This window comes from Phacochoerus africanus, chromosome 1 (assembly GCF_016906955.1).
Source record: "Phacochoerus africanus isolate WHEZ1 chromosome 1, ROS_Pafr_v1, whole genome shotgun sequence".
Lineage (NCBI taxonomy): Eukaryota > Metazoa > Chordata > Mammalia > Artiodactyla > Suidae > Phacochoerus > Phacochoerus africanus.
In genome coordinates, this window is record NC_062544.1 from 284,561,819 (window position 1) to 284,693,787 (window position 131,969).

General features: G+C 48.2%; 1 protein-coding gene across 2 annotated transcripts; it reads left to right on the forward strand.

Annotated features, from left to right (window-relative positions):
* Window positions 1–18,881: 18,881 nt before the first annotated feature.
* BACE2 (beta-secretase 2) lies at window positions 18,882–112,607 on the forward strand. Of its 2 annotated transcripts, none has more exons than XM_047796917.1 (9): window positions 18,882–19,213; window positions 56,822–56,910; window positions 68,340–68,556; window positions 72,902–73,030; window positions 74,577–74,711; window positions 76,869–76,970; window positions 82,863–83,012; window positions 88,838–89,006; window positions 112,028–112,607. In XM_047796917.1, the coding sequence occupies exons 1-9, from the start codon at window positions 18,914–18,916 to the stop codon at window positions 112,279–112,281; spliced, it is 1,545 nt and encodes a 514-aa protein (XP_047652873.1). In that variant the 5' UTR covers window positions 18,882–18,913; the 3' UTR covers window positions 112,282–112,607. The 2 variants fall into 2 exon arrangements, with proteins under 2 accessions (XP_047652873.1, XP_047652879.1); XM_047796923.1 differs by lacking the exon at window positions 112,028–112,607 and adding an exon at window positions 94,696–94,727.
* The last annotated feature ends 19,362 nt before the right edge of the window (window positions 112,608–131,969 follow it).

A 131,969-nucleotide genomic window follows, 5' to 3' on the forward strand; every position in this document is an offset into this window, starting at 1 on the left:
TAAAGAAAGAACTCATAAAGCACGAATCAGATAGGAAGAAAGAAGACAGCAGCCCGAACGAACACACCGACCTCACGTACCTGCCGCCCCTGCGTACTTACTGATTGCAGTCCTTCCGTCCTTCCTTCCATTCCTTCCCGTACTTGCACTTCCCCTGATCTTACTTCCCTTCCCTTCCCTTCCTTCCTTCCCTTCCCTCCCTTCCCCTTCCCTTCCCTTCCCCTTCCTTCCCCTCCTCTCTCCCTCCCTCCTCCCTCCCCTTCCTTCCCTTCTTCCTTCCCTTCTCCTTCCTTCTCCTCCCTCCCTCCCTCCCTCCCTCCCTCCCTCCCTCCCTCCCTCCCTCCCTCCCTCCCTCCCTCCCCTCCCTCCCTCTCCTGATCCAAGGGGAAGGGGGAGGGACCACCTTGTCCATTTAATGGTGTAGAACTCTCGCCCAGGCATGGACCCAAGTACAATGCAACGTGTTTCCATTTTCCTTTTCTATCTCCTCCCCGGCAGAATTTCCCAGTATGCAGAAATTGGGGCCAAATCCAGCATCTTCCCGTGTTCTCTCTGGCCAGGCGTATAGTTGAAAACCATCTACTGTGAACTTCCATGTCCAGATCTACTCCCATTAACAGTATTTTCAGAGTTTACCTTAACTCTAAAACAACACAATGACTATTTTTTATTTAGTTAGTTGTTTTTTTTTTTCTGAAGAATAGTTGATTTCCAATACCCTCTTAGTTTCAGGTGTACAATATAGTGATTCAAAATGTGTATAGATTAGACTCCATTTAAAGCTATTATAAATTATTGGCTATGTTCCCTGTGCTGCACAAAATCCATGTAGCTTATTTATTTTATACATTGTAGCTTGTACCTCTTAGACCCCCTACCTCTAACTTGGCCCTCCTCCCTTCCCTCTTTCTCCTGGTAACCATTAGTGTCTTCTTTAGATCTGTAATTCTGTTTCCATTCTGTTATATTCATTTGTTTCATTTTTTAGATTCCACATGTTATGACAAGCATAGCTGCCTGTCTCTCTCTACTTATTTCACTTACCTCTCCGTCCATTTCATTCTTCTTTTATGGCTAATATAATTGTGTGTGTGTGTGTGTGTGTGTGTGTGTGTGTATTTTCCAGGGATAGAAAGATGGTATATATGTATATATGTGTGTGAATATATAAATACACACACACACACGCACACACACACTATACTCTCCAGGGATACAAAGATGGTTTGATATCTGCAAATCAATCCATGTGATACACCACATTAACGAAAAGAAGAATAAAAACCACATAATCATCTCAATGGGCACTGAAAAAGTATTTGACAGAATTCAGCATCCATTTATGAAAAAAAACCTTATGAACATTGGTGCAAAGGGAACATATCATGGGGGTTTTTTAAAGACATGTTAACACAAAACTACATAATAAATAGGTATAGTAAGAAATAAATGAACTTAGGAGTTCCCGTCATGGCGCAGTGGTTAACAAATCTGACTAGGAACCACGAGGTTGCGGGTTCAATCCTTGCCCTTGCTTGGTGGGTTAAGGATCCAGCATTGCCATGAGCTGTGGTGTAGGTCGCAGACGCGGCTTGGATCCCGAGTTGCTGTGGCTGTGGCATAGGCTGGTGGCTAGAGCTCCGATTTGATCCCTAGCCTGGGAACCTCCATATGCCGAGGGAGCGGCTCAAGAAAAAGCAAAAAAGATCAAAAAAAGAAATAAATGAACTTAAAAGAATCATGCCTTAGAGAAATATTTAACATACATATATTCCATGAATCAACTTGGTTTACACGAACAAGTGTAAGAGGAGATTATATATATATATATATCCTAAATATTTAGTGATAGAAATGATGGAAAATTGTATTATCAATCTTTTGCCAAAGATTAGAAGCTTAGTGCCCACTTAACTTGAAATTGACTTAATCCTCCACAGCATTATTTTTAATGAAAGTCTTATTTACTAGGATATTCTTGTTAATATCTGTGGCAACAAAGGAAGAATTTTGCTGTCTTCATCTTGCTCTTCTAGCCTTTCATTTAATTTTTTTTTTTTTTTGAAGTAGAGTTGATTTATGATGTTGTGTTAGTTTCTGGTGCCCAGCAAAGCAACTCTTACACACACACACATATACATTCATTTTCCTATTCTTTTCCGTTATAGTTTATTACAAAATGTTGAATATAGCTCCTTGTGTTGTACAGTAGGATTTTGTTTACCTCTTATTTATTTATTTATTTATTTTGGTCTTTTTAGGGCCACACCCACAACATATGGAGGTTCCCAGGCTGGGGGTCAAATGGGAGCTGTGGCCATTGTCCTACCCCACAGCCACAGTAACGCCAGATCCTTAACCCACTGAGCGAGAACAGGGATCGAATCCACAACCTCATGGTTCCCAGTTGGATTCATTTCCGCTGTGCCACAACGGGAACTCCCAGGATCTTGTTTACTTCCAGCTGTTTCCCGATTGATATTTCCTTTGGTCCCCACCTGGAAAGTCTCCTGCCCAGGAAAAGATGAAGAGTGAGTTCCAATCTCATGTCTTGGGGTCAAAGCACCACCATTTTCATAGCTGAGCCAATTCAGCTCAACTGGGAAGCAAGCAGCCTCCCACACCTGGGAGCAACATCCCTGGGCTCTAGGTGGCCACTCCTTCCTTCAACAAGTATGCACCAAGTGCTTGCAGCATGCCAACCTCTGTCTAGGCATTTGGGATATGCCAACGAACAACACAGGCAAGGACTGCAGCCCGTGTGGAGATGACGAGCTGTGGGCAGGAGGTAGGCAAGGGAGATAGCAGTGATGAGCAAAGAGAATGAGGGACTCATTTGTCTGCTTTGTTATAAAGTGATAAGTGCTGTAGAGGACGAGAAAGAAGGAGGAGTTCCCATCCTGGTGCAGTGGAAACAAATCCAACTAGAATCCATGAGGATGCAGTGGGTTAAGGATACGGTGTGGCCATGAGCTGTGGTGTAAGTTGCAGACACGCCTTGGATCCTGTGTTGCTGTGGCTGTGGTGTAGGCCCACAGCTGCAGCTCCAATTGGACCCCTAGCCTGGGAACCTCCATATGCCACAGGTGCAGCCCTAAAAAGCAAAAAGAAAAGAAACAAATAAAGAAAGAGGAGGGAAGGAAGGAGAAAAGAGGGAGGGAGGGAGGGAGAAAAGAAGGGTGGGAAGGGAAAAGAAAGAAGGTTGGAAAAGCAAAAAGTAGACAAGGGCTAGGGTCAGGGAGCACCTGGGCCCGGCTGAAGGGGACAGGGGCTGGCTGTGCTTGGAAACCGAGGCAGCCTCTGAGTGAGGTCTTGAAGGTGGTGATGGGGGGTATTGTCGATCTGTCCAGAGGGAAGAACACTCCAGAAGGAAGAGGCAGCAAAGAGGCCCCAAAGGGGCAGCTCCCCCAAGCATTCCCAGGCAACTCCCATGCTGGGAGTTTGGGGAGAAGGGGCTGTGGGGACCCCAGAGACCCCGCAGGTCACAGTAAGACAGATCCTTTGGGAACGATTGCAGAGGTTTGAACAGAGGAGCGACATAATTTTAACAAGATCACTGGGGCAGCTGGGCAGAGACCAGAGCATGAGGAAGGAATGACAGCCTGGGGAGCAGCTGGGAGGCTGGACACTGGGATGACAGTGGCTCAGACCATCAGATGGCAGTGGTGGAAGAAGAGGGTGGTCAGTTGCTCATAACTTTTTTTCTTTTTTAGCCAACACCCACGCATAAGTTCCCGGGCCAGGGATTGAACCCACGAGGCAGCAGCATCCCAAGACGCCACAGGGATAACGCCAGATCCTTAACCCACCGAGCCATAAGAGAACTCCACTTTCTCATACATTTTGAAGGTGGAGTCAGATGACTCCTGAGTGGATGTGGGGTGTGAGAGAAAGAAGAATCAGGGCCGCCTCCTGAGTTTGTGTCCTGAACAGCTAGAAGAATGGCTGGAATAGTAACTGAGGTGGAGAACAGGGCAGGTGGAGGATTTGTGGGGGGCAGAGAGAGAGGGTAAGAGTGCGGAAGTTGGTTTGATCACGTTGACCTTGGGACGTCTATGAGAAATCCCAGCGGACTATCACGGAGGCAGAGGCTGTGGGCTCCCAGTGTTGGGAGCGGAGGGGAGGGCTGGTCAGGTCCCTTAAACTGGCCTGATTTCAAGCCACCATCTGGATGAGACCCTGAGGGCGCAGGAGAGGGCCAAGGACGGCACCCTGGGGTCCCCCACACCTGAGGGTGGAGGAGGGAGGAACCAGAATCTGAGAAGAGATGGGGGTGGGGGCAAGGAGAGCAGAGGTGGCGGAGTCAGGAGAAAAGAGAGTGAGGGAGAAAGCTGAGCCCTGGACCAAAGGCTTTCCCGAGCCGGGAGCCGGGAAGCCAGCAGCCCTGATCTGGGGCTCGGGACCTAGGACTGTGGCCATGCCCTTGTTTGTCCTCCCCTGGATTGTTCAAGCTTGACCCCAGGGTTCACTTTGGTTTCCACCAAGGGACTCCATCAAGTTCAATGTCCAGTGTGGTGAAAACAGAGACTCCAGAGCAGAAGCTTATGCATTTAGCCTTGAGCTTCGAGTTCAAAATGCCCCAGCCCAAGGTTATGACAAAGCGCTCAAAAAAGAAAACCACTGCAGCTCTCACATCCCCAAGCAGAAAAAAAGGCAAATTCACCATCGCTATTCATAAATAGAAAGCCACCAGCCTTCAAGACCCAACAAGGCAAGGTTGTTTCATCTCACGGTGGGCGGGGGTTGGGGCAGGGGGAGTGCGTTACTGCTCAAGGCCCTTATAAACTACAGATGCATTCTGGGATGTTCTTTCAAAACCAAATAAAAGCTTCACTTAGATGGAAGTCATCCAAAGGTACTGATGAAGGAAAAGCTTAAGGAAATACATGGTTTCAAATTCTTCCTGAAGACTCACAGCAGATCTGCTACTCCAGCCTGGGGGCCAGCATTTCCTCTCCCTGCCATGGGGACAGTTTCTTAGCTTATCAGGAATCAGTTGCCTCATGGGTTAGCTGGGGCGGTAATGCTCACTGCCCACTGTTCCTTAAATGAGATCGGAGTTCCCACTGTGGCTCAGTGGGTTAAGAATTCCGCATTGCTGCAAGTTGTGGCATAGGTCACAGATGCGCCACAGATCTTGCGTTGCTATGACTGTGGTGTAGGTTCCCGTTGCAGCTCCAATTTGACCCTCAGCCTGGGAACTTCTATATGCCGTGGGTGCAGCCATTAAAAAAAAAGGGGGGGATTAAATGATATAAAATGTGTAAGAGCCTGGCACAGGAGCAGCTGAGAAATAGTAACTATTGTAATGGTTATGTGCCTTTTTTTTTTTTTGTCTTTTCTAGGGCTGTCCCCCGAGGCATATAGAGGTTCCCAGGCTAGGGGTCGAATCGGAGCTCTAGCCACCAGCCTATGCCACAGCCACAGCAATGTGGGATCTGAGCCTCATCTGTGGCCTACATCACCGCTCAGGGCAACGCCGGATCCTTAACCCACGGAGCGAGGCCAGGGATCGAACCTGCAACCTCATGGTTCCTAGTCAGATTTGTTAACCACTGAGCCACGACAGGAACTCCAGTGATTGGCTTTAAACACTTCCCAAGAAGATGAATTTCACCAGAGATCTTCATCCCCAAAGCCCCAGAGTCCATCCTGACAGCGCTGGAGCCGCTATCAATGACCAAAGCCCCCACTGTCCCCAGTGACCCTTACTGGGGGGAGGGGTTACCCTGGTGAGAGCACCTGGCCCCCAGGTGTGTGGGAGAGGCCACTCTTGCCCTTGTCTCTTCTTCATACACGACAGTGAGGCCCTTTCCAGGACTCTGGGTGGCTGAAAGGGGCTCCTGAGTGCAGTGTCGGCTTGTGAGCCAAACCCGACGCCTGGGGTGTGCAAGCTGAGAGTTGCCAGCTCACTGTGTACACAGCTGGACACCCTGCTCTTTGCCCCAAGGGAGACGGTTCCTGTGGGACTTTCTTCTCTGGGTGCTTTCCTGTCCGCTCTGGACGCGGCCCCCACCCACCTGACCGGGAGAGGCCCCAACCTCCCAGGAAAAGTCAAACAAACTCCACCCTCCAAACCCAACCCAAGCTGATCGCCCCGCCGGCTCCACCTGCTTGGCTCACTCAGGGACCGGGCGCCCCGCCCGCCTGCCCACCTGCCCCGGTCTCTAGAGAGGTGTTTCCTCCACAGGACTCCACACGGGCACAGGGCCGTCCTCAAGAGTTCTGGTAAGTTTTTATAATGACAACCGATGTTCTAGGTTTTGGGGAGTTTTTCGGCCGAACCCCTTGACCTGCAGAAGTTCCCATGCCAGGACTCGAACCCGTGCCACAGCAGCAACAACACTGGATCTTTCACCCACTGAGCCACCAGAGAACTCCTCTGGGTTTTTAAATTAAAAAAAAAAAATTGAAGCATGGTTGGACCTGTATTTTCCTATCACTGTCAATAATTGCTATTAATTAACATAAAAGCTAGTGACCATCAAGCCATTCAACCACACCAGCTCTGGAATGAAGCGATCCTCATGCATTATGCATCCAAGTCACTGTATCCCATGAAGTGGGTGTCCGTTCCCATTCTAAGGCCAAGAAGACTGAGGCAGGGCGAAGAGGTGACACAGCTGGGGAATCCTGCGTCAGGCGTCTGTCCTTGCCGTGGGACCTGGATGCTTCCTCCCAAGCCCTTCCCACAGCCCCTCCCATCATCCTCGTCCGGCCCCCCCCCCCCCCCCCCGCTCAGCCAGGAAGGGGTGGAGACCACATTCCTTCAGTTACACTGAGCTGCTCATTCATCACTTCAGACCTCAGCGCTGTCCTTTCTGCTGTGTACTGCCTCCATGAGTTTTTCTTTTATTCTCAAATATTATGTTTTTGTCTCCAAGGATTCTTTGTTGAGTTCCAACTGCACTTTTTTTTTTCTTTTTATGGCTGCACCTGCGACTTATGGACGTTCCCAAGCCAGGGCTTGAATCAGAGCTGCAGCTGCCAACCACAGCCACAGCAACACCAGATCCTTAACCCACTGGGTGAGGCTAGGGATTGAACCCACATCCTCATGGATACTAGTCTGGTTCTTAACCCACTGAGCCACAACAGGAAGTCTTTCTTATTATCATCTTAGAATAGCTTCTGAGATTTCTCTGAGGAAGAAGTCTTAGAACCCCATGTTAAGTACCCTGCTGTCCCCTCAGCTCAGTGGTTCCCCTTCAGCTGCCTGGAAACTTCTCACTGACTCCCCATATTGAAATAAAAGTGAAGACTGATAAATTTGGTGACTGATGAATTTCAGTAGCTGGCATGGTCTCCCCCTCTGGAGAGTCTTTGGGAGGGAGGAGAGAAGGGGATGGGGGCCAGGGTCAGCCCACACCCTTCCTCTTGGGGATGGTGCAGAGGCAGGATTGGGACAGGTGGCCAAGGCTAAGAACCAGTATGCAAGGGGCAGTGCCATTCTGAGCCAGTGTGTGTGTGTGTTGGGGGGTGTCTAAGGGCCCTTGAGTCTGCAGGCTACAGCTGGACAGTCACTCTGTGTGTGATGCTCTGGTGGAATTTCTTAGATTTTCTAATGGGTTCTCCCACAGCTGCTCCAGGTTCGCCACCCACCCTCCCAGGCTGTCTCTGCTGGTAGATTTTAAAGAGAGGGGCTGGGAGCCCAGGCAGGGTGGCGGGCTCGGCCATTCCTCTGCTGCCTGCAGGGCTATCCCACCTTTTATAAGAGCATTCTGCAGGGACTGTGGCCCTGCCCTCCAGTTCTGGTCTGCTAAGGGCTCTGCCAGACCAGAGCTGCCCCATCACACAGCAGGCCACCCATGTGTGGGTGGTCTGGGCTCAAGGGCCAAGGCTAGGTGCTTTTTGGAGACAAAGATCTTTCTGGTTATGTGCCCCTTGAGGTCCTTTGCCTTCACCCACAAGGGCTGCTGCACCCAGAACTTGGGCGGGAGAGGGCGTTCTGTGTCCTGAGCTTGGGAGATGGGGGTGGGAGGGGTTCTGTGTCCTGAGCTTGGGGGAGACTATGATTTCTGGGCCCCCCATGGCTTCTTTCTCCAATGCAAGAGGAAGCTGATCTGATTCACCTGGACCAGCCTGGGGCACAGGAATCTCCACTGGCACAGGAATACCCCTGGGAGGGGGCGGGGCAATGCAGGTTCCCGCCCCCCCCCCACCGACCCCACTCCCACTGCCATCCGTACTGCACTTTTCCCCCGCGGTTCCTTCCTTATTCTTTCTGCTTCTCTCCCTCCCGTCTGTCTTCCTCCCATGAACTCATAAATCCGCACAAGGACAGTCTCATTCTCTAAACGACCCCTGTCAGAAGAGACGCGTTTGCAGGCGCTAGCTTGAATTTGTCTTTCTTCAGACTTCTCCCAGGAAAGGGGAGCGATTAAGACTTTCAAACGGTGACCCAGATAAATACGGTGCATTAAAGAAAACATTTGTGCAGCGAATGAGTCGGTCTGCGGCCGGCAACCCACTTCTGACTCCCCCACTCCAGGACTCTGCCGGCACTGGCACGGGTACTAATTTAATGATGGTGATGCAAACGTCGCTGGATGCCAGAGAGCTGTGAACTCACCAAGGATGCTGGTTGGGATGAAGATTCCACTCCCACCTGTGCGGTCATAACTGAATGCCTCCAACTCTCCTCTCCAATGAGGGATGGAATCCGTTTCCAGGGCGATGGGAGAGCGAGCCCGGCAGTTAGAGGGGAGGGGGGGACATCGCGATCCCGCCCAGAGCTGAGGGGCAGGATAGGCGGTGTGCTTATAGGCAACCCCAGAAGCCCAGATATACATGGCCAAAGGATTACAGTCTTCTTCTTCTTTTTTTTTTTTTTGTCTTTTTGCCATTTCTAGGGCTGCTCCTGGGGCACATGGAGGTTCCCAGGCTAGGGGTCCAATCGGAGCTATAGCCACTGGCCTATGCCAGAGCCACAGCAATGCGGGAACCGAGCCACGCCTGCGACCTACACCACAGCTCACAGCAACGCCAGATCCTTAACCCACTGAGCAAGGCCAGGGATCAAACCCACAACCTCATGGTTCCTAGTCGGATTCGTTAACCACTGCGCCACGAAGGGAACTCCTACAGTCTTTTTTTTTTTTTTTTAACTGAATGAATTTTACTACATTTATGGTTGTACAATGATCATTATAAGCATTTGTATAGGATTTCCATCCCAAACCCCCAGCCCATCCTTCCCCCCTCACCCCAACCCGTCTCCTTTGGAAACTGTAAGTTTGTATGTGTATGTGGTTGATTTTTTTTTTTTTTTTTTTTTTTGCATTTTAGGGCCCCACTTGGAAGTGGCATATGGAAGTTCCCAAGCTAGAGGTCTAATTGGAGCTGCAGCTGCCAGCCTATGCCAGAGCCAGAGCAGGGCAGGATCTGAGCCGCGTCTCTTCAACCTGCACCACAGCCCACAGCAAGGCCAGATCCTTAACCCACTGAGCATGGCCAGGGATCAAACCCGAGTCCTCTTGGATCCTAGCCGGGATCGTTAACCACTGAGCCATAAAGGGAACTTCCCCATAAGTTTTTCAAAATCTGTGAGTTAGTGTATGTTCTGCTAAGTTCATTGTATTCTTTTTTTTAGATTCCACGTATAAGTAATAGAATATGACGTTTGTGTCTCACCATCTAACTTCACTTAGCATGATAATTTCTAAGTCCATCTATGTTGCTGCAAATGCCATTATTTCGTTCCTTTTTATGGCTGAGTAATATTCCACTGTGTATATGTACCACATCTTCATTATCCACTCCTCTGTAGGGGTGACAGTCTTAACATCCAAAACAACATTTTCAGGGAAGGTAAACTAACATTGAGTGACTACTCTGCAGTACTTCCAGAGGTGCTGACCTGTTCCACCAACTCCAATCATAATAAGATTGCGTGCCTCAGCACAAAGAACCACTATTCTGTGCACCACTAAGGGAAAAAATATTACTGTTATACCAGATATGATACGTTCTTATCACTTAGGTTTTTTGTTTTATGCCCAGGGGAAGAGGTTTTCCGTCCAATCTGTATACCTGTATACACACAAAATGTGGATGAAATAAACTGGTAAGTTGTTCTTAAAATTTTTCACACTCCAGCCAACTCTCCTGAATCCTTTTCGGGCTCGCAGTCATCAGTATCTATGTTTTTCCTTACAACACCATTCTCTGTGCCACTAAGGGAGGAGGTGATAGAGGTTCCTAAGATGGGCGTATTAGTTTCCAATTGCTGCTGTAACAAAGGACCACAAATGTGGTGGCTTAAAACAGCATGTATTTTATGAGGTCAGAGTCTCACCTGGGTCTGGCTGGGCTAAAATCAAGGTGCCAGCAGGGCTGCTTTCCTTTCTGGAGCTTCTAGAGGAAAACCTGTTTCCTCACCTTGACAAGGGTCTCAGGTCATCTGCATTCCTTGGCTTGTGGTCCCCTCCTCCCTCTCGGAAGCTGGCAGCATTGCATCTCTCTGGCAGTTCTTCTGTAATCACGGCTCCCCCCAGCCCCAGCTGGCAAAGGTACTCTGATTTTAAGAATGCACATGATTAGACTGGACCCAATGGATAATCCAGGCTGCTCCTCCAAGCTCAAGGGCATTAATTTAGTCACATCTGCCAAGTCCCTTCTGCCATACAAGGTAACTTATTCACAGGTTCTGGGGACGAGGACACGGACGTCTTGAGGGGACCATTATCCTGCCACCAGAGTGGTTTCCTACCGTGGTCTCTAGGAATTCCCCAGCCCTGGCACTTTCTTGCAAGCATTTAGGCTGAGCTTCCTGAATGTTACCTGAATATCAACAGGAAGTTTTAGACAATCCCAATTCTCATCCACCTTTCTCAAATAAGGGGCACAGCGACTGAGGTGCCAGGGACAGTGGCACGGAGACTGAGGTGCCAGGGACAGTGGCACGGAGACTGAGGTGCCAGGGACAGTGGCATGGAGACTGAGATGCCAGGGACAGTGGTTTCCACTCAGGGTACAGGAACAACAACCAAATGCATGCCTTCCCAGGTGTCTCTTTCTTTCCTTCCTTCCTTCCTCCCTCCTTTCCTTCCGTCCTTCCTACTTTCTTTTTTCCTTTCCTTTCCTTTCCAAGCCTTGACTTTTGAGACATGCTTCTCCTGGCTTCGGAGCAGTTAAAATGTGAACAAATAGGAGTCCCCATCATGGCGTAGCAGAAATGAATCTGACTAGGATCCCTGAGGATATAGATTTGATTCCTGGCCTCACTCAGTGGGTTAAGGATCCGGCATTGCTGTGAGCTGTGGTGTAGGTCACAGACCCTGCGTTGCTGTGGCTGTGGTGTAGGTTGGCGGCTACAGCTCCCATTCGATCTCTAGCCTGGGAACCTTCATATGCCGTGCGTGTGGCCCTAAAAATAAAAAATAAAATAAAACAAAATAATAAAATAAATGTGAACAAATGGAATTGATGGACAATGGAATATAATTTAATCCTAACGAGGAGCTTCCCAAAGCAAGTGAACAGACTGTACGGATGCCCAACTCCAGGGGGCGCACTCATGCTGACTCTGAGAACTCGCCCCTGGAAGAAGGCAGTGCACATGCTCTTAAGGAAACCAAGGCTCGGAGAAGAGAAGAGAGCTGCCCGGGGATGTTCCAACCGTCTGTGGCAGAAGTCAATCCGGGCGTCTGGGCTCAGAGCCTTTGGCTGTCACCTCCACACTCATTCAAAAAGCAGGGTTGGCAGTAGACGAACGCTCGGAAAACTCCAAGATGTTGGCAGCCCCCCTCTCCCGGTAGAGCCCTGCCTAGGTGGGACCCGGCTGGTATAACGTAATACCAGGCGTCATATTTATCCAACCTCTGTGTTCCTGAATGCCCCCTTGGCTGTCTGTAAGAGCCACCTGCTTGAAATGCATGAGAGGATGCTGGCATAAGGAAGCCCTTACTCCCCTCTGACCAAGATGTGCCAGATTAGTCGTTTTAAGAATGGTGACATGGTCTAGGGAGAAGAACATAGGCTTGGGGGAGTTCCCGTTGTGGCTCAGCGGAAATGAACCTGACTAGGATCCATGAGGATGCAGGTTCCATCCCTGGCCTCGCTCAGTGGGTTAAGGATCTGGTGTTGCCGTGAGCTGTGGTGTAGGTGGCAGCTGTGGCTCAGATCTGGCTGCTGTGGCTGTGGCAAAGGCCAGCAGCCACAGCTCCGATTCGACCCCTAGGTTGGGAACCTCCATATGCCACGGGTGCAGCCCTAAAAAGACAAAAAAAGAAAAAAAGAGAAAAAAATGAACATAGGCTTGGGCAGTGGATGGGTCAGGTTTAAATCAGGTCGGCCATTTACCCACAGTGACCTCAGGGCGACCTTCAATGCTTTGCCGCACAGCCTCTTCCATGGCCCGGGCACCTGATGTCCACTGGGCTCCGTGACATCATGTCCACCTCGGAGCGTCAGAGAACAAGCTGGAGGATGTACATCAGAGGCAAGAGCACCCAGGACGTGGTGAGAGCTCGGTGCTCTGGTCCTTCAATGTCCCTTCATAAACAGAGGCGTCCACCATCTCCACCTCCCACCTTGAGGATCAAGGTGGGATGGGACTTGTGACACGTCTCTAAAAACAGAAGGGCCTCAGCATCATGCAAACAGAAGGAAGCTGGCGTGGTGCCTCCCAGACGGAAGTGTGTTTTCAGTGTGTCTCCAGCTACACTGTGGCCCCTGAGGGAAGGGGCTGTCTGGCCTCATTGGCCCAAGTGGCTCCGGCCGTGATGTGACATCTGACAGGGGTGCGCGACGTGTCTGCTGACCGAGTGACGGGGACATTGTCAGGATGATCCCCCGGGCAGGGGCCACTGTGGAGGTCCTCCCCAGCTTGACAGAAGGGGCACATCAAAGGGGTGGCCCAAGCCACTGGATGGAGAACACAAGCTCTGAAATCAGAACTTGGATTCTGGATCTGAGTCTCCATGCAACATGGGAAAGATATTGGCACCTGCCGATAGTGTTATTATGAGGAGTCAATATTTTACTGAGAACACTGCCTGGCCCCTTCCCCACCAACCCATATTACTTTGAAACAAACCTCATTTCATTCCTAAACGTGGCAGCAAATGCCCCACTAGATGGGAACACACACGCATGCTCGCACACACACACATGACATCATATTCCATCGAAAACATTAATAATGATTCCATAGCATCATCCAACTGGTGTTCAAATTGCTCTAATTGTCTCATAAGTCACTTTTTCAATCTGTTCAAATCAGGATCGAAATCAGGTCCCAAAACTGCAGTGGATGGATAAGAGTCTTGGGATGCTTGTGAACAAGGGCAGGGTTGGCAGACTTTGTCTATAAAGGGCTGGGCATTAAGCAGTTTAGGTTTTAAGGGCCAGACAGTGTCTGTTGCAATGATTTAAGCAAACAGGTATAGTCGTGTTTCAACAAAGCTTTCTTTACAACAACAGGCAGCAGGCCAGGTCTGGTCCCCAGGATGGGGTGTGCCAAGCTGTGGTGTAGAGACCATGGGATTCAGGTTTGAGGTTTGGGCAAGAACCTTTCACAGGTAGCACTGCGGCCTTCCATCAGGAACACAGAATGCTGTGTGGGGTTTTATCAGCCCGGATCCGTCCACTCATTAGGGGCTGTGAAATGGCAACTGTCTAATTTCATCATTCCTTCATTTATTAGCTGCGGTAACTTCCATAAAGAGAAATTTCCCTTCATCAATTATTTGCTTCTACTGAGAAATGGTTTGTACAAGAAAGTCAAGATAATAAATGCTGGATTCTTTTCCTTCCTCTGCCAGGTTTTCCAAAAAATGAGCTGGGTTCCTTAACATTCTTCAAAGATAACCAATGTACTTTTTAAAAAGAACATGATGAGCGAATAGGTTTCCCATAATTGGAGGGTTCGGAGCCACATTGCAATGACTGCTTTTAATGATGTCGCAGCTCCGTGCCAGCTCTCGACGGGACCTGGGGGGTATGACAACATCCTTGCTCTCTGAGATGACAAGATGTCCCAAGCTTATCTTGTTCAGTTGCTGCTCCAAGCCTAGAATCACACTTCTCCAAAGAGCCCTGGTGTGGAGGGAAAGGGTATGTGGAAACCCTAATTCTGGCACTAGGAATGCTCCTGGTTTCTAGGTTTTTCCAGTCAACACAGGAAGGAATAGTGTTTTCAACATGAAAGACCTCAGGAATGCATACTGAAATTTCCAAACCAATTCAAGATGATGAGGCCACTGGCCTTCTTCAGTCTGACATTTTATCTCAGTGCTCCCAGGCTCAAATTCCAGAGTCACCTGGAAGCTTCCAGAACTGGCAATTCCGGGGTTGCTGCCCCAAAGCAGCTGAATGGGCTCCTCCCAGGAAGAGGCATAGGCAGAATGGCCTGGTGATTCTAGTGAGGAGCCAGGCTTGAAAACGGGGCAGAGATAAAGGCCCTGAGGGGGGGATGCTGCCAAGGGGGTGGGCAGGGCTCGGGAGGGAGAACTGCCCACAGGGCCAGAGCCTTTGATGGGTGGGTGGAGAATTGCAGGTGAAGAGTGAGGGGGGAGGGGCAGTTGGGATGGGGGGGGCAAGGCCGTGGCAGCAGAGGGGCAGGTGGAAAATGTAGAATGAAGAGGTAAAGCCAGGAGCTTCCTCTGGGCTGCAGAGGGCTGGTGCTCCCCTCCTGCTAAGTCTCAAGGGCGCTAGAATAGAGGAAAGGGTTCCTGCGTCTAGTCTGCAAACATAAGGATTAGCTCCTGTTTTGCTTTTTCCTCCCAGATGCTGACACAGTGCCAGGTACAAAGGATTCATTAGGTGTTGAAAATAATTGAAGTTGCAAACATAGAAACCAAAGAAAGACAGTGAAAAACAGAAGCTCTCAAAGTACAGTCATACCCTTTCAGCCTTTCAGATCAGAGGGGTCATTTAGCTTTTTTTATTATTATTATTTATTTTATTTTACAGCCTCAGCTGCAGCATACGGAAGTTGCCAGGCTGGGGTCGGGGCAGCATTGGAGCTGCAGCTCAGGCCTATGCCACAGCCAGGGAAACACCAGATCTGAGCCACATCTGCAGCCTATTTCGGCAATGCCTGACCCTTCACCCTCCGAGTGAAGCCGGGGAGCAAACCCACATCCTCGTGGGTCCTAGTCGAGTTCTTCCTCTGCTGAGCCACAACAGGAACTCCTCCATTAGCTCTTTTAATGGTAATAGGAAAATGTTATTGGCCTTGTTCACACTCCTTCTCTCCTGCTTGCTGGACAGAATCTTCCAGATGCTTCCTAGCAGACTGAATGAAGAAACAGATAAGAGAATTCAGATGCCTTCTCCTAAGCCAGAGAGAGATTTGCCAAAAAGTGCAAAAATGTAAAATAATGCCATTCTTCTCAGGTTTGGAAAAGTAAAGTTAGTTTTCAATAAAACGTTACTTAGGGGTGCTGCGTCACGGGTTTATTATTGTTATTTTCCCATGAATGACTACACATTGTTAAACTTTCTCAGTTCTACTTTCTAACTGGGTGACTATTAACAGAAATGACCTCATAAACAAAAGCTCTTTGGGGTCCTCAATTTTAAAGAGTGTAAAGCGGACTTGAGATTAAAAAATCCGAGAACTGCTGGTGTTAAAATGATACATCACAGATTCCTCGCTCGATCCCTGTCTCCCCATCTCCCCGTCTCCCCAAGGCAAAGCGTGGGAACTGCAGACGCTTTATACCTTTATCAAGGGGAAAGTACACTTTCAGAGAGGGAGAGAGGAGTCAGAGGCTTGCAGGTTCCCAGAGGGCCCTGCTCACTTGCAATGGCCTCTAGGACCCACGGTGCGACCAGGGTGGAGACACAGCATGATCCTCAGATTGGTCCTGGGCAGGAGGCCTTATCTGCATGGAGAACAGGTGACTCAGGGGCGGGTGAGGCCTGGGCCACGTACCTCTCCCAGCAGGGAGTGAGCAGCCCAGGCGGGTCAAGGTGGGGGGAGCGGCATTGCAAGGAGACGTGGCCTGAGGCTTTGGGGGTTCATCTCCTCGAAGGGGACTTGAAGCCTGTAACAAAAGGAACCCAGAGCTGGCAGTAAGGGCCACGGAGCAGCAACCTGCATGTGGATGGCAATCTTTCTGGCCAAGTGCCAGGTATTCCTGGAAAGAACCCCTGGGTAGCTCCTTGGGCTGGAGGGTGAGACCCTCACCTCAGCTTCTGTGGTCCAGGGACAGGAGAATGATGGGGTTTGCTCTTTGCAAGGAGGGAGGGCCCATCACTGTAGGGCTTTGGTTTCCCTGAGTGGACCGAGGAAGTGTGTGGCTGAAATGGAGGCCCCCCAGGCTTTGGGGAGAAAGGGGAGGAGGGGGAGGGGAGGGGGAGGGGAGGAAGAAGAGAATGAAGGGGGAGGGGGGAGGAAGAAGTCAGGGGAGGGAGGGGTCAGGGGGAGGGGGGGACGCTATGTGAGCAGTAAAGGAGCCTGGGCCAGAGAGAGGCGGATGTCGGGGCTGCTATGGAGCAGGAGGGGCTCACCTCCTCCCTTCCTCACTGCATCGTTCATGAACGCTATGGGAGGTGGCTTTTTGGAGAAGCATTTAGAGGATATGCTAAGGGAGAAAACTGATGCCGCCCCATGAGAGGACTGTCACATAGGATTTCAGTCACCACACCTGGAAGATAAAATGATGGGTGCCCAAATCCAGCCAGCATCACCGACCTGGGCAGGAAGGGAGAACCCTGAGACCATTCATAAAAACAGAGCCGACCAAGGGTACGGCCATCAGACGCTGTCACGTCAGCCGCCATCATTTTCTGATGCCGCAGCACTGCCATCTATTAAAACTGCATGAGCTCCTCCTGTGACCGTCTCTTCAGGCATCTGTTTACCCACAAACTAGCCCTCTTAAAATGAAAAGCTCATGAATACTCACATTAGAGATGGAGTCACCTTTTTCCTGAAGAACAAACCTTAATTAGACTCGATTTTTTAAAAAGTTCTTTTGTGGTGTTTAATTATTACAGCAAACGTCTCTAATGTTGCACTTACATGTCACGTGGCCACGACGGCATTGTCCTTAATAAATTGCATGTGCTCTTTACAAGATTACGTTCTACTGAGAGCCATCCGAATGTCTTCTTGAACCCCTCAAGACTGGACACTGAAGAGTATAAATAATCGTTTTTTTTTAATTACACTTCTTCTACAACCTTGAATTTGAAATGTGAATATATGAATGTAATCACGCTGGAATAACTATGTAGATTTATGAGGAATATCAACTTAGGTTACATCACAGATCCCAACCAGGCCTTTCTTTGTGTGGCTGGGGACTTGGCGAAGTTGGGATATAGTTTGGGGGACATGTGATTTATGGTTAAAGTCATCTGAAAAATCAGTACAGGGAAGAGCTCTGGCATAAGGGGCCCTTGCAGAGCTACAGACCTGATTCTCAAATAAGGAAGACAGGAATAAAAATCAAATCTTGAGTAAAAGCACCTGGAAACTGCAGCGAGGAGGGAAGTTTTGCTCCAGCCTCCCCACTGTTTGAAGATGGGCTTGTTTGTTTGTTTGAACGGCCAACATAATTCAGCTGGAGGAGGTAAAAAGATTTTTCTCCTCCCTGTTTCACTTGAAATCGATGTACTTTAGCTGGGGTAATTGTCCCCCCTGCGTTTAGCATCCCAAATAAAATAACCTTCATTGCCTGCATCCCTGAATGCGCTCCGAGTCTCGGTGTCTGTGGCTAAACAAGTATTAATTGGATAATCCGCGGAGAGCTTGGGGGAAGCGGGAAGCCAAGGGATGGATGCTGCGCTGTAGATTCAGCGGCCCAGACTGTGGATGCTGACTGTAACTTGCTGAGCGGACAGAGGGAGTTCTGGGGCAGGTGAAGGCGCAGCTGCAGGCAGCCTCGCATCTGCATTACGGGCGAGCGGCGGGGCGTGGAGGGGGTGAGGGGAGGTGTCGAGATGCCCAAGCTCCAGGCCAGCTGCGAGTGCCACCTCCCCAGCCTCAAACGGTGGGCGCAAAGGGAGACGCGAGGCTGAGAGAGCCAAGGCAGCCAAGCCCCTCGTCTCCCCCCACGAGTTCTAGGGAGAAGTCGTCAAAGCTCTCCGCCCTCGCCTGGCTCTCCCAACCCTGGACTCTCTCAGCCGCCACTCCGACCTCTTTGAAAATCGCGCCGGGACCCCCGAAGTGGACATGGAGAATGGGCAGGAACGGGGGTGGACCGAGTGGGCAGCGCCCAGAAAATGCCCTGAGAAGCCGCAGGACCCTGGAGGGCTGAAGGGCTGCAGGGACATACTTGGCAAGCGGAGGCGCAGACTCTTTGACTCCTTGAGATGCTCGCGGCTTTTTTTCGATTCCCTCCTCTTCTCTCTGACCCCCACGTCACCCGCTGGCAGCCCCCGCCCCTGTGGGGCCAGGGAACCCCGGCAGGGCACCAGGGCGCTCGGGGCCAGGGGGCCAGTTCAGGCACTCGCTGCCCCTTTAAGGGTTCCCGAAACTTTCCCCCCTGGTATCAGATGAGCCTCGTCACATCCGTTGGCCGTGGCCGCCGGGGCGCGTTCCGAGGAAATTGGGGACTCGAGTTTCCCGGGGAAGAGGCGCGGCCCGAGACGAGCGAGGGTGTTCAGGGCAGGTCTGGGAGGACCCCGGCGGACCCCGCGCCTTGCTTTGACCTTGGCCGTGGGGGAGGGGCCCGTCCCCTGCGGGGCAGCCGCCGCCCGCCAGAGGGGGCAGCGGCGACCAACTTGCTTAACTTGGCGCGGGCTGGGGCGGCTCCGGCGCCTCCTCCTCCTCCTCCTCCTCCCGCCGCGCCTCCTCCCCAGTCCTCCTCCCATCCGCTGCCGCCGCCGCCGCTGCCTCCCGCCCCGCCGCACGCTCAGCCCTTCCCCGCAGCCCCGCGCGCCGCCGAGTCGCTGAGCCCCTGTCGCCGGACGGGACGGGCCCGGCCGCGCGCGCCCCCCGGGCCCCGCCGCGGGCATGGGCGCGCTGCTCAGGGCGCTGCTGCTGCCGCTGTTGGCCCAGTGGCTCCTGCGCGCGGCCCCGGCTTTGGCCCCCGCGCCCTTCACGCTGCCTCTCCGGGTGGCCTCCACCACCAGCCGCGGGGCTGCGCCCACCCCTGGGCCCGGACCCCCAGCCGAACCCCGCGCCGACGGCCTGGCGCTCGCCCTGGAGCCCGCCGGGGGAGCTGCCAACTTCTTGGCCATGGTGGATAACCTGCAGGGGGACTCCGGCCGCGGCTACTACCTGGAGATGCTGATCGGGACCCCTCCGCAGAAGGTAGGTCGGTACGCGCTCGCTCGCCCACTCGGACCCGGCGCCCTGCTGCCGCGGGCTTTTCGGGGGCGTAGCTTAGCGTCGCCCCCAAAGCAGTGGCTGTCTCGGGAGATCAGATCTTGGGGACGCAGAGGAACTCCGCCGGGCTGGGAGCCGGGACGCGCGCACTCGGGACGCGGAGCGGTGGCAGCCCTGCCCGGGGCGCAGCCAGGGGTGTGTGCAAGTGCTTCAGAACTTGTTCTCTCTCCTCGCCGAGTGGCTGGGCGGCGAGAGACCTGTAACTTGCCTCTAACGGGATATCCTTCTGGCGAGCGACACCTCCTTTCGGCGAGGAGACGGTGCGGTGGGGCCTGGGCGCGATGCTGTGGTTCCTGGTGGGAAATCCCTTTGCGTTAATATTCCACCCCCACCCCCATGCTGTCTCATCGCTTTGGAGCCTCGTGGACGGCCTCCAAAGGCGCAGTACCCTTTGAAAGGGATTCAGGCTTCAGTTCAGCTGAAAGCAACCGTGTCCAAGGAGGCTTGCTCGCTGCCCGCGGAGGGAGCCTCGTTTCCCTGGCGGTGCTACTTTCCTCTCGGAGTTGGCTTGTCGGCTTCCTCTGGGCTGGCCCGGCTGCCCGGCTCCTCTGCACGGATCAAAGAGTCTACACGCGCGTGTGGAATGTGTTAAATGCAGTGAAGGCACTGGGGAAAAATATGGGCTGAGTTAGGTTTCTGGGGACCAAGTGGTCTCCCAATGACAAAATAATAAAATCAAGCAGCTCTCATATCCAGAGTTTCAGCAGTGGCAGTTTCTGCAGCAAGACCCAAAGGTGTGCCCAGGCTCGGTGATCTTTAGAAAAGCAAAATCTCAGCCGTGGATTTGGGCCTCTTCCTTCCAGACTACCGAATCGAAGTGTGACTTGAAGTCAGGTTTTTCTTATCAATTGAATATGCTGTCTGAAGAGACTTTATTTTTATTTTTAACATTGTCATGTCGGTTTTAGTTCAGCTATGATTCCCCCATAAATAGCATATACCCATGACTTTGGTGTAATTCTAATTAAATTATTCAAGACTTTCTTAAGAGGAAAGACATGCTAATCCGTTTAAAAAAAGAAACTCGACTGAGTAACTTCTCTACTTGTTTAATTAGTTGAGGAAAGAAAAGCCTTCAGAAAGGAACTCGGCTCAAAACTTTGGTTCTAGTTGCCCTTCATCTAAGTGCTGTCTTTGGCATCTAGGGTGGATGGTGGCTGGGGAAGGGGGGGAGGAAGTCAGCTGAGGAAGCTTAACTTGACCACAAGACGCTGGGACTGGTAACAGCCACCACGTGAGAACACGCGCTGGTGGTGAGAACCTTGCTTATGTTGCTTTTCACAAGATTCATGAGATACTGAGGATGAACGTCTTTTTGTGTGGCCTCAGGATAATCCTTCCAGAACGGGCCTTCAGTCATTCTCCACTTGGGAAATGTGTGCCTTGATGGAAGAAAAGCTCATTGTTGATTTTTGAGTGGAAGGGGATTCTCTACTAGAGAAAAGTACATTTGGGCACTTTGGGTCCTGATGCCTGTCTCCTCCTAGAGCAGAGGGAAAAGGAAAAGAGCATCAGGAAGAAGGGGGAGAAAAGGAGGGAGTTCCCTGGTGGCTCAGTGGGTTAGGGACCTGGCACTGTCACTGTTCTGGCTCAGGTTCAGTCCCCGGCCTATGAATTTCTGCATGCCGCTGGCATGGCCATGAAAGAAAAATCTCTCTTAGGCGCTCAAAAAAAAAAAAAAAAAAAAAAAAGCTTTCCTCAATAGTAGTTTGTCCTTATTAGTTTAATGACCTTTACTTTAAAATGATTGTTTAATGAATCAACAGGAATGCACTGCGTATCGTATGCTGCTATCTTTACCTTGGCCACGGAAGCAGTTCATTCAAGGTTAGTTCTCAGTTAAACATTAGCATGTTTCCAGGGAAGCTGTTTTTAACAATCCAGATTTAATTTTTACATTTGACAGGAAATATTCCGTGCCTTCTTCTTGGCCTGATTTAGTAATAAGCTGCTTTATAGCAGGATCCATGTACATGCTTTCCAAGCGCCTACTGTAAACTCTTAGGTGTTAGTGACAAGCGAATCAAGATTTACTTCTTGCCTGTGTCCTGCACTGACTCTGACCACCAGCTGGGTGTTGGCAGCCGGCAAGAGGGGGCAGCTGGGGGGTGACATCTGAACTTGAAGTTAAATTTTCCTGCTCTATTTATTAATGGCCAAGAGTCAGGCATATGTTCTGTGCTGATCCTCTGGAGCCTAAAATAAAACTTGCTTAGGGGAGAGAAAAATGGGATTGTAGTTTCGAGCAGTAGAGAACCAGGAATTGTTCCCAAATTCATAGTCCTAATAGCAAGGGGGGCAGGCTCCCTGAAAATCCTTGAAATGGCCCCACGTTCTTACTCCCATTTAGGGGGTGGGACAGCTGAAACGTGGAGAGGTTCAATGACTTTCCCAGGACAACAGAACAAGAAAAAAAGGAAAACGCCAGAGGTGGACCCCAGGCAGCTGGACTCCAGGACCCAGGTTCTCAAGAACTGGGAGATGCCCGCTCCCTTTCCTTCCTCCCTCTAGACTCCTTATCTTTATATTTTGGCCTCCAGTTTTCAGCTAGAGATTCTTGAGCTGTAACCCCCTCCCCCAGGAGTTAGAAACTTTAACATGTGACCAAAAGTGAACTCTCCCAGTCCCCACCGTCCCTCTCTTCTTCCCCTTCCTTCAGGGCAATGCTCAAGGCTCGGCATCAGGAATAGTTGGATCCAGGTCTGCATGGGAGAGAAGGCGAGAGAAGATTCAACAGGAATCAGAGCCCCACAGTTCCCGCTCTCCCCCGGGAAAGGCAGCTGTCGAAAATGTGCCTGTGCCCTGAATGCTTTAATCAACAACGAGGGTTCCTCATTCTCCCTGACACTTTTCAAGACATTACAGGCGTCTGCCCAGACGCCCATTTGTGAGCAGCCCCATGTTGGCATGGAGATGAGTGCTGGGGCTTTGGTACCATTGCGTGACTTTTTTCTAACAGCACAGAGCCAGCATCTGCTTGAACCATGTAATTTGGTCTTATTAATAATAATAAGGGTGTTCTAAAGTGATTATAATTACAGCAATTTCCATTATTTAAAAAAAAAAGACTTTCATGCTAACACAGTCAATCCAACTGCAGAAGCCAAAGGTCTGTGGCTATATCCCTTGTAATGGCTTCCAAGAGGCTTTTAGGGTTTCTGTGGCAAGGTTTTCTGTCATCTCCACTAATATGAGTGAAACAGACAGCAAGATGCTTTTCGTAGTCAAACATTTGAATGTAAAGGGTTAACAAATTATGTGAGAGACTTGCTTTTTTTTTTTTTTTTTTTTTTGCTTTTTAGGGCCACACCCGAGGCATATGAAGGTTCCCAGGCTAGCGGTCGAATCGGAGCTGTAGCCGCCAGCCTACACCACAGCCACAGCAACACTGGATCTGAGCCGCGTCTGCGACCTACACCACAGTTCACAGCAACTCGGGAGCCGTAACCCACTGAGCGAGGCCAGGGATCGAACCCGTAACCTCATGGTTCCTAGTCGGATTCGTTTCCGCTGGACCACGATTCCTGGGACTTGCATTTTAATCACGGCACATGGGCTCATCAGCTTCTTAGTACACAAGTATCTGGAAGACTTTGGATTGAAAATATGTATCCGTTATATACAGTTTCAAAGGTTGTCTTTTTCAGAGTAAGCCATCCAGCCTCCCCCAAATTATAGTAAGCTCACTGCGGAGGAGGCTGAAAAAAAGGCCAGCAAGAAGGAATTTGATGGAACAAAGTGAGATCATAAACAGTCTTCCACGAAGAAGGAGTGGATTACTGGGATGGAAAGAGCCAGAAAGTCCCAGCTGGGTTCCCACCAGCTCCCTGGGGGAAAAGGTGCCGTTCCTGAGCTTTGGAGCAAGAATTCCACATCAAAGGCCCAGGAATCCGCTCCAAACAACTTGGAGACTCAGAGTCTGCGAAATCATTGACAACTGGGTCTTAATAGCTAACCTTGATTTCAGGCTTATTAGGAGCCAGGCACCATGCCAAGCTTTTTGCCCAGAACACCTCATTTTTTCTTCACCACAGCCCTATTATTTGACTTGGCTTGCAGATGGGGAAACTAAGGCTCAGAGGCGCCAAGTCATTGGTCTCAGGTCATGCTGGTGAGTGGCCCTGCTGGCTTATCCTGGTCCACAGTCTGAGCTCCTCACTGCTCTGCATGCTGCTGTTTGAGCTGCAGGGACATTGTATTGTGTTGCACTGTATTGTGTTGTATTGCACTGTATTGTATTTCATTGCATTGCATTGCATTTTAATGGCCACACTCAAGGCATATGGCAGTGGCTCGGCCAAGGAGTGAATCCAAGCCTCAACTTCAACCTACACCACAGCTGTAGCATTACTGGATCCTTTACTGGACTGAAGATCGAACTCACACATCTGTAGGCATCCAAGTTGCTGCAGTCAGATCCTTAACCCACTGCACCACAGCAGCAACTCCAGTGACTTTTTAAAAAAGAACCACCTTTGGAGTTCCCTTTGTGGCTCAGCAGGTTAAGAACCTGACATAGTGTCCTAACAATGCAGGTTCGATCCCTGGCCTCACCAGTGTGTTAGGATCTGGCATTGCTGCAAGGTGTGGAATGGGCCTCAGCTGCGGCTCTGATTCAACCCCTTGCCCAGGAACTTCCATATGCTGCGGGTGCAGCTGGAAGAAAATTTTAAAAAAATCTTCATTTACCTGTGTATGACTCGGGGGTAGTGGGATGCGTCAGCACCCTGGCTGGGTGCTAGGGCCGTGACACATGTGACTTTGATGATGGGCAGGTGGCAGAGTCCCCAGGCTCCCTTTCCTCACGTGTTAAAAGTTTAAGGATCCTATTAAGTTTTAAGGATCCACAAACTAGGAGGCTTAAAACAATAGAAATGTACCATCCCACAGTTCTGGAAGCCAGGAGTCCAAGGTCAAGGTGTTCTCAGGGCTGCACTTCCTCCCAGGGCTCTCGGAGAGGGTCCTTCCTGCCTCTTCCAGCTTCCTTGGCTCTTGGCTGCGTCCCTCCAACCTCAGCCTCTGTCTTCACGTAACATTCCCCTCCCCCACCCTGTGTGTCTGGGTCCAAATTTGCTGCCTCTTATGAGAATACCAGTGATTGGATCGGATCCTGATCCAGCCTGACCTCATTGGAGTTTGCTTACGTCCATCAAGATGGGACCCCGGGTTTAGGGATTCACCCAGCTCTTTGGAGGCACACAGTGTAACCCACAACAAGTCCACTCTCGGTTTACCATTCTGTGGATTTTTTTTTTTTTTCCTTTCATTCTATCCCATCCTTTAATTGCCGATACTTTTTTTTTCTTCTTCTTTTTTAAAGCCACACCTGAGGCATATGACAGTTCCCGGCCTAGGGGTCAAATCAGAGCTGCAGCAGCCGGCCTCGACCACAGCCACAGCCACATGGGATCTGAGCTGCGTCTGTGATCTGCAGCAGCTTGCAGCAAGGCCAGGGATTGAACCCCGGTCCTCCCAGACACTATGTCAGGTTCTTAACCCTCTGAGCCACATCAGGAACTCTTAATTGCTGATAATTTTAATTTGTCATTCAAGTGTCACTTTCATTTGGTGCTTTTGGTGGTGTGCTGACATGGAGCCTGTGACAAGATAGTGTGCCGGGGCTCAGGGCGGGAGGCCGGGGAGGGGAGGATTTGGGGTTACTTTCTGTATTTCTGTGTCAGTTTCCTCGCGAGAGTGTAAGTCACTTACTTACATTTTTGAAGTGTCTCTTGTCCTGTTGCCTTACTTCTAGAATGGCTGGAATTATTGTGTAACCTGGGAAAAGCCCACTTAGATGAATTCAGATGGCTGGTATTATAAACACCTATGAGTCACAAATGCTCATGTGGAAAGCGTGCATTTCATCTTTTAAAGACCCTGTAAGACATCTGTCACCTTTTTTCAAGGGAATCTGTTTGATGGGAAATACACTCCTTTTCCCCTTCCGGCATCCCGGCTGTTTCTTGACCCCCTGCCTGACCCCCTCTGCTGTCGGTAGGCGGCCTGACCTGTGGGCCTCCTGTCTCCCCCTAGAATGATCGCTGACCCCGTTCCAACGAAAACCAAAAGGGAAGGTCAAGGCGAGCCATTGGCTTGAGTGACAGTGGCTTGAGTGACTTCTCCTGCGTGGTGGGCCCTGTCGGACCCGAGGAAAGGAATTGTGAGACTGCATTTTCCCCTCTTCACGGTGTGTGGGAAGCATGTCTCTGATGCTGAATGGCCCTGGATTCAGAGTCCTCCTGAACCGAGGGTGGGGTGGTGACTGCTGACGAGCACAGGGCAGAAGAGGTGAGTGTTGGAAGAGAACAAGGCACGTCTCCCTTGCACCTCAGAGAGCCTCCTTTTAGGACCAGCGATGGGCTTTCTGCTTCCCCTTGGCTCCACTGCCACCTGTCACAGATGCCTCCTTGCACTCGCTCTGTTCTGCTCGCCTAACCCGGGCTAGAGGTCGACACTGGGCCCCATTGTTTGTTAGCGACAACAGATACCACCCAGAAGACAGACCACACCTGGGAGGCAGGTGGATGGGCCACCTGGACCTCTGAGCCCTGTGCCTCCCCTTCGATGGCCGGGTTGTGAGTAAGGGGGCATGTCCCACATCCTGGGCTGCTTTCCTAGGCTGTGGAGTCTGTGTGTGACACAGCTTGAATTGGCAGTCACATGACTCCTTGCTCCTCCCCTGGCCTATAGATGGACTATTTGATTTTTTTTTGCCTGTGGCTACTCAATAAAAAAATGGTTGCTTTTTGGCTCTGGGAATTCTCAAAGAGGTAAGAGATTCTTGGATTGCCCGCATCACCACGTTAAAGAAACAAAACTAGCAGGTGTGGGAGTTCCTGTTGTGGCTCAACCAGTTAAGAATCCGACTAGTATCCATGAGGATGCGGGTTCAATCCCCGGTCTTGCTCTGTGGGTTAAAGATCTGGCGTGGCCACAAGCTGCAGTGTAGCTTGTGGATGCAGCTCGGATCTGGTGTTGGCATGGCTGTGGTCTAGGCCCCAAGCTGCCGCCCCAATTTGACCCTTAGCCTGGGGACTTCCGCATGCTGCAGGTGCAGCCCTAAAAAGACAAAACCAGCAGGTATGTGTTTGAGCCGACGCTTGCTGCCTCGACCAGGTCTCAGGTCGGATGTTTCAGTCTTATTACACGGAATACCATATACCTGTACCTAGAAACACAGTCTCAGCCCAGCCGTTTTGGGAAGATGAACAGGATTGTCTGCCGTGTGGAGGGGGGATGCCCTGGGCAGGCTTCATCGTTCCTGGAGCCGTAAAGGCCAGTGGGGAGCCTCTCCCTCCGTTTCACACGAGCCCAAGGCAGGTCCTGGAGGGGGATTTATAACCCGGCCTCCCTGAGGACGGCCTCGTGCTCCCCCAGGAGCCCTCCAGCCCCCCCCCCTCGCCCCCACCCCATGCTGGATACATAGCCTTCTTGGCAGTGGGCTGGGAACCACCTGAGCTTGTCTGCCCTGCACCCCCCTCCTGCCAGAAATCAAAGAGAAACACCCACAAGGCAGCTGTGCACCGCAGGGCAGAAGCATGGAAAGCACTGAATCAAAAAGTTTTCCAGGAGTTCTCGCCATGGCTCAGTGGGTTAAGAACCTGACATAGTTTCCCTAAGGATGTGGGTTTAATCCTTGGCCTTGCTCTGTGGATTAAGGATCCAGCATTGCTGCAAGCTGTGGTGTAGGGCACAGATGCAGCTCGGATCTAGTGTGGCTATGGCTGTGCCATAGACCAGCAGGTATGACCGTTAAAAACAAAGTTTTCCATAGCCTATGGTGGGCGGGATAATCAGGTCTGACCACTTTTCTTTCTTTCTTTTCTTTTCTTTTTAGGGCTGTACCCTCTGCATATGGAAGTTCCCAGGCTAGGGGATGTATCCCAGCTGTAGCCACTGGCCTACACGACAACCACAGCCATAAAAATGCAGGATCTGAGCCATGTCTTCAACCTACACCACAGCTCACAGCAACACCTGATCCTTAACCCACTGAGTGAGTCCAGGGATCGAAACTGCATCCTTGTGGATCCCAGTCAGATTCGTTCCTGCTGCGCCACCGCAGGAACTCCTCTGACTGCTTTTCAAAGCAGGATGTGTGTTACCCGAAGCTCTGCTTTCTGAAGCGGACGTGGATTCCCCAAGCCTCAGAGGGAGCTCTGTGCTGCCTCCCGGGGAAATGCATTAGCTTTTTCCCACGGGACAAGCCACCTCACGAGGAGCAAGCGGGTCCACATGCTTGTCAGTCTTTGGGAATTTGGCGTATCTAGAGCGGATCCCAGAGATGGGCTGCTCGCCAATCACTGGAGTGGCTGAGCAAATTCTTCCACCTCTGGGGCCTCACTGTCCCCCTCTGTCAATAAGGAGACTTGACTGGCTGCCCGAGATGCCTTCTAGAAGCCCTGACACTCAATGGCTAAAATCTATTATGTTGGTGAGAGCTTCTGATAGCTCTCATTCTCAGCAGCTGTATGCAGGTGCATCCTCTTGGGGGGCGGGGGGCGGTCTCTTAAGGTGTGGAACCCTGTTTAGGCCCCGGGGAGCTGGGAGGCTGTGTGCTGCTGGCTTGAAGGCCACAACTGGAGTCCTTGCTTCTCAAACCAGCCGGCCGCAGGAGGACCACGAGCACCTGGTAACCTTGGTTAAAAATGCAGATTCCCAGAGCTCCCTCGGGGCGCAGCAGGCTAAGAACCCAGTGCTGTCATTGCTGGGGCTCCAGTCGCTGCTGTGGCCTGCGTTCGATTGCTGCCCCGGGAATTTGCACACATGGCAAGCATAGCAAAAAAGAAAAAGAAAAAAAAAAGTTTCCCAAGATCCAGTCCGGACTGAGTAAGACAGTCTGTGTCGGGGCCCCGGGAATCTGCATTTTACCAAACCTCCTGTTAAGCAGCCAGCCTGGCCCCAGCCCTTGCACGTTCCTGGAGGCCACCACAGAGGTCAGCCTCTCCTCTGCTGGGTGGTTTCCTGTGTGGAATCCATAGGTTCTTTCATCTTCCTAAAGCCTGTTGTGTGATGAGGTGTTAACTCTGCCCATCACGGAAGACGCTCACCCCAGCAGGTCGTGTTCTAGAAGCTTCTGTGCACTTGGCAGCTTGGCGAGGTGGAGTGTGATGCCTCCAGCGCAAGGGCTCCACAGGCCTGCTGTTCAAAGTCCTAGGCTGACTGTGTCCTTTTTAAATTTCCAGTCCATCTCGGGGCAGTAATTTTAAATCAATGAAAATGAATTACTAGGAAAAGGAGCATTTAAAAGACATGCAAATACAAGCACCATTTTAAAATTATTAGATTCAGCAGACATACTTTTTTTTTAAAGGCCGCACCCGAGGCATATGGAAAACTTTGGTTCCCAAATGAGACAGGTTGGGGAAGGGGGGATGTGCTGGGGGTTTGGGATGGAAATGCTATAAAATTGGGTTGTGATGACCATTGTACAGCTATAAATGTAATCAAGTAATAAAGAATGCTATAAAAAATAATCCAAGGGTTCCCATTGTGGCGCAGTGGTTAACGAATCTGACTAGGAACCATGAGGTTGCGGATTCGATCCCTGGCCTTGCTCAGTGGGTTAAGGATCCGTTGTTGCTATGAGTTGTGGTGTAAGTTGCAGACTCAGCTCAGAGCCCGAGTTGCTGTGGCTGTGGTGTAGGCCGGTGGCTACAGCTCCGATTAGACCCTTAGCCTGGGAACCTCCATATGCCACAGGTGCAGCCCTAGAAAAGGCAAAAAGACCAATAAATAAATAAATAAATAAATCACTAATAAGGAGAAAAAAACATACTATTTTTTTTTTTTTTTTAGTGGCTGCACCTGAGGCATATGGAAGTTTCAGGGTCAGGTCGAGCTGTGATCAGCAGGTGGAAAGAACCCACTCTTGAGCTGCTGGGGGGCCATATTCCAGGGAGAAGCCAGGCAGGTGGCGCTGTAGCCGGGGGTGGGGGCACAGGGCCACGAGGAGCCGCTCTCAGAGGCCCGGTCTTCTGAGCAGTTCCCCATTCATCTGGTTTAAAATTGGGCTTTAAGGTTAAATTGTGTTAGAAGAAGGGCCTTGCCAGGTGTGAAACCTTTGTATCCTGCATGCTTATCACACTGGTGTGCAGGGGTGAGAACGGTGGGAAGGGAGTTAAATATGGTTGTTGGGGAGAGTTTTGGAATTAGAAAGGAAAATTAAACTCAGGGTTCCCCGGGGAGGTGGGAGCCCACTTAGACTCCTGTCTTGTGTTGGGACCCTCCCCAGAAACAGACTGAGATAAGGGTGTGAGTTGGGCTGTTCACATGGGAGCTGAGGTCAGGAATGGCATGCAGGGGGTGGGGAGGGGCTGGGGAGAGAGAGGGGACAGGTGTGGGCCTGGGCTCAGTCCCCTGGGACCTCTGAGAGGGCATGACACCTAGACTCAGCTGTCCCAGCTGACACACAGGCAAGGGAGCGGGGCCTTCACCACCCACTCCTGTCAGCCCTGTGTGAGGGCTAGCTGGGGGCAGTGTTTGTGGTCCTGCTATGGCCCAGAGTCCAGGGGTCTTTGGGGGTCAGGCACACAGAATGGCTGGGCTCAGCAGAGTCTGCTGCGGCCACTGCATCTCTCCTGCCTGGGACCGTGGCCGGCAGAGGTTAGGCTAATATTTGAGGAATAAAAGAATGATTCTCTCTACCACCAAAGGTATCTGAGAACATCATTTTGAGCCAGGAGTCCCCAAACAAGAGTTTTAAAATTCTGCTTTAAAATCCTGGCATCCTGGAATGTTCTAGAATCGAACTCGCGACAGCCTCTGTGAGTCAGTCTAGAGTGAGCCTCTCATCGCTCTGCGTGCTTTGAACTTTTTTCCCCTGGAAGAGGAAGATGTGATGTGTGAGCCCTGAGAGAAAATTGTTGGGGGGCAAAGGGAGATTGTGTTTGAGGTTAAAAACAACCACAAAACCGCCTTTGAAGATTGAATGCTGTGAACATAAGAGTTTTCAAAACCTTTTGAATGGCCAGCGCCTTGTGATGTGGAGAAGCAGTGCTGCAAAGGTCACAAAATTGCCAAGTTCCTGGTCCAGGGACACCTCCGTGTGGTCCAGTCCATAGCCACGCCCACCCGAGTGCGGGTCCCTTAGCGCTCGTGTGCATAAGAATATACCATCTAATAGTTTGCTTATAATCTCCAGAACGTCAGTTCCTCAGTATACGTAAATTTCAGAAATATATGAAATATCTTTTGTGGTGCTTTGGTCGGTAAGGGTATGGGCATTTTGGCTCATTCATCCCATAGGTCAGGGCATCTTCTGCCCCCACCTTCTTGCTCACTCCCCCTAAGGAGGAGACGCTGCCGTAGGCATCGGGCTGGGCTGTTTATAGAGCTGGAGACCTCGCCTTCTGCTCCGCGGCTGAGCAAGTGTCGCTGCTGCCTCTGGAGCCTGCTCATCCCTGTCTCTTTGAACGCATGCCTCGTTGTCCTAGGCTTATGACCCAGGATGCTGGCTGGAGAACTGAGAAATCCCACGTGTGTGTGTTCAGGCCTCGGTGGAGGCAGGGACCTGCTGAGCCTCCAATCCACGCCTCGTGCTCCAACCCAGATTCACCGGAGCTCTGCGGCCACTGGTGGCCTCTTCCATTTCCTGCAGCTCCTTTCATCAGCACCACCTCCGGTCCCCACCCAAGAGTGGGCAGAGACAAAGAGCGAGGCAGTTCTGGCTCCTCTGGCCAATATCACCGTCGCCCGTCCCTCAAAGACTTTTTTCCTTTATTATGGACTGATGATGTTATATTAGGCTCAGGGTATTTTTATGGATTATACGCTGTTAAAAGTTATTACAAGGGAATGGCTTCCATTCCCAGTGCTACTCAATATATCCTGTTGCTCATCTATTTTATCTGTAATAGTCTGTACCTCTTAATACCCTCCCCTATCTTGCCTCCTCCCACTTCCTGCTCCACTGGTAACCACTAGTTTGTTCTCTGTATCTGTGAGTCTCTTTCTGTTTTATTCTATACATTCCTTTGTTTCATATTATTTTTTTAGATTTCACATATCAGGGGTAACATACAGTGTCTTTCTCTGACTTATCACACTAATATTTTTCTAGGTGCATCCACATTGCTGCAAATGGCAGAATTTCATTCTTTTTTATAGCTGAGTAATATTCCATTTGTGTGTGTGTGTGTGTGTGTGTGTGTGTGTGCGCGCGCACGCGTGCATACACCACATCTTGATCCATTCCTCTATTGATGGACACTTGGGTTGCTTCCATATGTTGGCTATTGTAAATCGTGCTGCTATGAACATTGGGGTGCACCTACCTTTTCAAATCAGGGTTTTGTTTTGTTTTTGTTTTTGTTTTGTATTCTTTGGATATATACCCGGGAGTGGAATGGCTAGATCCTATGGTACTTTTAGTTTGGGGGGGGGGGAACCTCTGCTGTTTTCCATAGTGGCTGCACCAATTTACAGTCCCACCAACAGTGTACTAGGGTTCCCTTTTCTCCACAGTCTCTCCAACATGTGTTATTTGCAGACTTTTCAATTTCTGACGGGTGTGAGATGATATTTCATTGTTGTTTTCATTTGCATTTCTAATCATTAGCAAAGTTGAGCATCTTTTTCTGGGAGCCATCTTCTTTGGGAACATGTCTGTTCAAGTCTTCTGCCCTTTTTTTTCTTTTCTTTTTTTTTGGGATATTTAACCCTTTGTCAGTCATATCATTTGCAAACATTTTCTCCCATTCTGAGATTTGTCTTTTCATTTTCTCAGTGGTTTCCTTTGCTGCGCAAAAGCTTTTCAGTTTACCCCGGTCCTGTTTGTTTTTGCTTTTATTTCTTTTGCCTCAGGAGACAGATCCAAAAAAATATTGCTCTAATTTATATCAAAGAGTATTTTGCTTATGTTCTCTTCTAGGGGTTTTATGGTTTCAAGTCTGACATTTAGGTGTTTAATCCGTTTTGAATTTATATTTGTATATGGTGTGAGAAAATGTTTTAGTCGCATTGTTTTACATGCAGCTGTTCAGCTCTCTGGGCACCCCTTGTTGAAGACGCTGTCTTCTTCATAGTGTATTCGCGCCTCCTTTGTCACGGACTGATTGACGATAGGTGCGCGGGTTTAATTCTGGGCTCTCTGTTCTGGTCCATGGGTCCATGTGTCTGTTTTGTGCCAGTACCGTGTGCTGTTTTGACTACTTTGCGGTATGGTCTGAAGTCACGGAGGGTTATGCCTTTAGCTCTGTTCTGTTTTCTCAAGATTGCTTTGGCGACTCGGGATCTTTTGTGGTTCCACGTGAACTTTAGGATTGCTAGTTCTAGCTCTGCAAAAAATTCACGGATATTTCAACAGAGATCCCATGAAATCTGTGGACTGCTTTGGATAGTGTAGCCATTTAAACAATACTCCTTCTTCCAGTCCAAGAACACAGTTTCTTCCATCAGTGTTTTGTAGTTTTCAGAGGATAAGTCTGAAAGGCAAGGTTAAGTTTATCCCTAGTTTTTTGTGTGGGTGTGTGTGATGTGATTTTAAACTGCATCTTTTTTTTTTCACTTTCTCTTTCTGGTAGTTTATTATTATAAGTGTATAGAAGAGCAACAGGTATCTCTATTAATCTTGTATCTTGTAACTTTGCTGAATTCGTTGATCAGGTCTAATCATTTTTTTTGGTGGAGACCTTAGGGTTTTGGACACAAAGTACCCTCAGAGTCCTGAACCTCTTTTTTACATTGTCTTCTGCCTTGATAATCCCAATGCAATCGGGATTTCTGATTTCTGTACATGAACTGTATGTTAGATCCTGAAATACTGTAAATGTCATATTACGCTTGGTCTTTTTGGTCTAGAATTTCATGAGATTCAGTTCTGAGGAATTTTCCTGCACACAAAGCAATGAAACTAGAACACATCCTCACACCATGCACAGAAATAAACTCAAAATGGCTGAAAGACTTAAATATAAGACAAGATGCCATCAAACTCCTGGAAGAGAACATAGGCAAAATATTCTCTGACATCAACCTCATGAATATTTTCTCAGGTCATTCTCCCAAGGCAAAAGAAATAAGAGCAAAAATAAACCAATGGGACCTAGTCAAACTGACAAGCTTTTGCACAGCAAAGGGAACCAAAAACAAAACAAAACAAAAACAAAAAGAAGAAGACAATTTACAGAATGGGAGAAAATAGTTTCAAATGATGCAACGAACAAGGGCTTAATCTTTAGGATATACAAGCAACTTATACAACTCAACAGCAAAAAAGCCAACCACCAATGGAAAAATGGGCAAAAGATCTGAATAGACCGTTCTCCAAGGAAGATATACAGATGGCCAACAAGCACATGAAAAAATGCTCAACATCCCTGATTATTAGAGAAATGCAAATCAAAACTACCATGAGATACCACCTCACACCAGTCAGAATGGCCATCATTAATAAGTCCACAAATAATAAGTGCTGGAGGGGTTGTGGAGAAAAGGGAACCCTCCTGTACTGTTGGTGGGAATGTAAACAGGTACAGCCACTATGGAGAACAGTATGGAGATACCTTAGAAAACTATACATAGAACTACCATATGACCTAGCAATCTCACTCTTGGGCATCTATCTGTACAAAACTTTCCTTAAAAGAGACACATGCACCTGCACGTTCATTGCAGCACTATTCACAACAGCCAGGACATGGAAACAACCCAAATGTCCATCAACAGATGACTGGATTAGGAAGATGTGGTATATATACACAATGGAATACTACTCAGCCATAAAAAAAGAATGACATAATGCCATTTGCAGCAACATGGATGGAACTAGAGACTCTCATACTGAGTGAATGAGCCAGAAAGACAAAGACAAATACCATATGATATCACTTATAACTGGAATCTAATATCCAGCACAAATGAACATTTCCACAGAAAAGAAAATCATGGACTTAGAGACCAGACTTGTGGCTGCCCATGGCGAGAGGGAGGGAGTGGGAGGGATTGGGAGCTTGGGGTTAATGGATGCAAACTATTGCTCTTGGAATGGATTTACAGTGAGATCCAGCTATGTAGCATTGAGAACTATGTCTAGATACTTATATCGCAACACAACAATGGGAGGAAAAAGTATGTATACATGTATGTGTAACTTGGTCTCCATGCTGTACAGCGGAAAAAAAATTTTTTTTAAATTTAAAATTAAAAAAAATTTTAAAAGTGGGGACAGCAAGGTGGAGAAAAGGACAGGACAGAAGTCTCCAATGCTGGGCGATTACGCAGCTGAGAGAATGTGGCCTCTGTTCTTGCACATGCTCCCCTTCTTACAGCCGCTGAGACAGTCTTCAGGCCTCAGTGCAGCATCGGACTGGTTGGCTGTTAAAAACAAGCTCTCTGACAAAGAGTTGCATGCTTATATTTCCCAGAAAGCCACAGTTCCAGATTTGCTGACTTCTGTTGAGATTACAAGTGGCTGGCAGCAACATGCCACTTTGTAGTTATTGAAAAAAGATAAATATAATTAACACATGTCCTTTTAAGAGGATATTTTACCATGGTATTAGAAGTGGCAGAAACTCCTGCTATGGAGAGTCTCTTGAAGATATCTTTAAATGTTTCCTTCATGATTGGACTTTTCTTACCAAAAATGATGTTTGCTACCTATAAAAACAGTTTTGACTATTCACAATAGCCAAGACATGGAAAAACCTAAATGTCCATTGACAGATGAATGGATGAAGATGTGGTACATATACACAATGGAATACTACTCAGCCATAAAAAAGAATGAAATAATGCCATTTGCAGCAACATGGATGCAACTAGAGATTCTCATACTAAGTGAAGTCAGAAAGAGAAAGACAAATACCATATGATATCACTTATATGTGGAATCTAAAATATAGCACAGATAAATCTATACACACAAAAAAAAACAGACAGACATGGAGAACAGACTCGTGGTTGCCAGTGGGGAGGGGGAGTGAGAGATAGACTGGGAGTTAGGGGCTAGTAGATGCAAACAATTACATTTAGAATGGATAAGCAATGAGATCCTGCTCTGCAGCACAGGGAACTATATCCAATCACATGTGGTAGACCATGATGGAAGAGAGTATGAGAAAAAGTATATATTTTAAAATATGTATATATATGACTGGGTCACTATGCTGTACAGCAGAAATTGACAGAACATTGTAAATCAACTATTAATAAAAAATAAAAAATAAACAGTTTTGAACCTTTAACCTGGAAACTGAATTTTCTACCTGGGTAAAAAATCTTCCAGAGAATTTCAGCTGTTTAAGAAAAATAAATCAGAGATACGTTGCACCTTTTGCTTAATTTGCTACCATTCAGTACCCCCATTTTACAGATGTATAAGCAGAAGCCAGGCAGTTTCATGGCTGAGGCCACACACTGCATGAGGGCAGAGCCAGGATTTCAAAACGGGTGGGCTTGTTCCAGACTCTGTGTTCTGAAGCACTTCTCCAGGCTGCCTCTACGGTGGTACACAACTACAGGGGGCCGCCGCTCTTGATTGGGGCAGTTTATCCAGAAATTTCCAGAGTCACTAGTCTGTGTGAATTCCGGAGCCTTGTAAGGGATTGTGGGTCTGGTTTGATTCCATAGAAACTGCCTGTTGCTGCCCTGAGCCCATGTGTCTGGTCCTTAGGCCAGTTCCTGGAGAAGCGCAGATGCTCAGAGAATAGCCATTCATTTGTTCATCCGCTGGTCTGTCGCTGCCACTCGACCTCCTGGAGCAGACCGGCCCCCTGGCCCAATAAGCTCTTTCACCAGGGCAGTCCCAGAACACAACTCAACAACTGAAAGCTTTATCTAAACTATAAATAGCAGCTCCCAGCGGCGGTGGCCCTGCAGTGTGCGTGCTTTTCCCCCTCTGCAACTAGCAGGTAGCAGCTACACCCCGTGAGTGTTGGCAGCGCCCACTTTTTTCCCCCGGACAATCGCAGAAGCCGAAGTGGCATCTGCTCATCTCTTCCCGCCTGTGTGATGTGGGGGGGTGGGTCGGCGGCCCCGCCTGCTCCCGCTCCTTCCTCCTGCTACTGGTCCGGCCCTCTCCCCACCTGCTTCCAATGGAAGCCAGAGGGAGGAGGAGGGGGCGGAGGCCGGCGAGAAGCAAAAGGTGCTAGGAGCCTCTGCAGGTGGGGCTGGGGGCCTGGCCTAGCGCAGCAGGAGGCATCTGATGAGGTGCAACAGCCTCCCCTACCCCGGGACAGGTAAGGAGTCTTCCGGGGCCCGCCCTTCAGCCCACTTCTGCACCCGTATGGCTCCAGCGCCCTGCTCTTCTGGCTTGGGATTGGGCTTCCAGCCTGCTCATCAAGCCAGGAGGGGGCGTGTCCCACACTTCCCACTGCTGTGGCTGGTCTGGGAGCTGGTGCTGCCTGCCCCGCCCACACCTCCACGCCCCGCCCACAGGCCCAGCCCACACCCCCACACCCAGCTGTCCATCCACCCTCTAGGGAAGCCTCCTGCTGGGCTTGGGTGGCCGGGACAACCCTGCAGCTGGTGGGATGACAGTGAGAACCAACCTCTGTTCACGAGTCTGTCTGTGGAGTTCCCGTCGTGGCGCAGCAGGAACAAATCCCACTAGGAACCATGAGGTTGCAGGTTCCATCCTGGCCTTGCTCAGTGAATGAAGGATCCATCCAGCGTTGCCGTGAGCTGTGGTGTAGGTGGCAGACGCGGCTCAGATCCCGCGTCGCTGTCGCTGTGGTGTAGGCTGGCAGCTGAAGCTCTGATGAGACCCCTAGCCTGGGAACCTCCATATGCGCATGTAGCCCTAGAAAAGACAAAAAAAAAGTCTGTCTAAATCTGTTAAGCGTTTAAATTCAGGCCTCAATCTGTTTAGTGAGTAGACGGAGCAGTAGAAACTCAGCCAAGGCAAGGGGCCAATCTGTTTTCACCGCCATCCCCTCCCACTCAGGATTTGGACCTCAGTGTTCCTGTCCTATAGAGCTTTAGGGTCTTGGGTCAAAACTGTGTCATCCACAGGGTCTCAGGGCCTTATGCCTGGGCTGTGCGGACCTGGTACCCTGACAAACACACTGAGCACCCACTGTGTGCCAGGCAGCATTCAGCTCACTTTTTGCATTGAAGGTAGACTTAAGGGAAACGCCTTTAATAGAGTTAAGTTTATTTGTTTTTCACAAATCAAGACACATCCCCTTGGGGCAAAATCGTGACATTCAGGTGAATCTGAAAATTACAGCTTCTCTTCTAGCCGGTTATCCAAAGGCTAAGCCCATCTCAGAGCCTGCCTTTCCGAGCACTTGGAACCAAAAGGATTGAGATTTTTTTGTACAAGACCCGGCCCTTAAGAGCCTGAGGCTCTCAGCTGTGACTCTTGTGCTCTTGTCTCCATCCGGCAAGTTCATTGATCTCCAAACCTGGCCGCCTCCTCTAGGGAGAGAAGATTTAAGACTGAGCAGCTCAAATCTCCAGTTTTGTCCAGAAACCAAGATGTGTAACAGGCACCCTCGTTAAGAGCGTATTAGCTCTGTGGTGAGGCTGCGAGACTCTGCCTATAAATCAGAGGTCAGGAAATTGTGTGGGGAAATTTTTTTTTCTTTTCCAAAGTCTACACTCACCCTCTGGCTGCAGGAAATCTACTTTGTCAGAGGACGAGATAAAGTTTGAGTTAATTTTGGCAGTTTCAGACAAGAATCCCTAGTTTCCAAACTCACAAGCCCAGCATTTTTGCGGGGGGGAGGATTATCATCAAGGATTAAAACTTGATTATTTTAAAACTTCCAATGAATGCTAACAGTCAGAGGCGCTGATTGGATGGAGCAGGGTGTATTGGCGTGCTAAAACCTCTTTATCCTAGGCACATCCCCTCTTTGTCCAACACTGGCTTCTTGACAGCTTTTAATGTTTTAGGGAATTGTGAAGTCATGTAATACAGTTTTTGCTCTGGATTATTTTTATAGGTCTTTGTGCCAAATGGCAGGTGTGACTGCACTTCAGTGTTTGTTGTGTGGACACAACGTGCGTAATGATGCGTTGACGTGCATGGAAATTGATCATTTGATGATTGATTAGTGGATTGTTGGAAGGTGATATGAAGGAGGGTTGGATGTTAATTTGGGTGTTAAATGAGCCCCTGAGAAGCTCCTCTGGTGCAGAAGGGACAGGAAGTCATGTCACAGGACCGATGCTTGGAGGAATCTGGGAGACGTACACGGCGCCCACTGCCCCAGAGGAGAGAGGCCACGGGCTCTGTGGAGGGCACCCTCCATCTACCGAGTGCAAATATTCAGCAAGCTGCCTCAAGGAAGGGGGCACTGCTGCAGAGGGCCGGCTGGGTCTGCTGGGAAGCAGTGGGGACCATGAGCTCTTTAGCCACTGGAAGCTTCCCCAGGACGGGCACCCATGCCCTCTTGCTACCCCTTCATCCAGGATGGAGCATCCTGCTTGGCACAGGGTAGTGTTGCCAAAACTCAGCCTCTGTCCACTGGTGCCAAATAGAAATGCAGGAACAGAGTTTTGGGTGAAGGAAAAAAACATAGCTTTTATTGCTTTGCCAGGCAGAGGAGGCCAGAGCAGAGTAATGCCTTAAAGACCGGGCCCTCTTTGGGGGAAGAATTGCAGGGCGTTTTATAGTCTAAAAAAGAGAAAAACGGGTTTGAGATAAGAATCAGGGTTGAGGCAGACATGCATTCTTCTTTCTTTGGGGGAATCTTAGTCATCGAAGCTGGTGTCAGGAGGTCTCGGCCTGATCCTGGTGGCGGTCTTCTGGGTTATTTCCTGGAGTAACAGCACTTGTGAAAAGGGCTTATTATTCATCAGAGATTGGAATAAACTAGAAACATTTCGGAAAAACAGCACGCGCTAATCATCTTTAACCCGCAAGCCGTTGTGCTCAGGGTGCCTCATCTTTAGCTTATGGGTGGTTGTGTTTAGGGTGCAGTTAAGCCAGGGAGAAGGACAAGGAAGGCCTCTAAGCTGTTCAGTTTTAAAGTATTCATTTCTAAAAGAAGCATAAGGGATGTCACTTCTCTCTTAGGTGTGTAAGATGCCTATATTATTATGTGTATCCCTTGAGGGGGAACCAGGACCTGCCCCAAGTCTGTGCTATTGTTTCTTGACTGTTCCCCCCTCTTGTCTCTACATCCCCTTCCTTCCCTGATCAGCAACTGTCTGAACCTGCCCCTTGGAACTCAGGGAAGGCCATGGAGGCTGAATGAGACCCCATTTCCTAAGAACAAGAAATGGGGGACACAGACAGGCTTTTGTGCTCAGGCGCCCCACAGGTCCCTGCTCCGTGACAGGAGGTGTTCAAAACACATTGGCTGAACTAAACTGACAAAGGAACAGCATTGCAACAGGAATGTCCTGAACCTGTAACAGGTGAGGGCGTGTGGTCCTGCGCCTCCCATCCCTGAGGCATCCAGCAGAAACGGGACTGCCTCTCGGGGTGGTTCTAGATGGCGCTGCTGCGTTACGGGGACGCTGGACCACATGGGTTGTCCCCATACCTGGCTGAGCACGAGTCATGCGGGGCCTTATTAAATGTATGAACGCCAGGCTCTCACCTGTGGATTGGAGATTCTTTTTTTTTTTTTTTTTTAAATTGCTGGAGTGATTCCAATGAGCAAAGCAATGGCCCCCAAGATTCATTTCAGTTCTTCAATATTTGTATTTCTTAATTCTGTGTTTGGTTCTGTTAAGGCAGTTCCTATAATTCACATATGGCTAAACATGTTCAATAAACATTTGACGTGTACCACATCCTTGCCTGGCCTGATTCTAGGCACAGAGGACACGGCAATGAGCCTGGTCACAAAAATCCTGCCTTCTTGAATCTCACATTTTAGTGAGGAAAGCCAGATCAAGTCAAGGCATTGCATTTGGAGGGTGGTAGGTGTTATCAAAAAAAAAAAAAAGCCTGGGCAGAGGTGTGCTGGGAGGGGGGAATGCTATGATTTATATGGGGTAACTGGAGAAGGCACCTCTCAGGGGGAGCTAAGACCTGGAGGAGAGTCAGGTATGTGGGGAAGCGTGTTCCCACCAGCAGGAACAGCCAATGCAAAGGCCCTTCCTGAGAAGAGTGTGTTCGCCTTTGGAGGAACCCAAGGAGTCTCCAGCAGGAGCGTAGTGGGTTGTGGGAGAGGACGTAAAAGAAAAGGGGGATAGGATTGCTGCTGATGCGTGTTATGTGGTTTACTAGGTCAAGTAGGCACTCCTTTCGGAAAAGCCAAACTGAGATGCTTTATTTATTTATTTATTTATTTAGTCTTTTTAGGGCCGCACCTGTAGTGTATGGAGGTTCCCAGGCTAGGGGTCAATTCGGAGCTGTAGCCACTGGCCTACACCACAGCCACGCCAACGCAGGATCTGAGCTGCATCTGTGACCTACACCACAGCTCACAGCAGCACCGAATCCTTAACCCACGTCCTCATGGATGCTAGTCAGGTTCACTAACCACGGAGCCACGTTAGGGACTCCCTGAGATGCTTTTAGAACATCCGAGGTGAGTGGTCCAGTAGCAGCTGTATATGCATCTGGAGTTCAAGCAGAAAGTCCCAGACGGAGACCTGATTTTGAGGGTCACGCAGGAAGAGATGTATCAAGTTAGGAGACTGGAGGCCATCCTGAGGGGTGGGCTCCAAGGATGGGGCTGGGTCCCTAAACCCGGAGGCTGGGGAGGGAAGGAGGAATGGGCCGGGACCCTGAGAAGGAGCAGCCAGGGGATGGGAAGAGGATGGAAGACAGTACGTCGGGAAGCTGAGGGAAGCAGATCAGTGCCAAAGCCACAACAGCCCCGGGGAGCAGGCCCAGTGGTTGGCCCAGGCACGGGAGGGTTGTGGTTGACACAGAGAAGAGCTGTTTCCATGAGCTGGTGGGGTCCACAGAGAACAGGAGGGGGGGGTTTGGAGACTGACCACCATCCACTCTCTTAGAGGCTTTGCTGTAACAGGAGTGAGAAAAATGGGGCCGGGAGGGAAGATGTGGGTGAGCAAAGTTGTGTGTTGTCTTTCTCAAGATGGGAAAGGCAGCAACCTGCTTGCAGGCAAGTGGCAGTGGAGTGGTCCTGGCAGAGGAGGAACGAGAGATGCGGGACTTGGGGATGCGCTGTCCTGAGCAGGCGATGGGGAGGCTCCGCGTCTGCAAAAGAGGCTGGAAGGAGCAGGAGGCGGTTCTGTCTCTACTTTTGCAGTCTCCGTTGTATTTAAGGATAACGCACAAGAGCGCTCACGTGTGTTGGAGATTTTGCCACGGCTGATATGTTGCCTTTTTTTTTTTTTTTTTTTTGTCGGATCTTAGTTTCTCCTCTCTCTAAAATGTTCTGGAAGGTTTCCTGTGTGACTGGGTCACCTCGCTGTACAGTAGGAAATTGACAGAACATTGAAAACCAGCTATAATGGAAACAAAGAAAAATCACTAAACTAATTTAAAAAAGAAAGAAGATTTCCGTGGGGCCGTTCTCTACCCTAATTAGGAAAACATCTGTATTTTGCTGGCACACATGCAAAAGAAGGAGACATCATGTCTCTTCTGGACTAACATTCTTTCAAAATATCTGAACACCATAAAAGTGTGGCGATTTAATGTCTTTCCTGAGAGAAATTTACTTGGAAAGGCTCTAAAAACTCATTTTAACAGAGAATGATAGCTTTGATCGCCATATGCCTATGAAAATACTTTTTCTTCCCTCGTGGGTTTAATAAGAAAAAAACATCAAAGCCTTTGCCCAACCACATAGTGATAGCCCGTTTCTTAAATGGCTGAATTGAAATTAGCAAAGGGTAGGGACTCTGAAAACAGTGGCTTTTTTGTGTTATACATTCCAAGTTTGAGCCGATCAGATCGGCATGCGAAGAGGGTCTGTGGCCCGGAGGGAACCGTCTGGGGTTTTTAAGACGTCCTTGTGAAAGCAAGGTCCCGTCGCTGCAGGTGGAGGCGGCTTTGAGGGATGTGAGCTAATCAGCCACTACTGGGAACGTACCTGTGCTGCACACCTCTTGGCTTCTGGGTGTCTGTGCTCTTGCGATACTTGGGGCTTAAATCGCATTTTCTGCTTTCAAAGCACTTAATGATAATGCCGCACGTTTATTTTCATGGCACGTACGTGGAGTTAATGTCCAATAAACTCCAAGAGGCCAACCTCGCAGGGCCATTTGGCAGGTCAGTTTTAGATGCAGGGCAGTTATAATTTAGTCATCTGTATGCTTAACGCAAAATAATGGGTTATGTCATTGGCAGTCAATTTCCCTATTAGGTAATTGACTTTCCTAATTCTTTTATGTTTTACACGGTCTTAAAATTGGAGTTCCCTTTATACTCAGCAGTTAATGGACCCGACTAGGATCCATGAGGATGCAGGTTCGATCCCTGGCCTTGCGCAGTGGGTCAAGGTTCCGGCATTGCCACGAGCAGTGCTGTAGGTCATAGACGCAGCTCGGATCCCAGGTTGCTGTGGCTGTAGTGTAGGCCGGCAGCTACAGCTCCAATTAGACCCCTGGCCTGGGAATCTCCATATGCCGCGGGTGCGGCCCTAAAAAGACAGAAGAAAAAAAATTGATTATGGTAGCTTGATAAATATCATAAACAGAGGGAGGGTTTTTTCAGTTGGTTGGTTGGTTGGTTTGTATTAGTGTGTTGATTGATGTGGATAAGGACTTAGAAACTAAACTTTCAATTCAGTGGAAAAACCTCCAGTAAGTCATCTATAGTTATTTGTGCTTTATTCTCACCAGCCCTATAGCCAATTCAACAGAGACTGGAAGCCATGATGGAAGGGGAGGCTGGTCCTTGGTCTGAAGGCGAGATGATGAATTCCGCAAGGGGCCCCATATCTTCTGTCTCCATGGCCCAGGCTGTTCACTACATATTCATTGAAAAGAATAAGATCAATCTTCCCAAGGAACTGAAATAGGATTTTGAAGCGTCATTTGTACACCCATGTTCATAGCAGCATTATTCATAATAGCCAAAAAGCGGAAGCAACCCAAGTGTCCACTGATGGATAAATGGACCCAAAAAATGTGAAACGTACATACAATGGAATATTATCCAACCTTGACAGGGAAGGACTTTCTGACTCCTGCTGTGACATGGGTGAACCTTGAGGACATGCAAAGTGGAAAAAAAAAAAAAAAAAAGCCAGTTGCCAAAGGGTAAATGCTGGATTGCACTCCCCTGAGGTCCCTGGAGGAGTCAACTCCATTGAGAAGGAAGTAGAGGTCTGTTTCCGGGGTCTGGGGGAGGAGGAGGGGGGAGTCAGTTGTTTAGTGGGTGCAGAGTTTCTATTTGAGATGATGGAAAGTTCTAGAGATAGATGGTGATGACAGCTCCTCAGCAGCGTGAGTGTCTTAACTCTGCTCAACCACACGCTTCAAAATGTTAAAATGGTAAATTTCATGTTTTGTGCTTTTTACCACAATTTTAAAAAGGAATCTTAATACCTAGAATAATAGCGAAGAGTAACCATTTTATAATGATCATAACTTGAAGATCTTGCCTGTTGCTGCAGGGAGTGAATATGCTTTATCTTTATTTTTTTTAATATTGTCTGAAAGTTGTAACCGTATTTGAATGTTGGGAACTAGGATGAAGTTAATCCCCTATCTCTTTTTTTCTGAAAATTCGGATCTGAAATGGCTTTCCATTGGCAGTTATCAACTCTCGAGCAAAAAGGAAAAATTCAGTGAAACTCCAGAAATGTCTTGAGAGTTAAGACATTACCCCTTTGATGAGACTCTCTTTAAACTCCTTTGGAAAATGTGCAGAAAGAACTGATTTTTAGCTAAAGTGATGTCTCCAAAAATCCCTAGAAAGGTGTAATGGGTCTGGGGGCGTGGCTTGTTATCTCTTTGGGAAAGAAGAGGCTAGCTTGCCCTCTTTTAGCAGAAGTTTCCATACCTGGCCTCTCCGTCTCAGTCACCAAAATATGGAGACAGACCTGCTTTTGTCCTTTTTTTTTTTTTTTTTGTCTTTTTGCCATTTCTTGGGCCGCTCCCGTGGCATATGGAGGTTCCCAGGCTAGGGGTCGAATCGGAGCTGCAGCCACCAGCCTACACCAGAACCACAGCAATGCAGGATCCAAGCCACGTCTGCAACCTACACCACAGCTCACAGCAACGCCAGATCCTTCACCCACTGAGCAAGGCCAGGGACCAAACCCACACCCTCATGGTTCCTAGTCGGATTCATTAACCACTGCGCCACGACGGGAACGCCTGTCCTTTTTAGTGGTGCTTTCTGAGAAGCGGTTTTGGTGTGAATTTCCCAGAGGAAAAAGGGTCATTACATTTGTTGGCATCAGTGAATGCGACCCAGCCTTGTGACTCTCATCCATGTCTGTTTAAATATCCGCCTTCATTCTTCAGTCAGTGGAATTACTTCCTGCCAGCAGGTGGATCGTGTAACCTCAGAGGCTGAGGGAGACTCCCTGGGGGCCGTGATGTCCTTCTAGAAAGGGAGCCCAGAGTGTTTTCTCCACCGCCCTGCCCCCCGCCCCCCACCCCAGAGTTTGCCTACCCAGAGGGAGGGGCTGGCCAAGCAGCTGGAAGCATCCAGCCTACCTATCTCTGAATATCCCCCTGCAAACATAGAAGCACTTTGTGGCTTCTGGCTCTTCCTTCCAGAAGCTTGTGGACGTGAGGCTGCTCACAGCAGCTCCCCGAGTCCAGGATTGGTTTCTGCAATCAGGAGGCCGAGAACCAGCTGCTGGTGTTGTGATCCCTGGAGACAATGCACCGTGTGCAGCCTCTTTGGCCAACAACCAGGTGCCCCGTTCAGGCGTAACACCAGCCACTCCCTGAGCCCCACGCCCGGGGTAAAGTGCCTCCAGGTTCTGGCCCTGGTTCTCCCGGTCCAGGGGCCGCCCTGGATGTGTGATTACACCCCCTGGACCTGCATGCAGATGTCGTCTCTGGTTCTCGGCAGCCTGAACAGATGACCGGACCCTGGGAATATCAGGGGAAACAAACCCAGCTCAACACTCATGGGTAAGGATGAGAGCTGCAGATGCAGCTTTGTCAGGGCCGTGGGTTTAGAGGATGGCCTCCTGTTCTAACTCAAGTGTACTCTAATGCTGTTGCTACCCCACTGTTAAAAACTGTCCGCAGAGCCCAGGAGGCACTGCGATGAGGAGACCCCAGAACTCGCCAAAACCCCAGAGACCACTGTACCGTGCGGGGAACTCTGTCCAGACTCTCGGGATAGAATATGACGGGAGGTGATACGAGAAAGAGAATGTGTCTCTGTGTACGACTGGTTCACTCTGCTGTACAGCAGAAATTGACACAACACTGTCAATCAACTATGCGCTAATAAAATATGAAGACATAATTAATTTTAAAGAAAAACCCAGAGAGGGCCTGGACCCTGAGAAAACCCAGGCGGGAGAGCAGAAACTGGCTGGACTGAGTCTCTCGAGACCGCTGGTCTCCGTGATGTTTGGACACCCTTCATCCATGCATCAGCAGCCTTTCCCAAGCACTAACTGTGTGCCAGGCACTGCGCTCAGAGCTGGGGACACAGAGACACCGGGGTGATCCAAGGAGATGGAAGGGGAGAGAGAGAGGAACACTCTGGAACCCCCTGCATGGGATGCAGACTCCTGCAAGGGGAGGCTGAGAGAAAGGGCGGGAAACAGGGAGGCTGGGATCTCCGGGGATGGAGCAGCCACTCAGAGCGTGGGGAAGAAAAGGCCGGCCCAGTGAAAACCGCTTTCCTGGCCCCGAGATCAGTGTTTCCAGATGGGTCATAGGGTTTCCGGATGGGTCTCTGCTACGGGCACAGGGGACTCCCAAATATTTCAGTGCTTGCTCACGTCTCAGCATCATCTGCTGCGGGACCAGCCGCCATGCATGGGCCACTACCAAGTGCCTGGTGCCAGTTCTGGAGCTTCCACCTGCAGGTCACTTCTGGGCTGCAGTCAGACCAGCTGCCGTGCGGAGACTCGGACTGAAAGTCTGGCGGGGAATTGGATGCGTGTCCCGTTTGACAGTGATATCTGGAGAAATCCGCCCTGTAGCAAGGGGAAAGAGCACGTCACACCGCCTCTCTTGGGGAAATTGAAACACCCCCAGGGTGGCAGGCCCTCTTCGGGGTGCATCACACACACCGAGAGCAACACTTGAGCATCCTGATAAAGTTGAGGACACCGCGGCTCTGAGACAGGAGTTTATCTAAAGTTCCACAGCCCAGAGGAGGCTAAGCCTGGCTTCAAATCCAGGTCTAACTGATGCTAAAGCCAGTATTTTCAGGCACTCAGCTTTAGGGCAGGGAGCACCCTGGGCCCACAAGTGGGAAGGGAATTTGAAACCATCTAATGAATGGACCCAGCACTTCTAAGAGCTTCGCCTGTGGGGGTGTCACCCCCCTTCCCTTAGAAATCCAACCTTTCCACTCATCCTAATGGGGACAGCTTGGTTGAAAATTTAAAAAACTCAATCACACAGCCGCCCCTCCCCCTAGTAGCTGTCCTGTCGCCCCAGAGACAGGTTGCTGCTACAGAGGTAGCCGCAGCTCCCGTGTCCAGAAGGAGGCTGATTTTGGGGGGACATTTAGTTTTCCAAAACAGGGACCCCTCACGCGACTCCTCCTATACCCTACAACCTCCGAAGCATTTCCCAGCCTGCCAAGCCTTCAGTGTTCCGTGGAAAACTGCCACCACATTCAGATCAGGCTGACCTATCCCCCTCTCTCCAGGGTGCCCCTTGGCCATTGAAGTTTCCCGAAGGCATTAGGGAATCTGCAGGTCGCTGGACTGTGTTTGTCTAGTGCAAGCACTGTCTACAAGAGAGAAGCATGCCCTCTCTCCCTCTCTCTTGCTCTTTCTCGCACTCAAGCGCGCACACACACACACACACACACACACACGCACACACGGCATGAGTAGACTGTATCATCAAGCCCCTCGTAGCTAACTTCTGAAACATCTGTTGATGTTCAGCGGATCCCTTTGAAAATGATTTTTTTTTTCCTTTTCTATAAACACAGCCTTAATTTTAGAACATGGAGAAATGGCGCGTGGCAATTATTTTTGCTTTCTTCAACAAGACATGTTTAAGTAAATGAGATTCATTTCCAGAATGGAAGCCCTCAAAGAACGCAATTAGCAAGATCAGCGCCTGCAATCATATGTAATAACTGTGGGCAAACAGTCCCTCGGAGCCAGGCCGGCAAGGACCCCGCTGCTGTGCGTTCTGCTTGCAGGCAGACTTCAGCAGATGGGCTGCTAATGTAATTAGGAATCGTTGTGTGAAATGAGCCATTATTTAAATTATCTGCTAATTTTCCTATCTATTAACCTGCTGACAGAAAGAGGCAGCAACGAGATCTGAGAGATCTCAGGCTGCTAATCACGAACTAGATGCGCAGAACCAGGTCTTCCTTTTAATGCAGCCTTTTACCTTATTACGGCCCTTAGCAAATGGCTCTCTGTGCGGTGACAGCCCAGTGCATCAGCAGGGGAAAAGGGACAGGGGCAGATGGGCACTGGCTGTAGGTTTCCACCGGCAGCGCGTCAGTGGCGTGGGAGCTGCTCCAGTGGATGTTTGGTCTCTGGGGCACACGAGGCTTATGTGAGTCAGCTTCCCCCAGTTTCTCTCTACCCCGGACACTGGTGGGGGCAGGGCAGCATGGCAGGAAAGAGGAAAAGGCTAACACGGGGCAGTCCTGCGGCCCGCACACCCAGGGCCGAAACTGACAACACTGATGACTCAACTACCGACGGGCTGGGACTCGAACCCACAGTTTTTTAATTAAAATCCCTCGCCTGGTGTCTGGACTTACTGAAGTTCAGGTCCTTTGTGTCTCAGTGCAGAAGGAATTCAGTGAGAGGCAGAGTGATAGGCAGACAGATTTATTAAGACAGGATGCTGCGAGAGGTACAAGCGGGCAGGCAAGGAGACTCTGCCCTGAGGATTCGGCGGGCTACAGTTTTATCATCCAAGGAAAGTGGGGAGCAGGGAGACCACCTCTTCCTCATTCTTACATCACGAGCTCCTCCTTCGTGTCAGGTAAGGGAGTATTTGACCCTATGAGGTCAAACTAGGACTGTCGTGGTGCTTATTCAAATCAGCAGAAGGGGAGTTCCCGTCGTGGTACAGTGGTTAACGAATCTGACTAGGAACCATGAGGTTGCGGGTTCGATCCCTGGCCTTGCTCAGTGGGTTAACGATCCGGCGTTGCCTTGAGCTGTGGTGTAGGTCACAGATGCGGCTCAGATCCCGAGTTGCTGTGGCTCTGGCGTAGGCCGGTGGCTACAGCTCCGATTCGACCCCTAGCCTGGGAACCTCCCATATGCCACGGGGGCGGCCCAAGAAATGGCAAAAAGACAAAAACAAAAATAAAAACAGCAGAAGGATGGTAACAGGTGCCAAAATATGTGACTCTCAGGCTTCCCTGTAATGAGGGTCTCCCACTGTGGAAAGTCCTCTTTCCCTTCAATTCCTGTCCTTGGTCCTAAGGGTCATTGTCTTGCTGAACTTGAGCGCAGGACTTATTTTATCTTTTACTTAAGGACCTGAGGCATTTGTGGTTTTATAGTTAAGCAAGCCTGCTTCATTCTGATGGCTTTCCTGAGCCATTAGTAAGGTATTAACGGTGGCCTCCCAAAGTCCCTTTAGCTTCCCTCTCTATCTACGGTCCCCTGCTGGGACTTCTACAACCGCCTCTGTGGCTGCCCTACTCCATCCCTCTCAGAGACCGGGGCCGTCCATCCGAGCATCTCCGAAATAGAAGGCTTCACCCATCAGCTGCCGGGGTTCGGGGCTGCTCCCAGGAGCGAGCGTTCCCTCCCTGGCACTTTAGGCCTGCCCTGGACGCTGAAAGAACCCCCGCAACTGGAGTGAGTGTGGGGCACATGGAGGGCACCAATGACTCCCAAGACCCCCTCGCTGCTACCTTTGGTTAGCTTTGAATATTTAAGAGGAAGTGATGCCAGAAAGATGTTACCGGGATCTGGGTTCTTGTTCACGCAGCCAAGGAAAGAACTTCGCGAATACAGGCAGCAAGCTAGCAAAGTCTTTATTACAGGAAAGCAAATAGCTCGCAGGGCTGCTGGAGGGGGGAGAAGAGCCCCCCTCTCTATTGTCTTATAGGGGTTTTTAGCCCTTAAAGATGGGCACCAACCTGGGGTCCAGAAAGATGTGGTTTTCTGCCATTGGCCTGTTCGATTCCCCATATCAGTCCTTGTCCAGTAGGGCCTTAGGGGTGGACATGTCCCTTAAGTCTCACTGTTTCTTTGCCCTTTTCTTCCCGTAAACTGAGCCACAGGGGTTAGGAATTTATGTCTGTCTGGTCGCAGATACACTCCCTAGAGTAACCCAAGCCTGTGGGCATGTTACTCCCTGGAGCCCTTAAGCCACAAACGTTCATCAATGGCCTTGGCAAAGAATGCATGGAAGCCCATGCTCCACACTGAGGAGTGTGTGATTATTTGCTGTCGCAGCTGGGACGTTCCGCGAGCCACCCTAGCTGATGCTAGAAAAGCCTAATAGAGGCTGCGCACAGGGGGTTGGCCTGGTGCCCCCTTGCCCGCTTCTTGGCAGGTCAGCCTTTGTTATCAGCTTTCCACTCCTGGGTGGAGCGTCGGTGTATTTCTTCTCCAGGTGACTCGAGAATCCCTCTTAGAGGTGGGCAGTCATCACGGAGCTGGGCCTAAAGAGGGGAGGAAAATGGCTTTGCCCCCAAGCAACTTACAGTGGTAGAAAAACGGGAACCTAGGAGAAATGAGAGGCCAGTAAAAGGCCTCAGACAACTGAGGGAGCCAAAAATCAGGACACTGCTGCTGTCGGGGAAGAGGCGGGAATCGGGGCTGCAGCTGAAAGTCCTTTTGGAGGATGTGGGACAGGCTGGGTCTCCAGGAAAGCACTGGGTGTGGTTTGCCCTTAACCTCAGCTGCTGGCAGAAAGCGCGAGAGGGAGCTTCTAGTTGTGTCAAAGTGAAAGGAGGGAAATAAAACCCCACAAGATGTGCTGTTTTAAAAACAAGTAATCTTGGTCTCAGCAGAGCAAGACACGCGAGAAAGCCCTCGCTGTCCCCAAAACGTTCCCAAGGAATCTTCCCGAAGAACCCGTAAGCTTCAAATTGCTGCCGAACCTGCTCTGGGCCAGTGGTTCGTTGGGGTATCACAGAGTTTGTGTCAGTGGCCTCTGTGGCTCACCTCCGTCTCCCCACCTCCTGCTGAAAGGTGCATGTGTGATCAATGCTAGCCTTTACTACTCACCTTACAAAGGCCCCTGGAGAGGGGTCAGTCACCCCCTTCCTGGGCTCCCGAGCGGTGGACCACCCCCTGGGTGCTCTGTCACTGCTCAGCAAAGTGAAGGGCCATGGTGACATGCAGGCAGGACTGCCCTCCTGACATGGAGAAATAACCATTCACCATCCCACCCTGTCTGGCTCCCGCCCAGCAGTGACGTGGGCATAAGGGCTGCCCTCACGTCATGATTATTTTATAAACTCTCATTCTGCAAGTTTGAGCGAGACTTGCTGGAACTGGGGACTATTGTCAAAAACATCTTCCTAAGGAGAAAGCTTTCATTGGCAGGAAGATAGGACTTTCCCACGTTCACTCTCTTGTTTCTGGAAGAGGTGGTCTGAGACTTTTGCCCTCAGTCTCCACATTTGGTGTATCATTGGTTGGTGTGCCATGCAGGTTGCTCTTATGAGTGAATAAACACATTCTGTTTGCCTGGAATGTGCATCACTCCTATTTAATTTCCGTTTAGGGACATTCTCTCGTTCTCTGAATTTTCTGCTGTTTCAATAACTGTTCATTGATTGAGTAGCTGTGCTGCCCCCAACCACTGTCCAAGGTGCTGGACGGATGAAGGATGGTGGAACCACACGTGGACCGCATTGTCACAGCGGTGCCCTGTGCAGGGGATATTTTCTGGAGAAGACGGGCTCCAGTGTGAACATGATGCACACTGGGGACCTGCTTCTTCCATCAAAGGGCCCCTGACACCCTAATGTTGGCAGAACATTGGAGCAGCAACAAGCCAGTGACCTTGAGAATACAGGATGCTCGCTCTTATGCAGACAGATTTTTATCATTGTTACTGTATCCTTGGATATATCCTATATCCAAGCAGCTTTAAAAGCTCAGCTTGGAGTTCCCGAGTGGCTCCATGGGTTAAGGATCGGGTGTTGTCACTGATCTAGTTACAGCTACGGTGTGGGTTCAACCTCCGACCTGGAAATTTCCACATGCAGTAGGCACGGCAAAAAATAATAATAATAATACATTAATTAAAATAATAAAATCTCATCTTGCTTTTAGGAACCATTTAAATCCAGGAGGCTGATTAGGGAAGGATGTGGGACCTTCCGCCACTTGGCGGCCTTTCTGCATTTCTTGTAAAGTGGGCATGTTGTTTCTTACACGCTTCTGAGTCATTTTCAGTTGTGCTTTGAAAGCGCAAAGCATTTCCCGAATGTGAGATAAGGTGTGTATTTTGAGCATCCCTTTATGGGGCTGAACAACGTGCTCTGTCCCGTGTCCCTGGAGCTGAACCCAAGGGGGCAGGAAATGATATTGGAAATTCCCAGATGAAGGACACAGCAGGTGCCCTTCTGTGTGTGGAGTGAGCGTGTGAGGCGTCCAGAAGAAACATAGCCTACAGGCTGAGACTTGGCATCAGCAGTTTCAGCGTCCATCCTATAAAATTCATAGTGCAAGTGACTGTCTTTTTTTTTTTTTTTTTTCCTCCTTTGTGGTTGAGTGTGGGACTTGCAAAAGCAAAGTCAAAACCCTGGCAAGATGTCAACCTGAGACATAGCTGTTTCCAGATCATCACACAGAAAAAGGTGTTGGTGGCTCAGAAACGTGACTTGAAGCCCAATTTAGAGCATATTCACATCTTCCTGGAAATTCACTCCTTGCCTGACTTTGTGCTGCCTCCTATACTCTAGGAACAGCCGAGGTGTGGTGACCAGCATGGCTGAGCCGGGACTCCAAATTGAATTTTCTCTTTTCTTTTTGCTTTTTAGAGCCATACCTGCGGCATATGGAAGGTCCCAGGCTAGGAGTCGAATTGGAGCTGCAGCTGCCCGCCGACACCACAGCCACAGCAACACCAGATCCAAGCCGCATCTTTGACCTACACCGCAGCTCACGGCAATGCTGGATCCTTAACCCACTGAGTGAGGCCAGGGATCGAACCTGCGTCCTCGTGGATACTACCTGGGTTCGTTACTGCTGAGACGCAACGGGAACTCCCAAACTGAATTTTCTTGAAACCTGGCTCTTGCTAAAATAGCTCGGCATATGGTTGCGCCAAACACCTGGGCAATTAGAAGTAGGCTGTGTAAGATAAGGCAGGCTGTGTTTTGTTGTGACTTTCTCTGTTTTGTGTCGCCTGCCTCTGCAAGGGGGGGCCCTGTGCCTCATGGCAGAAGTGAGGTCGGGGGTGCATAACCAAGCGAGGTCGTGGTTCTGATGTGATGCAGAGGCTGTGGGTGGAATTCCACACCCAGGGAAGCAGAATGAAATGTCTGCAGAGAGAGTCCGCCATCACTGGGGCCATTGTGCCCAGGACAGTAGTCCTGTGTCTGGTCGTGCAGGAGTGTCGGGTGTGGACGTGGCATACCAGCCTGGGAACCCGGGCTACCAGGCGGCCTGACCTTTCCACACCCGTCACGTCCTCCTGGGCTGTTGGGTGCCTGCTGGCCAGGGAGACCTAGGAAAAGCTTATGAAAATAGCCCATTTTCATGACTGCCGGGGGCCTGGAGGGGAAGGCTGGCCTGGTGCAGGATCCACAGCTCTTGTTATTTGTGACTTTTGATGCCCGAGAAAAAGCATTGCCCGTGTTGTGCAGTTGCGGTGGGGAAGGGGGAACAGATGTCCCCTATCTGACAGCCACATACTCTTCTCGTAAAGCCCGACAGTCCCTGATTTGCCTCTTTATGAACTGAAGTTGGGCACTTGCCATCGGCCTCTCCGCGGAGTAAAACGTGAGCCAGTGCACCTGCCGACCGGCAGCACCCCCAGAGCGGAGCTCAGGGCGAAGACCAGGAGCGAGGCTCTCTGTGCGCCGGAAAAACTGGACGAGCAGGTCTTCAGAGACTTAGATATTTTTAGATTTCATGAGCCCAATTCTTGCATCGCCGCCTATCTAGAAAAAAAACACTAAAATCCGTCAATGATGCTTGATGTCTGTGACGAGCAGTCACCTGCATGAGACCAGCAGCAAATGTCTATAAGATGTGTGCCTGGGAGTTCCCGTCGTGGCGCAGGGGTTAACGAATCCGACGAGGAACCATGAGGTTGCGGGTTCGATCCCTGCCCTTGCTCAGTGGGTTAAGGATCTGGTGTTGCCATGAGCTGTGGTGTAGGTCACAGATTCAGCTTGGATCTGACGTGGCTGTGGCTGTGGCTGTGGCCGGTGGCTACAGCTCTGATTCAACCCTAGCCTGGGAACCTCCGTATGCCGAGGGAGCGGCCCTGGAAAAGGGAAAAAGACAAAAAATAAATAAAATAAAATAAAATAAAATAAAATAAAATAAAATAAAATAAAATGTGTGCCTGGCAGCAGGCCCCTCCCCGCTCCCCTTTCTGACTTCCATCTGGATCTTCCCTTTCCTCTTTGGGGCAGTGTGTCAAAATTATCTGAAATCCTGCCTCCTGGGCTGGAGTTAAGTGGACAAAACAAAAGGTGTCACGGTCACCTGTGAGAACAGCTGCTCCCAAGAAGGGGCCAGGGAGCCCTGAGGGAACTCAGGAAAGACACACAGGCAACTGGCCCCTAACCGAGGTCATCAAAGGAGTGAGTCCAGGAAGCCCAAACCTTCTCCTCTTCCCGGAGAAACGGGCTTTCTGGAAATCTTTGTCTCTAAATCCAGTTACCTGTAAATCTTTTGTTCCTACGACCTTCCCTTTGTTGCAAAAACTCCTGTATCCTAGCTCCCCCCTGGCCTCCTGGGAGCCGTTTCTCGGGGCTCCCTGAGATGCCATCTCCTGGGCTTCCGTCCTAATTTCACCCCAAATAAAACTGCACTGTCGACTTTCAGGTTGTGCATTTGTTACATGGACACATCCGGAAGGAATTGGGTTGTGTCTTGCCCTCTCCTCTTCACCTCTCCGTTCACCCCAGCACCTCGAAAAGCTCTTCCTGCCTTTAGGCATCTTTTCAATCCATGACGGGGAGGCAGGGCTAAGGACGGAAGGCCCTGTGAGTTCCGGGCCTTATCAGGTCATCTCGGACTCTCAGGACCGTGAACTTCATTCCTTGTACGGGTGGGGTCCTGGAACCTGACCTATTTCCGGCTGTAAGTGATAGGGTGACTTGTTTGAAGAAGTACATATTTATACAAAGAAATATGTCTTTGGTCTTTGTCCCTGTTCCTGGAACAGGGCTCCTGGAAGTTCCTCTGTGATAAGAGTGACAATGGTATCTTTTGTTATTCACAACAAGTGCCTTTCAAACACACCTGAGTTGTGTCCAAGGCTTTGGGAAAAAGCCCCAAGAATGGGGAACCCCTCTGAGACTAGTGTGGGTCCCTTTCCAGGGAGGGGTGGGGCGGGGTGAGGTTGAATCGGTCACCTGGCCAGGTGACTAATCCATCATCCCTCCAGAGGGCGGCCTCCGTAAAAATCCTAAAGGGCAGGATTACAACAAAACGTGCCAGCGTGCCCGGAGCTGCTGTCATGGCTCAGCAGCAACGAATCCGACCAGCATCCATGAGGACAGGGGTTCGATCCCCGGCCTCGCTCAGTGGGTTAAGGATCCAGTGTTGCTGTGAACTGTGATGTAGATCGCAGATGAGGCTTGGATCTGGCGTTGCTGTGGCTGTGGCGGAGGCTGGCAACTACAGCTCCTGTTTGACCCCTTGCCTGGGAGCTTCCATGTGCCGCAGGTGCAGCCCTAAGAAGCCAAAAAAATAGAAAAATAAAACAAACGGTGACAGGAAGTGATAGGACTAAGAAAAATGTGTACACTTGGATGTAAGTGGGATGAACCCATCTCTTAAAAGAACTGAAGTTATGGAGATTTTTTAAAAAGACAGGCAGAGATTCTGATATGACTGACTGCCCACCGGAAATTGGAATATTTAGGAGCAGAAAGAAAGGGGGGCTCTGCCCTGTGGGACCATCTGGCCCAGCCCCACTGCCTGCAGACAGCTGCCCACCCACTCTTTCCTGTGGCCACCTGGAGGATGGCACCTGTAAGGATTCCCCTGCATCTCCAGTTTCCCTCCAGCAACATACAAGATCATGCAGCTTCTGCTTGGTACCCACTGCACATTTATGAGAAATTCAGGTCAAATCAAATCCGAGTTGTGACTTGGGGACCTTGGGCTGTTGAACATCTAATATTTGAATAGAAAATGGATAACATATATTTTTTTTTCTTTTTTTGCTTTTTTAAGGGCTGCACCTCGGCACATGGAGGTTCCTGGGATAAGGGTGGAATCGGAGCTGCAGTGGCCGGCCTTTGCCACAGCCACGGCAACACCAGATCTGAGCTGCATCTGTGACCTACACCACAGCTTGCAGCAACGCCAGATCCTTAACCCACTGAGGGAGGCCAGGGATCGAACCCGCAACCTCATGGCTCCTAGTCAGATTTGTTTACGCTGTGCCATGATGGGAACTTCATGGATAACCTATGTGTTTTAATTGCACTCTGTCCAAAATCAATCTAAACATCCCTGTAAGGGAGGGAGGCCCTGCAATTTTTCCAGCAACTGCGTGTTCATAAATGGAAATTAAGGGCGGAGAATTCATTTCCTAAAGCGAGGACGCACAACGTGGCGTTTATCGTGTCTTTATTCAGTGTGAGAAGCCCCCCAAAACATGTGGAGCACAAGGAGCCAGACCCTCCACTCTCACCACCACCCCCGAAAAACAACCCCACACGATTCCATTTATATAACATCCAGGAACCCGAGAACCCAATTCGTGGTGACAGAAGTCAGGAAGTGGCTGCCTCTAAGAAATAGGAGGCATTGACCAGAAAGGGACAGAAAGGGACCTTCTGGGAATAACAGGAACTTCTCTGTCTTGGTTTGGGAGAACACTATGTCAAAATGCACCAGTGGCAAATCCAAGAAAGAGCTTGTATTTTTATTGTATGGAAATTCTAACTCATCAAGACTAATAATAATGATGACACCTGAGGCAGGGGTTCCCAGGTGCTGTGCCGTGGAGACGAGGGAATACCACCTGCCAGGAGGGGGCTGGGGAGGCATCCTATGGGGGAGGGGCATTGAATGAGGATTTCTAAGGGAGATTGGAAGGGCTGGAGGAGGCCACCCCAGGCAAGGGACCAGCCTCCGCCAACAGCCCAGGGTGAGAAAGCCTTGTCCCCAAGTACCAAGGGCTTAAAAAGGAAATCCCAGTTATTTCGCTGAATTTACCTTTCTTTAAGGTTTTTGTGTGTATCTGAGGCAAAACTGATCTCCCCTCCCTGTGTTAGGCTTCATAATGGACTGGGTTCAGGGTTCTGTTTTATAAAAGATAAACAATTGCTAATGGATAGAAAGGTCTTGTTTTTTTTTTTTTCAAATAAAAGGTTGTTCTTGGTACTTAATTTTTAAAAGAAGTGTGTGAGAGTGTTGCTTTATGCCATAACCTGATGATTGTGTGTTTTTCCCTCCAAAATAAAAGCTGCAGATACTCGTTGACACTGGAAGCAGCAACTTCGCCGTGGCCGGTGCCCCGCATCCCTACATCGACTCTTACTTTGACGCGGAGAGGTGAGTGATGGGGGGATTCGTCCAGGCCTGGCTGGGTTTGGGGACACCGCAGACACACCTGAAAATCCACTGGGAGGACACACAGAAAAGGCGGTTTCATTTTTTTTTTTTTTTAATATTTACATTTGGGGTTTTTTTGTTATTATTGTTATTTTTTTTAATTGTTATTTCCCCAATACAATTTTTTTTTCCTACTATACAGCATGGTGACCCAGTTACACATACATGCATACATTCTGTTTTTGCACATTGTCCTGCTCCATCATAAGTGCCCTGACATAGTTCCCAGGGCTTCACAGCAGGATCTCACTGCTAATTCATTCCAAAGGCGAGAGTCTGCATCTATTAACCCCAAGCTCCCAGTCCATCCCACTCCCTCCCCTTCCCCTTTGGCAACCACAAGTCTCTTCTCCAAGTCCATGATTTTCTTTTGTTCCTTTGTGCCGTATATTAGATTCCAGATGTAAGTGATATCATATGGTATTTGTCTTTCTCTTTCTGGCTTACTTCACTCAGGATGAGGGTCTCTAGTTCCATCCATGTTGCTGCAAATGGCATTCTTTTGTTCTTTTTTATGGCGGAGTGGTATTCCCTCGTGTATATATACCGGTTTCACTTTAAGGGAGATAAGTACGTGTAGATATTTGCATATGTACGTATTTGCGTGTATGTGCAGATATCTGTATATTTGTGTATATGTGTTTGTACTTGTGTACATGTAGGCATTTGTATGGGCATAGGGTCGTGTGTATATTTGTGTGTATTTGTGTGTGTGTAGATGTCTGTATGTCTGTGCCTAAGGTTGTGTGTATGTTAGTGTATGTTTGTGACATGTAGGTATCTGTGTACGTGCATATGGTGGTGTGTATATTTGTGTATATTCACGTAGTATAGATGTCTGTGTGCATGTGTGGGGTTGTGTGTATGTTTGTGTATGTGTTCATGTAGGCATCTGTGTGTACACGCACATGCTGCTGTGTATATTTGTGTGCGGTGTCCATAGGTGGCCTTTATTCCAGATGCATCCATAGGAGGACTCACCTAGCAGCCTTGGTGTGTTCTCATGAGGTCCACTTTATGAAAACTCAAGTCAGAAAGGAGTTGTGTAGCTATACCCAAGTCGCAGGGAGCACGTGGCCCTTAGATGTCTGTTGGGCCCTCGAGTCCTAAAGCGGAGGTGGGGCTTGAGCAGGGAGGGGAGCCTGGGTGCCAGCGAGGCTCTTCTGGGCAGCCGTCTGGGCTTGCTCGGAAAAGCCACCGTCGCATTGCCCCGGTGGCGTCAGTCGAGGTGTGACTCTCACCGGAACCCGCTTGTGTGCAGAGAGGTGTTTCTGGTGAGAGAAACCCATGACTCAGTGGGAAGGGTGTGTTGTGAGCACAAAGCCTGCGGGCCTGAGACAGGGCTCCAGGCTGCCTGTTGAAATGTGCGGTGAAACTCCTGGCCAGGGACTGCTTTCTGGAGACTAGCGTGTGTCCTCAAGTTGTTGTGTAACCTCAGGTTCCTGGGAAGTGGGGCGAGGGGTGTGCAGACAGGGAAGGAGCCTGGCTTATGATGCACTGGCTGCCCTTTGCCCTTTCCTGCTCAAATCATGGCTTGTCCAAACCCTCTGCCCCAAACAGCCGCCTTCCCTCCACCACATCATCATGAAACAGAACTTCCAAGTCCGTCCAAACCTCTCTCTCTCTCTTTTTAAAAAATTTGTTATTTTTATTGTTATGGCTGCACTGCAGCATATGGACATTCCCCAGGCCAGGAATTGAACCTAAGCTGCAGCCACAACCTATAACTTGAACCCACTCCACCAGGCCAGGAATCGAACCTCTACCTCCACAGCAACCTGAGCCGCTGCAATGGGATTCTTAAGGCACTGCACCATGGCAGAAACTCCAAAACGTCTCATTTTTATTCATGTAGCACAGGAGGTCCGGGAGCCAAAAAACTGGCTCAAGTTCAAGCCTTTAGGCCAAGAAATCCCCAAACTTCAGCCCTGGCACCCTGTTTTTATAACGAGCACTTTGTAATGCCCTGACCTGAAATGTAAAGGAAATAGAACTTAGCCACATGTCTAATTCTAAATGCTCTGATGCAATAAGGTTGGGGAGGGGGCGGATCAAAGGAGAGGATTTTTAGGAAGGTGGCCCACACCTCAGTGTGTCAACACTCCGGTCTGGGGAGGAAGCGTGTGACGCTGGGAGATGTGGAAAGCTGTGAGCATCATGCCCACTGTGAAGCACCCAGCGCAGACCGATAAATCGGATTCAGTTAGACTCCGACACCCCCAGAGCAGCTTGGTTTGGTGATGTGGATTTTCCAGCCTAGGGAAGAGTCTTGGTAAAATCCCCCCTGCCCCGGCCCCCGGCTCCAAAGTATCACTTTCCTCAATTTTCACGGTAGTTACACTCCTAAAAAATATAGCGTCTATTCCACTACGTAAGGAATGTTTAGCAAGGCAATCGCAGCCCTGCGTGTTTTCACTCTGAGCCTCTTTGCAGCTTATGCGTTGCCCCGTTTCCCCAAGCCTGCCGGGTATTCTGCCTGCTGTGGACAGAATGGACCCACTTAGACCGAAGTTACGTCTTCAACAGTTTTCCTTCTCTGCAGCAATTCTGTTTTCCACCACGCATCTGTGGACACTTGTTACAATACAAGAAAACTGCAGTACGACACGGGAAAGCCACCGTTTGGGGGGGTGCACGTAGCCCCTTTATAGACTTAAATGTGCAAATCTAACACCGTGGCTGGGTATGTCCTTCCCAGGAGATCAAGGGCACAGCTAGGGTTCCATACGGGTCAGAGAGTACTTTAAACCCAGTCACGGATTTGCCCTGTAGGTGTAGTTAGGGAAACACCCCAGGGAAAATAATAGTCAACATTACAGGCATGGGATAAGGTGCCATTCAATACGTGTGTGATATTTAACTGCTTCTAGACGACTGGGTGTCTTACTCAGGCGTCTTCGACGTTGGCCATTGCTGGGGTGAACCGCGGTCCCCTTACAACCTGAAATGAGACATGTTCTTCTAACGTTCCTGCCAGCCAGGGTTGGGTTCAGCTGGTTCCTGCCTTTCATCCTCAAAGGCTGAGCTTCTCTGGCTTCTGTGCACCTGACTTGATGTGAAGACGTCTGGGAACACCCACAGCTCCCGAGGGCTATGCCTCCCCTCCTGGTAACCCCGCAGGAGCATTGGGGGCTCCCTCCCAGCGTCCTGAGCATTCCAGGTTCTCATCTCTTTCTCCCTTAGGAGCGAATAAAAAGAAAAATAACAGAACCTGGCAACACGTGGGGGAAGCCCCAGACTCCCCTGCGTTGTCAGTTTCACCCCATTGGCACATCCATCACTCCAGCTTCGACCTGCCTTCCTCATTTGCAAATTGACTGAATTTTTGCTGAAATTTACTTAGTCTCTGTGCACCGTGACCCATTTGGGGCCCCTAGCTCTGGTGCTGCCTTTCTTTTAAGGAACTCTCTTTCTCTTTTTTTTTTTGTCTTTTTCTAGGGCCGCACCCTTGGCATATGGAGGTTCCCAGGTTAGGAGTCCAATCGGAGCTGTAGCAGCCGGCCTACGCCACAGCCACAGCAACGTGGGCTCTGAGCCACATCTGACCTACACCACAGCTCACCGCAATGCCGGATCCTTAACCCACTGAGCAAGGCCAGGGATCGAACCCGCATCCTCATGGTTCCTAGTTGGATTTGTTAACCACTGAGCCACGACAGGAACTCTGGGAGTTCTCTTCTTTAACAGGGCTGTCATATTTCTTCTTAGCGCAATCAGACATGAACCATCACATTTCTGAGTCTGAGGCAAGTTCTGCTCCATCAACTGCATTTCTACTCACACATGTGCTTTGCAAGTTAAATCTCTGCTTAGGTTAATACTAACCTATCTTCCTCTTCTCTCCTGGTTTTTTTTTTTTTTTTCTCCATGCTTCTCATAGGCTTAAGTCAACTCAGATTTATCATTGTCAAGATAGAAGCTATGAACATAATTTAAATAATGCATGATGAATTTGTCTACTGCTGCTAACTGCAGATTTGGCCTAAGAGACACCCTCCACCCTTGGAGCTGATGGAAGGCCACAGAATGGTCTACTTTCTTCCTCAATGCTTGACAAAGCTTTCTTTTCCGAGCTGTAGCTCCCTGCCTTGTGATGTTTCTGCATCTACTTGTCCCTCTGATCTCTCTTAGTTATAATAAGGTTTCTGGTTGGGTTTGCCAGCCTCTGATTCACGTCCCCCAGTCTCTGGATATTCAGGTTTAGTGCTTCCTGAAACACGTCTCAGTAATTGGAGATTTGACTTGGGGTTTCTCTGACAAGACCGCTTTCATTTATGGAATGAGATGTCAGGCTGCCATTAGTCATCGGTGTAGCTTTGTCACACCAGAAGCCCTCTTTTCCTGGTGGCAAACAGTCCAATGGATGACAGTGTAGCAAAAAGACAGTCCTGTTTGGTTTGGTTTGGTTTTTTAAGGTGTACTTCTTGTCTAGCCAGTGCAATCGCCTCCAGCCATTTGGCTTGACGAGAATTTCAATATATTCATGCCCTGACCTTATATTCACCTATTCAGGAAATTAAGTCTATTTTCACTAAAATGTCTCCTCCTATCCCCCATCTGGGGTGAAGCCCACAGAGGAGCTGTGACATTGGAGCTATTTCTTTTCCTCAATGGATGCTTCTACGTAGAGTTGAGACATTATCAAACTTCCCAGGTAATGAGTGCCCTTAACGAGGCTGAACTGAATCCTTGAGACCCAACACCCCATCTCTCCATGTGCTAAGAACAGATATTTTTGCCTGATGATGTAATTACGTCTTTTTTTTTTTGTCTTTTTAGGGTGGCACCCGTGGCCTATGGAGGTTCCCAGGCTAGCAATCAAACCAGAGCTGTAGCCACCAGCCTACACCACAGCCACAGCAACACAGGATCCGAGCTGCGCCTTCGACCTCCACCACAGCTCACAGTGACGCCAGATCCTTAACCCCCTGAGCGAGGCCAGGGATGGAACCTGCGTCCTCCTGGATGCTCGTCAGATCCATTTCCACTGAGCCATGACGAGCACTCCCCCTGATGATGGAGACTATTTCTCTGGCCTGCCCGCTGCCTGCCTGTCGAGGAGGGGTCTTGCCGTGTTGGAGCCCAGAAGCGTTTGCCATTGTTGAGGGTGCCCATGCCCCTCCAGGTTGGGCAGAAGCTCCTGGGCTGTCAGTGGCCCCATCTGCTCTGATCTGGTCACGTCCAGACCCTAGAAGAGTAAGAAGGGTAGCCGGTCACCTGGTCACCAGGCCGACTATCCCCGGAGACAGACCCCAAGCTGAGAAGGTGCAGCAGAGCCTGGGAGACGCCTTGGGCAGCCTGTTTGAGGAGACTCAGCATTCCCTAGATGCCAGGCTTAGGAGAACCAGAGCCCACCCGCCCCAGGACCCCACCCTTTTGAATTCTGCCCTCCCACCTTCTCCCCATATGTTCTTTGAAAACCACAGAAGGTCTCCCTAAAATAATAAAATGTTCTGTGTTTTCTTTTCTCCTCAGTTCTATTGATTTCATTTTTCAATCCTGCATATTCCCTGAATGCCCTCATCAGAGGCAGAATGTCTCCTGCATTTGGTTCAAAGGGATTTTATTGCTGTGAGTGGACTTTTTCCTGGCTACCCACATCCGTGATGGATGGCTGTTTCTGTGCACCCAGAGTAGACACTGCAAAGAAGCAGCCAGTTCGGGCTTTGCTCTTGGTATCCTTAATTAATGTGCGAAGCTATCAAGAGCCAGAGGATTTTAATGCCAAGAGTTGGGATGGACAAGTACACTTTTTAAAAAAGTCTAGTGCTGGAAACTATACCTTAATAGCCTTTAACGATTCATCTCTAGGGTTTTTGCTCTATAAGGTTTAGTTCAAGGAACCCAGGGAACAGGGGCTAAGAATTCCTTCTTTCTCACGTCATCTAGAACTGCGCCTCTCCAAGGATAGAGAGTAGCCACAGGTGGCTATTTAAATGTAAATTAATCAGGAGTTCCCATTGTGGCTCAGCAGGTTAAGAACCCGACTCTGGCTCCATGAGGTTGTGGGTTCGATTCCTGACCTTGCTTAGTGGGTTAAGGATCCGGCGTTGCCTCGAGCTACAGCGTAGGTCACAGATATGGCTCTGATCCTGTGTTGCTGTGGCTGTGACATAGGCCATCAGCTGCTGCTCCAATTCGACTGCTCGCCTGGGCCCTTCCCTATGCCACTAGAAAAAGAAAAAAAAATAATAATGCTAAATGAAGGTTCAGTCCTTTAGTCAGACAATCCAGACGGTCCCTGGCTTAGGATGGTTTGACTTGGGATTTTCCAACCTGAGGATGATGCAAAAGCAATACACGTTCTGTAGAAACTGTGCTTCGAGTCTGAATTTTGATCTTCTCCTGAGCCAGCGTTTTTCAGGCCCATCCTCTCTCTTACTCTGCACAGCAGCAGCCGCAGCTCCCCGTCAGCCACGTGGTCAGGAAGGTGAACAACTGATCCGCTCATAATTGTGGTGGACCCGGACAGCCGTTCTGTTTTTCACTTCCAGTATTCAATAAATCACAGGGTATATTCAACCTTTTGTTCTAAGACAGGCTTGGTGTTAGATGGTCTGGCCCGGCTGTCTGCTAATGCAGTGTTCTGAGCACGTTGAAGGTAGGCTGAGCTAAGCTGTGTTGTTTGATAGGTTAGGTGTATTAAATGCATTCTGATGCAATGATATTTTCAGTGTGCGATGCGTTGATCAGGAAGGAACCCCATCGCGTGTTGAGGCAGACCTGCAATCACACTTCAGGGGCGCCCTTGCCCCCCGTGGCTACTGTCTTAGAAGCCTAGCTAGAGGGTATTTCTGTCTTTGCCGAAGCTCTCTTGGGCAGCTCTCGTCCAGAACACTGAAGAACTCCATCTTGGAGCTCCCGTTGGGACTCAATGGTGACAAACCCAACTAGGAACCATGAGGACGTGGGTTTGGTCCCTGGCCTCGCTCAGTGGGTTAAGGATCCGGCATTGCCGTGAGCTGTGGTATAGGCTGCAAACACACCTTGGATCCCACGTTGCTGTGGTGTAGGCCGGCAGCTGCAGCTCCAATTCGATGAACCCTTAGCCTGGGAACTTCCATATGCCTCGGGTGTGGCCCCCCCCCAAAAAAAGTCTATCTTTTAGAAATCTAGAAGGTTCCTCCCCTTCCTCGACCCTTTTAACCAAGTCTTTGCCGATATGTCTCCTTTTCGTGGAGGCTGCGGGACTCCAGAATGAAACCCTTGGGGATATTCAAGAAAAGTCACTCTAGAGGAATATTTTCTGGAAGACCAATGCTTCCATTTTCCAGTAGCAGTTCATCAGTGAACAAAGGTCGCACAAGCAATTAAATAATTATAATAATGGCAGCTATTTTTGGTGGGTACCTGCTGTTCTAAATGGCTTATGGCCTTCGCTCTTCAGTCCTTAGATGACCCGTATAGACGTCCGGTGCTCTCTTGTCCCCCCTTGTGAGCAGAGGAAATGGAGGCACTTGAGATTAGGTAACTTGGCCAAGGGTCACACCTGGCTCCAACGTGGCTGAAATCCTGCTTGACCCCAGGCAGTGTAATGCCAGCTGGCTCTCATCTCTCTGCAGATGCTGCATTGATGGTCAGGCAGATTCAGGCTCTTCTCAGTGACATTAGCAGATTCTCATGAGTTTTCTGCAGGTGAGACAGGGTGACCATAAAACAGCGTTTCCAAAGAGAATCACAGTATAGGATGTTTCTGGGGGTAAGAACCTTCGAGATCAGGTATTGGCCAACTAGCCCTGCCAGGCTGCATCCAACCCGTTGCCTGTGTTTGTAAATAAAGTTTTATTGGAATGCAGCCACACCCGTTTGTTTCTCTGTCATCTGAGGCTGCTTCCTCACTGGCAGAGTGGAGGCGTGGTACCAGAGCTCATGGGACCCACAAAAGCTGAAATATTTCTTTTCTGGCCCTTTGCAGACAAAGTGTGCCAGCTCTGTGCTAGATCATATTCTCTGAGCCTTTCAAAATCATTACCTTCTCTGTTAGCAGCAATGCTGCTTTGACCTTGAGGAATGACCCCAGGTTGTCCAAAGGGACTGACCATTCAGTATTTTCATTGCTTTTCAACCTAGATGGCTTATAGGCTCTGCTGTGCGCCAGGCAGAAGTGAGTTGAGGCTGGCACTAAAGCGTGGCACTGGAACACCAACCCTTGAGGGCCTGCATTTCAATGGCCTGTCTATGCCCTTTGTATGTGTCATTTCTGATGAGTCTCTTGGCACTCTGTGTGCCCTGGGGCCATCCATCTTCATCTTTCTTTCTTCCTTTCTTTCTTTCCCTCTCTCTTTCTTTCTTTCTTTTTTTTTTTTCTGGCCACACCTGCAGCATATACAAGTTCCTGGGCCAGGGATTGAAGCCAAGCTATAGCTGCAACCTACACCACAGCTGGAGCAACACAGGATCCTTAACCCACTGCACCAGGCCTGAGACTGAACTGCACCTCCACATAGACTTGAGCTGCTGCAGTCGGATCCTTAACCCACTCCGCCACAGCAGGAACACCCAACTCACTTTTCTGTCTGTGTCTGCCCTTGTGAGAAGGCAAATGTAGAGAAAATGTCCACTTATGTAGCTCTCTCTTTAAGATCAGGAGTTAGCTAAAAGGAGTTAGCTAAAATCGTCAGAAAGCATTAAAATTAAATATTCTTCATATTTCACATCCCATTATGAAGTTAGATAAATCAAATTTCCCCAAAATGTGTCTGCTATACATTTTAAAAATACCCTTTTCCCTTCCGATTATACAAATTACATATACAGAAAATGTGGGTCTGACCATAAGAATGAGAGTTTCCCCCACGGAACCCCACAACCCCAGAGTCACCACTGTCAATATCTGAGTGTCATAAATTATTTTGAAAAAGATTCTGCCACATATGCAAATGTTTCTTTTACCTTAATTTTTTTATCTCATTGAAAAGGTCTTAGCCAACAGTTTTTTCAGTGATATATAATATTCCATCACATGAATGTGCTGTAATTTAGCAAAGTATTTCCTTTTCACTGGCCATTTAGGTTGTTTCCAGCTGTTTGCTGTTATAAATAAAACATAATGACTGTCTTTGTTCATGAATGTCTGTGTGCATCACGGGTGTTCCCTTAGAATCAAATTCTCAAAAGTACAGTTACTGAATTGAATAAAGATTCTTACCATTTTTAAGAGTTCCCATCGTGGCTCAGCGGTAGCAAATCTGACTAGCATCCATGAGGACGCAGGTTCAATCCCTGGTCTCGCTCATTGGGTTAAGGTTCCGGCGTTGCTCTGAGCTGTGATGTAGGCTGCAGATGCGGCTTGGATCTGACGTTGCTGTGGCTGTGGTGTGGGCCAGCGGCTATAGCTCCAGTTTGAACCCTAGCCTGGGACCCTCCATATGCTGTGAGTGCAGCCCTAAAAAGAAAAAAAAAAAAAAAGACTGTTACCATTTTTAAAGATCATGAGATGTACCAAGAAAAAGTCATATATCATCTCTGACTTAACTTTCTCCCTGACTCCACGTAAGACCACACCAATTCATATAATCCTCTTTTTTTTTTTTTTTGTCTTTTTGTCTTTTTGTCTTTTTAGGGCTGCACCTGCGGCTTATGGAGATTCCCAGGCTAGGGGTCCAATCCGAGCTGTACCCAGCAGCCTACGCCACAGCCACAGCAATGCCAGATCCAAGCCACATCTGCAACCTACAGGACAGCTCATGGCAACATCAGATCCTTAACCCACTGAGCAAGGCCAGGGATCGAACCCACAACCTCATGGTTCCTAGTCAGATTCGTTTCTACTGCACCACAATGGGAACTCCTTTTTTTGTTTGTTTGTTAATTCATATAACCCTACAGCAAGAATTTATTAACATGTATTAATGTTCAGAGATTTAAAAATTGCAGGCAGCATTTTCCCTGTGGTGCAATGCATTAAGGATTTGGCACTGTCACTGCAAGTGGTGTGGGTCCCTGCTGTGGTGCAGGTTCTATCCCTGGCCCAGGAACTTCCACTTGCTTCGGGCATGGCCAAGAAAAAAAAAAATCCTAAAAAAATAAAAAGTGCAGGAGTTCCCATTGGGGTGCAGCAGAAACAAATCCAACAAGTATCCAGGAGGATGCAGGTTCGATCCCTGGCCCTGCTCAGTGGGTCAGGGATCCAGTGGTGCCTTGAACTGTGGTGTAGGTTGCAGACACGGCTCAGATCCTGCATTGCTGTGGCTGTGGCATTGGCTGGTGGCTACAGCTCGGATTTGACCCCTAGCCTGGGAACCTCCATATGCCATGGGTACAGCCTTAAAAGCTAAAAAAAAAAAAAAAGAAAGTGTAGGCTGGCGGGGACACTTCACAGTGTTCTGTCTGCTGAAATGGTGTTTCTTTTAGAAATGCCACCCTTGTCCCATGGGGAGCTTGGTTTCAAGGCCTAGATATTTGTCCATAGATGTCCCTTGAGTTCCTTCCTCTATTCTAGCCAAGTCTTCAAGCTCAGATGGGTGTGAAAATGACCTTATAGGATTGGACACCCCAGGGCCTTGACACCTGCTCTTCTCTCTCCAGGGGTCCCCCCCCCCGTCCTCATGCAGGTCCCACACAAATGGTATTTTTCAGAGAGGCCTCAGTGACCACCAGGTCACCTGGCGTCCCTTACTCTGCCATCGTCTTGGGTAACTCCTACCGCTCTGTCACTGCCTAGAATTTTAGGGGTGCGTTTGCCTACCGTGTGTCTCTGAAATCCTGAGAGCAGGACTTCCACCTGCCCTGCCCGCCCAGTGTCTGGTCTTGCTCATGTTACAGTTGCAGTAGCTCTTTCCCTTGGGGCTGTCTGTGTGGGGGGTTATCGAGGGGTCACAGTGATTTATGTCATAGCGTGTCATTAGCACCATCCTTCCTCGTGTGTATGAGTATTGTCAGCTCTGGGGCACGGGGACAGGCTTGAGAAGGAACCCACGCCCTCAGGAGGTCATGCAGACCCTGAGGCCAGCAGCCCTGGTGTAAGGGGCTGTGGCTCCATCTTTATTCGTCATGTTGCGTTTTTTATGAATCCAAACCCCAGGCCACGGTGGGCATAAGCTGGTGGCACCTTCTGGGCTGCCAGCCCCTGCCTGTGTCACAGAGCAGCAGGGCAGGGTCCTCCCCAGAGCCGGGGGGCCAGGCAGGTGTCCACACTGCGTCGTACTGTTCAAGGCTTATATAGTTAAGCAAAACGGCCATCACCCAAACGTTAGGGATTGTGTCCCGTGGGAAACACCGCCGTGCGAGCAGACGCCCTGATCATCCCGAAGTCCTGCTTATGCCAACCAGGGCGTAGGAAGGCGGGCTCTGCCACCACAACTGGCCCTCCGGTGAAGACAGGGACCTGAGGATGGACACAGGACACGATGTCTCTTCTCTTTCTCCAGGTCCAGCACCTACCGCCCCAAGGGCTTTGATGTCACCGTGAAGTACACGCAAGGGAGCTGGACCGGCCTTGTTGGGGAGGACGTTGTCACCATCCCCAAGGGCTTCAATAGTTCTTTTCTTGTCAACATTGCCACCATCTTTGAGTCGGAGAATTTCTTTTTGCCTGGGATTAAGTGGAATGGGATACTCGGACTGGCTTATGCCACCCTGGCCAAGGTAAGAAGAATCCACGGGTCTAAGGAAACCAACTGATGGGACGAGATGCTGAAACCAGTTACTGGAGGGGCCCACAAGTGGGTCCAGGCTGTCTGAGACAGTCAGGGAGAATCACATGCTTGGAACAGACCCGTTTCATACAATTAATTGTACCTCCAAGAATTTAAAAAATTTTAAAAGTTAAGGTAAATGGCGAGATGCTTTGACCCTTCCCGTTGAGTGTTAGGAAGGTGACATTCATGGAATTCTTTTCTTTTCTTTCTTTCTTTCTTTCTTTTTTTTTTCCTTTTTTTTTTGTTTTTTTTAGGGCTGCACCTGCTGCCTATGGAGGTTCCCAGGCTATGGGGCACATTGGAGCTGCAGCCACTGGCCTGCACCACAGCCATAGCAACTCCAGATCCAAAAGCCACATCTACACCTTATGCTGCAGCTTCCTTAACCCACTGAGCGAATCCAATCTGAATCCTCTTGGATACTAGTCGAATTCTTAACCTGCTGAACCACAAGGGGAACTCCAGGAATTATTTTTTGTCTTTTTTTGGTTTATTTTTCTTGTATAGTTTACAGATGTTAAGAGAATCTGAATCACTTCGTGGTATTCCTTTAGGAGTTTTTATTAAGGTACAATGACGAGAAAACACATTTATTAAATTCATAGGTTCATATAAAGACAGAGTCCCCAGTGGATACTGGAACCTCAGCAGGGGGAGGGGTCCCACCAAGGGGAGGGGACCCCCACCAGGCAGAGACAGCATCACGCCCCCTTCCCCTCACTCCGGAGCTGAGCGCAGGCAAGCCTTCAAGTGCGCCTGGGGGATAACCAGGTGCTCGAAGTAGCGACGCACCAGGGAGAGACTGTGCAACCCCTGCCCACGTCGCATCAGCACCCTCGCGGGCGGGGAAAGACAGGACCGATGCCTTCTGCTTGCCCGTGCTTGGTCCACCCAGAGGAAGTAATGCGCATGGGCGCAAAGAGGGAGGGGCTAGGGCGTTTCCCAGGGAACGGATGCCCGAGGCAGGTGGACGCTGCACCCTTGTGCCCCCGCTCCGGGATGCCAGGGCAGGTCTGCGTCTACCTGAGAGGTCGTGCAGGCCCCTCCTGGCCTGTAACCGGGCACCGCAGCCCAGACTCTCCTTGTTCGGGGTTAGGCTTTGAGCCACAGCTAAATGTGGAACAAAGACTCTTGGGTGTAGCAAGGCCTGTTTTCTCTCTATAAGGACGTGTCTTCGCTGAGGTTTATGGGGAGGGTGGGTAATGCGGGGCGGGGCAGGTGGGGCAGTGGGCGGGGGTATTTCTCAATCTGGTGGCTTCTTGAGGAGCAAGAATAGCCCGGGATGCCCCAGGCAGAGAAGATGACTCTTCAGACCTATAGGACCCCGTGGTTCCCATTTTAAGAGATGTGTGGACAGAGGGTCCGAGAGGACCAAGGGTCAGCACAGAGCCCCGGCTGCACCTCCCACTCTGTCTGGGGACCCGAGGCGGCTTCTGGAGCCTCTTCTGACTCAGCATCCTCTGTCATCCTTGGGCAAAACATTTCATCTTCGTGTGACTTGGAAAATGAGCATTTGGAGTTCCCGCTGTGGCGCAACGGGATGGGCAGTGGCTCTGCAGCACCAGGACTCAGATTCAATCCCCGGCCCGGCACAGTGGGTTCAAGGATCCAGTGTTGCTGCCACTGCGGTGTAGGCCACGACTGTGGCTCGGATCTGATCCCTGGCCCGGGGATTCCATAGGCCACAGGGCAGCCTAAAAAAGACAAAAAGGAAAGGGAACGCCGTAGGATTGATTTTATGCTGATTATTTGCAGGATGGGGGCATAAAGCTAAATTATCTGGAGTTAATAATATGTCACACCTGCTTGAGAATAGACTGCCTCAGGGTTCTTTGGGGTGTCCAGACCCTGCCCCCCACCACAACTATGAAATGCCAAGGTCACCAGCAATGGGCCTCACATTCTTCCCTTTGAAGAGACAATATCAGGTTTCTTAGGAAGTCAAGTAGGAAGTGGAGCCCGGCCAGAAACAGGACTGGCAGGGCCGTCTTGGTGTGTGGCCCAAAGCTGGTTCAGAAATGAGTTGATGGAGCAGCCGGTGGGGCTCAGAGTGTGCAGCGGCCCCCAGTGGATCCTAGAAGCTTCCCACCCAAGGATGTGCGTCAGAACCACTGGGGGGTCTCTTATACTGTGACTAACAGCATTCCTGCTGAATCATGTTCCCTTGGGCGGGCCCTGGGCAACTGTGTACTTTTAAACCTCTAAAGAGGGAGTTCCCGTCGTGGCTCAATGGAAACAAATCTGACTGGTATCCATAAGGATGCAGGTTCGACCCCTGGCTCAGTGGGTTAAGGATCTGGCATTGCCATGAGCTGTGGTGTAGGTCGCATGAGGCTCAGATCCTGCGTTGCTGTGGCTGTGATGGAGGCCAGCGGCTACAGCTCCGATTTGACCCCTAGCCTGGGAACCTCCATATGCCTCGGGTGTGACCCTAAAAAGACAAAAAAAGAAAAGACCGGTAGGTAAGTCCAAGATCACTTGGGGAGCTGGTGGCCGTGCTAGGGTTCCCTTCCACCTAAGCCAGCTTAGCCCTCTATCAGGATGCCAGCTCTTCCCTAAGCAACATCTGTCCTGTCCTCTAGCAGGTAATCTCCATATGCCACGGGTGTGGCCCTAAAAAGAAAAAAAAAAAACCTCTAAAGAGATCCCAAGTCCTGCTGAAGAATGACTGGTGACTGGGACAAAACAAAATAGTCACAGATCCTGTCCCTTGTGCCGGGCGCCATTCCGAGCACCCGGGTACACTGACCCATTTAAACCCCTGAAGAGCTCCCGGCAGCTACTGTGGTCCCCGTTTTATAGACAAGGAAACAAAGGAACAGGTCACACACTCAGAAGGTGGGTGGTGGAGCTGGGATTCGATTCCAAGCGTTGTTTACTTGGCTGCCTCTCAAGAAGGTGCACGGAAACTGGGTCACCCCCAGACCCAGCCCGTTTCAAGAGGGGGCCTTTGTTCCATTCTCGACCCAAACCCAAAGTGTCTAGACAGAGATGGCGGCAGGGACTGTGCCGAGTTCTGCCGGAGTCCCCAGGAGCTGAGACAAAAGCCGGTGGGAGGCCAGATAGGCAGGAACTAAACCAACGGGAAGGTTTCTGTCCATTTGATAACATACCTCTCACTTACTCAAGAATTAGAGTTTCAGGTCTTACAGATAACAAAGAATCCTTCCTTACATTAACCATAGATGCTCAGAATATGCCCATAGCGTCAACCAGAACCAACTCAGAGTCACCAGCTCTAATCTCCCCCAGCTGTCAAAGCCAAAACCTGAACCTGAGTCCATCACCCTCCTTCCTGGTTACCAGCACCCATGGCCCACCCTCAACTAGGACCTATTCACACACCGTCATCTCCCCCTTTATTTCCTTTTTAGGGCCATACCTGCGGCATTTGGAAGTTCCCAGGCTAGGGGTCGAATCAGAGCTGCAGCTGCCAGCCTCCACCACAGCCACAGCAAAGCAGGATCCGAGCCAAATCTGCGAGCTACACCACAGCTCACAGCAACGTTGGATCCGTAACCCACTGAGCGAGGCCAGGGATCGAACCCATGTCCTCATGGAGGCTAGTTGGGTTCTTAGCCCTCTGAGCTACAACCAGAACTCCTACCATCTCTCTTTCAATCCTGGAGAAATGAGGCCGTTGTCTGAAGGCGTGGCTACATGGAACATAGACACAGAGCAAATTACAGAAACAGGGCCGTGGGGAATAACGAGCTTTTCCACTTGAGAAGAGCCTAGCTCCTCTCCTGGTCGCCGAGTTCAGCGGACTGAGAGTTGAGCCATGTCCGGGGGTCCAGGATCGTGGATGTGATGTGTCCTTGTGGGTCAGGCACCTGTCATTTGCGTGATGGACAGCTACGGCTGGAAGGGGTGCATAGAAGCTTTCTGGAGCTACAGAGGCAGCTCCGGGAGACACTGTTCTGTCCTTACTCCGAGATGTCTAAGATTAGAATCCACCACCTACCTCAGTAACCCACTTCCATACCTCACGCCTGCCTCACAAGGCAGTCAGGATGATAAATGTGGCAAGCATCTCTGTAGCTTCTGGAAATACTGTCTTATTTTTACAACAGAGCTGTACCAAAGGGAAAAATACCAAGTAGTAGGAAGTTCTGCTGGAGATGTCTGAGTTATTGTACTTAATCGTAAGCTGGTTTGTTGTTTAGCCATGAGAAATATGGAGCATGAAGAAATGCCACGTTGTAGAGCATGCCTGGCACCTGCAATGGGGCCATTCCTTGTCCACCGACGAGTCTTGAAGCAGCTGTCCTCTTTGCCCATCCCTCCTGCAGCCATCAAGTTCTCTGGAGACCTTCTTTGACTCCCTCGTGGCACAAGCGAAAATTCCCAACGTGTTCTCCATGCAGATGTGTGGGGCTGGATTGCCAGTGGCTGGAACTGGTACCAACGGAGGTAGTCTTGTGGGTATCTTTTAGTCTTAAAGGGGGGACATCATCACAAACCAGTGGGGCTGCTTTTTTTCTCTTTCATTAAGACCCTGATAGAGATATTAGACATGTAGGCATCTGTAGGTACTGTACAATTTTGATCATCCTTCTTTGGGAACCTTTTCAAAAAATGGATAAAATTGGGTGTTATTTTTATCCTTCCTGATCATCTTGCCACCTACTAAGATGAGTCTCATTGCTTGCCCAAAATTCCATTAAAGCTTTTAAAAACGTTCCTTTGAAAGGCAATGGTTTTTGTTGGCTGAGGGAGGGGCATGTGAGGAAAGCGGGGGATATGGCAGGTGCAGCGGAGGCAAAGGGGGTGCCTGTGGTCTCATAAACTTGGTGGGAAGACGGGACCCCTGTACATCCTTTCTCTCTTCTTCAACACACACACACATATGCGCACACACACATACACGTATACACACGTATATACAGTTATACACACATACAGATACACACATATATACACACTTACATACAGTTATATACATATACACATACAGATACAAAAACATTCGCACACTTACACAGTTACACACATAGACACACACTTTGGTACCGTTTTACACACATATGTATACACACATGAGCACACGTATACACAGTTACACACATACATGCATCTGCACGCGTGCATACACTTCACTTATACACAATTACATGCACACACTTTTACAAACTTACACTTGCACCCATATATGTACACACATGCACCACACTGATATACAGTTACACATACACATGCACACACTTTTACATAGTTGCACACATACATGCGCATACACACACGTGCACACACACACACACAGGGAAGCAGAATCAACGTGGGGGACACGCCACGGCCCAAGTGTCCCCTTGATGGCCCCTGCACCCAGACATCTAAATCAGGAGGTGACGGGGAGAATGTACAGGAAGGGCCCCCCAGGGGGGTGCTGCTGACCCCTTTGCTCTCAGACTCTGAGTCGCATTTACCTCCATTTGCTAACCATACACCTGCTCTCAACACCTTTTTTTTTTTTTTAATCACCTTTCAGGGGAGAGGGTAGCCTGGGATTTGTGGGGTCAGCTTAGACAGTTTTGCAAAATGACGCTTTGATTACAGAAGCGTTATCTGCTTTCCATGCAAGTATGTGGGGCAGGGAGTCATGCTCTGTCTTCTGAGGACCGAAGTTATTGTCAGTCTCTGAAGTTGGCTCTTGTGTTTCTTTGCAGGGTGGAGGGATTCCAGTACTGGGAAGCTGGGGGGGGGGGGGGGTGCACTTCCGTGAGAGAAGGCAAACCACCAGAGCACCTCGCTTAGACGAGGGCAGAATCCTCTTTGGACACTTGGACACTTGATTCCAAAATGTTCTGTTTAATTTTCAGGCAGGCATATGTTTTTGTTTATACTATGCTAATAAACTGAAAGTCCAGACTCCAGGAAGCTGCGCCTCAGGAGAGCATGCGTCTCTGTGAAACTTGTTACACGCCTCTTTATCTTTTTCTCTTATATCTGTACATTCTTCCTTCCCAGGTCCTGGGTGGAATTGAACCAACTTTGTACAAAGGAGACATCTGGTATACCCCTATTAAGGAGGAGTGGTACTATCAGATAGAAATTCTGAAATTGGAAATCGGAGGCCAGAGCCTTAATCTGGACTGCAGAGAGGTACTTCCGTGGTGATCTCTTGGTGTCTACTTGTCTGTGGGGGCCTGGGCCGCTTGCGGCTGGGGCTGAATATGAAATCAGAGGGTACATGACATTGCAAGGTAAATCAAGACTCACGACATTGAAAGTTACAGAGCCTTTTGGTAGGTCATTTTATATCCATCACGCCCCCCCCCCCAAGAGGATGACGTAAGCAGGGTTTTGTCAGTGCAAGGGGACAAAAGGGGACTAAAAAAGAAGTCAAATGAGACCAAAAATAAATCACCAGCTTTATCATCCATCCACGGCTAATTCCGCCCCCCCCAGCAGACAATTCTCATGGGAAGAAACATGATGCTTTAAAGATGTGCGTGGCTCGAGGATGCTAAAAGGAGGCAGATGTGCTGCCTGGCGAAACCGCAGTGAAACTGCAGCTCTCCGTAACCTCACTCACACGCCCCCCCGCCACACTGCGTTTTGTCTTATTTGTGGCACATAATGACATGATTGTGATGATACGGGGGGGGGGCTTGGTCCTCTACCGCATTTTCAGAATGGTTTCTACCCCCCCCCGCCCCCCGCCCAGCTCGCATTTCATCAGCATTCATTGTGTTCCTACCTGTCATCACTTCCTTTCATTTTTAACCATCACTTGTACCATAACTTCTCACATACACAGAGGCCTCTGGGAAAAACAGTCAAAGCTTGATAACATGATGGTCCGTTCCACGGGGCTGCTGTTTCAGTCCCAAGTCCACACATCTGGTTATTGTCCATAGGCATTTATTTGCCATGAAAGTGTGTAATGAGAGAATCAAATGGGGCAACCTAGAGTATAGCCCAGACTCTGTGTGAGTGTGAGAGAGTGAGTGTGTGTGTGTGTGTGTGTGTGTGTATGTGTGCTGGAGAGTAAAAGCATATATTTGGAGATTCGATTCTCATATTCTGGTTCGTTCCTGCCCCCATCCCCAATCTGCCACAAGAGAGCAAACCACCAAACCCAAAACAGCCCACCCCAGCATTTCAGTGTGCAAGCTTTTCTTGCTCATTCAACCAAACTAGATTATAGTTAAATTCGTTTCTAAACCAAAATGAGTTTTACATTGGAAAAGAATCTGCATCAATTGCTATGTTTCAGTTTCTCAAAATTCTCTCTCCTCCCTCCTGCTGCTTCACAAATCTTTCTTTCCTTTTGACCTGGTCAATGTACTTGATCACGTGGCCCAGGGATTCGCTGTAGAAGCAGGAGGATTAAATTGCTGCAGCTCAGGGAGTTCCCGTTGTGTGAAGCGGAAGCGAACCCGGCTATAGTATCCATGAGGTTGCGGTTTCGATCCCTGGCCTCTTTCAGTGGCTTAAAGTTCTAGCATTGCCGTGAGCTGTGGTGTAGGTCACGGACGCACTTCAGATCCTGCATTGCTGTGGATGTGGTGTTAGCCGGGGCTGCAGCTCCAATTTGCCCCCTAGTCTTGGAACTTCCATAATGCCATGCAATTAAAAAGAAAAAGAAAAACTGCCCACAACTCATTCCATTCTTGGCCAGCCTTGCTCACACTTATGTCCTAAGAGGCTGGGTGGCTTCCCTGGTGTTGGCCCACTGCCTCCATTCTTCTCACTCGGCTACACAGAGAATGATGATGACAAGGTGGGGACAGGGACAAGACCGTGCCTCTGTGTGCGCGAGAGTCTCTTGCTGAATGTGGCTTTGGCTCCATTCTCAATGCAGATACGAGGTGTCTCTTGAAAACGTGTCCTTCCTCTTTCTCCCCTTGCCGGATAATAGAGCGTTGATTTTGCGTGATCTGTATAAATGGCACTTAATGTGTTGTCCCAACCCCTAAAGACAAATGGGTCTTCTCTCTACATCTTCCAGGGACCCTGGACAGAATCTGGGCCCTGCCGAGTAAGAGAAAAGCTCCGCGTTAGGCTGTTGATGGGGTGGTGTCACCTCCCTTTCCTGGCCTCAGTTTCCTTATTTGCCACAAAGACATTGGGCTATAGGAAGTTCTTGGTTTCCAAGCTCCAAGAACGGGCAATGAACTGTAGCCACCTGGGAGGTTGCCATGACTACGGGATGCTGTGTAACAGATGTGCGGGGATGGCGGGCTGGGGTCGTGCGGTGATGTGGGTGCCTTATTGCTCATGCGCCTTTTCCCCACCTCGTCTCCCCTGTTCTAGTATAACGCCGACAAAGCCATCGTGGACAGTGGTACCACACTCCTGCGCCTGCCTCAGAAGGTGTTTAATGCCGTGGTGGAGGCTGTGGCCCGCACGTCTCTGGTGAGTCCTCTGCACAATTGATGACTCTTGGAGGTCACACCAGGTCATGACCACCTACTGGGAAGTACAACCTTGTCTTCTAACAGTCGCTGAATTTTCTTTTCTTTTTTGTTTTTTTTTTTCCTGTCTCTTTAGGGCCAAACCCGAGACACATGGAGGTTCCCAGGCTAGGGGTCGAATCAGAGCTACAGCTGCTGGCCTACACCACAGCCACAGCAACACTAGATCCGAGCTGCATCTGCGACCTACACCATAGGTCACGGCAACGCCAGATCCTTAACCCGCTGAGCAAGGCCAGGGATCGAACCCACAACCTCGTGGTTCCTAGTCATATTCGTTTCCACTGCGCCATGATGGGAACTCCTGTTTTGGGTTATTTATTTGTTTTTGACCACACGCATGGCATGCAGAAATTCCCAGGCCAGAGATGGAACCTCTCCACTGCAGTAACCAGAACCACCGCAGTGACAGTGCTGGATCCTTAACCCACTGAGCCACAAGGGAACTCCTTTTTATTCTTCTTACGTATTAAGTTCACAATCTTATTCTTTGATGTTAACCAGCAAATAATTCCTTCACTTTAATCTCAGAGAACTTAGATCTGCAGGGGCAACGCTTTTTAGTATTTCAAATAATAGTAAAGTTGCTATAGAACTTCTTTTTTTTAATTTTTATGTTTATGGCTGCACCCACAGCATATGGAAGTTCCCAGGCCAGGGACTGACCTGCACTGCAGCTGTGGCAACACCAGCTCCTTTAACCCACTCATCAGGCTGGGGATCAAACCCATACCTCCACAGCAACCCAAGCTGCTGCAGTCGGAGCCTTAACCCACTTCGCCACAGCAGGAACTCTGCTGTGGTACTTGTTTAATCTAAGGGAATGAAAGCTATTTGGTAACAGTCTGTATTAAAGTAAACCAGGAATGTTTTTAGCCTTTAAAACAAAGAAAAATTATACTCCTCTTTTGATCTTCATCAAGCTGGGCTGGGCTTTTAATTCCTACGTCTATAAAAGCATGTGATTCACAGAAGACGAAGGTCAATCTGCCGCCTAATAAGTACTTTATGGCTGAGCTTTGGAATACAATTAAAATCACAGTCAAGGGCAGCAGGCCTTTCCCGGCAGTAGTCCCAGTGTGACCCCCACCTGCCAGTACATTCACCAGGGACAATGGGGGAACCCAAGGGTTGGAAGGACCACAGCCTTGGGGGTCAGATGGAATTGAATTGAATCTAGTTTCTGCCGCTTCTTAGCTAAGTGCCTCTGGAGGCTTTTGTGCCCCTGGAGAGCCTCTGTGTTCTCACTGGTGTTGTTAGGAGGGTTTGGGGTAAAAGCCTGGCACAGCAAGCGTATGGTCATTTTATTTTATTTTATTTTTTATTATTATTATTATTTTTTTGTCTTTTTGCCTTTTCTGGGGCCGCCGCTCCCACAGTATATGGAGGTTCCCAGGCTAGGGGTCCAGTTGGAGCTGTAGCCACCAGCCTAGCCACAGCCACAGCCACAGCAACTCAGGATCCGAGCCTCGTCTGCAACCTACACCACAGCTCACGGCAACGCCGGATCCTCAACCCACGGAGCAAGGCCAGGGATCGAACCTGCAACCTCATGGTTCCTAGTCAGATTCATTAACCACTGTGCCACGACGGGAACTCCCATATGGTCATTTTAGTGTCCAAATTGTGATGCTGCTACTGTTTGTTTGGATGCGAAATAAACACTTCTCTTGACCTCTTGGGTGTCTTCCTAAACACCTGTCCACGCAGGGCCATATCCTTATAAGGTCACCAAAAATGAGTGTTTCCTGCTCAAAGCCTTCATCAGTGGGGCTGACAGTCCCACTGCTCACTGGGCTGGCCAAGTTCAAGGAATGATTCGTAGAAGAGGCGCCGTGAGTGCATTGCTACTCGTGAGAGTGGAAGAGGGGGAGGAAGAGCAGGCTTGGGGTTGTCTTGGACCCAAACTTCAAAGCCTCCAACTGCTACAGGAAGAGCAGGAGGCAAATCTAAGAACACAGAGGGAAAATCGAGACGAAGCAACACCAAGATCCTGTATGAACTGAAAGGTTGAGAGAGCCAAAGCCTCTATCTTATCTCATATCGGCTGAATCCAAAAAAATAGCAGGTAAAGTTTTTAATGCCTTAAATTTAGAAAACTGCCTGGGAATCAGACCAGAGTTGCTCTGCTAGAAATGCCCAGCAATGGCTGATTTTCTCCACGAGTGGGAATGTCTTCCGCGAAATGACCACGAGCGTCCTCAAATGTAATATTCGGAGTATAATGGTTTCCAACTACCCCGAGGACATGTGGGCAGCATCCGTGTGTGACTCCAGGGAGCCTGTGAGCAGCCCGGGCCTCTGCAGAGTCCGGGACTTCAGCGGGGACAAGCACAGCGGTGGCGAAGGGGCGCTAGCACTCCTGAGGTCAGCACAGCATGTATTCAGCAGGCTGATTTTGCAAGAAAAGCACGAGGTAGAAGGAATGAGATTACGACATTTGTTTGCCTGGTCTAAAATTATCCTCTGCTTTCAGTGCCTGCATCAGGAAGGAGAGGCAGGGGGAGGCTGTTAGTCTCGGGCAGGAAAGGCTCCGCGGAGAGTTGAGAGGGTTGGTCAGGGACCAGAGATGTGCCTGTTGGTCCTTTCTGCAAGGTAATCCCAGCCGGCCCTCTAGGCTGAGGTTCCCTTTCTGATCAAGGAAAGAGCTGGCTTTGGAGAGTTAAACACAGGACCGAAGTTGGGCTCTGTCTCTGGCCCTGGGATTGCTCCATAGGACTTTATTTTAATTTTTCTTATATATATATAAAGTGATTTTTATTTTTTCCATTATAGCTAGTTTACAGTGTTCTGTCAGTTTTCTACTGTACAGCATGGGGACCCAGTCACACATACATGTATGCATTCTATTTTCTCACATTCTCATGCTCCATCGTAAGTGACCAGAGTTTCCAGGGCTACACAGCAGGATCTCATCGCTAAGCCATTCCAAAGGCAATAGCCTGCAACAGATGGGACTTTAGAAACGAATGGTGGAGCTCCCTTTGTGGCTCGGCGGGTTAAGAGCCCAACACAACATCCGTGAGGATGCAGGTTCCTTCCCTGGCCTCGCTCAGTGGGTTAAGGATCCGGCATGGAGGCCAGCTGCAGTGTAGGTTGCAGATGTGCCTGGGATCCGGAATTGCCATGGCTGTGGTGTAGGCTGGAAGCTGCAGGTCTGATTCCACCTGTAGCCTGGAAACTTCCATATACTGTGGGTGCAGCCCTAAAAAGGAAAAGAAAATGAAAAAATAATAATTTTAAAAGAAAAGAAAGGAGTGGTTTGTAGATGTGTATTTTGACATGAGCCCGGTGGGGACTTTTGTGTCTGGCAGGGACCTGGGTTCCCTTCCTGCCCAGCCAGGGCACCTTTGTTGGTTCAGGCCCAGTGCTTCTCCATCTGTAAAATCCAGAAGCAGGATGCTGTCTGCTGTAAAGTGACTTCTGACCTGAAACTCTGGGGTCTGAGTGTCCAGACTCTCCCCCAAGGACACGAGGTCTGGCCCCCAGGGAGGCTGTTTCCAGACCATCCCCCATCCCCTCCTGAGCTGTGCCCCTCAGGCAGGTTCCTTGGCCCCTCTGAGCCTCATGCGTCCTCTGGAAATTGGAGCTCTGTGTCCTCAGCGGAGGCTCAGTGACCTTCCCTCCTCCTGGAATCTTGTAACATGACCATCCCATCCCATCACCTCACCTGGCAAAGGATGTCCCTGTTTTCCATGTTTCGATCTGACTTCTTTTTATAAAATGTATAAATATGTTAAGGCCAGCATTAGAGATGTCACAAATCAGCCAGCACTGCCAGTGTCAGTGGGGAGGCGAGACTGGGTGAAGAGACGTGTCCCGCCCCGGGGGAGGCAGCCCCTCCCTGCGCATCCTGAGAGGAAGCTCCCACCCTGTATTCATCCGCAGACACCAGCTGTTTTCTCAGTTCTTGTCCCCTCGCAGCTCCAGGGCACCCCTGCTCACCTGTCTCTTGGCTTCCATAGCACCCTCCCCTGGGGACTTCTTTCTGCCCCTCTGTCCCTCTTCTGGGGGTCTCTTTTTGCTGCCCGGGGTCCTTTGCTTCTGGGGGCGGGGAGGTCTCAGCGTGGGTCCTCTGCCCCTCCCTCCTGCCTGTCCCCTCTCCTAAGCCATTCCATCTATGACTTCCCACCCGCTCACTGCCTCTCACATGCGTCTGTCTAGCCCAGGCCGAATCCCTGGAGGTTAAACTCAGGGAACCAGTGACCTGCACCAATCCCACTCCGATGCCTTAATCACACCTGTTGTACAGCAGAGCTCAGATCCTTGATGAACGGGCTCTGATAAATGCACGAAAGTGCCGGCGGGTGCCTCCCAGCTCATTTCCCACCCCGTGTGGTCCTCGGCACCAGCCTCCTTGGCCCTCATGTTGTGCAGTGGGGCAGGTTCCCTGCTCTGCCTGCCCTGTCTCACCCTATCTCCCCGGCGCCCACCTGCCCCGCAACTCAGCTCCTGAGCTTCTGCCTCGGAGACAGACACCCAGTCCTCTTAGTCAGTACTCTCCTGACTCCGCCCCTTCAATGGTCTCCTAGCCCCGCCCCTATCACGTGCTCTCCTAGCCCCACACCCAACACCTGCTCTCTTAGCTCCTCCCTCACCACATCCTTTTTCTCACGTGAGCAGGGCATTGTGTGGGACGTGTTTAAAGAGGCTCATGGGACCGTCCCCACCCGGGAACTGGTAGGCACAGGGCAGTTCTGCTCCTGGAAACTTCACTGGGCCTGGTGACGTGGCACAGGAGTAACTTAAAGATTCAGCAACTAGTGGACAAGCGACGTTGGCATTGCCTTTCTGGTCCCTTGATGAGAGGCACAAATGAACACACTGTGTTCTTTTGGGGGGGCGTCTTTTGTCTTTTGTCCACCCCACCCAAGAAATATGGAGGTCCCAGGTGAGGGGTCGAATCAGAGCTGAGTCTGCGACCTACACCACAGCTCACGGCAACACCGGATCCTTAACCCATTGAGCGAGGCCAGGGATTGAACCTGTGTCTGCATGCGTACCGGTCAGATTCATTTCTGCTGAGCCATGATGGGAACTCCGAACACTCTGTGTTCTTGGCCATTTATTTTTTTCCATGAATGTTCACTGAGTCTTCCTTTTGGGCCAGATGTTAGGATTATGGAAAGGAGACAGAGGAACAGACTGCAGACCTGGGTCCTTAGAAAATTCAGAGTCTAGGGCAGGAAAGAGAAGTTTCTCCAGTCGTGCCAATAAAATTCTAACTGGTGCAATGGCCCAGGAAGAGAGACACATGGCAGGGTGCCAGCACTGTGCTGGGGAGTCAGGGAGGGCTTCCTGGACAAGGCGGCATCGGAGCTGAAATCTGAAAGCTGTTCCAGAAGAGCAGACAGAGAACCTGCACAGGGCTCTGCACCCGGAGGAAACTTCCTGGGCTCAGGGAATTCCTAGGAAAGGTGGTGCCCCAAAGGGCCTTGAGCGCCACATTTAAGATCGCACCTCTCTTCTAAAGGGTGTTGCCTACTACACTGCGACCCGGCCGGAATTCTCTCACCTCCCTCGGCTGTGGTTTCCTCATCTGTAAAGTGGAGGGGATGACAGCACTGCACCGATGCAGGGGTTTGAGGGTTAAAGTAAACATTTCTGCAGAGCGCTTATAGCAGGAAGTCTTCCACACGCCTCGGTAATTTTAATAAGTGTCATTTTGTCACCGCCGTCACTCTTCCAAAGGATTGATGTCTTCGCGTCAGTGTCCAAATGAAACACTGTTTGTCGCCGTGGGCATCTGGCGAGGTGATGAGAGAGCCGGGCGCTGCTTCCTATTGATGTGCCAGACTAATCACTGTTTGTCACATGCTCTCGTCTTGTCTAGATTCCAGAATTCTCTGACGGTTTCTGGACTGGGTCCCAGCTGGCCTGCTGGACGAATTCTGAGACACCTTGGTCTTACTTCCCTAAGATTTCCATCTACCTGCGAGACGAGAACTCCAGCAGGTCATTCCGCATAACTATCCTGCCTCAGGTATGAACTCAAACTGGTGCTTTTCTCCTTTCAGCGTGGAACGTGCAGAAGGAAAGCACTTCACGCGTGACACGTGCATTTCGATATCACACCTGCATGAGATAGCAGTTGCCACAGTAAGGCTGTGTAACCACCAACCCCCAGACCTGGTGGCCTTAATCAATGGGCTTTTATTCCCACATGTGCTTCTGGGCAGCTCTGCTGGTCTGGGCGGGCTTGCTCATGTGTCTCTGGTCAGTTGGTGGTTGGCCAGGAATAAGCTGGCCTCTGTTTGGGATGGTTTCAGATGGCCTCACTCATGTTATCTCATAGCTTGTTTGATGGAATTATGAGGCCATCGTCTGTCACTGTCCAGCGGCTGGCTCGCACAGGGGCGGGAGGGTTCTGAGAGAGACGGAGAAGGAAGAAACACATGGGGCCTCCTGAAGTCCAGGCCCGGGAGTGGCCGACACCTCTTGCACTGTATTTCCCAAACCAGACCAAGGGAAGCCCAGATCTCGGGCAGGGTCAGAGGTGCCACCTCCCAGTGGCAAGAGCTGACAAGTCACATCACAAGGGTGTGGCTGCACGGTCAAGAATTGAGGACTTTGGACAGCATCTACCACAACACCCCGATCTGGTTAGTTCTGACTTATTTATAAGTAAAGAGTGAAACCCGGAGTGCCCGCTGTGGCGCAGTGGGGTCGGCGGCATCTGGGGAGCGCTGGGATGCAGGCTCCATCCCTGGCCAGGCACAGGGGGTTAAGGGTCCTCCAACATTGCTGCAGCTGTGGCTTAGGTCACAACTACAGCTTGCTCAGATCTGATCCCTGGCCCGGGAACTCCACATGCCGAGGGGCGGCCAAAAAAGGGGGAAAAAAAAAAATGAAACTAGATGCTCAGCGAAGCAGACGTCAGATTTTCCATATTTAGTAAATCATTGACTCCGCCTTCATCCTCTGTATCTGGTGACACAGACAAGTTCCATCCTTCCTTGTCACGTGTCTCACCTCCTCCTCTCTGTTCCCACAGCCCCTCACCCACCCCCCTCTCACCCAGAGCTCTCTCTGTCCTGTCTCTCTCCGAAACTATTGCCAGATGGAGTTCCGTCGTGGCTCAGTGGTTAACAAATCCGACTAGGAACCATGAGGTTGTGGGTTCGGTCCCTGGCCTTGCTCAGTGGGTTAACGATCCGGCGTTGCCGCGAGCTGTGGTGTAGGTTGCAGACGCGGCTTGGATCCTGCGTTGCTGTGGCTGTGGCATAGGCCAGTGGCTACAGCTCCGATTCGACCCCTAGCCTGGGAACCTCCATATGCCGCGGGAGTGGCCCAAAGAAATAGCAAAAAGACAAAAAAAGATAAATAAATAAATAAAGTAAATAAACTATTGCCAGATGAATGTTCCTGAACAGCATCTCCATCCCGCTCCCTCTGTCCTGAAGATTTCCTTCTCCGCGTGGCTTTCACCACCTCCCGGGACCCTTGCTGCCTCTCCCGCCCATTTCCTCCCTTCTGAGCCCTGAACCCCCCCTCTTGGTGTCTGTCCTCCAGCCCTGGGTGCCTGTTCCCGTCTCTTAATGTTTGCTCCCACCAACGCGCTCTGCCTGAAATGCCCTCTCCTCCCCACTCCGTGTGGGTATCCGAATTCTTCCCATCCTTTAAGGCCCAGCACAAACAACCCTCTTTGTTAAACCTCCGCTGGGCAGAATGACCCGTTTGTGAGCTTGCCCTTCAGACGCATAATGCGCGCTTTCTAGGCTCCTCATCCGGCTCGGAATTCTATCTTCGGGGCATGGTTTACGCGGCTGCCTTTTTTCATTTGACTTTTTATCTTGAGTGACACACACACACTTACATTTCTTCCTCCATTAAATTATCAACTCCTGGAGGACGAGAACCATGAGCCGTAATGATCATCCTTCCTTCCCTAACTCTGCCACGTGGTAGAGAGTGGTACCTAACCCCTGCTTGCTGCATGCACAGAACAATGTGTCTTTGTTGCTGTTGGCTGCATTGGGGATAAAGGAACAGGGTTGGGGGATGGGAGGGGCGATGTCAGAAGGAGAAGGAAAAGGATAATACCGCCTTTCCCCCGTTTTCAACTTTATTCACGGGGAGCGCATTCTGGAAATGGACAGTTGTTGGGGGAAGGATTGGAAGTGTCAAGAGAAATACAGCCCAGCAGAGGACACAGACTCTGAGAGCTGGCATCTGAGTTATAGTCTCAGCACTGCCCTTGACTCACACTGTAACTCTGAACCCATCCCTTAGCCCTTTCTGTGTCTGTGTCTTTAAACATAAAGGAGAAATAATCATACTTGCCAAAGACAAGTTTGGAAGACCTCTGTGTGCTTGGGTGAACAGCACTGCGTAGAGTGACGTTAGAATGATGTGTTTTCGGCATCTTTAAAATACGGCGCTTTTTGTAATGAAGTGTTGGTCTCACAGCAAAATGTGGACGTTATTTCATCACTGTGGTCTGGAGCTGAAGCTGAAACCCAGCTTGAGGACAAAGGTGAATGCGGAGCAGAGAATAAATGGTGTGTGAATGGGTCGACAGTCAGGGACTTGTCGGGAGCAGGAGGAAAGCAGACGTTGGGGGAACCTATTGGGTTCAGGGCAGGCAACAGCCCTCAGAGTGGACGGGCCACTGGAGAGCATCAGCCCCTTTTGGGTCCGAGCCCTGGGTGAGCAAGGAAATGTAAGAAGAAAGACTTGGGAGCCTTTCATTTAATTTGCATATCTCTACATAAAAATTCAGTTTTATTCTTACTTATAAGACTGTAGATATTTTTTGTTTGACATTGACGCGTGCACATTTTCTTTCTTTTTTATATTTTTTATCAAAGTCTAGTTGATTTACAGTGTCGTGCCAATTTCAGCTGTACAGGAGTTCCCATCGTGGCTCAGCAGTAATAAACCTGACTAGTAGCCAGGAGGACACACGTTCAATCTCTGGCCTCGCTCAGTGGGTTAAGGATCCTTTGGTGTGAGCTGCGGTGTAGGTCAAAGACGCAGCTCAGACCTGGCACTGCTGTGGCTTTGACGGAGGTCGGCAGCTGCAGCTCCAATTAGACCCCTAGCCTGGGAACCTCCGTATGCTGTGGGTATGGCCCTAAAAAGACAAAAACAAAACAAACAAAAAAAACCCCTGCTATACAGCAAAGTGGCCCAGTCATACCTATATATACATTCCCTTTCTCATTCTATCTTCCTCATGGTCTCTCCCAAGAGACTGGATAGAGTTCCCTGTGCTGTGCAGTAGCATCTCACTGCTTATCCATTGGGCATGGAAGAGTTGGCATTACTACCCCCAAATTCCCCGGCCATCCCACTCCGTCCCCCTCCCCCTTGGCAACCACGAGTCTGTTCTCTATGACATGTGCACTTTTTCAGTTTTTAAAAACCTATGCTGCCCCCTGTTTCCCTGACGTCGTATTCATCATCCTCATCCCATTTGCTTCCCAGTGCCTTGGTGGGAAAGCATGACTGTTCTGAAGACCACCTGCTGAGACCCCACCACGTTCCACAGGCCGGTGATGCCCCCCCCATCAGGGATATCCCTGGGAGTCCCCTCCTAACCCTGCAGCTCTGCCCCACGGAACCCCTTCCTGACATTCAGGGCAATTCTCAAGGCTCCTTGGCACCAAAGTTTTAGAAAGAGGCCTGTACCCTGGACCATCAGCAGCAGTAGATGGGCAACTCATTGCTAGTGCAGAAGAACTGGGTCCAAAAACAGTGTCGGAGTTCCCTGGTGGCTCAGCAGGTTGAGGACCCAGGGTTATCACCGCGGTGGCTCAAGTCATTACTGTAGCTTGGGTTTGATTCCTGGCCTGGAAACATCCCCGTGCTGCAGACATGGCCAAAAAACAAAGCAAAACATAGGTTCCATCCCCAGCACTATGTTTTAAAAGCACCTAGGCTGAATCCGGTGTGGTCTGTTTGAAGAATTGGCCTCCAATCCCAGCCCACAGACAAATTCTTTTTTTTTTTTTATTCTTGTTTTTTATATGCATATGTAATCCTGAAAATGTAAGTAGTTTCAGTCTAAATACCACTGGTTTGTCTATTTGTGCTATTTTAGTTTTAGGACAAGCTTTCAATTCTGAGATCCAGCAACACTGAAGTTTTCCCAACAGGTTACAAAATTTACAGTCTGAGATTTGTTTTTGGAAGTTAACTGGGACACGCAGGACAGAGTGAAAGATACAACTTGAGTCTGCATCGTGTTTGTGTCAGTGTCATCAGATGATGCAGGGGTTGTTATGGAATTAATTCATTCAAAGCTAGGGCCGTGTGTGTATTCACACACATACCCAGGACCTGCTTTCAGAGCCCTAACTGGAAAGGTTTCTGTAGCAGCTAATTGTATCGGCCACCTTGTTCTCATTTATGTCAACCTTCAGGAGCACTTGTCTGTTTCATTACATGGATGAAGCCCATTCATTTACGTACATTTACTGAGGCCCCACTATGTGCTTAGCATATGCTAGATGCCCAGGTGCCAAGAATACAGTGAAGAACAGAATGATTCCTTGCTGTGAAGAAGGGCTCACAGAGAGACATGCCAATCAGTGCAGGGTTCTATCTGCTGGGCCCACCCCCTAGACCTGGCAGCTGCTTGATGCTCAGCAGGTGGTGACTCCAGGAACCACCCCAGCTGTGTCCTAGCTCACTTTTCTGCCCTGAAACCCCTCTCCCTCTGGTCTTTGGCAAGGGCGGTGACCCTTCATCTTCCTCGCGTGTCAGTTTGATCATGTACGTTTTGATCACACAAATGTTATTCTTTGTATTGCTGGTACCAAGACAGTATCTGGACTGTATTAAGTGCTCGGTGAGGGGAGTTTCCATTGTGGTGCAGAGGTTAACGAATCCGACTGGGAACCATGAGGTTGCGGGTTCGGTCCCTGCCCTTGCTCAGTGGGTTAACAATCCGGCGTTGCCGTGAGCTGTGGTGCAGGTTGCAGACGCGGCTCGGATCCCGTGTTGCTGTGGCTCTGGCGTAGGCCAGCAGCTACAGCTCCAATTGGACCCCTAGCCTGGGAACCTCCATATGCCACGGAAGCGGCCCAAAGAAATAGCAAAAAGACAATAAATAAATAAATAAATAAATAAATAAATATATAAATAAGTGCTCGGTGAGTGCAGACCAGCTGGATGATGGATGGATGATGGATGGATGGATGATGGATGAATAATGGATGATGGATGGTTGGATGAAAGATGGATAATGGATGGATGAGTGATTGGGTGTGTGGATGAGTGGTTGGATGGGTGGATGAGTGGATGGGTGGGTGGGTGGATGGATGGATGGATGGATGATGGGTGGTTGGATGAAGGATGGATGATGGATGGATGGATGATGGTTGGATGGGTGGATGAGTAGATGGATGAGTGGATGGATGGATGGATGACAGGTGGTTGGATGAAGGATGGATAATGGATGGGTGGATGATGGATGGATGGATGGATGAGTGATTGGATGGGTGGATGAGTGGTTGGATGGGTGGATGAGTGGATGGATGGGTGGATGAGTGGATGGATGGGTGGATGGATGGATGGATGACGGGTGGTTGGATGAAGGATGGATGATGGATGAATGAAGGATGGATGACGGATGGATGGATGATGGACATCTCCCGTGTGGGTGTACCTGTGTGCAGTCTGAGGTCACATGCATACTCCTATCTCAGGAGTGTTTGTCACCACGGTTATGGTCCCGACCCCTGGGTGGCTGTTTACTGATCTGGTGCTGTTCACTCTGCAGCTCCAGTGGAGGGTGTGAACAAAGTTTTGTGACCTTGCCTGAGTTGTGCATTTTCTTGTTTGCTCTTTCCTCTTCAACAGCTTTACATCCAGCCCATGATGGGGGCTGGCCTGAATTATGAATGTTACCGGTTTGGCATTTCACCTTCCACAAACGCGCTGGTGATTGGTGCTACCGTGATGGAGGGCTTCTACGTGGTCTTTGACAGAGCTCGGAAGAGGGTAGGCTTCGCAGCCAGCCCCTGTGCCGGTAAGCAGTGCTCACATGGGACAAGGGCCCCTCACGAGATCCCTTGATGTTGGTTCACTGACTCAGAAGCAGTTCTTGATGGCAAATCAGTTGCCATTGAATTGTTTCTCTCCTGCTTATCATCCGTGATCAAAGTCCTAGCAACGAAATGTACTGTGGGCTTGCAGAGAGGAATAACTGAGAATAATCCATGTAAACTTTTAGTCCAGGGCTTGGCACATGGCAAACATACCAGAAATGTTAGCCTTATAGCTCTCTCTCATGTTAAACTTAAAATGAGGATTTCCCATCATGGCTCAGCGATAATGAACCCAACTAGTATCCACGAGGATGCGGGTTCAATTCCTGGCCTTGCTCAGTGGATTAAGGATCCAGTGTTGCTGTGAGCTGTGGTGTAGGTCTCAGATGCAGCTTGGATCTGGCACTGCTGTGGCTGTGGTGTAGGCTGGCAGCTGCAGCTCCAATTTGACCCCTAGTCTGGAAACTTCCATATGCTGTGGAAAAAAGATGAAACAGGAGAAAATTGGAGATTGTAGTGAAATTCAAGCTCACCATGCAGTTTAGAGGTCCTGCTGTGGGACAAAAGGACCCACAGCATTTCTGTAGCACCAGGACACAGGTTTGCTCCCTAGCCCAGCATAGGGGGTTAAAGGATCCAGCATTGCTGCAGCTGTGACATAGGTCACAACTGTGGCTCAGATGTGGTCCCTGGCCCCAGAACTCCACATGCTGCGGAGTGGCCAAAAATGAAAAAAAAAAAAAAAAAAAAGACCACCACATAGTAAAGAAAAGGAAATATGAATTTGGTGAAAGAAAAACATTACATTTTTTTACATCATTTTCAAAAATATTAGCTGCAGTTCATTGAGGACAAGGCAGGTTTGCTGACCATGCTGGTACCCTCAGCTCTGACCTTACCTTCGCTCTGATCTTAAATCACCTGAGGAGTTTGGAGGGGAGCCTGTGAGATGAAATGCCAAATGCTCACAGCTGATTTATTCAGGAGGGGAGGTTTCAAGTATTATTTCTTACTATTAAGTTGTGGTCTTAAAATAAGAGCGCCAGTAAATAAAGCAGGGAAGTGATGCCTCATAGCCTTGCTTTAAGACACTGTGTGTTCCCACAAAATACAATGACACTTTGGAGAACGCAGGACGAGAAGTCTTAGAGGGAACAGTTACATCTGGAGCATAAGGCCAATCCAGATTCTACATAAATAACTCCTCCAACCCCCAAGATACCATATTTGATATCTTGCAATGTAACTCCTTAGATATCAACGCAGATTTCGTGGACTTTGCTTGCGTGAACAGACTCGGTATCCTTGAAACTTGTCCTTTTTTTTTTTTTTTTTTTAAATCTGGGTCTTGAGTAAATGCTTGCCTTTCAGCCTGTTAGATCACCCCAAAGGGGAGCTTCCTCTGTGGGGTTTCCTGGGGCAGGACACGAGGGCATCTCCCAGGCGCCATTCTTTTTCTCCTTTTCACCCAGAGGATCTAAGAACTACAGCAGGTTTCCCCACCATTTCTGTTCTCTTGCTAAATCCTATTAAACAGAGGCTACTATGGCAACAGCTGTTACATGGTCCACTTTACTTCGTGCCACCCAGAGCATCATCACCGTCTGTCCCCTGAGTGCATTGCTGTTAGAAAGAGTTTACTATTAAGCGTCTCTAAGCAGAGCCACGTTCTCTCCTGCATTTCATCACAAATTCTTTGTGTGATGCTCTTATACACATTTGCCTTGCTATTTGTAAAAAGCAGTGTCTTTCAGGTCTTGGTACTTAAACATTAGATTTTTACCAGCGGCGACAATAGACTGTGATATGTTTCGCCGTTGAAGCAATTACCTCCCTCAGGACAGCGGTTAGGGGCCAGACAGTGGATCTCAAGCACTGCCGCAAGTGGAAAATACCCTGCCTTTCTTTTTCTTTTTAAAAGTGTTTCTTACTTTTTAATTTTTTTATATTTTTTTCTTTTTAGGGCTGCCCCCTCAGCATATGGAGGTTCCCAGGCTAGGGGTCTAATCGGAGCTGTAGCCGCTGGCCTACACCGCAGCCACAGCAACATTAGATCTGAGCTGCGTCTCTGACCTACATCACAGCGCACCACATCGCCAGATCCTTAACCCCCTGAGCGAGGCCAGGGATCGAACCTGCAACCTCATGGTTCCAAGTTGGATTGTTTCTGCTGCGCCACGACGAGAACTCCTAAAAGTATTTCTTTTTGGAGGTCCTGTTGTGGCTCAGAGAAAATGAATCCGACTATCATCCATGAGGATGCGGGTTCAATCCCTGGTCTTGCTCAGTGGGTTTAGGATCTGGCGTTGCCATGAGCTGTGGTGTAGGTCACAGATGTGGCTCGGATCCCTCATTGCTGTGGCTGTGGTGTAGGCTGGCAGCTGTAGCTCCAATTCGCCCCTAGCCCGGGAGCTTCCATATGCCGCAGGTGCAGCCCTAAAAAGAAAAAAAAAGTATTTATTTTTAAGTTCTCTTTTAAGTAACAAAATTTTTTCAATTGCAAGAACTCATGTACTGTGTATACACTTAGGGGCACTCAGATTTAACAAATGCTACCATTTTGTAATACTTTCTTCAAAAATTTTTCATAGAAATAAAATACAGCTAACGTCCCATCCCACTGCCTTCCCTGGAATTACTGTCTATTTTGTTTGTTTCATTTTGGTCTTTTTAGGGCTGCACCTGTGGCATATGGAAGTTCCCAGGCTGGGGGTCAAATCCACGCTGCAGCTGCTGGCCTACACCACAGCCACAGCCACAGCCACACCAGATCCAGGCCACATCTGTGACCTACACTGCAGCTCACGGCAACACCTGATGCTTAACCCATTGAGCGAGCTCAGGAATTGAACCCACATCCTCATGGCTACTAGCCGGGTTCTTAACCCATGGAGCCACAGTGGGAACTCCCCAGACTTTATCCTGAAATTGGTGTATATCCTTCTCATTGGTACTGTACACTTAAAATTTCACTCCATAGTTATAACCACATCGGATTAGTTATCTATGACTGTGTCACAATTACCCCCAAACCTCACAGCACTGCACGGCCTTGTGCAGGTGCTGAGCGTCAGGAATCAAGAGGGGGCTTATTTGGGTGGTTCTGGCCCAGGGTCTCTCCTGAGGCTGCAGCCACCTACAGGCCGGAGGGTCCACTTTCACGCTCACTCACGTGGTTACTGGCAGGAACCTCTTTCCTCACCACATGGCCCTCACCACAGGCCTGCCCAAATGTCCTCCAGGCAGGGCACGCATCACTCCCAAGAAAGTGATCCCAGAGAAAGCACGCTACTGAGCCCCCAACAGGGAAGCCACAGCCTTTTTATAACCTAATCTGAGGGCCGTCACTTCTGCCCTCCTCTCCTGGTCAAACAGAGCAACCCTGGTACCATATGACTTGGGGGTAATGACACACAAGTAAATGCCAGGAAGCAGGACCACTGGGGGCATCTTAGAAGCTGCCTACCATGGATCAATAGCCGAGTACCTATAACAAAACATAGGTTGGTTGGTTTTGGTGTTTTTTAATTTGCATGAATGCTATGGTGCTGTACACAGCCATTGTCAACTTGCTTTTATTGTCCAGCGTTACATTTACTGGATACTCCACGCACAGAGTTTCCGCTGTGGCTCAGTGGTAGCAAATCCAGCTAATATCCATGAGGACGCGGGTTCAATCCCTGGCCTCACTCAGTGGGTTGAGGATCCAGCATTGCCCTGAGCTGTGGTGTAGGCTGCAGTTGCAGCTCAGATCCTGTGTTGCTGTGGCTGTGGCGTAGGCCTGCAGCTGCAGCTCTGATTCAACCTCTAGCTTGGAAACTTCCATATGCCGCAGGTATAACCCTAAAAAGACCCCCCCAAAAAAATCTAGATTCTCCATGCTGATATGAGTACCAGCTCATTCATTTGGGCGGCTCTATAGTAGGCCCTTGTATGAATGTACCCGGCTTATTCACCCAGTCCTGCCCTGCTTGCATTTGAGTTATAAACAGTACCGGGGCAAACTCTGTGCATGCGGATAAGATGTTCAGTTGTCATCTCAGTACCGCGGTGAACAGCCCTGCGCATGCATATGAGATCTTCTAGAAATGGAATTTCTGATGATCTCCGCTGCCAGCCTTCCGTGTTACTGGCCATCATCAATGTGTCTTAGAAGTAGCTGGACCACCAAAGTTATGTAAGAATTTCCATTCCTTCAAAGTATTAATATTTGGTTTTTTGCCAAAATGTGTGTGAAATAATGTTGCATTTTAATTTTCTCCTGAGATGATGCAACTGTTGATATGTTTCTGGGATGTTTGAGCTTTTTCTCTGATGGTGAATTTTTCTGTAAACAGTTTGTGCACATTTTTCTACTTTTTTTTAAATTGATATACGCAAGTTCTTCATGTACTTGAAATACTGATTTTCTGGGTTATGTGCATGGCAAATATTTTCTCCTTATCTCTCTGACTTTTCTTGGTTTTAGCGTCTACTTAGTGAAATATAATTCACCAATTCCTTTTTCATGGCTTTTGCTCTGTACCTTTTTTGAGATGTTCTTCCTTAATCTAAAAAAAAATAAGAGATCATTTTTCTTCTAAAGATACTATATACTTATTTTTTCATTTTCTTCTAAAATGTGAAGTAGGAATCTAATTTTTATGAGGCCATTCAGTTTTCTAGCATCATTTATTGATCGTATGTTTTCCCATCCAATTTTTTCAATATTTTATTGTGAAAATTTTTATTATACCAAAAATTTATTATACAAAAATTTTATTATACAAATTTTATTATACAAAAAAGACTAAAAAATAATAACATAATGTCCTGCATACCAACCATCTAAATTTAAACACTTGACCATGTGTCAGTTTATGGGCATGTGTGTATATCAGTCTGTATGAGTTTTTTGCTGAAATATTTGCAAATAATTTGCAGATATCATGATATTTCACTCGTTAATATCTCATTGTTCATCTCTTAAAACTAAAGACATTCTGGAAGTCCTCTTGTAGTGCAGTAGGTTCAAGACCCAGCATTGTCACTGCAGCAGCTCAGGTCACTGTAGCAGCTTGTGTCACTGCTGTGGCACAAGTTCGATCCCTGGTCTGGAAACTTCCACATGCCACAGTCACAGCCAAAAATAAATTAAAAGAAAGAAAAAGAAAAAGACATTCTCCTACATAACCATAATATCAATATGACACCTAAAAAGGTACCAATATTTATCTAATATATGTAATATCTAGGCCATATTCAAATTTCCCCAGTTGCCCCAAAAATGTTTTCCTTAGTTTTTATTGTTTTGAAGGTCAGGTGTCTTACAGAAGGTATCATATTCAGATTTGCCTCTTTCCTAATGGTATCATTTAATAGGTCAGTTTAATATCATATTCATATTTCCTATAAACTTGAACTTAGGTCTAGAGGCTCGATTAGATTGAGGTTAAGTATTTTCTGCAAGCTATCTACTGAATTTTAATAATATCTTCATTATGTAAAAATACCTGGGTCTATTTCTGAGCAGTCTATTCTGGTGCCGACAGGGGCAGTAGAATATTCCTGAGCTGTAACCTGTGGTTTTAATTTCTGTGGTTATAATAAGACTCAATATCTGGTAGGGGTTTGAGTCTTCCCCTTTTTCTTCTTTAAAATTGACCTGGTTTCTTTTGTCCTTTTATTCAGCTTGTCAAGATCCCTGAAGAATCACATTGAGATTTTTGTTAACTGCACTGAATTTATAGATAACTTGAGAAGATGTCAAATCACTACCGTATGAGTCTTTTCCTCATGAAGGTGCTAAACTCTACTTGTTTCGATCATCTTTTATGTCCTATAGCAGTATTCTGTAGTTTTCTCTAAAAAAATCTTAATACATATACTTAATACTAGATACCTCTTGGCTCTTACAGTTCCTGTAAATGAGATTATTTAAAATTGCATTTTCTAATGGATTGTTTGGTATATAGGCATTCATTTTTTTTTTTGTATATTAATCTTCTATCCAGCCACCTTACTGAATTCTCCTATTTTAAGATAGTTGGTAAAATCACTTGGATTTTCTTTGAAAATTATATGACCTGAAAATAATATATTTTTTATCACATCTAGTCCTTCATCTTGTATTTATTTTTCTTTTTGTGATACTTTTAGAGACAATACTGAATAGAAATAGTGATGGACATTTTTGTTTTTTCCTTACTTTGATGGGAATATTTCACTATTGAGCATAACATATGAGGTAGATCTGTAGAATTCCCTTCTAATCCTAAGTTAAGGGACTCCCATTTGCTAAAATTGTTTAGTATGAATGAAAAAAATCTGCTTCACAGTTTCTACTAATGTTAAACATACTCCCATTCAATGACCTAGCACTTTCACTCTTAGGTGTGTGCAAAGGAGAAATAAATACCTATGTCCACTCAAAGACTTGACCAGAAACAGCTTTATTCATAAAACTGACGGAATGCTGCATTCATTTAGTAATTACATAAAACTAACTGGAGTTGCCATTGTGGCTCAGAGGGTTAACAACCTGACATAGTGTCTGTGAGGATGCAGGTTTGATCCCTGGCCTTGCTCAGTGGGTTAAAGATCCAACATTGCCACAAGCTGCAGAATAGGTCACAGATGCAGCTTAGATCTGGCATTGCTGTGACTGTGGTGTAGGCCAGCAGCTGCAGCTCCAATTCAACCCCTTGCCTAGGAACTTCCATATGCCACAAGTGTGGCCATAAAAAGAAGAAGAAAAAAAAGCCTATCATTTTCTTCAAACTAAGAACAGCCCAAAGTCTTGTGAAGGAGAATGGATAAATGAATGATCATCTCTCCATTAAGTGAGACACTACACAGCAATTTTCTTCCTGCTGAAGAATGTGGCTTTTTTTTTTTTTGTCTTTTTGCTATTTCTTTGGGCCGCTCCCACGGCATATGGAGGTTCCCAGGCTAGGGGTTGAATCGGAGCTGTAGCCACTAGCCTACGCCAGAGCCACAGCAACACAGGATCCGAGCCACGTCTGCAACCTACACCACAGCTCACAGCAACGCCAGATCCTTAACCCACTGAGCAAGGGCAGGGACTGAACCTGCAACCTCATGGTTCCTAGTCGGATTGGTTAACCACTGCGCCACAACGGGAACTCCGCTTTTTTTTTTTAGGAATATACTTTAGGATTTCTTTTATCAAAGTCTGTGAAAGGTAAATTAAAAATTTTTAGTGTTCTGAACTTTCATCATGATGTATCTAGATATAGGTTGTGTTTTCATCTTGTTCAAGACTCATTATGCTCTCTGATCCTGATCACTCACGATTTTCTTTCTTTCTTTTTTTTTTCTTTGTCTTTTCTAGGGCCACACCCATGGCACATGGAGGTTCCCAGCCACAGCAACGCAGGATCCAAGCCGCGTCTGCGACCTACACCACAGCTCATGGCAATGCTGGATCCTTAACCCACTGAGCAAGGCCAGGGATGGAACTCGCAACCTCATGGTTCCTAGTCGGATTCGTTAACCACTGAGCCACGACGGGAACTCCATGATTTTCATCAACCCTTGAAAATTATCAGCTGTATCTCCTCACATTCCATTCTTCCTGCTCTCTTCTAATCTGCTATGGAATAAACTTGGGGGGTCCTCATTATTTCCCCCATATCCCTGCACTTTCATTCCTTTCTTTCTCTTTGCTGCATTTTGTGTAGGTTCCTAGGAAGCATCTTCTATTGGTCTAGTTCTCTCGTCAGTCATGTTCACTCTATCTAACCTATTCTGTGAGTTTTTAATTACATCAACTGTATTTTTCATCTTCAGAAATTCCCTTTGGTGCTTTCTCAAATGTATTTGTTTGCTTTTCTGTGGTGTTCTGTAATGATTTTGTGGTAGCTTATATCTCCTTTATCAGTTTGAAAATTCAAAAGGTGCAATGGTTTATATAGTGTCCCACTATCTCAGAGTCCATCTCCTGAGTTCACCCATTGTCCCCACATCGTCATTTCTTTGAGCCTCATGATCTCCTGTGGTGTGGATGTTTCATAATTTGCCTAATCCTTGTTGATATGCATTTACATTGTTTCCAGTCTTTTATGGTACAACAGTTCTGCAGTGGATATGCTGTTCATATATGTCTATTCACATATAAGAACGCATACCTCCAGAAGGATTCCTAGGTGGAAGGGCGTAGCATTTGTAATCTTGATGAACACCATCACTTGGCTTTCCAGAGAGGTTATATCATTCATACCCGGTTGTTCCAGTTCCCTAGCAATCAGTGGGATGGCCTCTTTCTCCAGTCAGACGTTCCAACATGATGACACACTTTGGGGAATTTTGCCAAGCTGATAGGTGAAAAAAAGATTACCTCGGTGTAGTTTTAATTATATTCCTTTAGATGGGTGAGCTTGCATTTCTTTTTGTGTATCTAAGGGCATTTGTTTTTCCTTTTCTGTGAACTATCCACTCATGTCTTTTACCCATTTTTTTCCTGTTGGGTTTAGTTTTTTCGTATCAAACCAGAGAAGAAAAATTATGATTCCTATCTCAAGTATAAAGAATTTTTAAACTTTGCTTATGATGAATTTTAGTGTAAAAATGTTTACTTTTATGCATTTCAATATTCAGTCCATGACTCGAAGGCCCTAGGGTTTCCTGTCTCATTTTAAGTTACGCTCCTCACTAAAATTATTTTGTGAGTTATTTAAGTACTTTTACGTTTGATTTCCTTTGGCCTACACTGTATGTATTGTCTCTTCTCCCCATGGTGACTATCAGATTGTTTCTATAATATTTATCAACTGATCTGTCTTTTCTTCACTAATTTGAAATCCCACTATTACTGCATACCAAATTCTGGTAAATATTTGGGAGATATATATTTATTTCTGGATTTCCCATTTTGTTCCATTGGTAGGTGATATCATATTTTTCCTATTTAAAACTTTTCTGCTATTCTTTTTTTTTTTTTTCGTACTTTTTAGGGCCACACTTGTGGCATATGGAGGTTCCTAGGCTAGGGGTCGATTCAGAGCTACAGCTGCTGGCCACAGCCACAGCAACATGTGATCCAAGCTGTGTCTGCAACCTACACCACAGCTCACAGCAACGCTGGATCCCCAACCCGCTGAGTGAGGCCAGGGATCAAACCCACAACGTCATGGATACCAGTTGGAGTCATTGCTGTTGAGCCACAATGGGAACTCCTTAATTTTCTTTTCCCTTATGAACTTTTTTCTTTCCTTTTTACTTTCTTTTGGCCGTGGCTGCAACATATAAAAGTTCTCAGTCCAGGGACTGAACCCAAGGCACAGCAGAGGCAACACTGAATCCTTAACTGCTAGGCCACCAGTGAACTCCTCCTTTATGAATTATAGAATCAGCTTGTTTAGTTAAAAAAAATCTTATTGATATTTTAGTGAGTTTTTAATCACTTTAGCCATGGCTATTATGTAATTCAAGCAGATGGTTGTGTTTTTATCATTGATGGAGAACTAACCTTGTTTCTGTGTCTGCTGATTATTCTCTCATGGTGGATTTTTTTCTCACTTGGTTTGTAATTTTTGGTTGTGAACACATCTTTATCGAGAGTACTTTTTTTTTTTTTTTCCATCTGAGAGAGTTCAGTGCACTTTGGGTTGTAAAAATGTTCCTATAAAGCACCTTTGCATTTTTCTGTGGAGTGTTTTCAGACCGTGAGAAGTATAGGGCTTCTACACCAAGTTGTAGAAATTCAGGTGCCAGCCATGCTTGAGGTAGCAATGTGGAGGTTCTGTTTCTCATGGGCAAGTCTTGCCCTTGACGTCCACCCCTCCTCAAATCTCAGAAGGAAGCTTCCTTGTTGGTAGAGGCTTCCTGGCTTCTTTTACCGATGGGCTAGGCTTTGAACTGGCATCTCTGCTCTAGCATCCCTCTCCTTGGCGCTGGGGTCAAGTCTTCTGAGCCCCACCCCCCATTCCTCATTGGGTATTGGAAGCCCAGCCCTATGGCCTATTTCTGAGCTCAGCTCCATATTTTAAATCGAGGGTTGTTTTATCCCCATTTCCATGTATCATAACAGGACAAAGTTCTACTTTTGCACAGACACCAGCACTTGAAAAAAATTGGGGGGAGCTGCCCTTCTTCCCTGGTGTCTTTATTTTGGTTTTCATAATACTCTGTGTTTGTCAGACAACACTTAGCCTAGAGGATTGGGCTTCTCTATGAGAGGTGGGGTGGGGTGGGGAGGAGAGCAGTGAGTGGGTGCTCTTTGATTAGAATCTCCTGGGGAGCTTCTTAAAATATGCCTGGTCTACATTTTACCTCCTTTTTCAGCCAAGGTATATCCGAACGGTGGTGGGTGGGAGGGTGGTGGGTATTTTGGAAGAAGAGTCCAGATGCTTCTCTTCTGCTGCCCCTGCTTCTCCTCAACTCACCCCCTCCTCCTACGGACCATCACGATTCCGGTCTCAGATCAGAACCAGATAAATAGGTGGTGGTCACGGCGTGTCATGTGTTTGGCCAACCTGGGTCTTCAGCCCATAGTCCTACATACCTGGAACAGGTACCAGGGACTGGGCCACTTTCGACTGCCTCTCTGTTGCCTGGACCAAGTGTCCCATAGCTAGAAAAAATGACAGAGTTGTGAAAATTGACAACTTTCTCTTAATGTATCCAAAGCTTCTGAAATACCACCCATCTCTTTTTATAGATTGAGACATTTAGCACCCAAGAACTGTATAGATTTCAGCTTAGACAATTTGAGACGCATCATGGGTTGTGGCAGTCGTTTCACTGTGAATTTTCCTTGCTGCAGGTTGCAATTGGATCATCTGGTTCATGTTTAAAAATAGGGAAGTTAGCTGTTAAGAACAGAGATATGCCTCTGCCATCTACTTAGAATACAACCCAAAGACAAAGACTAGGCAGCCCTGCTTCCTCGTTTTACCCGAAAGAGCACTGAGACCTCGGGAGGGTAAGTGGCTTCCAGGGTTGCAGAGCAAAACAGCACAGAGTCCATTACGCCTGTCCTGTGACCCCAGGCCACTCTTCCAAGTAAACCACATGCACTCAGAAAGCATCTCAGTACCAGCTGGCCCATCGGAGAGGACAGGTCACTTCATGTTGCATGCTGTGATTAAAAGACCTCACCTTTATCACTTTTATAGTTGGGAAAGAGAGAGCTCTTCCTCAGGCACCCATTATCAGGCAGGTCCTGACCTTCTAGGAGACAAGACGGAACATGCATAATTAACATTTTAACCCAAGACCTTGATGCAAGAATTTAAAATAACAGCATCTTACCAGCTGACGCTTCGTAAGCCCTGACCTGTATTCCAGGCGCTGGGCTAAGGGCTGCACTGCTCTTGACTCGATTATCCACACAAGACTGTCAGGATTATTTTCAATTGTACAGATGGGGAACCCGAGAGGCAGAGAAGTAGCTTGACCAAAATGACCTTACGCATAAGTGACAACTAGGATTTGAACTCTAGCGACCGTGCTCTTGGCAACAGCACACGGTGGCCTCTCGTAATTAGATCCAGTGTGAAAAGGTAAACTCTGTTCTGTGACCACAGAATTAGTAGCGTGGGCAGTGAATGTGCAAAGCGCCCAGGGAAAGGCATCTCCAGAAAGTATCCTCCGGAAGTCATTTTAAAGCCACTAGCCTTCCTTTTAGTGGAGTAGCTAGTGAGCCAGCGTGAGAAAGCTCATGTTTCCAGATGATACGTTCTGTCTGACAACCTCAAATTGGTACTAGTTTTCAAAAACTTTTAAAGAAATACGTAACTTTTCCGATTACAAAAATAAGACGGGTACACTAAAGAAAATGTGATGATGTCGGCAGGGTTTTATTTTAAACCATTTTTATTGTATTTATATGTATGTACAGATGGTCTTGGACTTAACGATGGTTCGACTTGAGACTTTTCGACTTTACGATGCTGTGAAGGAGAGCAATACGCATTCAGTAGAAAGTGTACTCCGAGCTGTGGATTTGGGTCTTCTCTGTATCACTAGTGATATGCAGCCCGATGATCAAGGGGAGTGGGCGGCAGCAGATGCAGTTCTGCAGCTCCTTTTTTTTTCTTTTTCTTTTTTTTTTTTTTTGCTTTTTAGGGCCACACCCGCAGCATATAGAGGTGCCCAGGCTAGGTGTCGAATCAGAGCTGTAGCTGCCAGCCTACACCACAGCCACAGCAACACGGGATCCAAGCCACATCTGCGACCTACACCACAGCGCATGGCAATGCCAGATCCTTACCCCACTGAGCGAGGCCAGGGATCAAACCCACAACCTCATGGTTCCTAGTCGGATTCGTTTCCGCTGCGCCACAACAGAAACGCCAACCGCAGTTCTTAACCAGGCGATCACGAGAGTGAACTACCAATATGCCTAGAACCATTCTGTACCCAGACAACCATTCTGTTTTTCCCTTTCAGCTCAGGAGCCAACAAGTTACTAATCTTCAAAACACCTGGAAACAACCCACAAGTTTGACAGGTGAATGGGGGTTAAAGCAGGTGTGATACGTCTATGCCACTGAACGTGGCTCAGCATAAAAAGAAATGATGGAAATGGGGCCCCAAAAATCAGTCTCGAGGTAATCATGCGGAGGGAAGGAAATCCAAGGTGAAGGCTCCGATTCCATCCGTATGACCTTCTGAAAGGGAAGACAGTCTGTAGTGACAGGGGCCGCCTGGGGCTGGGGCGGGGGGAGCAGGGGCTTCGAGGGCGGCAGAACAACGAAGACCCAGGGAACTTTGGGGCTCGATGGAAGGGCTGAAGTCTTGTGTGTGGTGATGGTGTTTTCAGGTCCAACTGTCCCCACAAACACGAACTGTTCGTTTTATACCCATTATATCTCGAGAAAGCTGTTAGTCAAAAGAACAAGGCAGTCCAAAAAAAGTGTGTCAAAGACTAAGACACGGGATATGACTGGATTTAGGTTAAAAAAGAAAGACAAAGCCAACCCCAAGTCTGCCAGGTACCCAGGGACCGGTTTTAGTATTGTTCTTTGAGTGGAATGCGTCCATTTACACACATTTTCAAAGACGAGATGCACACCGAACACACCCCTGTCATCCTCATCTAGATATATGATGGGGTTCCCTCCCAGTAAACCCAGGACGAGTTGAAAGTATCAAGTCCAGATGCATTTGATACACCAAAGCTCTGGAACATTCTAGCTGCACCTAGCCCGTCTTGACTATGCTGGAAACCCATTAGCCTATAGTCTGGCAAAATCACCTAACAGAAAGCCTATTTTATCATACGCTGTTGGATATCTCCTGTAAGTTGTTGGCTCCTGTACTGAACGTGAAAAGCAGAATGGGTGTCTGGGTGCAGAATGGTTCTACGCATACTGGTGATGCACGCTTATGATCACCTGGTCAAGAGCAGCTCTCGTGTTCGTGGGGACAGTTAGACCTGAAACCCATCACAAGACTTCAGCCTTTCCATCGAGCCCCAAAGTTCCCTGGGTCTTCGTTGTTCTGCCGCCCTCGAAGCCCCTGCTCCCCCCGCCCCAGCCCCAGGCGGCCCCTGTCACTACAGACTGTCTTCCCTTTCAGAAGGCCACACGGATGGAATCGGAGCCTTCACCTTGGATTTCCTTCCCTCCGCATGATTACCTCGAGACTGATTTTTGGGGCCCCATTTCCATCATTTCTTTTTATGCTGAGCCACGTTCAGTGGCATAGACGTATCGCACCTGGTTTAACCCCCATTCACCTGTCAAACTTGTGGGTTGTTTCCAGGTGTTTTGGCTATTTTGAATAAAGCTGCTCTGAAGATTAATGGAGAAGTCTTTGGACATCGTTTTCTTTTCTCCTGAGAAAATACCCAGGAGTGGAAGGGCTGAGTCACATGTTTCACTGCGTAAGAAATCGCCGCTGTTTTTCAGAGACGGCTGTGTCATTTTCCACCCCTGCCAGCAGCATATGAGATTTTAGCTCCTCTGCATCCTCACCAGCTTTTGAAATGGTCAGTCTTTTTAACAGGTGGTGAGGGGTATCTTTGTGTCATTTACATTTTCATTGTTCTAATGGCTAACAGTCTTGAATATTTTTTTCTGTGCTTATTTGCCACGTAGGCCTCTTCTTTTGTGAAGTGTCTTTTTAGGTTTTCTTGCCCCGGTTTTTTTTTGGCCACACCCATGGCATACCAAAGTTCCTGAGCCAGGGGTTGAACCCGAGCCACAGCAGTGACAATGCCGGATCCTTAACCCACTGAGCCACCAGGGAGCTCCTGCCTGTTTTTGTATTGAGTTATTTGTTTCCTTATTTTTGCATTTTCAGCCTTCTTTATATTCAGAATACAAACTGTTTATCACACATGGGACTCACAAATATTTTCTCCCAGCCTTTTCCATCTCTTAATATTGTCCTTCAAAGAGGACAAGTTCTTAATGCTGTGAAATAAAATTTACCAATATTTTTCTTTTACACCTTGTGCTTTTGGGTGTTATTTATAGCGAAGAAACTTTTTGCCTAACACAATGACACAAAGATTTCCTTCTGTGTTTTTTTTCTAGACATGTTATAGTTTGAGAAATGCGTTATTGAGTTTCCAAATATTTAGGGATTTTCCAGCTGTCTTTTCAGTTGTTGACATCTAATTCCACTCTGACCAGAGAACGTAGTTAGTATGAACTAAATCCTTTTAAATGTATTGAAACTTGTATTATGGCCCAGGCTATAGTCTGCCTTGCTAAATATTCCATGTGCTCTTGAAAACACTGTGTATACTGCTGTGCAGATGGAATATACTATAATTGTCAAGTTGGTTGATAGAATCGTTCAGGTCGTCCGTACTTATTCTCTGTCGACTCGCTCTATTATTGATAAAAGGATGTTGAAATCACTGACTGGCTCTGGGGATTTATCTGTCCCTCCTTGCTCTTTCACCATTCTTGGTTTTTTTGTTTTGTGTTGTTTAAATTTTATGGCTACACCCATAGCATATGGAAGTTCCCAGACCAGGGATTGAGTCCCAGCTGCAGAAGCTGCAGCAATGTTGGATCCTTTAACCCACTGCACACGGCACTGGGCCAGGATTGAACCTGCCCCTCTTCAGAGACGCAAGCCACTGCAGTCAGATTCTTAACCCACTGCACCACGACAGGAACTCCCTTAACCATTCTCGTTTATGTATTTTGAAATTCCGTTATTAGGTACAAAAGCGTTTAGTATTGTTATGTCATAGTTACGAAGTAACCCTTTTAACCTTATGAAGCTACCATGTTGATTCCCAGCTCTGGATCTGCTCTGTCTGATATTAATATAGCCACTCTGGGTTTCTTTGTATCAGCATTGGCACGATACTTCTTTTTCCATCCTATGACTTTTAACCTAGTTGACTATTTACGTTTAAAGTGGGTTTCTTGTAGGCTGCATATAATTGAGTCTTGCTTTTTATGGAGTATAACGAGCTCTGTTTTTTAACTGGGGTATTTAGAGCAGATATCAGCAAATGACAGCTGGAAGGCGAAATCTGGCATGTAGCCTGCTTTTATAGGGCCCATGAACAAAGGGTTCATGGTTTTTACTTTATTAAAAGGTTGTTTAAAAAAATCCAAAGGAGTATGCGATAGAAATCATGTGTGACGCAAAAAAAACCTAACATGTTTACTGTCTGGTCCTTTATGGGAGAAGCTCGCAAAGCCGCGGTTTAGACTCTGTGTGTTTCCTGTGATGATGGATGTGGTTGGATTTGACTCTGCCGACTTGCTCCTTGTTTTCTCTGTCTCCTCTGATCTTTTCTGCCCTTCTTTTCAGTCTTTCTGCCTCCTTTTGAATCGAGTATTTTTGTCTCCTCGGCTAGTGTATTAGCTATGACTCTCGGCTGTGCTATTTTAGTGGGTCTACGGTTTACTTTATCACGTCTGCCACTTCCCGTGGTAGAAGAGTCTACACTGTCTGCTTCCCTCTGCCCTCTGTCTGTGGTGCTGTGTGTGTGACACACAGGACTTAGGACTGTGTTACGAACCACCCAGGACATTGGTATTCTTTTTGCTTTCATCCGTCAGTTACCTTTTAAAACATTTATCGTCAGAAATGAGGGCTTTACGATCGCCTGCCAAGTTACCATTTCCAGTGTTTATTTCTCTGTGTGGATCTGCGTTTCCTCCTGATGTCATTTTTCTCCTGCTTGAAGGGCTGCCTGTAGTGCATTTTGTGGTGGTGATCTGCTGGGATGATTCTTTCTTCTTTTCAGCTTTATCGAGGTGTCATTGGCCAATGAAAGTTACGCACATTCGCAGGTATGCAACCTGATGCTCTCATATACCTGTACGTTGGAAAATGGTCACCTCCCTCCAGCTCGGTAACATACCCCCCACCTCCCATTATCAGGAGAGCCCGCCTCCGTTCGTCCTTCTCTCCTTCCTTCCTGCCTCCCACCCTCCCTGCCTTCCCTCCTTTTGATGGTGGTGAGAACACTTAAGATCTACCCTCTTGGGAGTTGCCATTGTGGCTCAGCAGAAATGAACCCGACTAGCATCCATGAGGACACAGGTTTGATTCCTGGCTCTGATCAATGGGTTGAGGATCGGGCGTTGCTGAGATCGGGTATAGGTTGCAGACGTGGCTCAGACCTGGTGTTGCTGTGGCTGTGGTATAGGCTGGCAGCTGCAGCTCCGATTCGACCTCTGGCCGGGGAACCTCCATATGCCATGGGTGCCACCCTAAAAAGCAAAAAAAAAAGTCTACCCTCTTAGCAAATTTCAGGTATACGATATTGTTGGCGATGATATCATGCCAGGCTTATTTATCTGTGCAGCTGAAACTTTGCTGGCCCTGCCAACACTTCTCTGTATGCCCACTCCCCCCAGCCCCTAGCAACTACCATTCTACTCTTTGAATCAATGAGTTTGACTTTTTTAGATTTCACGGAGAAGTGGATCATGCAGTAATTGTCCCTCTGTGTCTAGCTCATTCCATTTAGCATGTCCTCCAGATTCATCCACTTTGCAAAATGGCAAGATAGCCTTCTTTTTTAAGACTGAATGCATGCACATGTCTGCTTGTGATGAATTCTTTGGGCTTACGTATGTCTGAAAACATCTTTTTAATCTTCACTTTTGACAAATATTTTTGCTTGGTATAGAATTCTAGGGATTTCCCATCGTGGCTCAGTGAGAACGAATCTGACTAGTATCCATGAGGATGCAGGTTCAATCCCTGGCCTCCCTCAGTGGGTTAAGGATCAGGTATTGCTGATCCTTAACTGGGGTGTAGGTCGCAGACGTGGCTCAGATTGAACGTTGCTGCGGATGCAGTGTAGGCCGGCAGCTACAGCTCTGATTCAACCCCTAGCCCGGGAACTTCCATATGCCAAGGGCACGGCCCCAGATAGATAGACAGATGATAGATAGATAGAAAGATAGACAGACAGACAGACAGACAGATTCTAGGTTGGCAGGTTTCTCCCCCACCTCCCCACCCCCAGTAGGCTAAAGATGCTGCCCCACTGCTTGTAACTTATACTGTTTCTGACATGAAGTCTTCTGTAAACCTTTTCCTTGTTCCTTTGTACGTAATATTTCTTTTTTCTTTCTCTCTGCTTCAAAGATCTTCTATCACTGGTTTTCAGCAATTCAGTGGTGTATTCCTGTTTCTTGTACTTCAGATTCTTTGAACCTCTTGGGTCTGTGGGTTTATAGGTTCTATCAAATTTGGAAACATTTTGGTTACCATTTCTTCACGTTGTTCTGTCTCCCATCCTCTCCTCTCATTTGGGTGGTCTCACAAATTTTCTATTTTTTTTCAATGGTTTGCTCTTTCTGTGCTTTTTTTCAATAGTTCCTGTTGTTATGTTTTCATGTTCACTTGTCTTTTTCTGCAGCGTATTATTTGCTATTAACACCATTCATCTATTTTTCATGTCACATAAGGGCAGCTTTGGGTTTTGTTTGTTTGTTTGTTTGTTTGTTTTGATTTTTAGGGATACACTGGCAGCATATGGAAGTTCCCAGGCTAGGGGTTAAATCAGAGCCGCAGCTGCCAGCCTACACCACAGCCACAGCAACACCAGATCGGAGCTTTGTCTGTGACTCACACCACAGCTCACGACAACACCAGGTCCTTTAACCCATGGAGTGAGGGGTCAAACCCACATCCTTGTGGATGCTAGTCGGGCTCATGACCACTGAGTCACAATGGGAACTCCCGTAATGCAGTTTTTAATCTCTAGAAGTTTGATATAGGTCTTTTTTAATAGTTTGTGTGCATCTGCTTAACATGGCTAACGCTTTGTCTAGCTTCTGGAGCAGAATACAGTTATAATAACTGCCTTAATATCCTGTCTAATAATCCTGTGTCATTTCTTGCTCAGTTTTAATTGATTGATTTTTCCCCTGTAACGAATTGTGTTTTCCTACTTCTGTGTGAATTACAAGCTGTGTTTTCCTGCTTCTTTGCATCCTGGAGATTTTGAATTGGATGCCACACATTGGGAATTTTACCTTGGAGGGTGCCGAGGACTTTTGTATTCTTTAAAATCCCCAAGGATTTCCGTTCTGGGTTCCAGCTAAGTTCCTTAGAAAGAGTCTGACCCTTTTTTGTCTTGCTTTTAAGTTTTATTAGAGGGATCAGAGCCATGTTTAGTCTATGATTAATCTTTTCTATCACAGAGGAAAGGTCCTTAGTACTCTAGGGACCCAGGAAATTATTTTTCTGGGTTTGTTCATGGGTTTTTTTTGTTGTTGTTGTCTTTTGTTTTGTTTTGTTTTTTCACTATGGGCAACAGCGTCAACAGGAAATCATTGGCAACAGGAGGCAGTATTCTCTGCCCTGGGTGAGGTCCTAGCGCTGTTCCTCTTACTCCTTCCCAGCCGTTCTGTCACTGGCCTTTACACACGTTATGGTCAGGGTTCAACTGAAGGTTCAGGGGATGCCCTCTGGAGATGTGTGGGGTGTCTCTGGGTCGCTGTCTCCTGTATCACTCTCCCTGCAACTCTTTTTTTTTTTTTTTTGTCTTTTTGCCATTTCTTGGGCCACTCCCTCGGCATATGGAGGTTCCCAGGCTAGGGGTCGAATTGGAGCTGTAGCTGCCAAGCCTACGCCACAGCCACAGCAACGCGGGATCCGAGCCATGTCTGCGACCCACACCACAGCTCACGGCAACGCCGGCTCCTTGACCCACTGAGCGAGGCCAGGGACTGAACCCGCAACCTCATGGTTCCTAGGCGGATTCGTTAACCACTGCGCCACGACGGGAACTCCTCCCTGCAACTCTGAACAGCCTTGCTCCCCTGGATTTCTGCCTCGGCCTCCCCAGCGAGGGGAGACGCCCTCCTCTGCCGGTGTCCCCTTCCCTGAGCCGCAAGTCGGAAACGAAAGGCCAAGGCAGTACGTAGGACAGCTGTGGGGCTCATGTCCTCTGTTTCCCATCTCTCAGGACTTACTGTCTTTCTTTGCCCAATTTTGAATATCTTCAGCGTCTCTCTCTTTTTTTTTTTTCATATTGTTTTGTCTGTTATTTTAGTCGTTCCAGGTGAGAGAGGAAATCTGGTCCCCCTTCCATCTCGCCTGGAAGCAGAAGGGGTTTCAAATGATTTTGCACATCTCTGTGCTTTACTGTATGAGTGTATTATCTTTGCAGCCAGCATGTTTCCTTCGTAATTGTATTTGTTTAAGCTTCTCTCTGTAGAAAGTAAATACATTTTTGGAAAGACAAATGGCCTACTGCGGAAAGACATTTGCAACAAAAGGAAGTGTTTGCTGTTTAAACAATTCTTACAAACCCATGAGAAAAAGGTAGAAGCTATAACAGAAAGGGAAGTGGCCAAGGAGTATATTTTTTAAATGGTCCCCCAACCAGTGATGAAAGAATTGTCAGCATTAGATGGAGGACCAGCATTCTTCCTTATAGATGCTGATGCTGGCGAGCGCGTGGGATGTGGCACTCCCACCCCATGTTGGCAGGCGTGTATGTATGTATGGCTCAGCCTTTTTTTTTCTTTTTTTTTTTTAAGGGCTGCACCTGAGGCATGGAAGTTCCCAGGCTAAGGGTCCAATCAGAGCTGTAGCTGCCAGCCCACACCACAGTCACAGCGATGCTGGATCTGAGCCATGTCTTCAACCTACACCACAGCTCATGGCAACAGTGGATCCTTAACCCACTGAGCGAGGCCAGGGATTGAACCCACATCCTTGTGGATACTAGTCAGATTTGCCTCTATCACACCACAATGGGAATGCCTGGCTTAGCCTTTCTTGTGGTCGTTTTGACAGCATATATCCAGATGCATATCTGACCCATAGTTTTACTTTATTTGTTTAATAATGGCTGCACCTGCAGCATCTGGAAGTTCCTGAGCCAGGGATTCAGTCTGAGCCACAGCTGCAACCTGTGCTGCAGCTGCAGCAATGCCAGATCCTTTAACCCATTGTGCTAGGCTGGGGATCGAACCTGCACCTCCACAGTGACCTGAGCTGATGCCGTCAGATTCTTAACCCCAAGCAGGAACGCCCATGGTTTTACTTTATGAACTCATTCTGCAACAAATAAGAATATGGGCAGAGATATGGGTACACGGTCTTTCACACATCAGTGTTTATAACTAGAAATATTGAAAACTGCTTAAATGGTCACAAATGGGGATTGGTAAGCAAATTTGATACATCTATAATACAGTTTTCTGAGTAGTCATAAAAATAGCATGGTTGAAAATTAAACGCTATGAAAAGGTTTTTTTTTATCACATGTAAAGTGAAACCAGAGTGTACAAAACAGCAGGTACTAAATGATCCCATCATTGTCTTAAAAATTGATGCCTGTGATTATACCCTGAAATGCGAATATTGATGATTTCTGAGTGGTGAGTTTATGAGTGCGTTTCTCTTTCCTTATTTACTTACGTTTTCAAATTGTCTACCATAAATATGTATCACCTTGGTAGTAAGAGGAGTGGGGTTATTTTTCATTATTTAAAATGCTTGTTAAATGCTTTCGGGCCAGATATTGGCAAATTTTTTTCCATGAAGAGCCGGGTAATAAATATTTGAGGCTTGTGAGGCAGATTGGCTCTGTCTCCACAGCCGCACTCTGCTGGGATAGCATAAAAGTAACTGTAGACAGTACAAAAATGAATGAAAGTGGCTGTGTTCCAACAAAAGCTGATTTCCTTTTTTTTAGGGCCACACCCGCGGCATATGGAGGTTCCCAGGCTAGGGGTCCAATCGGAGCTGTAGCCCCTGGCCTACACCACAGCCACAGTAATGCCAGATCCAAGCCGCATCTGTGACCTACACCACTGCTCACGGCAATGCGGGATCCTTAACCCAGGGAGCAAGGCCAGGGATCAAACCTGCAACCTCATGGTTCCTAGTCGGATTCGTTTCCGCTGCGCCACGACAGGACCTCCAAAACTTGATTTTCACAAGGAGCTGGCAGGCCGCATTTGGACCATGGGCTCTTTAAGGACTACAGCTGTGGGCATTTGGGCATCTAGACTAGCTAAAGGCCAGCACCCCTTTGTTCTTAGGTATTTGCACGCTCTGTTCCTCACTTTTCTCTCCTAGCACATTAAGAAAAAGCTATGGGTCCACGTTAACAGAACCCACGTTTGTAGCAAGAATATGTCACCACTTTGCAAAGTCTTCCAGTGTGTCTTTCCCTCATTTTAAACCCCATTTCTAAGGTCCTTATGCCATTGTTATTTTGATTTTTTTCTTTCTTCCATACAAATGGATCTTTCTTGGCAGGTCTTAGGATCTTGAAGCTTGCTTTACTTACAGGAAAATTAAATGCTTAGCAAGGTTATTTTCTGGCACCTGAATACTCATTCTGCACTTAAATACGGTAAATGTGTCATGAAACCTACTTTTCTTTTTCCAAGTAAAACTTAAGATACCAAACAAATTCTACACTTCTGAAAGGAGCAGGTAAGACTAGTGTAGACAAATGAACTACTGTTAATCCCCAAACTTGCTGTTAGAAATCATTTCAAGGAGTTCCCATTGTGGATCAGAGAGTTAGGAGCCCAACTAGTATCCATGAGGATGTGGGTTCAATCCCTGGCTCAGTGGGTTAAGGATCTGGTGTTGTCACAAACCGCACATGTAGGTTACAGATGTAGCTCGGATCTGGTGTTGCTGTGGCTGTGGTGTAGACCGGCAGCCGCAGCTCTGATTCGACCCCTAGCCTGGGAACTTCCATATGCTGTGGGTGCGGCCCTAAAAAAAAAAAAAAAGAAAAGAAAAACAAAAGTAGTCATTTCAACTTCCTTTCCCAAGGAGAATGTTTTTCCAGAGTCAGTTTGCAGAAGTCATGCGATGAATTGTAGCCATGTTTTTGCATTTTTGGGGTTTTATTTTCATTTTTCGGGCCAGAGATTGAACCCGCACTGCAGTTGCAGCCTGTACCACGGCTCCAGCGGCAATGCTAGATCCTTAACCCACTCTGCTACAAGGGAACTTCCTCATTTACCACTCTTGATTGTGGGAGATGTGACATAGGACAAGAGTGGGGTGGGGAAGAGCCTCCTAGGCCAGGCTAACCCAGCTGGGCTTGGAAGCCCTGAGGAGTTATGGGTCAGGCTGATGCAAGGTGTTACCTCTCCTGGGATCCACCCCAGGGCGTGAACGCAGGTTGACTCCCCAGGGGAAAACGCCATGATTCTGGCAGGTGCAGCTGAGTTTTCTATCCTAGATACTACCACTCTTCTTACGTAATCTTCCTTGCCCATCTCCACTGAGGAAGCACCACCAGCACAGCTCCTAACAGGCTCCTAACACTCTCACCTACGTAGTGCTCCAGCCTTGCCAGCCCTCCAGCTGCTCCTATAGGTGCCCTGCTACACGTTGCCCTCTGCCTGCAGACCTTGAGACATGCTGTCATTCCAGCACGCAGGGGACTGGACCCTCTGAAGGCACACAGCCACCGAGACCGCCCTTGGTGCCTGCTCGGACGCCTGGGCCGTTGGAACTTGAGTGCTAACATGACTGGACTGCGGGCTGAGAGAGCAAAGGGTTGCCTCTTTTGTCATGTGAGACAGAGGGACTGCTCATTTCATAGCTGTGGATTTTCCCCCTTCTGTCTCCTCAGAAATTGCAGGTGCTCCAGTGTCAGAAATTTCGGGGCCTTTCTCAACAGAAGACGTAGCCAGCAACTGCGTCCCAGCCCTGCCTGTGAATGAGCCCATCTTGTGGATTGTCTCATATACTCTCATGAGCGTGTGTGGAATCATCCTTCTTATCTTAATCATCCTGCTGCTACTTCCACTCCGGTGTCGGCATCTCCCCCGGGACCCTGAGGTTGTCAATGACGAGTCCTCTCTCGTCCGGCACCGCTGGAAATGAAGAGAAAAGCCTGAACTCCAATGACCTTGAACTCCACAATCTAGCCAGTTGAATTCAAGTGCAGCAGGCAGGAGTGAGAAGGCAAGGTTTCTTCCTGTGTCCCTTAGTCTTAAATCTCTGTTCCACTCCTGATGCCTTCCAGATGCACTGTATTTTGATTCTTGATTTTAAAGCTTCCTCCTTCTCCCCTACTTCCAAAGAAAATGATAATAACAATAATAATAATAAAAAGAAAGCACCTCATTTGTAATCAAAACAGTGAATTGGGCTTCAGGCTTTATGTAGCTGGTTATGCCAAATTAGCTAGGTGTGCTATCAAAAAAACCCAAAAAAAAAAAAAAACTCATAAGCCTTGGCTAGTTCTCTTCTCCCTCCCATCTCTGGAGAAATAAGTGCATATGGTTTATAACTCTTCTTTGCTAATGGGAAGCTTTTTTTTTGTCTTAATTGCATTTAAGGGTATTTTGTACCAGGCCTCAGCCTGGGTCAGAGTGGTGTAAGAAGGCTTGCGATATGATGGCAGAGGAAGAAGCTTGGGGCCTAAGGATATAACCATCCTGCCCCCTTCTGAGTCAGCAAAAGAGCAGCAGGCCCCTTTTGTGAGTGTCTCTGTGCTCTGAACAGGAGCTGGAATCCACTCAAGTTTTCACCAGCCTCTTCTGAAGACAAAAGGCCTTCGAGTGAGAAGGAAGCCTAGTCTTGTACTCAATACTTCTATAGTATTGTGGGTATAGAAGTAAAAACTACCTCTGTTGAGACTTTGCCCAGGGTCCTGTGCCTGGGTGGGGGTACAGGCAGCCTGGCTCCAGCCTTGCCCTCACCTCAAAGAATCCTCTTTCCAGCAGGCGAGACGTAACAGGTGCTGAACCCCACATCAACCTGGAGACGCTCTGTCACCAAGCTGGTTCTCATCCCCTATGCTTCCTCTTACTTAAAATGAATAAACACTGTTTTAAGGAGAAAAAAAAAAATCCATTTCACTAGTTTGGTTCTTCTTCCAAGTCTCTTCTGCAGGTAGGTTGTTGCTGATTACTCTTTGGGGAAATAGGAAAATGGCTCAATGCCAATTCTTCTGGCCAGCTCCCAGAGGAAGGACAGCACAAGACATGCAAAGGATGCGAGGGAACGTCTACATTTTCCTGGGCTTTGGAACCATGTGCTTGAACACACCCATCTGAAACAGCTTTAACAAGTCTGTCAGGCAGCTCACCTAGAGGCATCTTCCCTCTGGTGTGTTCAATCTTTGGTTGATGAATTGGGTGTGCAGGGGTATCCTTGTTAGGGGAAATCCACACTTGCTGTCATTTATTTGAGGCCTTCGAGAAAGAAAAGCAGACGTCTTTAACTTGATGTAATTAGAAGGGCTTAAAGCCAATATCCCTTCTCTTGCTGCATGCCAAGTTCAAGCTTCCCTTTGCATGGCTGTTGGGATGGACTGGATAAATGATACAATCCCCCTGGAAGGGCTAACTGAAGTATTTCTTCCAGCTGGAGTGTTTTCTGTGTTCCAGATAGGCTTCACGTGGATGTTTCAGCCACCTGCCCACTCGCAAGCTCCCCGGGTCACCTCCAAATTGAGAAATATATGAGCATGCCAAAGAGATGCAGGGCCACTTATATATATGTCTTGTTGTCCTCACAGACTCTCTAGCGGCTCCAGGAATCCGTAGGATTCTCGTGGAGGAGGTTTGAGTTGCATCTTAGAACATGGATCTTCTGTGTTCTTCCAGACTCAGGGCAGGCATGGCCATGGTGGGAACGACACCTTCTTGAGATCGGATGAAGGCAGGAGATTCTGTCATAGGAAGCTCATGATCATTTCCGGTCTCAGCTGGTTGAGAGGTAATCGTTGCAGAATACCTTTCCAGCCTCGAAATCTCTGCAAGTCCAAATCTTTTTCCATGGGTGCCTGTTTCGGGGGCTGCTTTAGCTAGAAGTGAAGGCAGCAGCCTCTCATGTCGCTTTCCCCTCGCTGTGGAAAATCTGAACCTCTGAAATCAAAGGAAGGAATTGCAAGTATGACCTGGTTCGTTTTGCTCCTTATTGTTTTATGCAAGCGTCTTCTGTTTTGTTTTTCCATGTTTGGTTTCTGGGGGGAGAGCTGGGAACCGTTTCTATTGCCGCAGATGAGCGGGTACTGTTCCCAGAATACTTGAGAATAGCAAGTTAGAATCCAGCCTTGGGTACGTGAATGGAGTTTGCTATAATGCTCTGTATTTCCTATCAAATTTCTCATCTGTATTTCCTATCACCTTTTCATCTGAGATGTCATTGGATGTGACATTTTAATGGAATGACTTACATTACAAAAGCATAACTTAGCAACAAGAACGAAATAGACAATTGGGAGTGGGGCATTTTCCTGGCATGCCTTGCTGCTGAAAATTGGGCGTGGGGTCAAAACCCTGTTAGTGACACCCACCTTCTCCAGTTAATGTAAATTGATGCTTAGCTTGGCAAACCTTCAAGGAGGCTTGCTTTGAACAGGAAAGGAGGTGCCAGTCCTTTGGGGGTGTCATTTTTACCTCGCAGCACACTCTGGAAGGTACTGGGAGATGGTCTGCTCCTGAAAGATGCACCTTAGCATTAGATGGTCATCAAAGCCTTATCACCTCCCTGATGGGAAACAGACCCTTCTACACGAGCAGTGTTTTCTTAAATAGGCCGATGCTTTATATCTTGATAGGTTATTCAGAAGTCTGAAATGAAATCCTATCTTCAGAAACGGAAGCTGTGTATGAAAAATAGCAAGACATGAGCTGGGGATAGATTCTATGTGTCCCCCGTCTGGAACATAAAAGAACCACCATGATTGGTATCAGGTCACCATGGCATTTTACCGCACACTATTTCGCATTTCTTACCACCTCAAAGCAGGCACCTGGCGTTAAAGACACAGATTCCTTGCCAGTGATGGTGGGAAATGTCCCCTGAACACAGCCCACTCCCAAACTTCTGAAAGGATTTTTTTTTTAACCTGATTCTGGGAAACGCAGAGGTTTCAGTTAGAGAGAAATTTGGGGTCCGTTAGATTCAAAACTATGACAGTAACTCACAACATTGCAGCAGTAACAACCTCACAGAGCTTTGGGTAGCAGATTTTGCAAAGTAGTTTTGTTTCGTGTTTTGCTTTTTAGGGCCACACCCGCAGCATATGGAGGTTCCCAGGCTAGGGGTTGAATTGGAGCTGCAGCTGCCAGCCTGCACCACAGCCACAGCCATGCGGGATCTGAGCCCAGTCTGCAACCTACACCGCAGCTCACGGCTGCGCTGGATCCTTAACCCACTGAGTGAGGCCAGGGATCGAACCTGCAACCTCATGGATACTAGTTGGGTTTGTTAACCACTGAGCCACGGCGGGAACTCCCTGCAAAGTAGTTTTGATCTGGGGCTTCCATTTTCCCCTTTAAGAGGAGAGGGACCACTCTCTCTATTTGATAGGTTCTCCTCTGAAATGGAAATTTTGTTAATTCCCTCTTAGCAGGTCCCCACTGCTGGAGCTGCCAGGCTTGGTTCAGTTCCAAGTTCTGGCCTAGAGCCACTTGATGTCCCTGGAAATAAATCGCTGCCCAACAGCCTGTTCCGTAAACAATCATTGAGTTTCATAGACTTGATCATTAGTAGAAACCAAATGATTGGACGGAATCCCAGTGCGTTTTTCTCTTGCACGAACTTATTAGAATTGATTGCAGAACTGTTCAGAGGAAAGACTTGCCACTAAGATTTTTTTTTTTTCTTTTTTGGGAAAGACAACCAAACACCATAAAACATAAAAGAATGGGTTTTGCCAAGACAGATTCCGGTGCCAAGAAAACTCCACACAACAGAAGTTAATTGTGTCCGTTTCTAGTGGGTTTTAAGAATTTCAGATTTGAACTTAAGGCAGTTTACCCATTAAATAGCAAGATGGAAAAATACGGTTTTGAGAGGAGGGAACGTAAAAATATAAGTGAAAGTATAACAGAACTAACAAAATAAGCAGAATTAGCTCTTTTGGAAAAGTAGCCCTAATTCCAGGACTCCTCGGATGTCTTTTGCCCTGAACGTTTACTGGATCCGTTGGGGATGTGATTTCGTTCACACAGCTGCAAACCCCAAACTTCACGAACATTCAGGCTAGAGTCACGTGTCAGATGTCCGCACAGAAAAAATGAGAGAAGGTGGCCCCTTATGCTCTGTGTTGCCCGACCCAGGTGAAGATTGATTTATTCAAGGAACAGACTAGGTGATGGTTGTGAGAAAATTCTAGAACCTAGGAAGGGCGGTGGGGGAAGAAGCCGTATCTCCTGATCCGCAAATGACGGCGAAGATCTGGACACACGGAGAACATTCCACTATGTCCCAGGAAACTCATTTCCCTGAGTTTGGGGCACAGCCTACGTTTTAGGAATTTTCCAAAGCAAACTCCCAGGCTTTATAATGTGTCAAAGAGAAGCTTGCCTGGCACGGGTCACTTCTAACAAAACTAGCGACACCTGAAGTCCCCATCGGGACCTTGTCCTTAGGCTGCGAGTTCAAGGTTGTGCCCTGGGAAGTTCAAAGGGCAGGGTCCAGAGTCTGGAGCCAAAGAGGAGTGGACAGAGTTTGGGATCTGAGCATCTGGGAAAAGCTCCCGGCTGCAGCCATCCTGCTTGACAGTCACCTTGGAAGTCAGAGATCTCAAAGCAGCCACGTCCCCCAGCCCTGCTGGCCAGCCCGTGGACTCAGAAAGAGCCCTGCAGCTTCCTGGCCTGCTCCCGGGACACCTGCTGTCAGGGGCACTTCCAGAAAGAAGAGCTTGGGGGGGGGGCAGCAGAAGGGTCCCCGAGGGCACTGCGGTGCCCGCTGGGAGCCCCTGCACCTGCAATCTGGCGGGTCCATGCGGTCACGGAGCTCATCCCAGAATCCCAGTCATAATCAGTGCAGCTCAGTGCGCTCCCATGGGGGACTCCGAACGCAAAGCCGGCCTTCAGCCCCCAGGAGAATGGCCTCCCCGCGGGCAGGAGAGAGTTGGCTGCGCTGTGGGCTGTGGGCGCGAGAGCGAAGCCAGGCCGCCGAGTGCATCTGCAAAACCTCTATCCGCTGGGATTAAGTGGGTGTGTCCAGAAGACACGGTTTGGACCAATCAGGACGGTGTTTTCTCTCCCACCCCCGGCTTTCTCGGGTTTCTTACAATCAGATATGCCGTAAGGACAGATGTCCGGCGCTTCTAAACTCCGGTGTGCCGTGTGACGTCACAGCGCACGTGCTCTTAAAGGGAGCCCGGTACCAACGGCTGGCAAGAGGCACGTGAAGGATCCAGATAAATTCAGATGGAGCCCGCGGCAGGAGTGATTCCAGGGCCCCTGATCTTTGGCGTCGGGAGCCTCACCGTGTCGGGTGAAGCCCTCGGGTACTTGTTGGGACACCACTGGCAGGGCAGTGGTCCTGGATGTGTCCGGGTAGCATCTGGGGATGCAGGAGAGTGTGTGATGATAAACTCTCCATCTCACCTCTAGACATGGGCTGGTCAGGGCTGGCCGGTGCCCTGGGAGCAGCAGTGACAAGTGGGTGGTTCTTTTTGCAGATGGAGAATTATTTGCAGAAGATCGACTAGGTGAAGTTTCAATTGTATGTACCAAGGGTGTAGCCCACACATATCAGTCTGAGTTGAATATTTTGCCAGTGTGTATTTATAATTACAAACCATCCAATTACAAATTATAGATGTATAAAATAGATTTCACATAAGCACAGCTATCATACTAATGATACCACTAAAAGGAGATTTGAAGTCCTTTTTTTTTCTAATGGCCACAGCATATGGAGGTTCCCAGGCCAGGGATTGAATCGGAGCTGCAGCTGTGACCTACGCTGCAGCTACTGCAGTAACATGGGGATCCTTTAACCCACTAAACTGGGTGGAGATTGAAACCTCGCCTCTGCAGCAACCTGAGCTGCCGCAGTTAGGTTCTTAATCCACTGCACCACAGTGGGAATTCCTGAGACTTGAAGCCTTGAAAATCGTTGAAACTTAGCCTGATTTGACATTGATGTTTTTCCATAGAATTGCCTTCACTTGGGTTGGAATAATTGTATTTTTATTCATGATGCATGCACAGGTCACAAGAGCATGAGAAGCAATTTTTAAAGTCTTAAGGGCTTATTTTTTCCTCTGTTAAATGCTGCATTTGGAGGTAGCTGAAAGTTTCCTGACATAACTAAGGTTTCAGCTTGCTTCATGTCACCAGACCCTTACTTTCTAGTGGTCAGTGTTTCTGAGTGCAAGTTAAGAAAATGTTCAAAAATTAGAGTTCCCTGGTAGCCTAGTGGGTTAAGGATCCAGCATTGTCACTGCTGTGGCCCAGGTTCCATCCCTGGCCAGGAACTTCCGCATGCCACAGGCAAAGCCAAAAAAAATTTTTTAAGGAAAATAAAAATGATCTTTATGAGATAAAGTAAGCAAGCCTAACTAAAGATCTATTAATTTGTAATGAAAATCACCAAGAATAAATATCTGTAATTCCAGTGTCTTATACAATTTTCCATTCTTTGTTGCTAGTGGTAACAACTTGGACTTTTTTGTTTTTTTTCTCTCATTTTCCTAACTGTGGATGTCAGGTTACACCTTCTCGGCAGTGAGGCTGTAAATTCCGTTTAGGGTTGGAATTTGTATAATGTAAGCGAAAAGAATGAATGGGATTTACCATGTGCTGATGATGATTTGTGTTTTTGTCATCCGAAATGAGGTGTTTGCTACTATTTCTGTTCATTCAAGTTTAAAATCCCTGTGTTCAGTCACTTAAAGCAGCCACCCATTTTTTTCTCCAACTTTTCTGCACCAGCAATGTTCCTGTTTGGGCTTAAGAGCTGCAAGACTTTTATTCTTTAAAAAAATAGAATAAAAAAGCCTTCAAGTAGTGCTTTAGAAAAGGTGTTGATATGTGTGCCTCAGATTTACATACCTTGAGACACAATACTGAAGGGTAACTTGTGTTTCTGAAAATGCTTCGGATTGTTTTTTATTCCCCTGTTGGAATTTTCCTCTGTGTCTAGTCTGTCGTGTTGATTTAAGTCAAAGTCGTGATGGGACCAGAAGCTGGAGAACAGAGGTGTTCACCCCATCTTTAGATGGGACCTCCTTGGGCACCGACCAGGATCCAAATTGTTAGGCACCTCAAACGTGGACTTTTCTACAATAGTCTTATTTTTATACCTGTTTTGCTCCACCACTTTGAGATGTGTCGCATTGAAAAAAGAAATAAAAGAGCTTGCTTTGTTTGAATAAATACCACTTCCAACTTGTCGGGTTTGGAATCTGTTTTAATGCTAAGTTCAAGTAGCTCTGAAATTACTGTCAGTGACCTTCATGGTGTGTGTGCTTTCTCAGCTCCTCTCCTGTGGGTTCTTGCAAAGTGTCAAAGATAAAGGAATGAAGGGAGGGTCTGAGTCCAGTGTGTGAACTTTGCGGGAAACGGGAGAAGAAGAATCAAGTACTTTAGAGTGTGAGAACCTGGGGAGGAGTGAGGAGAGACCTGCCGGGAAAAGACATTCAAGGATTGAACAGGGCTTGGAGTTTAATTCGTGGCTCAGCCGTAATGAACCTGCCTAGGATCCATGAGGATGCAGGTTCGATCCCTGGCCCCATTCGTTGACTTAAGGATCCGGCATTGCCATGAGCTATGGTGTAGGTCACAGACGCAGCCTGGATCTGGTGTTGCTGGGACTGTGGTGTAGGCTGGCTCCCATTTGACCCCTAGTTCAGGAACTTCCATATGCCATGTGTGCAGCCCCCCACTCCCCCCCCAAAAAAAACGGAACAGTTCTGTTCTACAGCGACTGAAAATGGCCAAATTGGCTTATGCCACCCCCTCCCAGTCACCTCGCAAGGAGGTGATGCTCTCCAGATTTTATGGATGAGAAACCAGCTCCAAGTCCCGTGCTCAGGAAAACACGGCAAATGGCTTGCCCTGGGAGTGGACCCAGCTCTGTTCACCTCCAAAAGCAAAACTTTCTCTGCACACCACTCTCCCAGGAACAGCGCCACGTCACACACAAGGATCTAGCTGATGGGTCGGTCTCTGGGGAGGGCTGTGCCCCAACTCAGGCAAAGCAGAGATGCTCCATGGAGACAAACATCACCCCTGAGCTGTGGGCAAACTGCTACACCGACCAGCGAAAAAGACACTACTCAGTCACTGGACACTTGATGTTTGAAAATACCTGGACAAGGGGGGAAAGAGAGGACCCTAAAACCATTAAGAGGTGAAGCAATAGTTATTGGGGAAACAGAAGAGATTTAACTTCTAGTAACGAAGGAGATCATTTGATTTCACTTTTCACCTGGGCTCTTTGTGCTGGATTCCCAGGCTTATCAGTTTTGCCCTCCATCACCGGTGGGTGGCCTTGCAGATGTGCTTTTGCACGTTGGCCACAGGGTGGCGCTGTTGTGAAACTTTGCGGAATGACATCTGTGCCTTTATTATTTTTTCATCCTGTGTGGCTCTCACAGGCAGCTTTTATCCAGTGTGCCTGTAATTCAATCACATTCAGCGATTATCCAAGGCTGTCCATTCCTCCGTTCCTCTCCAAAATCGAATCTGCAAAACAGGCTGGCTAGATGTGTAGCAAATCTTGGAGCAAGTGGCCGGTGTACTTGGTTGTGGGAAGTCCATGGTGTCAGGAAGATGTCAAAACGCACCCCCACCCCCCACCCGGGTCGTTGCTGGGGTGGCAGAGTCCAGACTGGAAAAACCAGCTTGTCCGAGTATCAGACCTATGGTCTCAACCATGCAGCTGTTGTCTGTAAGGTTAAACATTGGAAATTAAAAGGAAAATTATCTTTAAAAAATGCTTTAAAAGGATTAGGGGAAGAGAAAAATGCTACTGGGGAAACGATTTCTAACAAGTACAAGGACAGACGCTAACGCTGATCGAATAGCAGATCCTGGCATCTTAGATGCATTATGACATTCCATCCTCAGAAGTGCCCTGGCTGGTAAATACTGTTTCTAAAAAAAAAAAAAAAAAAAATTTAAATATCTGCAGTAGAAGGCAGGGACCACGAAAAGAACAGTCAGAGAAATCAGGGGTGTAGAAAGAAATCTCCACCCATCGCGGGTGAGATTCCACCGGCCACAGTCTTAGGTGTGTCGTGGTAAATAAATAACACAACACGGAAAAGGTCCATATAAATAATCCAAATATTCTGATGCTTTGACATCTGAGACCTTGCTGGGCCTGGACAGAATGGACTCCGAGGGCTGGCCAACCCCAGAGGGAGCAAGCGGCTCACCTGCAAGCCAGCAGCTCACCTCAGGTGTGTGTCTTCAAATGCAGGCAGCCAATCCAGAGCCCACACCTCTAAGAGCCCCTTTATCCCTTATGGACTCTCACACTCTGGGCTCCCAGCCACCTGCCCTCATCACCCAGGGCTCAGGCGCCCGACAGTGAAGGACAGTCCCTGCCCCACATCTGGTTGTCATCATTCAATCTAGGCAGCCTTAAAGCTGTTTACCCTGCCTCAGCCAGCCTTCCTGCAGAAGCAGAAACTACCCTAAACACTCTTGTTTTTTCCTCCTCCTCCGCCCTCTGTGCCCTCCCTCGGCCTGGTGCTTCCCTGAGTGGCCCGCTCCACACGCCCAGCCTCCTGTCACTAGGGATCTGTGAGTAAAACAAACTTCCTTCGTGATGGCATGCAAAGGCTGTGAACAACAGCTGACAAAAGTGGAAATACAAATGGTCAAGAAACATGAGAGTGTCCAGGCTTATTAAAAATGTTTGCAGGAGGAGTTCCCGTCATGGCACAGTGGTTAACGAATCCGACTAGGAACCATGAGGTTGCAGGTTCGGTCCCTGGCCTTGCTCAGTGGGTTAAGGATCTGGCGTTGCCGTGAGCTGTGGTGTAGGTTGCAGACGTGGCTCGGATCCCAAGTGGCTGTGGCTCTGGCGTAGGCTGGCAGCTGCAGCTCCGACTGGACCCCTAGCCTGGGAACCTCCATGTGCCGTTGGAGCAGCCCTAGAAAAGGCAAAAAAAAAGACAAAAAAAGAAAATGTTTGCCAAGTAGTTAAGTCGCTAAAAATCAAATGAACCAAGTTTTTAATGACAACTAGCCACCTAAGAGGTGAGCAATCTCCCTTTTTGGCTGATGAGAATGGGAAATTGGAAAAAACCATTTTAGAGCCCTAAAAAGAGCCACATCTCGGCTGAAATCAATACTTCTTCATTTTTCAGGGAAAGATATTCATATGAATATGAGGCTATAAAATATGAGTCTAGTGAGTTTATGACATTTATGCGAAGCGCTACCCCTCAAGAAGTGCGAATCATGGAAAAGAATGGTTTAGGGGTTTTTAATTAATTTTTAATTGTATTCAAGCAACACATTTACATCTCCATTAAAAATTCAAATAATCTCAAGAGAGGCTTATCATGGAAAACAGCGGTCCCCTGCTTCCCCCTCCCACCTATAGATCCTGCTGTGCTGCCTGCTCTGAGGTTTCTTTTTTGTTGTTGTTTTTGTCTTTTTGCCTTTCCTAGGGCCGCTCCTGCGGCATATGGAGGTTCCCAGGCTAGGGGTCAAATCAGAGCTGTGGCTGCCAGCCTACACCACAGCCACCACAGCGCAGGATCCGAGCCACGTCTGCAACCTACACCACAGCTCCTGGCAACACCAGACCCTTAAGCCACCGAGCAAGGCCAGGGATCCACCCTGTGTCTTCATGGATGCTAGCTGGGTTCGTTAACAGGACCTCCTCTGCTAGACATCCTTTAGAAATATTGGAGATGGAATTCTTGTCGTGGCTCAGCTGTTAACGAATCTGTCTAGCATCCATGAGGACACAGGCCTCGCTCAGTGGGTTAAGGATCTGGCGTTGCCACGAACTGTGGTACAGATTGCAGATGTGGCTCAGGTCTGGCATTGCTGTGGCTCTGGCATAGGCCAGTGGCTACAGCTCCAATTCGACCCTTAGCCTGGGAATCTCCATATGCCGAGGGTATGGCCCTAAAAAGATAGGAAAGAAAGAAAGAAAGAGAGAGAGAGAGAAAGAAAGAAAAAGAAAGAAAGAAAGAAGGAAAGAAAGAAAGAAAGAAAGAAAGAAAGAAAGAAAGAAAGAAAGAAAGAAAGAAAGAAAGAAGAAGAAAGAAAGAGAAAGAAGGAAAGAAAGAAAGAAAGAAGAAAGAAAGAGAAAGAAAGAAAGCGAAAGGAAGGAAGGAAGGAAAGAAAGAGAAAAAGAAAGAAAAGAAAGAGAGATTGGATATTGAATAATGTTTCTAAAAACATCCTGTTGAGGTTTGTTTTAGAATCCTGCTAAATTTATAGAAGAGCTTGGGGAGAATTTACATTGTTGCAAAATTGAGCCTTTGAATTCAAGGCAGCAGCTTATTTTCTATCTTTATTCAAGGTCCTCCCTCAGTGAAGTTTATTTCATGTACATTTCCATGTCTATTTCTTGATAACTTCATTCCCAAGGGTTTTGAATTTTCTGTTGTCATTATGGGTGCGATTTTTTTTCTATAACATTTTAAAATTGGTTATTGCTCAAATATTTGAAAGCACCTATTTTTCCAGGCTCATCCTGTAATCGACCACATTAGTAAACTATTGTTTCTAACAAGTTTTTTTTTTTTTTTGTCCTGCTTTAATTTTCTGGGGGTTTCCAAGAAGAAAATGATATAAGCTGTAGACGATGGCAATTTATCTCCTTTCGAATATTTGTGCCTTTTATTTTATGTTCATTTCTTCTTTTTTTTTTAATTCCTTGTGGCGTATAGCACGCTGTTTAAGCCAGCTTTTTAAATTTAATTTTGATAGGTCATACATTTGCAAAGTCAAAAATCAAAACAATTGGAGTTCCCTGGTGGCTCCGTGGGTTAAGGACCTGGGATTGTCACTGCAGTGGCTTGGATTGCTGCTGTAAGCACAGGTTCCATCCCTGGCCTGGGAACTTTTGCGTTCCACAGACACAGCCAAAAACAAAAAAATCAAAACAGTATATGGTGAAAAATCCCCCTGCCACTCCTGACCACTCATCTGCCTAGTTTCAACCCCTTATCCACTGCACCCCACCTCTGCCAAAGTGACCTGTTACCCGTTTGCCATGTAGCCTTCCAATTTGTCTTGTGATGGGCACTTACTCTTATTTTCCCTCTTTTCTCCATAAAAAAGTAGCCAGCTATATATGCGGGCTGCTTTCTTCCCTTTGCATGTAGTTTACCTGGGAGATGGCCCCATATTTTTTCTCAGATGCATCACAGCCCTTACATGGCCGTGTCTGTCCCGGTGTCACCAGTCCTATGTTGCATTCTTGGGCGTTTCCCATCTTTTGCTTCTGATGACGTTGCTGCATGAATAACCTTATACAAACATCGTGCTGTGGGCAGGTGCCTCTGTAGGATTCATTTCCAGGAAGGGAGCTGCTGGGTCAGAGGCCACCTACATTGTACTCCTAGGAGCTCTGTCAAATTGCCCTTTCTAGGGATTAGCCCGCTTTCCACACCCACGAGGAATGGATGAGTATGCCTTTTTCCCTGGTTCCTCACCAGGAAGTTGGGCATTAAAGTCTCAAATTTTTGCTGATGGGTGGAAAATGATATTTTAGTGAATTTGAATTTGCATATCTTTTATTACGAGCAACTTTAGACATCTTTTCATATATTTGAGAGCCAGATGGAGTTCTTTTTCTAGGAACACTTTGAATCTTTTGCCCGTTTTTCTACGGGGCTGTTGGACAGTTTCTGAAGAATCAGATATATTGGTATAAATCTTCCAGGGTTCATACAGGGAGGTGTCTTTGTACTATTAGCTCTGTGATCTCAGCCAATTACATACCCCTTCATGCCTGAATTTCCCAACTGTGAAATGGAGTTAAAAATAATTCTGCATCACAGGCTTGGTATACAGTTTAACTGAGCTAATCTTTTTAAGTTCTCAGCTTAATACCTGCCACATAAGAAGCACCATATGTGATGGTTTTTTAAAAAAAAATGAAGGGGTGAGATTATCAGTGGCAATTTTTGTTTCCAGTTTGTCATGACTTCTGGCTTTGCTTCTGTTGGGTTGTTTTGTTTTGTTTCTGTTTTTGCCTTTGAGAAAGGTGTATACACACACTCAAATATACTAAATATGTTTTACTAAGTCTTCTGGACTTGACTCTATTAGAAAAGCCTTCCCAACTCCAAGTTTACAAAGAAACTTACAACTATGTTTTATTCCAGTGTATTTATGGCTTAAAAAAAAAAAGCATTTACTCTTTAATCCATTTGAAATATATGCTCAGGCAAGATGTGGGGTGTGGTTTTTCTTTTTTTTTTTTTTTTGTCTTTTTGCCTTTTCTAGGGCCACTCCTGCGGCATATGGACGTTCCCAGGCTAGGGGTCGAATCGGAGCTGTACCACAGCTCATGGCAACGCCGGATCCTTAACCCACTGAGCAAGGCCAGGGATCACACCTGCAGCCTCATGGTTACTAGTTGGATTTGTTTCCCCTGAGCCACAGTGGGAACTCCCTGGCTGTTCTTATGTGCTCATGTCAACATTTGAATCAGCGTATAGAGAAGCCCCTGAAAACACATGCTAGGATTTTGAGGGATCATATGATATTTACCTTAGACTTGGCACTTTTCTGATGTTGAGATGTCCTCTTCAAGGAGAGGAAATGTGTTTTTATGTATTAGTTACTTCTTTTTTGTTCCTTCATAACATTATTAAGCTTCCTTGATATAGGTCTTGCCAATTTCTTATGAGATGTATTTCTAGGTATTTAATCTTTGGTATTGCAAAAAAAAAAAAATCTTTTCTCCCATTAAATCTCTAACTGGCTGATTTTGGGGGGGAATATGAAAGCTGATGATATCACTTAAGGTTTTTGTCTGCTTATTTGTTTGTTCCACAGGAATATCTAGTTTGGTCTTTAAATGTTTTCAAACTTTTTCATTGAAACTCGGATACAGATTTAATACAAACCTTTTCATTGCTGTGTTATTCAAGGTGGGAAAAACGGAATTGATCTACCTGTCCAACAGTTAAGAGATAAGCAGAATAGTTGCCATACCTCATAGGGCGGACTACTCAGCCACCGTTAAAAATATACAGGCAGACCTTGGAGATGGTACAGGTTTGCTTTCAGACCACAGTAAGGCAAATAGCATTATAAAGTGAGCCACACAATGTTTCTGGCTTCCTAGTGCCTATAAAAGTTATGTTTGCACTATGAGTTCCCACTGTGGTACACTGGGTTAAGAATCTGACTGCAGTGGCTCTGGTCGCTTTGGAGGTGAGGGTTTGATCCCCAGCCCGGTGCAGTGGGTTAAGGATCTGAAGTTGCCACAGCTGTGGTGTAGGTTGCAGCTGCAGCTCAGATTGGACCCCTGGTCCGGGAACCTCCATATGCCAGGGATGCAGCCAAAAATAAATAAAAAGGGTTCTATTTATACTGTACTGTAGTATATTAAATGTGCAACAGCATTATATCTTTTTTTTTTTTTTGTCTTTTCTAGGGCTGCTCCTGTGGCATGTGGAGGTTCCCAGGCTAGGAGTCGAATCAGAGCTGTAGCCACTGGCCTACACCACAGCCAGAGCAATGCAGGATCCAAGCCGAATCTGCGAGCTACACCACAGCTCACGGCAACACCAGATCCTTAAGCCACTGAGCAAGGCCAGGGATCGAACACGCAACCTCATGGTTCCTAGTCGGATTCGTTAACCACTGAGCCACGACGGGAACTCCTGTATCTTCTTCTTCTTTTTTTTTTGTCTTTTTGTCTTTTTCCTTTTCTAGGGCCGCTCCCACAGCATGTGGAGGTTCCCAGGCTAGGAGTCGAATCGGAGCTGTAGCCACCAGCCTACGCCAGAGCCACAGCAACGCGGGATCCGAGCCATGTCTGCAACCTACACCACAGCTCAAGGCAACGCCGGATCCTTAACCCACTGAGCAAGGGCAGGGATCAAACCCGCAACCTCATGGTTCCTAGTCGGATTCGTTAACCACTGCGCCACGATGGGAACTCCGGGAACTCCTATATCATTAAAAGAATACATTCCTGGAGTTCCCATTGCAGCTCAGTGGAAACTAGCCTCCATGAGCACTGAACCTGACTGGCATCCATGAGGGCTCAGCTTCGATCCCTGGCCTGGCTCACTGGGTTAAGGATCCAGTGTCGCTGTGAACTGCAGTGTAGGTCACAGATGTGGCTGGGATCTGGTGTGGCTGTGGCTGTGGTGCAGGCCAGCAGCTGTAGCTCTGATTCAACCCCTAGCCTGGGAACCTCCATATGCTGCGGGTGTGGCCCTAAAATAAAAGTAAATAAATAAATACATACATTCTTTAATTTAAAAATACTTTTTTGCTAAAAACTGTCACCTGAGCCTTCAGTGAGTTATAGGAGTAACATCAAAGATGGCTAATCGGGGAGTTCCCGTCGTGGCGCAGTGGTTAACGAATCCGACTGGGAACCATGAGGTTGCGGGTTCGGTCCCTGCCCTTGCTCAGTGGGTTAACGATCCTGCGTTGCTCTGAGCTGTGGTGTAGGTCGCAGATGCGGCTCGGATCCCGCATTGCTGTGGCTCTGGCGTAGGCCGGTGGCTACAGCTCCAATTCGACCCCTAGCCTGGGAACCGCCATATGCCATGGGAGTGGCTCAAGAAATGGCAAAAAGACAAAAAAAAAAAAAAGATGGCTAATCGCAGATCTCAGTGACAAATATAACAGTAGTGAAAGGCTTTGAGATGCTGCAAGAATGATCACAACATGACCCAGAGACGGGAAGCAGGCAAATCCTATTAGAAAGATGCTGCCAACAGACTTGCTTGGTGCAGAGTTGCCACAAACACTCACTTTGTAAAAAAAAAAAAAAAAAAAAAAAAAAGCACAATACCTATAAGGTGCAAAAAAACAAGGTCTGCCTGCGTTATAATCACGTAAAGGTCAGGAATTGACTATATTAAGGGAAGAAGTAAAAGCTGTCTGAGCCGTGAGATCAAGACTGTTTAGTGCCTTGATCACACCTCTTAACCGCTGGGCGTGTAGATCACACCTACACACACACCAAGACACATACAGGAAATGTCACAGGATGTCACTTATGGAATCTAAAAGGCGATACAAATAACTTATTTACAAAACAGTAATGGATTCGCATAGAAAACAAGCTTTTGGTTACCAAAGGGCAAGGAGGGGGAGGAATCGGGGTTTGGGATGAGCAGGTGAACACTGTTGTCTATGGAAAGGATGGCCAGCGGGGACCTGCTGTATATAGCACAGGGGACTGCACCAAATATTCTGTGATAGCCTATATGGGAAAAGAATCTGAAAAAAAAATATATATATATAACTGAATCACTTTGCTGTACACTTGAAACTAACACAACACTGAAAAGCACCTATAATTCAATGAAAAAAAACTTTTTTTACAAGGAGAGGAGTTCCCACTGTGGCTCGGTGGGTTAAGAACCTAACATAGTGTCCATGAGGATGCAGTTTTGATCCCTGGCCTTGCTAAGGATCTGGGGTTGCCTCAAGCTGAGGCCATAGCTGTGGTGGAGGCTGGCAGCTGCAGCTCTGATTCTACTCTGAGCCAGGGAACTTCCATAGGCCGTGGGCGTGGCCATTAAAAAGAGAGAGAGAGACGAGAGAAAATGCACCCAAAGGTCAAAGAAATTATCTCCAAAAGACCTTCAGGGGCTTTACAATATTCTTTTTAAATTTCTGTTTTCTAAATATGTGCGTGTGTGTGTGATTTTTATCATGAGAAACGCTATTGAAAAGACACCCTTGCCCATTAATTAGTTTCTTCCTGATCTGCACTTGACCCCGTTCGTATTTTGCTCTCTCTCTCTCTCTCTGGGTGGAAGGCAACCCTCCCACCAGCAGCCTGGGCAGGAAACCTGAGTCACCCATCCTCTCCTTTCCCTTAATTCCGCACCCCAGGCTGCTTTGCTCCTGCAAGAACTCAAATTCCTCCGCCCTCCCTAGGGTTGTTCCAGCCGGCCGTCTTCCAGGAGCTCGAGTTCGTTCCCTTGTTCCTCCTCACCCTCTGCCGGCTTGAAACCACCTTCTCCGAGGTTGTACCACTCCCAGCCTAAGCACTTAGGTGGCTCTCAGCAGCCACAGAAGAAAAATCTGGACGCAAGCACTCAAGACCATCCCCAGCCTGACCCGAATCTCTCTTTCCCAGGACACACCTGTTACACACCAGTGTCTAGGTAGCCTGCACTCCGGCACCGCACCTGGAAGAGTGAACAGTCATCAAATTAAGCAATAGCTGGTACACAATTGGACTTGAAACCACCGGCTGCTGCCTGCTGGCTGGATCTGCTCTCCTGGAAATGGAGCATGTGTATAATGGATGGGGCTTGCACACAGGCATCGTGGAGGCAGGGGTTCAGCCTGGCATCCAGGTCCAGACAGAACCAGTTCTAAGCCACGCTAGAAAAATCATGACTTGTCCGGCTTAGGAGCCTAAAAAGAGTAGGGATCTCAGATTCCTGCCCAGCAACCATGACGATATCCAAGCCGTGTTTTGATTGGCTGAAGAGCATTCGCGTGTGGAAATGCGCAGATTCTGTGTCATCTCCAGCTTCTTTCCTCTGCTCTTTCACTGTTTCCTGGGGCGTCTCTGACCACCTCATCGCACAGCTGGAGCAGAGGTCGTCCCGGTGTTACAGGGAGTGGGGGATCTGTCCCGGTCAGGGCTTTATGTGGATACTTTGCCAGGGCGGGCTATTCCCATTCACACTCCACTCAGCCAGGGATGAAACGGGTCACCTCACTGATGAATATAATTATTTGAGCCCCCAGAATGGATGGGGAAAATGACCCCCGCTCAGATCGTCGGTGTCAGAAAGTGAGACACCCGAACACGGGGAGCCGGGGAGGTCTCGGCAAGGCTCTTTCCCTCTGCAGAAGGGCGTGAGTGCTCAAAAGGCTCGTGGGAAGAAGGAAGACCCCTTATTTTTCCCTAACGCAGGCGGTAGATCTGTCCCCTTCCCATGGGTCAGGTCAGAGCACACATTCTTCTCAGTTGGCTCCTTTGAAACCAATTGTTACAGGGAGAAGAGGGAAAAGGGGAGGGGCCGGAGGAGGGCGTCTCCGAGGAAGCAGGAACGAAGGCTTCCTTTGCTAGAAAAGAGACATGTTAATTTTCACAATTTCCTCCTTTCGTCTTTTTTATCAGATATTCTTTTCTTCAAACTCTGTGAGCACAGTTTGACTTTCCTGTTCTATTGCGTCCATCAGAAGCGTGTTGGTTTGTTAGGGCAGTTTCTATTGATCTTTGAATAAGGCCCCTGGACAACATCAAACTAAGACAAGGACATTTATTAATGCGATTAGAGGGGTAAGGATTGAAGCTCTTGGTCCCTTTCATCTTCCAAACCAATTTTTTCAAAGGTCTGTGAAGGGATCATGAACACCAGAATTTTTTGAAAGTCTGTCTGCTAAGGTCGTTCGTCTTCATAGGGCCTTGGTGATGGTGCCGTCTGGGGCGGTGTTACTTGGGATGAAGGTACAGCACTGGACCACTCATTACACAGACCCCACCCTCTTCTGGCAGCAGCAGGTCTAAAGCAAGGCTATTTTGCCATGCTGTTTGACTGGTTGGCCCCAGCTGTTGGGCTATTCCTTTAATGGCATCGCTAGGGTCATTAATGAATCTTTGTGGATTGTACTAGGTATAGTTTATCCAATCATTTTTGTTTATGGTTGACCGCCCAAAGAGAAGAGATTCAAACCTGGCAGCTATTTGATTTTTTTTCACCTTAAATTCATTTGCAAGGCCCTGTGAAATACCTATTGAGTCAGTATATACCTGGGGGTTAAAGGAGCCCCCTTTCCCCCTGGGGTGATGGCTCATTCCCTCAGGATTGGCTGAGTTTGAAATTGGGGCCTAAATGCCAGGGCGAGGGGGATGGCCAATTGCCCCAAAGCACAGGTGCCACTGCAATTTTCTAGAAGAGTGCCCATTAGTGGACCCCCAGACATCTGCCTGGGGCACTCAGGCCTGGGATTTATTGTGCAGGGTGTTGTAGGACCTGCTTTCACTGCACCTGGTCAGGTTGCCTAAGAAAGTCACCTTTGCCTCTTGTCATTTTAGACATGAGGAGTTGACGTTTTCATGTGGCTGCTGAACAGTTCTCAGGGGCTGACTCGCAGACCTATTGACCTCAGGGAACAGCAGTGACAAAGTCCGACAGGACTCCTTAGCCCAAGCCGTTTGGTCCTGGAAGAGGGCCGTCAAACATTCGAGGCCCTGTGGGTCTGATGACCCTCCCAGAGGAAAGGGAACCACTGGGGCCTCTGATCTCCTTGTGGCATGAGCGTAAAGTCACTTTTGTGTAATTTGTCCACAGACTACTTGATCCATTCCAAGGAGGCATTTGTGTCCCCATACTGTTTTAATACTCAAGGTCAGCCTTCCTTCAAAAGTGAGTTTTCTGCTTTTTCTGTTAATAGGGTGGTGGCGGCTACCAATTGTATGTACTCAGGTCATCCTCTGGCGACAGGGTCCAGGAGGCAGGAAAGGAAGGTCACCAGCTGGCCACGTCCCCCATGTTTTGTGCAAGGACCCCTAGAGCCATGCCCCTGTCCACGCTTACAAATAAATGAAAAGGTTTTTCAAAGGATGCTAGAGCCAGAACAGGGGCACCTGTCAGCACGTCTCTTAAATCCCTGAATTGTTGTACCTCCTCCTGGCTCCAGAGTAGGGGACGGGGGCCTTCCTCTACAAGCTTG

Coding starts and splice junctions, on each gene's coding strand:
- BACE2 (XM_047796917.1), top strand. CDS start 18,914: ATGGGCGCGCTGCTCAGGGCGCTGCTGCTGCCGCTGTTGGCCCAGTGG. Junction 73,031..74,576: donor GTACCAACGGAGGTAGTCTT/GTGGGTATCTTT, acceptor CTTCCTTCCCAG/GTCCTGGGTGGAATTGAACC. Junction 89,007..112,027: donor CGCAGCCAGCCCCTGTGCCG/GTAAGCAGTGCT, acceptor CTGTCTCCTCAG/AAATTGCAGGTGCTCCAGTG.